This window comes from Schistocerca piceifrons, chromosome 8 (genome assembly GCF_021461385.2).
Source record: "Schistocerca piceifrons isolate TAMUIC-IGC-003096 chromosome 8, iqSchPice1.1, whole genome shotgun sequence".
NCBI classification, from domain to species: Eukaryota; Metazoa; Arthropoda; class Insecta; order Orthoptera; family Acrididae; genus Schistocerca; species Schistocerca piceifrons.
In genome coordinates, this window is record NC_060145.1 from 145,703,436 (window position 1) to 145,847,614 (window position 144,179).

Here is a 144,179-nt window from a genome sequence, read left to right on the forward strand (position 1 = left end):
ACTTCAGGCATTTGTGGTATCATCTTGTATGAGTCTGTTTCTGCTTGTATCCACCGTGCATGCCTGTTATGTTGTACCAGGTTTGACCATATGTTGCTCCAGAAGTGTTCCATGTCTGTTATGTTTGGTGGATTGTCTATTTTTATGTGTGCGTTATCTATTGTTTGGTAAAATTTCTTTTGGTTTGTGTTGAATGTTTGGTTTCGTTTCCTTCTATTTTCACTTTTTTTGTATCTTCTAAGTCGTTTGGCCAATGCTTGTAATTTCTGCTTCTTTTCATCTAATTGCTCTATTGCTTCTTGTTGTGAGATTTTACCTAACCTTTTTCGTTTTTTGTCTGATATTTATAAATTGTGTTAGCTGTCCGATGTCTTTTCTCAGTTTTTCTATTCTGATCTGTAGCCTGTGTTGCCATGCTGGTTTTGTGGGTTTCTTCTGTGTGTTGTTTGGTTCTGGTCTCTGCCTAGTGTGTATATTTAGTGTAGTGAGTGCTCCTACATAAACCAGTAGTTGTAACTCTTCCATAGTTGTATTTTCATTTATTTTGTTGTGTATGATTGTGTTGATAGTTGTTATTGTTGTTTTGACTTGTGGGTTATTTGGTGGCCTATGCAAGAGTGGTCTAATGTCTGTATTTGTGTCTTTGTATTCTATATATGTCAACTGAAATTTTTCTTCTATATCTAACATGTGTGTCACTTTGTGTTCTATTTGTGCTTGTTCTGGTGGCTGTCTGAAGATTTCGTTTTCCTCTGATTGTTTAATTGACGTGTTTTGTTCTTTGTTTGTTTCCTCTGGGATGTTTGAGTCCATTACTGTATTTTCTTCTTCTTCTTCTAATTGCACATTATTTTGTTCCAGTATTTGTTGTACTTTTTGTTTGATGTTTTCTAATTCTGACTGGTGTTCAAATGGTTCAAATGGCTCTGAGCACTATGCGACTTAACTTCTGAGGTCATCAGTCACCTAGAACTTAGAACTAATTAAACCTAACTATCATAAGGACATCACACACATCCATGCCCGAGGCAGGATTCGAACCTGCGACCGCAGCGGTCGCTCGGCTCCAGACTGCAGCGCCTAGAACCGCAAGGCCACTCCGGCAGGCTGACTGGGGTATCCTGTTATTTTTTATTACTACACGGATCTGATCAGCTAGTCGTTGTTCTGTTAAAAATTTTAATTCTGGGTATCTGGTAATAAATGTTGTGTATACTTGTGATCTGTATCCAGTTGTGTTGGTTCCTAGGTTTGTTGCTTGGTAATAACAGAACATGAGGTGTCGATTAACTTCATCTACCATCTCATCCTCTGTCTTTGTTTTCCTTCTAGGGTGATCGCAGGAAGCATATCCTGCAAAACACCTCTATTCGGATTTCAATCATTTTCCAGTTGGCTAGCAGTGTCGTTACCATTGTGGGCGGGCATAGGGTTCAAGCGTCGTCCCCGACCATGACGGCGCTTGTCCGAGGCTTCATTAGTTCTGTCCTGAACCAAGTAATCACACTAAAAGGGGGGTTAGCCCTATTAGTGGTTTGTTCTTTTCGTCCCCTTTTATGACTGGTAGAACATACTGGAGGCCTATTCTTTTATTATTATTATTATTATTATTATTTCATTGCTGTTTGAATGGTTGTAGATTATGTATAAAAGGAAATAACAATTTCTTGTTTTATTGTTTGTGCAATATTTATGTATCTATATTTCACAAACAACGTCTGTTGTCCGTGAATGTATGTATCTAAGCAGACAATGATAATTAAAAATAATTACAAAGATGCATATTAAATTGCCTATAAATAGTGGAGGTTAAAACATTAGTCGCTCTGTCTTCTTGTAGCCGTTGAAGTTGTAAGAGCCTGTGACGCTCGCTTGAATGCTTAGGTAGCCGTCGTTTGTCCTTTGATTGAGAAAGACGCCATTGGAGGCTGATATTTGTAAAAGATGTGTACTTTGATTTTTTGAATATATAAATTGTTAAAATTATTCTAGCTATCTATATCCGAATCTCGTTCCAGCTACCGCCGGGTCTGGGTGCTGACGAGTCCTCTCCATTTGGCTCGGTCCTCCCACCACTTTTCTTCCTCCACTTGCTGCCAGGTCACACCTCTCCTCTCTACAGATATCCTCACTCCCATTTTCCACCGTGTTCTTGGGCACCCTCTAGGTCTTTTCCCATCCATCTTTAGCTCTCCCATAATTTTGGGGAGTCTCTGCCCATGCATCCTTTTAACATGCCCATACCATCTTAATCTCTTTTTTTCAATTTCTTCTCTCATACTTTCTTGTTTAAGGTCCTTTCTAGTCTCTACATTCCTTACTCTGTCCATTCTTGTTTTTCCCTTAACTGCTCTGAGAAATTTCATTTCCCTTGCTTGCAGTCTGCTCCAGTCCCTTTCTGTCATTGTCCATGTTTCTCCACCATAGGTGACAATAGGGAAGTAATAATCCTTATATATAAGGAGTTTTGCTTTTTCTGAAACTTCCATATTCCAAATCAGGTGTTTTATTTTTTGGTAGAAATTGTCTCCCTTCTGTAACCTCCTATTAATTTCGTTAGTTATTCTTCCATCCCTAGATATTTCACTCCCTAAATAAGTGAAACTTTCTACCACTTTGAGGGGTTCTCGATTCAAGGTAATATTTCCATTGATCCCTTTCTCTCTTACAAATACCATTACTTCACTCTTATCTTTATTTATTTTTAATTCATACCTTTTCACTGTTTCCTCCCACGCATCAAGCTGTAACCGTACATCTACCTCTTTATCACCCCATATTACCATATCATCTGCAAAAATCATCTTTTTGTCATTTTCTTTTACTATTTCTTCAACTGCCCTGTTCATTCCCTCCATCACAACATTAAAAGGTGCAGGAGATAGAATACTTCCTTGCTTAAATTATTACCTGTAATAATTTATTGCTAGCTTGGCCAAGATTTAATTCCACATTCTTAGCGGTTCTCAGCATATTAGGAATTTTTCATGATGCAGAGCCGTGCAGTGATCGCGGGAACCGCTGCCGCGGCAAATTCAAATTAAATTGAATGAAAGCAGTTTTCCCGCAATATAGGGGGCAGGTAACGGTACATTAATTCTCTCTTTCGGCTTCCTGGAGACTTCAGAGGGAAATTGTGGATTTTATTATGTCTTTTTCAGGTGGACATGGGTAGCTGCTATTATGTTATCAGTTACGTAAATAATTCATGAGTGATAAAATTTTACTTGTGTGTGTGTTCAAAGATTGCTGTGCAAAACCTGTTTTGGCTAATAACATAAAAATCAAATTTCATTTTTTTAGTTTCATGCTCTCATGCTAGTCGTGACATCATATATGAAACAAAAAAAAAAAAATCCACTGCAGCTTTTACGTTTAGCGAACATAACATACCGTAACTTCCGTACAGGTAATAAGAGTAGTTTTCAGTGCATCCAAGAGATGAAAGTAGTGAAGGGCAGTTTTTTTATTCCATAATTAGTTTACAGTAATTATAGCATGTTCCATATCTCACAACCAAGATCAGTGTTATATAAAAATAGTTTGCTAAGTAAAGATCATACGTCCACAGCAGGATATTTTTCAGTGTTGTGCATATCCCCACATAATAGGTCAAATTGCATAAAGTTAAAATATTTTCAACTGCAGAAGCTAATAGTAAGAATCGTATTTTATATGTCGTGCTCGCAACAATAAGCAATATAAATTAAAATATTGTGCGGTGGGGATATATATATATAGAGGGAAACATTCCACGTGGGAAAAATATATCTAAAAACAAAGATGATGTGGCTTACCAAACGAAAGCACTGGCACGTCGATAGACACACAAACATACACACAAAATTCAAGCTTTCGCAACAAACTGTTGCCTCATCAGGAAAGAGGGAAGGAGAGGGAAAGACGAAAGGATGTGGGTTTTAAGGGAGAGGGTAAGGAGTCATTCCAATCCCGGGACTGGCTGTGTATTACTGGATTTTTCCCTGTTCTGAAGATATCTTCACAGAAACACAGGTAGCTGATGTAACAAACCAAGTAATCTTAATCACATTATTACTCAGCAGCGAGCCACCAGAGACCATGTGTCCCATGTGTCCCTTGCACCAAAATACTCGGGAGATATCCCTGGACAACCTTTGAAAGTTTGTTGGTGGAGTTTTTGCTCACCCTGTATAATGTCTGGTTATTTTATTCCATCTCTGATTTAGAATGTTGTTATGGATGCACTGTGTGTCAGACACAATTAATATCTTTAAAATAAAAACCTGAATGCTCCCAAAATTGCCACTGTCTCTGCTGTAAAAATTGAAGTGGTTTTCGGCAGTTTAAAGGCTTTACTGACTAGGATCTGATGACATAGAAAATCATATCCCATACACTCCTCTTGGGGGAACTTTGTATCTATCTATATTAAAATGATACGTGGTCAAGGAGGTGTGATTTGTGGAAACTATGGTCTGCCACCCTATTATCCTTGATGATGCCATGTACGAATAAAATTTTTCAGTCATTTATTTTGATGTTCTCCTGATTCAGACGTGCAAGTTTCAGTCGAAGTATATGGACTGCATTTCCCCTTACATTGTTTGAGTGCTGGAAGAGCGTACAGATTTTCTTCCAAACTATTGAAATTATTCAGAAGAATTCCATTTTGAACTTCAGTATTAACTCTTCTTAATACAATAATACATCGCTTCCATTCACAATAATTTTCACAGTCTTCAAAGTGCTTCGAGAATTTCAGAGTAAATTCTAGAACCTCCTGACCTTCCACCATTTTGAACACCCGATGTTTTAGAGATGAGTGGGAGAAACCAATACACCCACTGTGCATCGCTTATTTGTATGTGCAGGTCAAAAAACAGTTACGAGAAAAAGATGGACCCGGCGGCTGAACAGCGGCAGACAAATACTTGCTGTATGGTCCACAGAGTTTCCAAGCACGGGTAGAGTAAAACAAGAAAAGTTTATGTAGGACCCTGTGCTCTTTAGGGTCAGTGTTGATTGTAAAAAGACTAATGAACAATTGAATATAGATTTCTATGTACATTCACGTCTTGGACTTGCTAGAGGCAAGACGTAGTTCAGGTTTTGTGAGAAGAGGAATGGTTATTAAACCAACTCTCTCATAAATGTGATTTAATTGGTCTCTGGAAGATACATATTTAAGTGAACACGAAGAAACTACATCGTTAATCAACGAGTATGTTGACAGTAAAGTTTGTATATGTGATCATCAGATTACGGAAATAAGAATTATTATTTTTTAGCACACATGAAGAAAAACGTTAGAACGTGGTGACCCAAGTGACAGAACCCAAAGAAAACGGGAATTTTATGACAGAAACGGGAAAAAGATATTTTGAGTTGCCATAGCAACCAGGCCTAACAAGATGCAAGAACTGTTTCCAGCAATTGTATTGAGTCCAATAAACCAATGGAACAAAGTTGCGAGTTCGACACAGTAAAAGATGTGAGAAAATAATAGGGGCAAAAAACTGGAGAGAAGACCTCAACCTTTCGACTAAGAAGATTGGGTGTGGAGAGTAAGCCGTCTTCACACACGTACATCACGCCGATGCAGTAACTAGCCACCGACACCGACTGCACCAGCTGCTGCTCACTGGTGCTGATTTGGCATCCGCTCGCTGACAACGATGCCGTGATTACACATTCGCTCACCACCGCAGATAGAACACTACGCCGGGTGAGCGAAAAACAATAATTATTTGGTAAAGTTGAGGGAACTGTTGAATGATAAACTGTTAGTATAGTTATTCTCCTCAGAGGTGAATTTCTTTTTAATGATCACCAGAGCTAAGAGTAAAAAGAATATGGATCAAGAACAGCAACTAGCAGAACCAGTCACAGCTATTAAAGTGACTATGGAAATGCCAGACTTGTCTGAATTAGTGAATTTAATTAAAGCCCAGTGAGCAGATTCAACAGCAGTAAAGCTCAAATCGGTGCTTTAAGAAAAGAGATAGGCTCAGTACATTCTACATTAGATACTAAGGTAGATGACCAAAAGGCTGATTCAGCCACTCTAAGTGAAAAATTAGATGCTCAGAGTGAAATTTTAAGTAATCAGAGTGAAAGCTTGAACAGCCAAGCAGCAAATATAGTTTTATTAAAGACTGAATTTGGCTCTTTAAATAATAAGGTAGAAAATCTGAAGTTAGATTTAAAGAGTGAACTCACTAGTTCTTTGAATACTCGCGTTAATCAACTATTTACTGAATTTAACCAGAGACAGGATGAGCAGCTTCAAGATTTAACTAAAAATTAGAATTTGACATTTAAGATAAATGTAACAATGTAGAAACAGAACTTGTCGAAAAATTAGGATAATTTCAAAGTATATGTAATGTTACATTTGATGCTGTAAAGCAGAGATTACACACTTTAAAGGAAAGTGTTGAGAAACAGGACAAGCTAATTCCTATAACCCAATTGCAAATTGCAGGCATTAACACTCGAGTTGATAACGTTGAAAGGAATTTTAAAGAGAAACTAACAACATCAGACACAATAAATATAAGCAGTCTGGAGGAACAAGTAGAAGAGATGATGGACAGAAAAGTTGCCGCAACAGTTACCTCCGACAGCATGTCTCCAATTTTATTTTCTTAACTTAAAGATGCTAGTAAGGTTAAGGATGACTTGTGTGAAGAATTCAAACTTGTTCATGACAAAGTAGAAAATAGAAGAACTTTACCAAATGTGGTGTTTTCTAGTAAAGTGGTAATTGTTTTGCTGTGGGGAGATCTTCACACAAAATTTAATGAGAAGTGCTGGTCTATACTTCCTCAAGTGAGGTTAATATCTGTCTCCCAGGGACGTTAACTTTCTGTGTTAACGGGTGGAGTGATGACCATCGGATCCCTAGTTGTTTTCGGTGTTTCTTCTGTACTATTTTTCCCACACCAAATTCCCTTCAAATCTTCAACTGTTTCATAATCTATTCTTGAATTCTTAAACTATCCTATAATTTTAGTACATCGGAAACTGGATATGACTACAAAACTGTGACCAGTTTAAGAGAATCAAGGATGAACAGTGATCTCTAGACATGAAGTGAAACAAATGGAATATTAGTGGAAGGTATAATATCTTGGTACTATTTAAACCAAGTGATGTTGGGGTGACATAAAATGAATAGAGGGTTTTATGTGTGTATAAAAGTATAGTATAAACTGAATGGCTAAACAACTATATTATCACAGTGTATAATTTTCTAATTTTATAGAACATTTTGTATCTTTTATGAGATATGAAGTGGATGGGAGGGTTTATATTAGTTTTGGAAGGGATGGGTAGTGTAAGTACAAGCATGACTAACACTAAACACACATCACACCTTCAGACAACCCTTGCAGACAAGTTTGACTGAATCATCACCAACTGCCATTCCATAGGGGGTTGTTAAGATTTTTCTTCGGGGACTTCAGAGGTGAAGGTGAAAATGTCCGTTCCGTAGGAGACATTTAACATCATACGTCCTCCGTCTTTCACTCAAGTACCGGCGAAGTAGGGATCCTGGGGAAGAGGGGTGAGAGGGTTTCCTGTCTTTGGGGCTATATTCTTTCTCTTCTTCGATCTTTTTCCTTTCTTACTTCTCATCTGAGTACTGGTCTATCTTTCCCTCTTTCCTTATGCATATACTTCTATCGCTAAAGTCCTTATTTTCCAAGGTTTCCTATAACCTTCAACTTATTTCATATAAGTAAGCTGAAGAATCAGGCTACACAAACACACTTCCGCATACACACACACCACAACACAAAGATGCAAACCATGAAGGTCCAGATTAAAAGGATGTGAGAACCGTCAAGTGTTATAGGGGGAAAGAACATGCGCACAGAGAAATATGCGTTCTACATCACCTAGGTACTTGGAAAAAAAAACTACCATGTTGATAAGGAGCATAACTAATGAGCATAAGTCAGGGAGGAACTAAGTGTGATAATTATCCAAGAATGTCAGTCTAATAAATATTCTGATGACTTGTAGGATAATGGGACTTTTATAACCTAAGAAATGAATACGCCCTACTGTGCATCTCCTATTTGTACATGCAGGTCAAAAAAAGTTACGAGAAAAAGATGGACACGGCAGCAGACGAGGACCTGCTGTACGGTCCACAGAGTTTCCGTGTGTGGGTAGAAAAGAACAAGAAAAGTTTATGTAGTATTCTGTACTCTTTATGGTCTGTGATGATTGTAAAAAGACTAACGAACAATTGAATATCGATTTCTATGCACATTCACATATCAAACTTGCTTGAGACTAGAGACTTTTAACTTACATCATGTCTTGGCTGTGAAAAAAGCAAGACACATGTATGATGTTCATAAATTATTTGGTTATCAAACCAATATGTGTAAATGAGTCTAATGTTTAAGGACTAAGTTAGCTTGCAGAAGTTGTTGTCTGTGGAAGTTTAAAATATAAAGTGATTGAACTGAAAAGTATTCTACGAGTACCCAAATTATTTCAAGTATAGAGAAGTAGTTTAATAAATTCCTTTAACCAGGTATAGCCTTCAGAGAAGAAGCTTTTGGGAAATCAACATAGCTGATTACCCAGAGAAGAGGATCGGCTACACACAACGTGCAAGTTAACTGACTTGAGAGACTTGTGAGCCTTGCAAACCAATACCACACTGTCTCTTGTCGTCCGAAAAGCATTAGAGTATGTTGTTGTGACTGACTGATCTTTACATCATCTTAATTCATATAAGGTTCAACTGAAGATTCATTAGATGCTGGTTTCCTTTTCACAACATTTATGTTGTTCTCATGGCACCCCCCTCTCAGTGGTTGCAAAACACCTCCAAGCTGCAACGTCAAGGAATAAGTGGCCCCACAGCAGGTGGAGAAACTAGCTTGCCATCCCGTTTTGCAGATGTTATGTGCTCATTTCTTTCATCACACCCTCTCTTATAGCAAACTCTCCCTCCCACAGTGTGACATCCAAAAATTAACTATTAACAAAATTAATTTTCTTCAAACCTCATGAGCATTTTTCATCATTATGAAGGCTTGAGAGATTTGAATATCCTTTTATAAAAATTGGCACAACGCATCTCGGTACATATACATATATAGCCAGGCCACTGAACTATAATGAGACAATTAGATGTACAATATATATTTATACTTCCAGAGTTTGTCATCTTAAAACAGTAGACTGGAATTTGACAGCTGCGTGTGTGAATATCATACTAAAACAAACACATATGGTAAGAATCTATTATAGAATGTAAGGCCGTTGACCAAATTTCAAAGATGGTATAAACTGCCAGCATCTTATTTCTTCTGTTGGATGTTGTCCGCAAGTGGTAAATGTCATCTCTATATTTATAGACACAAGTTATTCATATTTTATCTGACAGCATTTGACATCTAATGCTCAAGGGCATCTCTCAAGACTCCACTAAAGGGGCATCTGTAGACATCGAACGCACAGATCCAAGACAAATAATAATGCCTTTGTACTGCGGAGTATCTAATTTGATAAGATAAATCATAGGCACATTGTGATACGATACATAGTCCTGTCTATATTGAATACTCTCTAAGTGTATTGTGAGTAGATTTCTTTCATGTTCTCCCCACATGGACGAAGAGGCAAATAGTTTATCATTAAGCCTAATTTAATGCAGTTTCAGGCAACAAATAACAACCTACAAGCTCTTGAAATAGATATCTGTCATATCTACTAGTTATGTAGGCAATGGCGACTGTGTTTAAGTTGCCTTCCTGTGTTTTTGGCTCTAATATTCTCATCTGTGTCATAGTCTTTTGTGAGTGTCCACGTATGTAGTTAGAGAAATGATATATCAAAGATGATGTGACTTACCAAATATGTCTGCTTGTGTCCAGCATGCGGACAAGGAAGCAGAGGAGAAGAGTCAAATGTTTGTGGATAAACCTGGTGCCATCACAATGCCTGAGTTCATGAAACAAGTACAGTGGGGTATTTATATCTCTATTATGAAAAATGAATTCATTGTGCACAATATTCCAGACAACCCACAAACAAATTTCCTATTGAGTCTTGTTGGATTTGAGAATGCAGCTCTCATCACAGACCTAGCTTTCTCTCAGAAGTCAGAGGACACGATTTCGGACAGAACCGTGAAACTAGTAAAAGACCATATAGAGCCTGCAACCTTCAATGATTAGGAAGTGCTATAAGTTTCGCACAAGAAACCAACGTCCAGAAGAATTCAATTCACAGTACACAGCTCAGTTGAAATCTTTGTGGCACAACACTGTGAGTTTAAAGATAATCTGCAATAAGTGCTATGAGACAGGTTACCGTGTGGTTTAATATGTGAAACAATGCAGGAGGGAGGCACTGTTTGGAGAATGCAAACGGACATTCAATAAATGTCACGAAATTACAGTGACTATGGAGCCTGCTGTACCTGTTGATGCAATGACTGGCCATACATATAATCAGGCTTTTTCAAGCAGAGTGCCTCAAGTGAGATTACAGTCTAAAAACGTGCAATGTTGTTGTTCTGGCAAACAAGCACGCATAAAGCTGCAAATACTTGTTAAATTTGTGGTATCGAAGCACTTGTTCCAAAAATGTGTCACAGAAAAGGCAAGCAGTTACCAGCCAGTAAGTCAGGGCCCAAAGGAAAACAGTGGGAGAAGAAGGAAGCCGACAAGCCAGGGAAAAAAAAGGAACCTAGGGAAGTGCAGGAGGTCAATTCCCCTAACTCACCAACTTATTGCAGAAAACAGAATATGGAATATAGCTGAGGAAAAAACCCTTGCCAAGTTGTCAGATGAGGAGCTAGCCAAAGCCAGATGAGCTACACCTACATTTTTGCTAAGATAGGAGGAGGCTTAAATAGTGCTCACTTACAATTAGAAACGGATGAGCTGTCACAACATCTGCAGACCATTGTTACTACCTTGTGTGTTGTATAAGTTTATTAGACTTGCTTTTAGAATTGCTTCTGCCCTCGCTATATGGCAAGCAAAAATCAATAACATCCATGTCAGGCTTAAAGAAGACTTGTCGATAAACACAGGCTTCTCCCCAGCAGAGCATTGGTTGCATTTAGTTGTGTTAACAGGAAGGTATAAGGACACAGGACTAACTGTGAATACTGAGTAAAGTAATTTTTTTTTCCTTCAAAGTTATGTGACATACTACAGTCACATTTTTGATAAAAGTGGACTGAGTACTAGTGATAGGAAAGTAGAAGCTGTACAGAAGGCCCCAAAGCAAACAATCCAAACTAAAATCTTGTCATTTTATGGCATGACAAACTATTACGGAAAAGTTTTATCAAGCTTGTCTAGAAATCCAAGTTCTCTCTATTCATGTGCAAACCCAACAAACCAAAGTTTGAATTGATTGCAAAATGTGACAAAGCATTCAAAGAAGCTAATGTACGTTGCTCTCACACAAAGTTTTGTGACATTATCACTCATAATTGCCACTAGTTTTAGCATGTGCTGCTGCTGAGTCAGGCATGGGTATATGTCTTTCTCATGTATTTCCTGATAGAACTGAATGACCTCTAATGTTTGCTAGTTCCACCTGAAGCAAAGTAGAACAAAATAGTTGTATCTTGGATATGGAAGCAAAAGCCATTGTATGGAGCACAAAAAAGCTATGATCGGTACCTAAGAGGGTGTCACTTTACTCTGACAACAGATCATAAACCACTCATCTGTAATTCCAGTCCCAAAGCTTCACTGCCTTCCATTTGTGATAGGAGAAGGCAAAGGTGGGCTGAATTTTTATCTCAGTGTGATTATGACATTAAATATCATAAAACTGATGAAAATTGTAATGTCGGCTGTTTATCAAGATCGCCATTACCTGGAAAAATTGAACCAGATGGTTGCATGCACTGTATATGTATATTTCCTTATGCTTGATAGTGCCCATTACAAGCAAAGAAATTTCTAAAGAGACAGTCAAAGATAAAATACTATCTGCTGTGTTCATCTGTGTCAAAAATAACCAATGGCCAAATAAGATATCAGACATTTTTAAAGAGTATTGGAGGCATTTCAACAAGTACTCTGTTGATCATTATTGTGTTGTTAGAGAGAGGAGAGTTGTAATCCCAAGTAGTTAAGACCTTTGATTTTAAAAGAAGTGCACTTGGGCCATTTGGTCATCACAAAAATGAAGTTTGTAGCTCAAAGCTTTGTATAGTAGCCTGGACTAAATAAATAAATATGACAAATAACAGCTGGTTATAGGGTCAGTAGGTCTCTGCCAAGGCCCCTTAGCAATCATTGGAATGGCCTAGAGAGCCACAGGAGAGACTTCATACTGATTTTGCAGAGTTTTGTAAGGCCATGTATCTAATAGTAGTGGATGACCACAGCAACTGGTCAGAAGTAATCAAGATACCTTATACCAACACATCTGCTCTAGCACATGCTTTAATCCCTTTGTTTGCTCAGTTTGGCCTGTCTTATGTAAAGTGATTATGTCAGACAACTGGTCCCAGATAGTTAGCAAAGACTTAGCATAGTTTTGTGTAAAAAATGGAGTTGGGCATTTAACCATCGAACCTTACCATCCCTGTTCAAATGGCCATTGTAGGTGAGATGGTCAAAGTTTTAAGTATGCACTGAAAGCCAGTGTGTTTGACGAAACATCAAACCTTGATAAAGTCTACACATGATTACTTGCATATCGGAATGCAGAACTTGCATTCACAGACCAAAGCCCAGCCATGCTTATGTTTGAGGATATCTACCATAAGCCTAACCAAATCATTAGGCATACAGCCAAAGATCAGACTCAAGTTAATACTTGAGAAGAGTATTACATTCAGTGTCGGAGATTTCATATGCATTGTTGTTGTTGTGGTCTTCAGTCCTGAGACTGGTTTGATGCAGCTCTCCAAGCTACTCTATCCTGTGCAAGCTTCTTCATCTCCCAGTACCTACTGCAGCCTACATCCTTCTGAATCTGCTTAGTGTATTCATCTCTTGGTCTCCCTCTACAATTTTTACCCTCCACGCTGCCCTCCAGTACTAAATTGGTGATCCCTTGATGCCTCAGAACACGTCCTACCAACCGATCCCTTCTTCTAGTCAAGTTGTGCCACAAACTCCTCTTCTCCCCAATTCTATTCAATACCTCCTCGTTAGTTATGTGATCTACCCATCTAATCTTCAGCACCACATTTCGAAAGCTTCTGTTCTCTTCTTACCTAAACGATTTATTGTCCATGTTTCACTTCCATACATGGCTACACTCCACACAAATACTTTCAGAAACGACTTCCTGACACTTAAATCAATACTCGATGTTAACAAATTTCTCTTCTTCAGAAACGCTTTTCTTGCCATTGCCAGTCCACATTTTATATCCTCGCAACTTCGACCATCATCAGTTATTTTGTTCCCCAAATAGCAAAACTCCTTTACTACTTTAAGTGTCTCATTTCCTAATCTAATTCCCTCAGCATCACCCGAGCTAACTCGACTACATTCCATTATCCTCATTTTGCTTTTTTATTTATTTATTTATTGTTCCGTGGGACCAAATTAAGGAGAAGTCTCCATGGTCATGGAACGAGTCAATACGAGAAATTATAAAACGATAGTAGAAACAGATAAAATGAAATATAAGAAACATATTCAGGTGACAATTCGTAAGTTTAAATAAAGAAAATCAACAATGTAACACTGGAATTTGCTCAATTTTTCAGCTCTTCCAGGAGCTCCTCAACAGAATAGAAGGAGTGAGCCATGAGGAAACACTTCAGTTTGGACTTAAAAGTGTTTGGGCTACTGCTAAGATTTTTGAGTTCTTGTGGTAGTGTATTGAAAATGGATACTGCAGAATACTGCAGTCCTTTCTGCACAAGAGTCAAGGAAGTGCATTCCACATGCAGATTTGATTTCTGCCTAGTATTAACTGAGTGAAAGCTGTTAACTCTTGGGAATAAGCTATTATTGCTAAAACAAGCAACTTTAAAGAAAATATATACTGTGAGGGCAATCTCATAATTCCCAGACTATTGAATAGGGGTCGACAAGAGGTTCTCGAACTTACACCACACATAGCTCGAACAGCCCATTTTTGAGCCAAAAATACCCTTTTTGAATCAGAAGAATTACCCCAAAAAACAATACCATATGATATAAGCATGTGAAAATATGCGAAGTAGACTACTTTTTGTGTTGAACTGTCACTTATTCCAGATACTGTTCTAATGGTAAACAAATCAGCATTTAGTTTCTGAACAAGATCCTGAACATGGGCTTTCCACAACAGCTTACTATCTATCCGAACGCCTAGGTACTTGAACTGTTCCGTATCGCTTATAATATGCCCATTCTGTCTGATCAAAATATTGGTTCTTGTTGAATTGTGAGTTAGAAACTGTAAAAACTGAGTCTTACTGTGATTTAGCATCAAATTATTTTCCACAAGCCACGAACTAATTTCATGAACTACATTATTTGATACTGTTTCAATATAATACACAAGACCCTTCACTACCAAGCTGGTGTCGTCAGCAAACAGAAATATTTTTGAATGACCTGTAATACTAAAAGGCATATCATTTACATAAATAAGAAACAGCAGTGGCCCCAGCAACGGCCCTTGGGGAACGCCCCACTTAACAGTGCCCCATTGGGACTGAACATCACTACCACTCTCAATATTGCGGAGAATTACCTTGCTCTTAAAGTAAGAGGCGAACCAATTGTAAGCTACTCCCCTTACCCCATAATTGTCCAACTTCTGCGGTAATATTTTGTGGTCAACACAGTCCAAAGCCTTCGTTAAATCAAAGAAAACACCTAGCGTTCACAACCTCTTATTTAATCTGTCCAAAACCTCACAGAGAAAAGAGAACATAGCATTTACAGTTGTTAAACCATTTCTAAAACCAAACTGTACATTTGACAGCAAATTATGTGAATTTAAATGCTACAGTAACCTTGTATATACATCCCTCTCGATAACTTTAGCAAACACCGATGACATAGAAATAGGTCTATAATTGTCAACACTATCCCTGTCTCCCTTTTTATAAAGTGGCTTCACTACCAAGTACTTTAATCGGTCAGGAAACCGACCACTCCTAAAGGAAAAGTTACAGATATGGCTAAGTTCTGGGCTAACATACATAGAACAATACTTTAGCATTCTGCTAGATACCCCATCATATCCATGAGAGTTCTTGGTCTTTAGTGATTTAATTATTAACTCAATCTCCCTCTTGTTAGTATTATGGAGGAGCATTACAGGTAACAGATTCGGAACACTTTTTTCTACAAGCGCTATATGATTCCCTGTTGGGACTAGGTTTCTATTTAGTTCACCTGCTATATTCAGAAAGTGATAATTAAATACTGTACATATATGTGACTTATCAGTAACACAGACATTCCCACTACGCACTGATTCTATATCCTCAACCTGTCTCTGCAGACCAGCCACTTCCTTTACAACTGACCATACGGTTTTAATTTTATCCTGAGACTTAGCTATTCTATCTGCATACCACATACTTTTTCCTTCCTAATAACTTTTTTAAGCACCTTACAATACTGTTTGTAATAGGCTGCTGCATTTATATTTTGATTGTTTCTAACGTTTTGATATAATTGCCACTTTGTTCTACAGGATAATCTTATCCCTCAAGTCAGCCACCCAGGCTGCCTGTGTGTGCTAGTACCCTGTTTTGAATGTTCTAATGGAAAGCAACTTTCAAAGAGTACGAGAAAAGTCTTGAGCAAAGCATTATATTTATCGTCTACTGTATCAGCACTATAAACATCTTGCCACTCTTGTTCCTTGATAAGGTTTACAAAGGTCTCTTCAGCAACTGGATCAGCTTTCCTAAGAAGTTGATAACTATATTTAACATGTGTTGCAGCACAAAAATCTTTTAGAGTTAAAAATTGTGCATCATGATCTGAAAGGCTATTCACCTTTTTGCTAACAGAATGCCCTTCTAGTAATGAGGAATGAACAAAAATGTTGTCTATGGTCGTTCTGCTGTTCCGTTGCACTCTCGTTGGAAGAATAAGGTTTGCATAAGATTAAATGAATTAAGGAGGTCTACCAGTACCCTTTTCCTCGCACAATCACTTATACAATTAATATTGAAGTCACCACATATAACTAACTTTTTGTATTTCCTATAAAGTGAACCAAGAACCTCCTCTAGCTTTAGCAAAAATGTTGTGAAATCGGAATCTGGGGATCTATAAATAGCAACAGTTAGAAGTTTAGCTCCACTAAATTTAACCACACCTGCAGAACATTCAAACACCTTTTCAGTGCAGTACTTTGAAACATCAATTGACTCAAATGGGATACCGTTTTTCACATACATGGCTATTCCCCCACACCGCAAAGAGCTCCTAGAAAAGCTGCCAGCCAACCTGAATCCTAGTAAAGGAAGCCTCTGAATTATCTGCTTCTTTAAGAAGTGTTCAGATATACCAATAATTTCAGAGTCAACATCTGTAAGCAGTTCACTAACTTTATCTCTAATACCTTGCACATTTTGATGAAATATACTAATTCCCTCATTAATCGGATACCTAAGCTTTGTCAAAAGTGGTTCCTTTGTTAGAGAGACTTCGCTTAAGCAGTAATACCTATCAGCTGACTTCAGTCTAAAAAAGGTACAGCTCTAACACCCACTACTACAGGAATTTTCCCATGAGTGATCCCACCACCCCCACCTATGCTGTCACCTATAAGCTTTGCTAACCTCCCCTTTCCATACCTGTTGAGGTGCAGGCCATGTCTAGTGAAACCCGTCCTGCTGACAGCCCTCACTGACACCACTGAAATGTGACTCATGCCTTCTGTCATCAGCGCACCCCTAAGTCTCATGTTACTACACCTGATGGCTGTATTAAGATGAGGCCAATCGTGACGCTGCAACAGTTCCATGAAATGCACTTTCCTGTTGCCAGTCTGAGGGGCTATCTTTTCCAGGTCACCATCTATGTCATACTCCCCATCCCTATCATTACTATTACCAGCCCCACCCACAATCACAACCTGATCCTCTTTAGTAAAATCCCTACATAACCCCCCTATGTTAACAGTCAGCTGAGGCAATCCTGTATTAGGCTTCACAATGCTGGTGACCTGGTACCCACTCTCCAACACTTCCTGCAACTGCTGGCCTACACCTCTACCATGAAAACTACCTAACAGCAGAACCTTCTTCTTTCTCTTAGACTTTGCAACTGTCCTAGCCACCGTAACTGCTGAGGTCTGCTGCATACTTCTTACATCTACAGCTACTAGAGTTTCCTCTCCACTAGACTCTGACAGTTGGTCATATCTATTGCAAACACCAATAGTAAAACTATCTGAAAATCTCCTTCTCCTAGCAGATCTCTTGCCAACAGCCAGCTCCCATTCCCCAACCCCCTTCTCCCTCCTCATCCTATCTAGCTCCTCCTGTTCGTTTTTCAACTGCACCTGAAGGGCACAGATCTTACGCTCCTGCTCCTCTATCAACTTAGTCTTGCTACATAACCTGCAGTTCCAGGAGAGGATCTCACCAGAATGCCCACTGGTTTTCCCACTGTATTCCCCCCACTGAAAATACTTCAAACAATTCTCACACCACAATCCACTACTCACGAAATTTTACGGTTATTGAAAGAAGAAAACTACTTTATCTAAGTTCTGCTACTACAATAAGAAGGTGTTAAAAAACTGACTACAATAATCACAAACTTGCTCTACAAGGGTAGTAACTACTATTATTGACAGTATTAATCAACAGCAAATGAGAATATAACAAAAGACTAACACAGCAAGAAAATCAAACGTCTAATGACACAGTAACGAAACTGAAAGCAGTTCCCAAAAATTTCTTCTGAAATTATTTCACCAGAAAACACCAAGAACACCGGTTGAAGACCACTAAAGTTCCTAAATAAACCACTATACACAAACAATTAATTAGTACTTAGCTTTCGATGCACCACCACAGCTGCAACTGGTCAGTGCGGAATGTAAACACAGGTAAGAGGTTAAGTTGCTCGATACAAAACACACACAAATATCAGGTCACAACACAAGAAAGGCAGAGGTGAATGAAGAAACCACTAATAAGTCACTTATATAGTAAATATTATCACAAAAACCGTTAAAATATATATCTGAAACCTAAAAAATATATGAAAACTTAGAGAGCGATCCCACACGCAGTCACGCGCTTATGACATCATCTTATACACTCCATTCAAGACACTGTCCATTCCATTCAACTGCTCTTCCAAGTCCTTTCCTGTCTCTGACAGAATTACAATGTCATCGGCGAACCTCAAAGTTTTTATTTCTTCTCCATGGATTTTAATACCTACTCCGAACCTTTCTTTTGTTTCCTTTACTACTTGCTTAATATACAGATTGAATAACATTGTAAAGAGGCTACAGCCCTGTCTCACTCCCTTCCCAACTACTGCTTCCCTTTCATACCCCTCGACTCTTATAACTGCCATCTGCTTTCTGTACAAATTGTAAATAGCCTTTCGGTCCCTGTATTTTACCCCAGCCGTCTTCACAATTTGAAAGAGAGTATTCCAATCAACATTGTCTAAAGCTTTCTCTAAGTCTACAAATGCTAGAAACATAGGTTTGCCTTTCCTTAATCTACTTTCTAAGATGAGACGTAGGGTCAATATTGCCTCATGTGTTACAACATTTCTACGGAATCCAAACTGATCTTCCCCAAGGTTGGCTTCTATCAGTTTTTCCATTCGTCTGTAAAGAATTCGCGTTAGTATTTTGCAGCTGTGACTTATTAAACTGATTGCTCGGTAATTTTCACCTCTGTCAGCACCTGCTTTCTTTGGAATAGGAATTATTATATTCTTCTAGAAGTCTGAAGGTATTTCGCCTGTCTCATACATCTTGCTTACCAGATGGTAGAGTTTTGTCAGGACTGGCTCTCCCAAGGCTGTCAGTAGTTCTAATGGAATGTTGTCTACTCCCGGGGCCTTGTTTTGGCTCAGGTCTTTCAGTGCTCTGTCAAACTCTTCATGCAGTATCATATCTCCCATTTCATCATCATCTACATACGCATGAGAAATAGTATTAACTCTGGCGTATGGGAAAGAGCATAGCTTTGAAAAGAGAAGGAGATGTTATGTAGACTGTAAAAGATCTCAATGATAATATTTACGAGAAAAATGTGGATCAACTCTCATCATTCTGAAATTAATGCAATGTCAACAATTGATGATGATGTAGCTAATTTCAACTCTGATTCTGAAACTGACAGCTTTCCCAAGAGTGAACCATTGCCAACTTCTGTTGTAAATGAGCCACCTGTAACCATACAGAATACTGAACTTGCTGTGACACCCGTTACTCAGCAAGATGTCCAGGACATTTCAATATTGCGCTGTAGCTCCAGGACTATTAAAAGACCAGAGACACTTAATATTACATTGTTCCTGTCTTAGTTGGGAGACTTGTTCTATCTGCTAGTTACACTGTCAATAGTACCCGAGATTAGGTGACTTTCCTATGTTCTTTGGTATAATAATATCACCTATGTCCGAGTCTTCTGAGAGAGCATGTAGTTAGCGTAATAAAGTGTGTGGTTTTTATATCTGTGTATTACTGAGCAATCCAGTAATAAACCTAATAACATCAGTGATCAGAAAATAAATGAAATGTATTCACACTTGCGAATATGGACAACCATCAGCTTTATAATGGGGTGGGAATAAAAATTTGTGCTGGACTGTGACTTTTTAGAGCTATAAGTTTGTAAAAGATGTATTATATTATAAATGATTATGTAATACTGTATGCTAATTTAGGTAATGTTATACACACTGTATGTATACTGTCTGCAGTATTACTGTTTTTCCTGAAATCTTGACTCAAATATTGTATACCTTGTACATTTATTGTTTACAGTGTTGTTTGTTTTTCTTCTGTTTTTATTCATGTAATACTATATTCTTTGACTTTTTCTACATTACAGAACACCCTTTGTACAGAATGTAATTTAACAGGACTAAATAAAAATCAAATTACATTTAATCTTTCCTTCCATTTATTAACAATGAACTGTTTGCGAAGCACCCAGCCGAGTCGGAAGTCAAATATCATTACGAGAAAACAAGCTTGAGATTTTTATCTGGATAGTATACTTCCCACAAGTGGTATGACACAATGTGAGTAGTGTTTGACTTGTAAAAAGGGATGATGACTGATTTCTCAACCAAAATATCCAGTCCACTGGTAGATAGCCATTCATTGATATGTTCCATGGCAGTGAAATTTGGTTTTGGTCCTGAAGATACCTGTCTACTGTTGATTAAACACATACATCATCTTCATATTGTAAAATTTATATGTGGAGTGTGACTATTTGTTCTAAACCTTGGGCACACAGAGTATGCAAGACAGGAATTGAAACTGCACCCTAGAGCAGGCCCTGGGAGACAAGGAATGGTCCGAGTATATAAGTGACCATGATACTGATACCATATATCATCCCTGAAGAAGTACCGAATTCCGTCATCTTGTCCAAGGGAATCGCTATCTGAACATGATTGTAGCCCCCCCTCCAACAAAAGTGTTGATGATCATCTACCTCCTTTGAAATACTAACATGAGATCTGTAGCAACTGGTACAGACTGTTCATAGTCCCTTCGCCTGTTCTGAATCTATATTACCTCTGAGGCACAAAATTATCATTTTCAAGCCACCATTACATTCTCCTTTCAACCATGGCTCCATGATTTTTATGACACAAAATAAAAACACCATCATTTGATAGTTAGGGGCAGTATCTGGATCTTTCTCACTTTTCAAAACAGGAACTATGAATTGCACTGTACATGTTTTCATTGGGTCCCGTTTCATCTAGTACTGGTTATAAATGATCAAGATCAAATCTTTCACATCCATGGGCAGATTTTCAATAATGAATGGAATTAATACCTGAGTAGCTGTCATTCAATGGTTTAATAGCATCATTTATTACTTCTCTAGAGAAATGATGAAGCAGGATGTGATTGCAGTCATCTTCAACAAAAGGAGGATGGTTCCAGAACTAGATCATGGGAGGAGCAGGAATATTGACAATTGTAGCAGGAAGAGTGGATATTGGTCAGCTGTTTCTAAAATCCGTTATTTTATACTTAATGCTTGTCACACCAGTTGCTATAGTGAATGAAGAACAAAATTTAACCCAATTGTTCATTTATTTTGTTCAGGAATTTATCAACACCCAAAATTACTTTTCTCACTACCAAGGAGGTATCAAAGTTAGAGTTCTGGAGATAGGTTTTCAAAGTAAGTTGCTGATTTGCTATTTCTCTAGAGCAATCATGATTCCACCATGGAAGATAATGTTTCTTCATAATAGTAAACGCTCTCTTTGGAATGCTGACATACGCTGTGAATTATGTGGTGTTTATTAAAGTTTGGTATGCTTCTTTTCCCTGTAAGTCACGCCACATAATTTTGAGTTTCCTTCGAACTCTCTCCTTATGTCCCCGTTGGTTTTTGCAATTTTCCACTTATTAACAGCGTAATACATTTGTTTAGTATCAACATTTATGTTAATGTAAAACTCTGTTCGGAGATGATCTGATCCCATGCATCTATTGTAAAATACGGATGCTCAGTACTTTGTACTTAGTACAGGGTTGTAGCCTGTCCCCGATGTTATTCAATCTGTATATTGGGCAAGCAGCAAAGGAAGCAAAAGAAAAATTCGGAGTAGGTATTAAAATCCATGGAGAAGAAATAAAAACTTTGAGGTTCGCCGATGACATTGTAATTCTGTCAGAGACAGCAAAGGACTTGGAAGAGCAGTTGAACGGAATGGACAGTGTCTTTAAAGGAGGGTATAAGATGAACATCAACAAAAGCAAAACAAGGATAATGGAATGTAGTCGAATTAAGTCAGGTGATGCTGAGGGAATTAGATTAAGAAATGAGACACTTAAAGTGGTAAAGGAGTTTTGCTATTTGGGGAGCAAAATAACTGATGATGGTCAAAGTAGAGAGGATATAAAGCGTTTCTGAAGAAGAGAAATTTGTTAACATCGAATATAGATTTAAGTGTCAGGAAGTCGTTTCTGAAAGTATTTGTATGGAGTGTAGCCATGTATGGAAGTGAAACATGGACAATAAATAGCTTGGACAAGAAGAGAATAGAAGCTTTTGAAATGTGATGCTACAGAAGAATGCTGAAGATTAGATGGGTAGATCACGTAACTAACGAGGAGGTATTGAACAGAATTCGGCAGAAGAGGAGTTTGTGGCACAACTTGACAAGAAGAAGGGATCGGTTGGTAGGACATGTTCTGAGGCATCAAGGGATCACAAATTTAGCATTGGTAGGCAGCGTGGAGGGTAAAAATCGTAGAGGGAGACCAAGAGATGAATACACTAAGCAGATTCAGAAGGATGTAGGTTTCAGTAAGTACTGGGAGATGAAGAAGCTTGCACAGGATAGAGTAGCATGTAGAGCTGCATCAAACCAGTCTCAGGACTGAAGATAACAACAACAATGAGGATGCTCAGTAAACAGGATGCGTGAAGCATTACATCTATTGGAGAACTTCTACAGAAAAGTGATGATTCCATAGTGTTATGATACATTGTTGTCTTCCACTACATTACGGTCTTTGATAACATTAATCAAAACCATATTAGTCCTGTGTGCCATTGCTCCTTCCCATGTTGCATGCCTGGAATTCAGGTCTCTACCAGACCATAGCTGCTTTAATAGATGTTCCCATCATCTTTCACGATCCTGAAGTTGCGAGCTTTATACACAGTGGCAACAGCAAAGGTTCTGAGAGAAGATTTTATTCACATTATGACTAATTCAGTTTCATTGTTTCTTAATGAACAGGAATTTTTTAAGTGGTACTATGTTTTGTTTTTTTTTTTATAAATTTAGCAACAACACCTTTCCCACTGAGATATTCTTTGTATTAGAAAATAATCTTTAAAGTGAACAGTCTGCTGAGACTTGAACATTGTTTCACATAATAGGACTATATCAGCCTAATTAATGAACAGTCTCCTTTGTAAGGTTTCTCTCTTAGAGTTAACTGATCTTGCATCCCAATGCAGTACTCTTATAGACTTCATAATTTAGGCTGGAAGAGAATTAAGGATACCTGTTATAAGATGCCAGATATTGGTATCATTCATAACAGTGTTTCTTCACATGTTTTGAATGACAATGTCAATAAATTTATTATCTTATCCATTAGTTCCGCAAGCAGTCGAGGCCATTGTTAAATTGGTATTTGGGAAGTTGCTGACCTGTGGGCACCAGGCAGACAGGATTCTGACTTATAGGGGTGGCTAGATTTGTGCGGGTTATAGCAGGTTTCAGTACTGAAAGCACTCACGTGAGCTAATGTCTGCTTACTTCTGCCAGCTGCAGCTGCTGCTAAAGTTGGTGAGCAACATTTGTCTGCAGAGACATACGTATATCATTCCGTCCCCATTTGTGTGCTGTTGACACTATACATGTGGTGGGCGGTGGTGGCTAGAGTTTTGTTTCAGAAATCTGGTGCTGTGGTGTTTGAGCAGTAATTATAGTAATGATCACTGCTTCTCTGAACATCATGTGACCACTGGTATAGAACTTTTAAGGGTTACAGGATTTAGGTTAGCATCTCACTTTTGTAGAGCACAAATGGAGAAAGGAGGAGTTGAAACATTCATCAGGAACTGTCATAAATTTAAGAACATAGACATTCACAAATTGTGCATAGAACAGCATATGGAAACATGTGCAACAGAAGTAGAATTTCATAAAAAGTCTTTCATAATATTAAGTGTATATCGAGCACCTGCAGATAACTTTACTCTGTTCATAAACCACCTTGAAGCTATACTGGTCGATTTAACAACCAAAAACAAAGAAATAGTGGTTGCTGGTGACTTCAATGTAAATTTCCTTACAGACTCTCCCAATAAGAACTTATTTGCATTAGCAACACTATGATTCAAGTTAATTCCCACTTGAAAGTTCCCAACTAGGGTAGCCAATTGCTCGCAAACAGCCACTGATAATATCTTTATAGAAAAGTCCAATGAACAAAATTATATGACAAAACCAATAGTCAATGGCCTCTAAGACCATGACATGCAGTTCCCTCTGTTAAATGTTAATACTGAACAGGATATAAATCTGTTACATCTGAACTCAAGAGGGTAATCAATAAGCCAAAAATTGATTATTTTAGGACACTCCTCAGGGACATTCACTGGAGTGATGTTTACAGTGCTCATGGCATGAACGAAAAATATAACACTTTTGCTAATAAAGTGCTTACCTTATTTGAACACTGTTTTCCCCCAAACTAAACAAAGTTAGAGCAAAGTCTACAAAGAAGCCATGGATTACTCAAGGAATAGAGGTATCTTGTAAAACAAAAAGAAAACTGTATCTGTCAATCTGAAACAGTTCTGATGTTGATGCTATAGCACATTACAAGAAATACTGCAATATATTAAGGACTGTAACACAGACATCAAAGCAAATATAATACAAGGAAAAGATAGTCCTATCAGGTAACAAAATAAAGGCAATATGGAATATAGTGAAGGAGGAGACCAGTAGAACCAGACATGAAGAGGGGCAAATAGCATTAAGAGTAAATCATACATTGGTGACAGATATGTATAGTGTTGCAGAACTTTTTAACAAACATTTCATAACTGTTCCTGAAAAAATCGGGTTGTGAGGTTCTGTAGATGCTGCCATGGGATACCTCAGACCAGTCATTTTAAGTAACTTCCATAACATGAATTTGATCCTCACTACCCCAGCAGAAGTAATGTCCATCATAAAATCTTTAAAATCAAAAACATCTAGTGGGTATGATGAAATATCAACAAAGTAAATTGAAGAATGTGATTCTGAGTTAAGTAACATATTAAGCTATCTTGTAAGCAGTCGTTTATCAGTGGAGTATTTCCTGAATGGTTGAAATATGTTGAGGTTAAGCCACTGTTTAATAAGGGAGATAAAGAAATAACATCAAATTTCCATCCAATTTCACTTTTGCCAGCATTCTCCAAAATTTTAGACAATGTAATTTACAATTGGCTTTATAGCCATCTTATCACAAATAACATATTTTCAAAGTTGCAATTCAGATTTCTAAAGGGTTCTGATATTGAGAAGGCTATCCACACTTACAGTGAAAATGTACTTAATTCATTAGACAAAAAATTGCATGCAACTGATATATTTTGTGATCTGTCAAAGGCGTTTGACTGTGTCAGTCACAATATTCAAACTACAATATTATGATGTAACAGAAAATGCTGCAAAATGGTTCAAATCTTATATCTCTGGCAGGAAACAAAGGGTGTTCTTAGGAAAGAGGCATGTATTAAGCTATCAGGCATCATCCAACTGGGAACTAATTAATTGTGGGGTCCCGCAAGGTTCCATCTTAGGGCCCTGACTTTTTCTTGTGTATATCAATGACCTTTCATCAGTAACATTACCAGATGCCAAGTTTGTTTTGTTTGCTGATGATATAAACATTGCAATAAATAGCAAATCAAGTGTCATCTTAGAAAGATCAGCTAATAAAATATTTGTGGACATTAATCACTGGTTCCTAGCCAGTTCTTTGTCACTTAACTTTGAAAAAACGAATTACATGCAGTTCTGAACTTGTAAGAGGTGTCCCGCGAGTATACGCCTAACATATGATGACAAGTAGGTAGAAGAAGTGGACAGTGTTAAATTCTTGGGATAACAGCTTGAAAATACACTCCTGGAAATTGAAATAAGAACACCGTGAATTCATTGTCCTAGGACGGGGAAACTTTATTGACACATTCCTGGGGTCAGATACATCACATGATCACACTGACAGAACCACAGGCACATAGACACAGGCAACAGAGCATGCACAATGTCGGCACTAGTACAGTGTATATCCACCTATCGCAGCAATGCAGGCTGCTATTCTCCCATGGAGACGATCGTAGAGATGCTGGATGTAGTCCTGTGGAACGGCTTGCCATGCCATTTCCACCTGGCGCTTCAGTTGGACCAGCGTTCGTGCTGGACGTGCAGACCGCGTGAGACGACGCTTCATCCAGTCCCAAACATGCTCAATGGGGGACAGATCCGGAGATCTTGCTGGCCAGGGTAGTTGACTTACACCTTCTAGAGCACGTTGGGTGGCACGGGATACATGCGGACGTGCATTGTCCTGTTGGAACAGCAAGTTCCTTTGCCGGTCTAGGAATGGTAGAACGATGGGTTCGATGACGGTTTGGCTGTACCGTGCACTATGCAGTGTCCCCTCGACGATCACCAGTGGTGTACGGCCAATGTAGGAGATCGCTCCCCACACCATGATGCCGGGTGTTGGCCCTGTGTGCCTCGGTCGTATGCAGTCCTGATTGTGGCGCTCACCTGCACGGCGCCAAACACGCATACGACCATCATTGGCACCAAGGCAGAAGCGACTCTCATCGCTGAAGACGACACGTCTCCATTCGTCCCTCCATTCACGCCTGTCGTGACACCACTGGAGGCGGGCTGCACGATGTTGGGGCGTGAGCGGAAGACGGCCTAACGGTGCGCGGGACCGTAGCCCAGCTTCATGGAGACGGTTGCGAATGGTCCTCGCCGATACCCCAGGAGCAACAGTGTCCCTAATTTGCTGGGAAGTGGCGGTGTGGTCCCCTACGGCACTGCGTAGGATCCTACGGTCTTGGCGTGCATCCGTGCGTCGCTGCGGTCCGGTCCCAGGTCGACGGGCACGTGCACCTTCCGCCGACCACTGGCGACAACATCGATGTACTGTGGAGACCTCACACCCCACGTGTTGAGCAATTCGGCGGTACGTCCACCCGGCCTCCCGCATGCCCACTATACGCCCTCGCTCAAAGTCCGTCAACTGCACATACGGTTCACGTCCACGCTGTCACGGCATGCTACCAGTGTTAAAGACTGCGATGGAGCTCCGTATGCCACGGCAAACTGGCTGACACTGACGGCGGCGTGCACAAATGCTGCGCAGCTAGCGCCATTCGATGGCCAACACCGCGGTTCCTGGTGTGTCCGCTGTGCCGTGCGTGTGATCATTGCTTGTACAGCCCTCTCGCAGTGTCCGGAGCAAGTATGGTGGGTCTGACACACCGGTGTCAATGTGTTCTTTTTTCCATTTCCAGGAGTGTAAATTGAACTGGGGGGAGCACAGCACAGAACTGCTGAAGTGTCTAAACAAATTTCTATTTGAAATGTGAATTCTGTCAGATATAGGAGATATAAAAATAAAAAAGCTGGCATACTATGCTTAATTTCACTCCATAGTGTCATATGGGATTATTTTTTGGGGTAATTCATCAAGCCAAGCTAAAGTTTTCCAGGCACAAAAACATGCAATAAGAGTTATATGTGGTGTGAACCGAAGAACATCCCGCAAAGGCCAGTTTAGGGAACAAGTGATACTAACTACTGCTTCCCAATATATTTATTCCTTAACGAAATTTGTCATTAAAAATATATCACTTTTTCAAACCAACAGCTCAGTTCATGGAATCAATACTAGAAATATGAATAATCTTCACAAGGATTTAAAGTCACTTACTTTTGTACAAAAAGGTGTGCACTATCCAGGAACACAAATTTTCAATAACTTGCCAGCAGCCATAATAAGCTTAACAACCAATGAAATTTAGTTTAAGAGAAGCCTAAAGGACTTATTGGTGGCCAACTCCTCCTACTCCACTGATGAATATCTCAGTAAACCAACAGATCTGTGTGTGTGTGTGTGTGTGTGTGTGTGTGTGTGTGTGTGGGCGGGTGTGTGAAGTACAATCTAACTTCTGCACCATTCCAGTGCAGTAATGTGTTCATTGTAAATAAGTATTGTAGTAGTTCTGTTATATGTTTATTACCTTACAAATAAATAAAACATTTTTTTTAAATTTTAAATTCAGTGCATTAATGCAATCTTAGTAAATGAGTGATGCAAAATGATCCTATCATATAGTGTCATGTATTATTGTTTTTCTGATATGTCCTACATCCTGGAGGACCTCCTCACTATGAATCAATTGGAATGAAAGTTAATCTAATCTAAATGTCATGATAGTTAATATGATTGAACTTGAGGTCATCATGTTTACCATATATGTATAATTTTTTCCCCAATTTGATTGCCACATGATTACCATGTTAGTTAACCAGTTGGCATTCTTTATTTGCTGTTGATCACATGTAGTGAAATAGGCTTTATAATGATGTTAAGATACATAAGAAGCTACTATATTAGTTAGTGTTCACATTACAAGCACAAATTATTTATGCTACATTAATCAGTTTTACAGTATTGCAATCAAAGACTGAAAACTCAATTTCTATGTTACAAGTACCCAAGATTTCTGTAAGACTGTTGTCTTGATTGTCTATTAACCATTTGTGCAGTTTACCTTTTAAATTATTGAAAAGTATATTGAGTGCAGTATGTGGTAATTTGTTAAATAATTTCAAACAGTTCACTTTATGAGATTGCCTATTTTGTCAGCCTTTGTCTAGGAATGACAATACTCTCTTTGTTCCTGGTGCCATGAAAGTTTAAGTTCTTTTTGATGTTAAACTTTGTTCTGTTCTTTTTAGCATATATAAGTGATGCACAAATATAAAGATTTAGCACTGTCATTATTTTCATTTTGATGAATAAGGGACGGCAGTGTTCCCTTGGACCAACCTTGCACATTATTCGTAGCACCTTTTTCTGCATCTGTAGTACATCACTGAGTGGCCCTATAGTAACAGCCCATAAGATATATGAGACTGAGAAAGTCCGAAGTAAGATTTTCTGAGATATTTGTTGCTCACTAGATCAGGCAGTTTCCAGATGAGATGGGACACCCCTAATAATGTTTTTAGCAGATCTGGTTGATATGAGGTTGCCAATTAAGTTTGGAGCCAATGTGCATTTCAAACAGTTTTACCGATTTTGGTTTTGCCTCTTTATCCAGTCCCAGCTGCATACACTGAGTTTTCTCTGTATTACATAGAAGTTTGTTAGCCAAGAACCAGTTTAGTGTTAAGGTGAGAGTGTCCTGTAACTACTTACATTCCAGTTTAATGAAAATTACATTTTCTTTATTTCTTCTGTGTACTGGGCAGCAGTAATATGTATAACAACATTCCTTTTGCATAGGTTAATCAATGTTTGTAAACAGGGAACAGTTGTGATATCATAATTGCTAAGCTTATGCAAATATTTTTGAAGGAGGTAAAAATTCATACATCATTACATCAGAAGGTATTTTCAGTTATGTTGGACTAGAATAAAATGTTCAGAGTAGTTTGAAAGGTGATGATTTACTAATGATGCTCCATTTTCTATGCAACCTGCACATATAACTTCTACAGACTTATATGAACATGCACCAACAGCAGTAAAACATTATCATTTTCACAGCAACAGTTAATGATTAGGATGCGCTGTATGCTGTAGAGATTTAAATGGTCTGCATTAAGAGCTTGTTTCATATATTCATATATTCGCTGATGTGTTTTGTAATTAAGAACCCTGCACAATTTCCATCAAATAATAACTATCACAAATATAATATAAGAGGGAAAGAAAATCCTCATTGTGAACTTAAGAACCTGACAGTTGTTCAGAGAGGCGTCAAATGGTCAGGAACAAAAATTTTTAGCCATCTCCCTGACCAGATAAAATGTTTAAGAGAAAATGAATCTCTTTTTAAAGCAAAACTAAAGGAATATTTGTTAAATGTGTCTGTTTATACATTAGAAGAGTTTTATCATGCAAAAAGGGAAATAGCATTTAGATAGAATTATCCATCTTATTAAAGAAATGTGCTTGCAATTTTTCTCCAAATTAAAACATGAAATTTTGTATTAACACTCAAAGAAATCTGCTGTTGTATGTACAATATCTGCTTTTCCTCTAAACTTTGTATCAACTATATGCAGCTATGTAGAACATTTTTATATATTTAATGAAGACTGTTTTGTATCTTTTTGTATGTTTGTTGTTTTGTATGTTTGACTTGTTCCACCTCTCATGTGACGTGCTCACATTACGAGATCTACAGAACATGAAATAAATAAATAAATAAATAAATGTCTGTACCAAGGCATTTTGATATTTTTATTGCTATTTAAACGAGTTATATGACAAATAAGACCACTGGAAGAGAAGAGAATCCGAGCATTTAAGATGTGGTGCTACAGAAGAATGTTGAAAGTTAGGTAAACTGATAAGATAAGGAATGAGGTGGTTCTGTGCAGAATCAGAGAGCAATGGTAAATGTGAAAAACAGTGACCAGGAGAAGGGACAGGATGATAGGACATCTGTTTAAAGACATAAGTGAATGTCTTCCATGGTATGAGAGGGAGCTGTACAGCCTAAAAACTGTAGAGGAAGACAGAGATTGGAATACAGCCAGCAAATAACTGAGGAGATATGTAGGAAGTGCTATTCTGAGATGAAGAGTTTGGCACAGGAGAGGAATTCGTGGTATGCCACATTAAACCAGTCAGATGTTACCAAAAATCGTGAAAAGTTCTTCACTGACTTGTTTCAAGTTTTTACATGGTACTTTCATAAATGTTCAGCCAGACACAGACCACATATTTTTAATACATGTTGTATATAAATATTTATATACTATACAAAGGGGATAAAGTGCTGCCAAATACTTGAAAAATTGTTGACCAATTTACTTAAATATTTACACAATACTAATCTAAGAAAAATTCCGATGGGCACAGATCATATATAGATATAAAAGGGAAATATTGTTAGCAAATTTTTACACAATTTCCTAATACACATTCAGATGGACATAAGCTACATATTTTTTTAAAACACAGTACCCATTTTCATTAAAACTGACTGTGAGAAGAAAGTGCTGTGCTGTGAAAATGTGTGATTCAGTTTTCTTTCTCACAGTCTGTTTTAACTGTGATTTAAGGCATTTAAACCATCAGACAAATTGTTTCTTCTGTATATATATATATATATATATATATATATATATATATATATATATATATATATATATATATATATATATATATATATATATATATATATATATATATATATATGTTTCCTTATATAAGATTTTTAAAAGTAATGTGTTGTTTATTTTATTCCTTGCAGTGTTCTTAACAGAAAAATGAAAGTTGTATTTATGACTAATTAGCTTATGATTAGAATACTACTACAGTATTTGAATCATCCAAAACATTTGCACATCAAAACAATATGAAATACTATTATTGAAGGCACTATGCTCACAGATCCAGCAGCTGCAAAGGTCTCTCTCATACCCCATATACCAATGACAACTGATTTACCCATTCATTTCAGTTTCCAATCAAGGTTTCCTTTGCTACACTGATAAACAAGGCTAAAATTCAGAGGGAAAAAGGAAACAAGAGGTGGGTAGAGAGGGAAATAAGCATAAAGAGGGGGTAGGAGATGATGGACAGAGAAGGGGGGCAGGAGGAGATGGACAGAGAGAGGGGGAGACAGAGATTAGGATGCACATCCAATTCTTATGCCCATTTAGCAATTGTGAAGCATTGCTGGGTTTGCCAGTAACATACGTAAACCATAAAGATTGTATTTTCAGTGTACAGACAAGAGACTGTGAAGTGTAGTTCATATTTATGTTATATTACAGTATAAAAACTCAGCAGGGAACCATTGCTGGGATGTTCATAAGCTATTTTTTTCCTTGGGTGTGTAAGAAGTAGTGTTATCTTTGATTTTGTAATGTGATTATATTGTACTCCATACTTACTGCTGGCTTCTGGAATTTTCAAAGCCGAGCTCTGAGGGAGCACTGTCTTGCTGTACAGTGACGACAATACTACAGTGCTAGTGGTCACATGCTGTCTTTGTGTGTGAGGGAAAGTTGTTCTTGGACTTGAGCACATCGCAGTCACGTGCAGCTGCTTCTTCAATATATCAGTATGAAGATTCTAGTAAGATAATTAAGGATTGAAAATTTATGTCACATCATAAAACAAAAGTGTTCCAGTAATTCAGTTATTTTGTTGAAAGGCATGCATGATTAATTATGAGATTTATGGTTGAAACAATGTCATGTTTGTAAATAAATATTTTTAGTGGAGGATATTATTGCAGAAGCAGCTCAGTAGCACAGTCACCGTGGTGTAGTGGTTATGATATTAGACTGTTACAGGGGGGGTCGTGAGTTCTAAACCCACCTGGAGTGTAAAATTTTACTTTCTATATTCGGTTTGAGTACATTCTAGAAGTATCCACAAATGTCAAGAATCATTGTACTGGAATGTTCTGTAACTGCATATATACTGTATGTGTTCTAGCCGGAGGCGGTTCACTCCGTGCTCTTGTATGTGCAAGTGCTGAATAAACCTTTGTTAAGTGAAGTTAGTTTTCATCATTCATCTAATTACACTTTCTTCTATTGGATACTGGATATTGGAAGTTGTGTTAGCGCACATTATCGACGACATAGTGGCTCCCATCAGGCCACGGCAGAGCCAACGTTTCCGTGGCGAGAACCTCGAGTTCGAGCCATATGCAACAGATTGCACGCTATTGGAGACAGAAGAAGAAGAGAACATTACGATGACAGAAACTGTGTGCCACCACATGAGACATCCTTCTGGGTTCTCTGGTGACAATGGCCAGGATCCAAACAAGTGGCTGAAGGTATATAAGTATACAGCCAAATTGAACAAATGGGATGACACGGTGTGTTTGGCTAACATATTTTTCTACTTGGAGGGCACTGCCAAGCAATGGTATGAGAACAACGAGAAGTTCACAAGCTGAGAAGTATTCCAGGCGGAACTGTGCTAGTATTTCAGTGACACACAATGACAGAAGTGCAAGGCGGAAGAGAAATTAAAGTGCAGGGCACAGTGTCCAGGAGAAACTACAGCATTCTACATGCAAGACATCTTGGAGCTGTGTAAAATAGTGGATCCTAAAATGGAGGAGGAAGATAAGATTGCACATCTCATGAAAGGTGTTGCTGAGGACATGTATCAAGCCCTATTCCCGAGGGAGTTTTCGACAGCGGACAACTTCATAAAATGGTGTCAGTATATCGAGACAATTCATCAAAAAAAAAGAATTACACGTAAGAAGTTTGAATGGCTTCCAAACATTGTATCGATGTCTGTGATGGAGGAAGAAACTGATTTCACAAGTGTTCTTCATCAGATAGTGAGAGAGAAAGTTCAGAAGGCACTGGGATTGCATGGCGAGCAAAAAACCGAGACGCTTCAAGAGGTCATAAGGGAGGAAATGGAACAGACATTGAACTCAATTTCTTGTTGTTCATTTTCCTTTAAAATGGCGAAAAAGTCAAGACCCAGGCGGAGTTACGTTCCAACAATGCCGCATGAGGAACATGTTTGGGCACCAAGGAAGACCGACATCTGGATGATGCAGGATAACCAACCAGGATGTTTCCACTGCGGACGACCGGAATATTTGGTGCGCTATTGTCAAGAAAGGTAGCAGATATTTGATGACACCTGCGCCAGAAGACAGCAGACTGATCTTAGCCGACGACAACTCCGGGACGATGAAGAACAAAAAGATGTGGGTGCAGGATGACGTAGGTCACCATCACCACAAGCTAGCTGCTGGAGAGGACGCTCCCCAACATGCCGATCAAGGTCTCCATCACCGTTTAGAAGCTCAGGACAATTATCTAGCTGCCACAACCTGGAAAACTAAAGGGTGCGACCTTCCTTGGAGGTGAGGCCGCCAAAGAGAAAAATCCTCCGCCGTCGATCACTGCAAAAATGATATGAAACTAAGTTGATATATTCATGGATGGCTGACCAGCTCAAGCTCTTGTGGACTCTGGAGCATCATATTCCATCATTTCGGAGAAGTACTGTAGCCAGTTGTAGAAAACCGTATTCGTCGATAACAAAACATCTCTGCTGAAGGTGGCTACTGGGAAATATGTAAGACCTACAGGAAGATGCGTCTTTCATGTGGGTATAAGTGGCCATACACAGCCGTTAGAATTCATCGTCTTACAAGAGTGTATTCATGACGTCATTCTCGGATGGGACTTTTTGAAAGCTTCTCAGGCAATTATTGATTGTGGTTGCTCGAAGATTATGCTAGACGAGATGAGTTACTGCAGACAGGAAGATGCGCATCCAAGTGTGTGGAAACTAGTTTTCTGGATGAAGTGATCATTCCTGCAGTCAGCGCTCGAAAGATAACTGTCATGTGTCATGTCATGCATCAGCCCATGGATCTTGTAGTGGAATGTAAGAGAAGCATACCACTGAAGAATAACTTGGTCATACCAGCCTCTGTTGTCTTGTTTAAGAACAGATTCAGAGAATTGTGGATAGATATTTGTCACTGAGAACCGCAGATCCTTCCAAGACGCATGTGCATAGAAAACGCTAAGCCATTAATTGAAGAACAGCCGAGTGTCATAGAAACCTCCCATGCCAAGTCTGTGGGTGAAATTAGCGTTACCACTATGAGACAAGATCTTCTAGCTCGACTATCACCAGATCTCATCAAGGAACAACAGAAGAAGCTACTTGCCGTTCTTCAAGAGTTTTCTGAATGCTTCAATTCAGAGGTGAGGAGCAAACTAGACAAATCGACGGTGAAGTACCAGATTAGCACTGGAGACCATCAACCAATAAGCCAGAAAGCATGCCGTGTGTCAGCAACAGAATGTTGAATAATTGACAATGAGGTAGAGAAAATTATGAAGAATGACATCATCGTCAGGAAGAAGGATGGCAGTTGGTGCTTTTGTGTTGATTACAGGAAGCTTAATAAGATAACTGAAAAGGACGTTTACCCTCTTCCACGAATTGACGATACACTAGACTGTCTGATGGGAGCTAAGTTTTTCTCAGCCATGGACATGTACTCGGGATACTGGCAAATAGATGTGGCTGATTCTGAGAAAACTGCATTCTTCACCCCTGAGGGCCTGTATGAGTTTAAGGTAATGCCGTTTGGTTTATGTAATGCACCAGCAACTTTTGAATGGATGATGGATAATCTTCTAAGTCACCTGAAGTGGATGATGTGTCTTTGTTATTTATATGACATTATAATGTTCTCAGAGACATTTGATAAACGTATACAAGTCCGAGGGCCGTTCTTAAGTGTCTCCAACAAGGCAGACTGAAACTTAATTCAAGAAAAAGTCTCTTTGGAGCAAAAGAAATCAAAACACTTGGACACCTTGTATCAAACGAAGGTGTGTGGCCAGACCCAGAAAAGGTGAGATCTCTAATGGAATTTCCTATTCCTAAAAGTATTAGAGACGTGAGAAGCTCCCTTGGATTATGTTCTTATTACCGTTGTTTTATCAAAGACTTTTGTATCAAAGCCAGGCCACTCCAAGAGTTGTTAAAAGCTGATGCTAAATTTATCTGGGGTGGTGCTCAACAAGATTCTTCCAATGTGCTGCGAAAAGCTCTGACGACTAACCCTGTACTTGGTTTGTATGATGAGAGAGCACCTACAGAACTACAAACAGATGCCAGTGGGTATGGGATCAGTGCTGTTCTGGTGCAAATTTCAGACGGAAAAGAGAAAGTTATAGCCTATGATTATAGGACACTTACAAAAACCGAGAGAAACTACTTAGCTATAGAAAGAGAACGTCTTGCTGTGATCTGGGCCATGTGCAGATTTCGACAGTATCTCTATGGATGGCCATTCACAGTTGTTACAGACCATCATTCACTCTGCTGGTTGTCAGGTCTTAAGAATCCAACAGGATGACTCGTCAGATGGGCACTACGTCTTCACATGACAAAAGTGGCAGAAAACTGCAAGATGCCAACTGTGGTTTCAGCTCTCTGAGACTGCAGATGTGTGTGCAAGTTGTGAATGTGTGAGTATGCGTGTGTGTATGTGTGTGTACTGCTGACAAAGGCCTTAATGGCTGAAAGCTAGAATTGTGTGAATCTTTTTGTTGTGCCTATCGCAACTCAGCACCTCCACTATATGTTGAGCAGCAACTTTCCTTCTCTGGTATTGAAGAGACTCAAACATTGTTTCCGATATGTTTGGTGTGACAAGTATCCAAAAGAAATCTTGCTCCAACATGTCAATGCATGCCCAAGAACAAGTCTCACATGGCTGGACACCACTGCTCCATCCGCCCTACAACCAAGACCTAGTATTATTGGATATCCATCTGTTTGGGCCACATAAGGATTCTCTCTGTCAGACACACTTCAAGTATGATCTGTGTATGTAAGTGTAGACCAGATGTGGCTTGAATTCAAAGAAATAGTATCGGCAGCAGTTGAAAGATTTATACTTAACAATCATATACTACCATTCGCTCGATGAAAGATCTGTACCCAAAGACTGGAAAGTGGCACAGGTCACACTACTATTCAAGTAAGGTAGTAGGAGTAATTCACGGACTTACAGGCCCATCTCATTAATGTCGATATGCAGCAGGTTTTTGGAACATATATTGTGTTCGAACATTATGAATTACTTTGAAGAAAATGGTCTATTGACACACAGTCAACATGGATTTAGAAAACATTGTTTTTGTTTAACAGAACTAGCTCTTTCCACATACAAAGTGTTGAGCACTATTAGCAAGGGATTTCAAATTGATTTCATATTTCTAAATTTACAGAAGGCTTTTACACTGTACCGCACAAGTGGCTTGTCATGAAATTGCATGCTTATGGAATATTATATTGTCTGTTATGTGACTAGATTCATGATTTCCTGTCAGAGAGGTCACAGTTCGTAGTAACTGATGGAAAGTCATCGGGTAAAACAGAAATGATTTCTGGTATTCCCAAGGTAGTGTTAGAGGCCCTTTGTTGCTCCTCATCTATATAAGTGATTTAGGACACAATCTGAGCAGCCATTTTAGGTTGTTTGCAGATGACGCTGTCATTCATCAACCAGTAAAGCCATCAGAAGATGAAAACAAAATGCACAATGATTTAGTAAAGACATCTGTATGGTGTGAAAAATTGGCAACTGACCCTAAATAACGAAAAGTGTGAGGTCTTCCACATGAGTGCTAAGGAATCCACTAAACTTCCATTACACGATAAATCAGTCAAATCTAGAGGTCGTAAATTCAACTAAATACCTAGGAATTACAAGTACGAACAACTTGAATTGGAAGGAACACACAGAAAATGTTGTGGGGGAAGGCTCACCAAAGACTGCATTTTATTGACAGGACACTTAGAAAATGTAACAGAGTGACTAAAGAGACTGCCTGCACTACTCTTGCCCGTTCTCTTTTAGAAAACTTCTGCATGGTGTGGGATCCTTAACAGATAGGATTGATGGAGGACATTGAGAAAGTTCGAAGAAGGGCAGCATGTTTTGTATTACTGTGAAATAGGGGAGAGAGAGTCACTGAAATGATACATGATTTGGCAGTAGACATCATTAAAACAAAGCATTTTTTGCTGTGGCAGAATCCTGTCATGAAATTTCTACCACCAACTTTCTCCTCTAAATGTGAAAATATTCTGTTGATGCCGACCAACATGGGAAGAAACAATCACCGTAATAATATAAGGGAAATCAAAGCTCACACTGAAAGATGTAGGCGTTCGTTTTTTCCACGCGCTGTACGAGAATGGAATAATAGAGAATTATTGTGAAGATGGTTCAATGAACCCACTGCCAGCCACTTGAATGTGATTTGCAGAGTATCCACGTTCATGCAGATGTAGATGATGGGAGTGTAATTCATGCAGCGAAAACAGGGCTACGAAAACATGACAAGAGCTTTTACCAACAGGGAATAATGCTCTTGGAGAACACTTGTGTAAGCCCATATAACATGATGGAGACTATGTAGAAAAGTATTACATATAAAAGGAATGTTGACTGATACTGTCACCAAATTCCAATTCTTAATAATACATATGTTCTGAGAAAAAATTGTTTTTCATTATTTATTGAATGATCCTGTACATAAAGGATGGTACCTTGTCATACCTTTCATCAGCTCTTAAAAGATGGCATTATACACACAGGGCCATGTTCAGCTCCAGTTAATTTAATGAGGGTGCATGAATACACCCAAGTACTGATCACAAAGCCTGCGTATGATTTTCTGATATGGTTCATGAACTGCAACTACTGAACATTAATTGTAGAGTTTGTCTGAAGATGCAGGCATGGCTGCCACCCAAAGTACTACGGTAAAGTTTCTAAATCAACTGGCTTCAGTAACAATGAAAAGTCGCAGAATAAAACACATAAAATAAACATATTTTCATTTTTATTCAGAGAAATATACTTATCAAAACACATTTGAGTTTTATACAAACATCAAAAATTAAACTTTTTCCCCAGTGCGTACATTTCTTGCCTGCAAAAGTATGCATTTGTCTGTATTAGTGTTACCAATACCTAGTGTAGAAAGATATATAATATTTCAATGATTTTCCCCACTGATAAATCTTCATTCTGTGATAAAAAGTAAGAACAAATATATTTCATGTAATCAGACCTCACATGATAGATTATGATTCATAAATATCTACAGCTTAAATCATTAAAATTATAATTTTCCCATATTTATACAACTCTACATAATGTATTCTCATTTTCATGCAGATGAAAGACCTCAACTGCAGAACACTGATATTATCAGGAAACTAGTAAAATGAATACCAGCAATTAGATACAGTCATGAATGTGTTCCACTTACAATAACTTAACTTGGTTTTCATAAATAATGCCACACAAACAACAATCATTGCTTCAGCTGTACATGCAGACAGTGTAGCTTGTGTTCTGGTTCTACTCAAATCCACAAATATCAACACCTTTCTAATAATACAATTGTGCTAAGAAATGGAAAACAAGTACCTGCAGCAACTACTAAGATGAGTGAGTTAACTACATCAATGAGTGTGTGTATGCATGGACTATCTGACTAACAGAGCATGAGTTTGGGGTACACTTTTGTCACTTGACTATGACAGTTTGTGCATCTCTGCAAAGTTTTCACACAACACGGATCCACCCAATAGTAGGCACACTTAATCCACAATTTGCATGATAATTAACAATTATGTATGTTGTTATGTGAATGATACAACATATGGTGAAGTGTAATTTAATTTTTCAGTCACTATTATCAGACACAGCACTCAACATACTGTGAATGACTTGTGGAAAACATCGTCTGTTAACTTCTACAGCAAGTGTAAGCAACTGAAGTTTGTTTAGTAAAACATAAATTTCACACATTATTGGTACACAAGGCTTGTTATGCTGTGTGAGTCCGCTCATGCTTACGGAAATTTGAGGCATACCTGAACAACTTCTTACAGGTGGTACACTGGTATGGACATTCTCCTCTGTGAAATAGCTCATGTTTATGGAGATTTGAGAGTTGAGAGAATGCCTTGTTACAGGTAGAGCATTTGTATGGACGTTCCCTTGTGTGAGTAAGCTCATGCCTCTTAAGACTCGCAGCAAAAGAGAATGCCATATTACAGGTGGTGCATATATATGGGTGTTCTCCTGTGTGAATACGCTCATGCGCACGGAGACTTGACGTCCAAGGGAAAGCCTCGTTACAGGTGGTGCATTTATATGGACATTCCCCTGTGTGAATTCGTTCATGCTTAATGAGACCTGAGCTGGAATGGAAAGATTTGTTACAACTGGTGCACTTGTATGGACGTTCCCCTGTGTGAATTCGCACATGCGTACGCAGATGTGAGGGTTGATAGAATGCCTTGTTACAGGTGGTGCACTTGTATGGACGTTCCCCTGTGTGAATTACCTCATGCATACGGAGACGTGAGGCATAAGAGAAAGACTTTGTACAGGTGGTACACTTGTATGGGCGTTCTTCTGGCCAAGTTTTCTCATGGTTGCGAACATTTGAGATACGAGAGAATGATTTGCTGTAGCCCTTTCCACTACCTCGACTCCCCATATTGTCCGTAATATGATTCCCCATTGATCCTGAAGTGTTATCTAAGTTGTTCTGTGTTGATAGTAGTGTGTCTTTCTTGCCATCCCAAACATTAGTTTCACTCAAATTCTTGTGTCTGAAGTCTTGTTTACCACACAGAGACTGACTAGAAGTGTTTGACTGACTGTATGAAATCTGATTTGTGCTATTCTCTATTTTAGATGGAGAGCCATTTGTTGCACCATGCCCTAGGCCACCACCATTACTGTTCTTGCACAGGTCTCCAACAGCATACTTGATTGGAGTAGTACAGCTGACTTTCAAAGGCATGCGTCTTCCCTTGCAGTTATGTCGTTCCTGATATGCTACACTGGAGAATGACAGCCTGCACTTGGAGCACTGGAACACCTCACCTATGAAATTTAATGCCATTAAATTATTTCTTTTACTAGACACAGCACAGAATACATTACTATCATACAAAATATAGCTGTTAAAATGAAAAGGTTGCAATATCTCAGTACCAGAATAACAAATTATAAATTACAAATTGCTTATTCACGCAACATCACACTATGGTATTATCAGAGGAGCCTTGTAATTATGAGTGAAAGCTATTGGATTCCTATTACCTTATCTTCCCTTTTCAAAGCAATTGGTTAATTGCTGAATCTAGGTTGGTATGTATGGTGAGATATGGAAGTGACAAAAAATATATTCTTACTGAGTGAGATATGACTACTGTACAAAAATTTTCAGTGGCATAGCAACTAAACTTAACCTTAATTTTTCACGGAATGTGTGGCAGCTTGTAAAACTGTGTTCCTTGAAGTAACTGTGGGTACAATTTGACATATCTAATGAAAAAACTGATACTTCAACTTTCTAAAATATAAAAATAGATCCTCCTTACCTCAACTGCCAGAGCCTGCACCAATCATCTATTCTGCACAGGACATTCTCCAAATTCTTACTAACTTTTGGCGTTGCTACTTTAGTATAGACAACTGCATCATCTGCGAATAGCCTCAAAGAGCATCCAATGCTTTCTACTAGATGATTTATATATATTGTAAACAGCAATGGTCCTACACTTCCCTCTGGTACTCTGGATATTACCTTTACATCTGTCGATTTTGTTCCATTAAGAGCGACCTGTTGAGTTTTATTTGCAAGAAAGTCTTGAATCCTATTCAGAGTCTGCTCTGATACCCCGTAAGCTTGTATTTTTTTCATTAATTGGCAGTGTGGGACAGTGTCAAATGCCTTACTGAAATCAAAGAACACAGCATCAACCTGAGCGCCATTGTCCACTGCCCTGTGGACTTCATGGAGGAACTTTTCAGGATCTCAGTTTACCAAATCCATGTTGATTTTTATAGAGAAGATGTTCATTTTCCAAAAACATTATAATTCTTGAGCATAAAACATGTTCCATAATTTCACAACAGATTGCTGTCAACGATATGGGTCTATAATTGTGAGGATCTGCCTTACGGCCTTTCTCAAAAACGGGCATGGCCTGCGCTTTTTTCCAGTTGTTAGGCACCTTTCGGTGTTCAAACAATCTTGAGACCCGAACACATAGCTTCTTTTTTTTTCTGAATACACAGCGCATTTTGCCTCTATACTGACATGAGAATGTCACAATGTCTCTTGCTTCCCATACACTGTCTACCTACCGCACTCGCAATGGCTCTGTACAACTAGACTGACGCACCCCCAGTCATTCCCGTCATATCTTGCGGTGAGTGCTGACAACATTTATGTAGGAAACATATAAGTATGCCACTGGTCTCCACCTAGATTTTAGCATCTCCAGCAGAGATGCATGCTATTGTTGAATATTTGTCCAATTCTGATGTAAACTCAATTCCGATTGCTAATGGATTCAGGAAACTGCAATTTAAACATAGTAGATTTTCACAGTAGCTGTTAAAAAAAAAAGCCAAAGTACACAATATTTACGTTCTCATGATTGGCTGCATGATGAAATTCCTGCCTGCTCAACACTCTCCTCCCCACACTTACAGTTCTCCGAACTCAACTAAGCTGGGTCACTGTCCCCCTCCAAATTTCCGTGGTGCTATGTTTGAGCAACATTGAAACACAGATGACAATATCTCATAAGGTGCAGGCCGTGTGTACAATCAGCAATCAATACATAAATAAAAGACTGCAATAACTATTCAGTCAAATTATTGACCTTTCACTCATCCCATGATCTAGTGACGTGGAGCGGTGGGAAATTTTTTAATATTTGAATCTCTGCTCACCATCTTTTACGAGAGCCTGAAAACGATTTTTGCTGTCAGCCAGAAAGCGATGGAGAACATAATGACCATTGTTTCCAGTCTGCACGTCCACATTCTTCTTGTACTCACTGAAAGAGAAATGTTTCTACTTTCCATTTACTCAGCGAGATCAGGACCTATGATTATGAAAGAAAGTTTCGTGTTCTAACTGAGTAATGTATATTTAAAAACAGTTCGCATGCATAACATAGTAATATTCCTGACAATAACAATAATGATGACTATCATAAACTGCAGTGAACAGTTCAGAGGTGACCTCCCTGGTAAGTTTCCATTAAATGGTCTTTCACCCTGACTTCTAATAATCAAAGTTAATTGCTCGCCACAAAAGTGGAAAATAGTCTCACCACTTGCATATCGTTTGTTTAACATTAAAGGTGGGACACAAACAGTTACTTCCATGAAATCTTAATGACCCAGGACGACGTACAGCCCTCGATGAGTTCACTTCCTACTTGTGCCGAAAAGAAGTGTTCATACTCTGTTCATTGTAAGAATAAACAACATGTAAACATTACACTATATATTCTTCTGCATTTGCTGGAACCTCATTGGATTTTGTTTCACGTGGAGCAGAAGCCAAGCTGTCTCAAGTACAGTCAAGTACGATAATGAGGATACATTTTATACTGTGCATTATGTGTACATCGACTCAGCGATAATAAGGAACAATAGCTTTACCAGCGCATTTAACTTGGAAAGCACTGGCCAAGGGCCCTATTCTATATCTTTCCACCATTTTGCCGATCGTTTCAGTATGTGAGTGCACCGAACAGTCTTGTTTTCGAAACAGAGCACCAACATTATCCAGTAATGGTAATTCGGATACTCAGGAGAACCGCAAATGTGTGCAACGCAACTGGTGAGCAGTTGTGCATGTAGGATCTGCAATGGAGGGACTCCGGCCTCCACCAGGACACTGGTCACTAGACTCTTCCTAAAAGCTCCCGTTGCTAGGCGAATGCCACAGTAGTGCACTGGATCGAGTACATGCAACACTGAGGGCACCACCGAACCATAAACCAGACTCCCATACTCAAGGCAGGATTGAACCAGGGCTTTGTAGAGCTGCAGCAGAGTAGACCGATCTGCACCCCAGATGGTGTTGCTCAGGCAACGAAGGGCACTGAGGTGCTGCCAGCACTTCCGCTTAAGCTGACGAAGGTGAGGTAGCAAAGTCAATCGGGCATCGAAAACCAGTCCTAAGAATCGATATGCCTCCACTACTGTGAGTGGATCATCATGAAGGTAGCAACACCAGTACTGGTGGAGAAGTAAGAAATGCATAAGTCATCTGCATACAGAAAAGGTGAGACGGACGGCCCTACAGCTGCTGTTAGACAATTAATGGCCCCCTAAAAATAGTGATACACTCAACAGAGAGCCCTGTGGGACCCAATTCTCCTGGATATGGGGGGAACTATGGGAGCCACCAACTTGGACACAGAAAGTACAAAGCAACAGGAAGTTCTGGATAAAAATTGGGAGCAGGCCTCGGAGACCCCACCAGTATAATGTGGCAAGGATATGATGTCGCTAGGTGGTGTCATACGCTTAACGTAGATCATAAAAGATGGCAACTAGGTGCTGGCATCTGAAAAGGCTGTTCGGATGGCAGACTCGATGGACACAAGATTATCAGCGGTTGAGCAATGCTGGCGGAAGCCGCCCCGACATGGAGCCAGGCCACGTGACTCCAGGACCCAACCCAACCGCTGACACACCATACGTTCCAGCAGCTTACAAAGAACGTTGGTGAGGCTGATGGGCTGATAGCTATCCATATCAAGCAGGTTTTTATGGTGTTTGAGCACTGGGACCCTTCCCAGGGGACACCACCTTATTGAAGGTACTTTCAGCGCCAGGCGGGAGGGTTTGCGTGCTCCGATGAAGTCAAGAGCTGTGTCGACGGTAGCACAGCTACTGGCAGGGTCACCCAAGGTGGAATGGTCTTGACAAAGGAGCCAGGCAAAGTGTGTCCGGACGCTCTGTAATTGCCTCAGCGACTTCCGGCGACCACCAACGGCCTGTCTTTCAGCGGGGGCACCCTAAAGAGTGAGGGATCGCGTTTTCTGCCACAGAAACGATTGTGGTAGTCACCTGCTCAACCATCACATCAATGTTACCGTGTGGGGGAGAGTCAACAGTGACATCAGAGGTGAAGGTTTCCCAGTCCACCTTGTTTAAAGCCCATCTGGACAGGCGTCCGTGGGCCTGACGCCGGGGCAGTAACAGGAAGATGGGGCAGTGGTCACAAGCACACAGCGTCATGTGCTCTCCAGTGGATACATGGGAGAAGTCCTGGGCTGAAAATTGATAAATCAGTGGCTGAGTAACTACCTCGAGCCACACTGAAATGTGTGGTGGCCCAAGTATTTAAGAGGCAAAAGTCAAACTGAGACAGTAAAGTTTCGACATCTCTATCTCGACCAGTAAGCACGGTATCACTCCACAAGGGGTTAGGGGCGTTAAAATTTCCCAAAAGTAGGAAAGGTTTAGGGAGTTGATCAATCAGTGCAGCTAATACGTTCAGGGGTACTGCACCATCTTGAGGAAGATATACATTGCAGACAGTTACTTCCTGCGTTGTTCATATTATGACAGCCATAGCTTCAAGAGGGGTTTGAAGGGGCACAGTTTCACTACAGAATGAGTTTATGACATGAACACAAACACCACCTGACTCTCTACTATGGTTGCTACAATTCCTGTAACATCCTTTATAGATGCAGAGGGCAGGGGTCTGCATTGCTGGGAATCACGTTTCCTGGAGGGAAATGCAGAAAGCTGGTGTAAAGCTTAACAGTTGCTGTAGCTCAGCCAGGCGGTGGAAAAAACCACCACAATTCCACTGGAGGATGACATCATCATGAGACAGGGAAGGCATGGAACATTCAATGAGGCAATGAGGCTGAAAGTACAGTAGGAAGACATATGGCCAAACTTCTAGCACTTAAAGCACCGCATTGGGGGAGGAATATATGGCTTGACATCACAGCGGTAGACCATCACCTTCACCTCATCAGGTAATGTGTCACCCTCAAAAGCCAAGATGAAGGCACCGGTGGAAACCTAATAATCCCTCAGACCCCGGTGGACGCACTGGACAAAATGGACACCTTGTCGCTCTAAATTGGCGCAAAAACGCCGATCAAGTTGAGACTTGTAACAGTTAATTTTGACATAAATTTGCACATTCTGACCAATTTTTTGCTTTCTAGCTTTATTATTTTGCACCACTTTTTTAAATTTAAAACGGAGTTTTTAGGGAACCACATTCGTCTGATCACTCTGAGATTTAGGAATTTGAACATTAGTGTACTGAAGCATATGATGACAAAGTTTAGAAAAGCTACTTTAATGTTTGATTTCATTCTTAGATTATTGTGCAATATTTGTATGCTACGCACACGTGCCTTATGATGACTTTGCACTAGTAGCAGTGAACTGGGATAAAGTCGTGGCACAATGTCAGTTCGAACTATCTCCAAAATTGATCTCTCTGCTGCAATTTCCTCTCGTGACAACAATTATTGTCAGTTTAATACAATTTATTTATTAGTTAGACTTTTTTTCTTGGTTAATTTCCTTTTTCATTTCATCTGAATGTCATCATCTTGTTCCAATGCTGATTAAAAGCTGGTAACGATTTTCTCCGATATTCTAACATGAACACTGACCGAACTTCTCATTTGCAACCCGCTTGGTATATCATTAATTTCTCATAACCAAATAAAATATGGACTTGTGTTCAGAATCAAGTAATGGTTTTTAAAGAACAAGATTTTCGCCTTTCAATATTATCTTTATTTAAAAAGCAGCATAAATGTGTGTGTACGGTTACCATATATGTATGAGAACGCTTATTGAAATCCTGCTCAACTACAGCAACAGGTTGTCAGTTGATAGAATTTAACGTTATTTCCTCCTATGTTTCACAAAGCTGTCAGTTTTTAATCAGACCTTAGTATTTTTGTAGTGGACAGTTTCTGATTTCTCGTGTATCCCTTGCACTAGCGCCTGAGTCCAATGTCACGTGATTGTTTGAGCAAGGTCGTTACTTTATCGAGCACTTCGGTGTATGGGGAAATATCGAGCCTATTCCAATGCTTGTCCACACTCATGGTCTTGCGGTAGCATTCTCTCTTCTCGCACACGGGGTCCCGGGTTCGATTCCCGGCGAAGTCAGAGATTTTACCTGCCTCGAGATGACTGGGTGTTGTTGTGTAGTCTTTCATCATCATCATCATCATCATCATCATCATCATCATCATCATCATCATCATTCAATCATTACGGTCAGAGGAAGGCAATGACTGGGTGTTGTTGTGTAGTCTTCATCATCATCATCATCATCATCATTCATCCTCATTATGGTCAGAGGAAGGCAATGGCAAACCACCTCTGCTAGGACCTTGCCTAGTACGGCGGTGCAGGTTTCCCGCATCGTACCCTATGCTAATCCGAGTATGGGACATCATCATCATCATCATCATCATCATCATCACATCATCATCATCATCATCATCACATCATCATCATTCCAATGCTAGAACTGTTTGATATTTCTAGAAATTTCACCTCTAAATTTCACTTTAGAATTGGTGTTTGTTAGCGTTTGTTTAATTAGAACTGTAGTTTTACTATCTAAGCCCAGTTCATTGAGTATTTCAAATAGCGATTTCCCATCAACTGAGTCATAGGCTTTCCTGAAGTTAAGGTATTTATTTTTATAATATAGAGTGGTAAGATATGTAAAGTTTTTAGTCAGTGGCCCTAATGCTTTTATTTATTTCATAGTTAGGAAATGTAATATTAATAAAGCTTTGAATGTTTTCTTCATGAAGGGATTCAAAACTTTATTTATGTGCCAGTATAGGAATAGTTCTGGAACGCCTAAGCACATGGATAAGTGCTTGAAGTGTGATAAAATTTGATGTCAAGTATTTTAATGACTAGATTTATTAAGCTTACCAATATCAGAATGATTTCTACTAAAATTTGTTACTTTTAATCTTTCACGTTTTATAACTCACAGTCAATAGAATTTTGATGAATTTATTGAATCAAAACCAGCTACCAAAATACCTTTTGTCTAATATCATAGATGGGTTTTGAAACTGTTACATAACTTCTTCAAATATTTTTGAAGTTACTTTAGGTGACATATCATATTGTCAGGCAACTGTGAAAATTACAGTGAATGGAAACTTGTGTCCAGAGTTGAATGTGCAGTCAGTGTGAACGACTGTGAAATTCACACAATAAGAATTTCTTCCAGAAGCAGCTGCAGGCATCAGATACAACTAACAGCAGACTGATCAATGAGTAAAGCTCCTCAGTACTAGACAACACACTAATGTCCTGATTTTTTTCCATCTCTCTTTGTATCTACTTCTGCACTCTTTAAATCACAGTGAAATCTGTGACAACAGATACTTTTTATCTTACCATATATTTAGTTCTCTTTCTGTTACATGGATGAATAGGAAGAACAACTCCTTGTATGCCTATGTGTCAGCTGTTATTCACCCAGTTTTACGTGTACAACCTCTATGAGATATATATGTACAGGGTTAAAAAATTTTGGTAATTTCTACCATGAGAAAAATTTCTTGAAGTTATGCAAGTATGTCCTGGCAAGATGTATGGCATCTTTACTCACTTATCTGTCAGTTCATAAATTCTAAAGAAAAACAAATGACACTCCAGGAAGGAATTATTGGAATGGATGGAAATCGGTAGATGTGATGTACATGCACAGACAAACAAATGATTGCAATTTCAGAAAAATTAGATGATTTATTCAAGAGAAAGAGCATCACAAATTGTGTAAGTCAATAATGTGTTGGTCCACCTCTGGCCCTTATGTAAGCAGTTTTTCAGCTTGGCACTGATTGATCAAGTTGCTAAATGTCCTCCTCTGGGATATCATACCAAATTCTGCCCAGGGCATCTCCAGACACACCTGGAACCTTATTGATTGGATTAGAATTGTCTTCAGTGACGAGTTCTGTTTCAAACTGTTCCCTGATGACTAGCAAAGTAATGTCTGGAGATGCCCTGGACAGCACTGGGATACCAACCCAACTGTTGCCCGTCATGTGGCCTGACAACGAGGAGTGGCGGTCTGGGGTGCTGTTTACTTTCGTAGCAGGACAGATTTGATTACCATTTGCGTCACCCTTACAGCATAGTAGTATGTTGATGATATTCTATGCCCTACCTTGTTGGTGAAGCCATCCTGGGTTTACAAATCAGCAAAATAATTTCCACACGCACACAACAAGACTATCTACTGCTTGTCTTCGTGCTTGCTGAACTCTACCTTGGCCAACAAGGTCACCAGATCTCCCCACAATTGAGAACATTTTGAGTGTTATGGGCAGGACCCTCCAACAAGCTTGAGATTTTGGTCATCTATCATGTCAATTTGGTCATAATTTGGTACAATACCCCTCAGGAGGATATCCAACAACCCTATCAATTAATGCCAGCCGAATAACTACTTGCATAATGGTCAGAGGTGGACCAACGCATTACTGACTTGCTCAGATTGTGAACTTCTTTCTCTTGAGCTAATCATCCATTTGTTCTGAAATTGTAATCTTTTGTTTGTCCGTATATGTACGTCATGTCTACAGATTTCTATCCCATTTGGATAATTCCTTCATGGTGCATCATTTTCTTGGCCTTAGGTTATATATTTCAACATTCCTACCACACTCTTTAGCCAGTATCCTACCAAATGAATCAGAGCCTGTCTTTTAGCTTTACCTATCACCTATCCTTCGTGGTCTCTGCATTTCACAGCTCTAAACACTGTTCTTCAAACACTTGTATGACATGACTTACTCAGTAATCAGGTAGTCAAAATTGCTGGTACAGAGAAGGTTACTAGCATTTGACTAGCACATATTTTTCACGTCCTGTTGCTAGTATTTGACTAGCACATATTTTTCATGTCCTAACTGGATATTACTGCAATTTCTACTAGACAGGATTTCCTCAGAAATAGCTTCATCTGCAAAAAGCCAGAGATTGCAATTAATACTATCTGCTTAGTCATTTATGTCACTGCACCACAACTCTGCATGGGTGCCAACTATTATAGATTGTCCATAAGTGTTACAGATTTATCACCTTAATTACGGAGTTATGGGAAGTTACTGAAGAGTCTGGAAATAGACTTTTTTACAACTTGACGTAAAAGAAAAGGATACTGTTTGCATTTCGCTAATCACATACTTCTAGAATGCTTTATAGGTTGTACCCATTTCCCTCCTGTGTATGCAGCAAACTTGTCTATGAATGATTCTGTCACCAAGGCTTACTAAAGGCACATTTACACAGATTTCAAAATAGGTTACACAACACTGTTTGTGGCTAGTACAAGACTAAAAGTATTCACAACATCATGTTGACATCATGGCAACACAAAACCAATTTTCCACAGCTGCGTCGGTACAGATCAAAGGAACATTGTTCCTGGCCTGCTAGCTAGGTTATAGCACAACTTGACCAAAAGATTGGATCAGTTGGCAGGGCACATTCTGGGACATCAAAAGATCACAAATTTCGTATTGGAGGGAAGTGTAGAAAGTAAAACTCAGACGAAGACCAAGAGATGAATACAGTAAGCAGATTCAGAAGGATGTAGGTGGCACAAGTTATTCAGACATAAACACGCTCACACTGGATAGAGTAGCGTGGAGAGCTACAGCAAACCAGTCTTCAGACTGCATACCACAACAACATTAGATTATGTTCCAAATGGCTGGTTGGTTGGTTGGTTGGTCGATTTTGGGGAGGGGACCAAACAGAGAGGTCATCAGCCCCATTGTATTAGGGAGGAAAGTTGGCCGTGCCATTTCAAAGGAACCATTCTGGCATTTGCCTGAAGCAATGTTGAGAAATCACGGAAAACCTAAATCAGGATGGCCGGACATGGGTTTGAACCGTTGTGCTTCTGAATCCAAGTTCAGTGTGCTAACCACTTCACCATCTCGCTCAGTGTTCCAAATGACTAACTTACAGCATCTATAACTCCCATTTTGCATGAAGGAAAGTGAAATTGCTTAGGACATACAATTATCCAGCATGGTGTTGAAACGGATACAAGGTAGGTACACGCAGTGCAGAGCTTCCAAACATCACAGACAAGTAAAAAATTGCATTTATTCTTAGGATCAACTAATTTCTATAGACATATTGTGACGGTATTTGTGAATACTGCATTACCACTCAAGCATTTGTTGAAGAAGGGTACGAAGTTGCTATCCACAGCAATATGTCAAGCCACAGTTGGAAAATTGAAGGAGGCATTAATAGCTGGCCCTGTTTTGATCTTGGCATTCAATTGCATACACTTCAAGGCAGTTTAGTACAGCTGAGTGGAAACCACTATGTTCTGCTTATTATAGATCACTTCTCATGATACACTGAGATGATCACTATCCCACATCAGCAGACAGAAATGGTAGCGTGTACTGGTAAATAACTGGTTGCTAACGTTCAGTGCTCCTAAGGTGATAATCGTGGATTAGAGCACCAACTTCAAGTCAGAGCTGGCAAAGCAGTTATATCACCTGCTACATCTTCATAAACAAAGCAACAACAAGCCTATATCACGCATAGACTAAGAGGAGGACAGGACGCATTCATCAGATGATTGGTAAGATGCTGATGCTGAGGTATTATGTCAACAACCATCTTGGTGTCTGGGACGTTTTCCTATCACATGGGGTAGATGTCTATAAATTCAAATATACCTGAAAGCACAGGTCTGTTGCCTTAGGATCTGATGTATGAAAGGAAAATGTCTTCTTCCGTCGAGATTATTGAACCAAAAATCGGAAGGCATGAGGAACCTCTACAAAGCTTTGCTAGGACACCAAATTTGAGGAAGTGGGTCCAAAAAGAGATCAACAAGGCCCTTTAAAATCAGGATGGATAGATGGATCCACTGATGAGGGTCAAAGGACCGAACTATTAGGCCATCGGTCCATTTGTGTGTCAAGTCGGGAATAGCCCCCCCCCCCCGGGAGGATAGACACAAAGGACAATTCCCAATGGATTTGATTGTATCCAAAATCAAGAAAACCAAGAGACAGAAGCAAGTAGAAGTGAGAGAGAGGTAAAAGGGTGATGATGAGAGAGCTGGGCTCACCCCAGGAAGCAGCTGGAGGCCCCCAGGACATGTTATGCGACCAACAACACACCCTCTGCATACAAACAAGTGCTTCCACAGCCTCCATTACCGCAATAAAACTAGCTGCAGGGACAAGATAACATTTCAGGAAGCAGAACAATGACAACAAATCTGTCAAGGTGTATACGCAGACAAGGAAAAAAATTTCCCGGGTTTTTCCCGGATGTCCCGGTTAAAAATACACTTTCTCCCGGGTGAAAACATGCTTTTTCTATGTTAAGTGACTGTATATTTTCCCTTATCAATCCTTTGAATGGTTATGGTTTTATATATGGGCGTAGAATTTCCCGTCACTTTAGAAAACGAAACTCAGGGAAAAAGACTTTAGGAAATATCTTTGATGTGCAGAAACATGCATGCTTCCAATTTTCGTATTATGAAAGTATACATTGGAATTCCACCAAACACTGTATGTTACTTTCTGAATCATTGAAATCAAGATTGCACTGCACTTTTGTAAGCCAGTCATAGCCCATGCCACGTGATCTCGCCAGCCGAAGACAGCGGATATTCAGAGCATAGGACACGTGATGTTGTCAGCCAACAGCAGCATCACTGTTAAATAGCACGAACATACAAACATGGAAAGTTAATAGTTTAAATTAATATACATAGTGCTACTACAAAAAAAGCAAAGCTTTCACGTATAATATTGGTCTCTAAGATTAATAAGCTGCAAGAAAAGCTATGCTTTCGCATATAATGTTCATCTTTTTTGCGTGTGTTACACTTTAAGATAAATCACACAAATGTGCCAGTAAAGTTTTTAATAATGACATAAATGTCTGATCCTCAGGGTTCAAAATTCTTCTAAATGGCTCGTCATCAAAGAGTTTATTTTTAAATGAGAGTCAAATGCTCTGTGATTTAATAAATTCATGGTACATTCTTGCACATAGTTCAACTTATGTAAAAGGATATTTACTATGAAAGTAACATTTTTCAAGCCACCATTCGCAATATTTCCCTGTTACCTGTTAGAAAGAGGTTTGTTTCAGCAGTTGCCAGAGAGCGCAGATACCAGGCGACACTGCGCTTGCGCAGCTATCATGACGTAGGAAGCCCGTATGTACATATTTGTAAGACATAGAAAGATCATACATTATGTCATAAAAGAAACAAGACATCACAGGATACCCCCAGAGCATCGAAATTTCGTGAACCATATTAAAATGTGCACATTTAAAGTGCATACTTTAAGTGCACATTCGTATGTCTGGATTCCCAATGTAGTAGACCTCGACCTGACACTAAATTTTCAGTGTGGTTTTCAGGATGTAAGTTTTATTGGAACACCAGTACTGTATTATATCATGTTTGGTTCTTTATTATGGCATAATGTGATACGTGCTGCAAAATGAAAACGTGCACTTGAAATGAAGCGAACAGTTGAAACTAGCCAGTACTGTGGAATAAAAGATTTGTTTCAAATACATTGACTGCCTCTGTGGAAAAGGTTAATAAAAGTCAAATTTCTTTAGCAAACAGACAAAAATAACTTCATTGTTCTGCAAGGCGCTTAATGCTTGACTGTCAGAAAGGTGGAAATAAAATCTGAAACTAATGACATATTAAGGCCTTCCATAATTATGTATTTTAATTCACTTGATAGCTCCCGGCCACAGAAATTCATTTTGTTTTCATTTGATGTAAGAGTAAACAAAGGGGAAACAGTAAACTCACTAAATTTAAACACGGGTCACGTCGAGACTACCCACTGTAACTCAGACTGCTCTGCGCATCAGCCCCGGATCTACGATATTTACGAACTGGATCAATACTAAAAAAAATCTAATTTTCAAAACTATGTTCATCTTGCAGCACACATCTTTCTGAAAAGTCTGAAACATAAAACATGTGTGTTCAAGGAAATGTGAGACATATTATTTGGACTTACGTATGCCAAAGTGCAGTGTCATGCCTATTCATAAAGCTTTCTTCTACTGTACGTCACGGTATTTCGCTCTGTGGCATTGAAACGTGTATATTTTGTAACTGATGCCATGAAACTATATTCAGAACAATGGAAATTGAAATTTCCTGTGGTGCCTCTCCTGCTCCCGGTCTGCCTGTTTGACAGCCTGCCCCTCTTTAAAAACAAAAACAAAACAAAAAATACTTGCAATTAATAGTGGATGGGATTATTTGTAATTGGGAGAACAAGAACTCTTCAGAAACTTTGCACTCTTCATTGCCTATTAGCTATTAACTTGCTGTTTTGTGTGACATAAAATTAAATATAGGATACATAAATCCAATAAAGACAAGAGATAAGCAAGAAATTACACATTTCTTCAATCCTTAGCTCCTAGCATTTTTTTCTCTCTAATTTTGCTACAGCTTTACATAGCGTGCTTTCCTTTCTGCGAAACTATCTGTTACCTCATCAACGTTCGTCAAACATTTTGCTACATGAAAAATCGAAATGTCATTATCTAATACTGAGAAAGCTGTTAACGCAAATAATACCTGAGACTGGTGTGGTTTCTCAATCTGATTACGTCTATTTTGTGACTATCTGCTAGATAAAACAAAATAGGCCTTTCTAATATTGCATCAATTTTGTAACACACACCAAATAAACGAGACTGTTTTTGCACAAATGGCCACTTTTAAAACATGACAAAATATAATTCACCAAGTACCAATATCAAATGCCTATTAGGCCTACTACAAGCAAAAAGCTTTATCTTAGGAAATAGTTTCACATTTCATTCATGTGCATCAGTTGAAAAGTAATATTACAAAATTTTTATATAAATTTGGAATCGTCTTATTCCTCCATAATTTGTGTGATGTCCCTGTTTCTTCTCCTTCCTCGATCTAACAAACAATCTTGCCATCACCAGTTCTGTAGCTACTCCTGCCACTGTCAAAATTTGTTCGCCGATTAACTTCACTAACCCTGCCAGAATCACAGGTTTACTTATCCCGCGATTATTTTCCGGTTAGGCATTATTACGTGTTTGTACAACATGTTTTCCACTTTACTTCCAGAATAGAACTTAAGTGGCTGCAAGCCAGGGACTGTACAACTGGTCCTTACTAGTGTAGCGATCTAACCAAAAATTTTCTGGCATAATTTCATTTTCTTTGATACACCGATAAGATAATACATAATATTTCTCACCTGTTATTCCTGTCAGTCGTTTATTTCCATTCTGGTAGTCTGAATCTATGGATTTTGCTAGTAATTACATTTGCAAACCCAATCAACCACATAATCAGACAGCGATTGGTATTTATCCATTTGGCTTTACTCCGCACAGCTCGTATAGTCCGGTCCCCTTTTCTCTGCGGAAAGTTTATTTCTAGATGCGACGGGAATTCTCCTGACAGAGACATCACGTACACTTTGCACGCATTCAAAAATCAACTGATGATTAATTGAGAACTGAACTTAAAATGTGTTCAAAAATGTTCAAAAAACAACAGGGAAGCGTTTCAAAATCATATGAATACTCGATAGACAAACGTGCACTGGATGCTAGGCGCTTTGTGAAACAAGTTTTTTTCCTCAAGAATATGAATTTGGCACCTCCTTTTCCTGGTAGCACCTAGCTGCTTGCTGCGACTGCTTGCAGAGCCAGTAGCCACATTCCAGTAACCAGAAGCGGGAGAATCTACTACTCAAACGAAACTCAACTGCGACTCAACTGTGCATGCGCATGAGCCCGCTCGTAACTGCTAAAACGAATGTAATGTAAGCAGGTAAACAGTTGTGAAATCACACTCATTGGAGGCAATTTGTTGTTATGAAGTACTGCATAGTCTTCCTAAAGCCTTTGACACATTTTGCTGTTGGCAGATGCTTGCCTGATCACTGTGTGTCGTCATCGTATATGGCACATTTCCTTTGCAATTTAAGTTATTTTCGTTTTTATTTTTTCCTCTTGTTTATGTTTTATTGTTGAAGTATTATTCTGCAGTAGCGTGATACAGTAATATCCTTTGTTAGAGTATCGGTTCTTACCAGTCAAAATTACAAAAATTTAACTGGAAACTAAAACAATGAGAAATTCCCGGGACTCTAAAAAATTCCCAGCTTTTTCCCTGTTTTCTCCCGGATTAAAAAATTCCTGAGTTTTTCCCGGATCTCCCGGGTCATATACACCCTGTCTGTCAAGCAATGACAGATGTAGAAGAACAAGAAGAATTAAAAAGATCGGAAGGGCAGCAGTCAGGCTGGATCAACAAGCAAGAGCAGCCAAGGATATCTCTGGGTGGATCTGGCGACGGGGCATCCCTCCAATCCCTCACATGAGGCTCACGTGCCAGCTTCACAGAGAGGAGAAAAAACCAATTTCATGGGTAAAACATGCTTTGGCATTGCCCACTAGCACCAGAGGTAGCATGTTGGCAAGTTTAAGGTTTCGCTGTAAGATGGCCAATTTGGGCAGTCCAGTAGGATGTGGACCACCACGAGATGGGCACGACACCAACAGTGGGGTCCATCCTCATGTCAAAAAAGTTGGCCGTGGGCCAGCTAAATGTGGCCAATGCACAGCCGACAGAGAATAGTAGATTGCCTGTGAGAAGTATGAAGGGAAGACTGCCACATGATTGTGGTATCCTTTACAGTTAGCAGTTTATTTGGAGAAACCAGGGCACACCAGTCCACATTCCAATTGTCAGCGAAGAGCTGACCGAATGTTCAGTTCAGGCTCCCTCATCTCGAAAGTTGGCATCCATGGCAGTATGGTGGATTCATACAGCAAAGAACTGGATTGTCACAATCAATGGGTGTCAACCATAGCGCTGACCAACAGCCTGAAGACTATTTAAGGAGTCGCTGTCAATTAAGAACCACTCGCCAGAGCAAGAATGAAGGTGGCTGAGAACTTGAGCAATGGAGACCAAATCTGCTTGACTACACTCCACCCATTTGGCGGAAGCATAATCCACTGCATCTTGCATGTGTGCAAGCAAAACTGGTTTGACTGTCAACCATAAAGCCATCAGCGTATTCCACATTTGGGCCTGGAAATCTACATCTACATCTACATTGATAGTCTGCAAGCCACCCAACGGTGTGTGGCGGAGGGCACTTTACGTGCCACTGTCATTACCTCCCTTTCCTGTTCCAGTCGCGTATGGTTCGCGGGAAGAACGACTGTCTGAAAGCCTCCGTGCGCGCTCGAATCTCTCTAATTTTACATTCGTGATCTCCTCGGGAGGTATAAGTAGGGGGAAGCAATATATTCGATACCTCATCCAGAAACGCACCCTCTCGAAACCTGGCGAGCAAGCTACACCGCGATGCAGAGCGCCTCTCTTGCAGAGTCTGCCACTTGAGTTTATTAAACATCTCCGTAACGCTATCACGGTTACCAAATAACCCTGTGACGAAACGCGCCGCTCTTCTTTGTATCTTCTCTATCTCCTCCGTCAGACCGATCTGGTACGGATCCCACACTGATGAGCAATACTCAAGTATAGGTCGAACGAGTGTTTTGTAAGCCACCTCCTTTGTTGATGGACTACATTTTCTAAGCACTCTCCCAATGAATCTCAACCTGGTACCCGCCTTACCAACAATTAATTTTATATGATCATTCCACTTCAAATCGTTCCGCACGCATACTCCCAGATATTTTACAGAAGTAACTGCTACCAGTGTTTGTTCCGCTATCATATAATCATACAATAAAGGATCCTTCTTTCTATGTATTCACAATACATTACATGTGTCAGTAGTGTAAAGGAACAGGCAGTGAAAAACCGTAAGGTATATTAAGTCTTGGAGAGGTGAAAGCACATCTGAGGATGAAGTACACACCATGGGGGCACACACGGTTACTCCCTGACAAGGGGCACCAGTGTAGAATGATGGAGTTTAGAGTGGAGAGTATATGCAAACTGCAATTGTATCTCCATACTTTGACCTCTGTTGTGGGAGGTAGAGCTCCCTAGCAGAAAAAGGCAAAGTAGGTAGAATTCTCAGGTTACCAGCAGTTGTTGGTGTCTGATCTGTAGGGAAAGAACACTGGGCTTAGAAAGCAGGCTGTCCACAGGGCTCATTTGAAAGGAACATGTTGCAAGCTGGACCCCACAGTGGTTTATTGTGTCTAGCATCTGCAATTTTGAAGGCAATGCTGAGCCATTCACCAGGCTCCCATAATCACGATGTGACAGGATCAGACCTTTGTAGAGCCGCAAAAGTGTAGAACGGTCTGCGACCCCAGCTGGTGTTACTAAGAACAAAGAGTATTACAATGTGACCAGCACATTTGCTTAAATTCGCAAAGACGAGGAAGCACGTCAACCAGACATCGAAGACCAATCTCGAAAAATGACAGGACTCCACAACACTGGGCATTTTGTCCTCAAGGTAGAGTTCTGGTTGGAGATGGACAGTACAATGAGAAGTGCACGACACATCCCTTGGCTGCAGGAAACTGATAGCCATGAGTGAGAGCCAAGGACAGTGCCTTTTGTATGGCACCCTGAAGTTGGTGTTCAGCAACACCCACACTCGAGGAGCAATAGTAGACACAAAACTCATCATCATACAGGAAGGGTACACTGTACATCCTACAGGTGCAAATGGACCACTAATACCCATTAGAGAAAGGGACAAATATGATATAGAACCATGTAGGACTCCATTCTCTTCTATATGGGAACCAATGTGGCAAGCACCAACTTTAAGCCAAAACGTATGGCTAGATAAGAAGTTAAAGATAAAAATTGGGATTTGGCACTGGAGACTCACGCTCACGGAGGGTAATGAGAATGTGGTGATGATGTGTGGTGTCATAAGCGCTATGCAAGTCAAAGAAGACAACACCAAGATGCTGACACCGGGCAAAAGCTGACTGAACAGTAGACTCCAGGAAGACCAAATTGTCAGCCATAGTAAAGCCTTGGTGAAAACCACCCGGCGACAATGCTAAAAGACCCCGAGACTCAAGGTACCAACACAGCTGTCGACTCACCACATGTTTGAGCGACTTGCAGTGAACATTAATGAGGCTAACTGGGTGATAGCTTCCAGTCTCACAGAGGTATTATCTGGCTTCAGAACTGGGATGATCACGCTTTCTCACTGGAACTCACCCTTGCTCCACATATTGTTGAAAATAGCAAGGATGTGATGTTGGCAATCCATTGATAAGTGGACGAGTATTTGGCTCTGGATGTGATCTGGCCCCAGACAGGTGTCAGGGCAAATGGCTAGGCCAATGGGGAATTCCCACTCACTAAATGGAGCTTTATAAGCTTACAGGTGACATGTAGTGACTGGTAAACGAAGTCACTCCACTTACTGTTTGAGGACACAGAATGCAGGTTGATAATTCACAGGCACAGAGCATCGAGCATAATAAAATGCAAAATGTTTGGCAACGGCGTCTGGATAACTGGAGACATCATCGTTCGCAGAGGTACCTCTGCGGGGTAATGGTGTACGTAGAGGCATCAAATCTTCGCCCAAACCTGTGAAGTAGGAATATGTGGTCCAATGGCAGCAATGTACTGTTTCCAGCATTCTCGTTTCTGTCATGGGCTGCTGCCTGAGCAAGGAGCTGGTTAAAGAAAATGATGTGCTCCATCGATGGATGTTTCTTATGGCATTGGAGAGCCGACCTGAAGGCCATGGCGATTTCAAGTGTCCACCAAGCTTCTGTCTTCAAAGGGTGGATCTTAAGTAAGAGAATACCACAGAGTCAATTGCTGATAGAAAGCCTGCAGTTGTGCTCTTGACATCTGCATCAATACCACCATGTGGTAGAATGCAAAGAGTGATGGCAATTGTGAAAGCATCCCAGTCAGATTTGGAGAGAGCCCATCTAGGTGGATGCATGGTCAAATGACACCAAGGGAAAGTCAAAACGATCAGAAAATGATAACTGTCACAAGGTCATATGGATGGAGAGGAGAAAACCTGGGCTGCAAATGGAAAGATCAATGGCAGAATACGAGCCATTTGCCACAGTGAAGTATGTGGGAACACCAGTATTCACGAGGCAGAGATCAAGATCTGTGAGCAAGTTTTCTATAGCTTTACTGTGGCTACTGGTTATAGTTCTACTCCACAAATGATTATGGGAATTGAAGTCACCCAATATTAGGAAGAGTGGGGGAGCTGAGAAAACAGCACAGACAGTACCTTCTGGGGCACTTCAGATGGGAGGGAGGGAGATACACATTACAGATGGTAAATTCCAGAGAGGTCTTCACGTGAACAGCCACAGCCTACAAATTTGTATTGCGTGGCACATATTTACAGTAGATACAGTCCAGAACATATGTACAAACATCCACTGATGCTATTTCATAGTCAGTGTGATTCTCTAATAACCCGATAGCCACAGGGTCTTCATTGCTGGGAAACAAGTTTCCTGGAGGTGATGCAAAAAACAAGGAAAGCACACAAAAGATGTCATAGCTAAGCCAAGTGGTGGAAATAATCACTACAGTTCCACTGGAGGATCACGCTGTCAGTATCCTGTGGGGGGGCTTGAAGGGACCAAGGAGGTAAGTCGTGGCTCAGTGCTGTCTGCTGCTACTAGTTGTGAAAATACCCCATCAATTGCATATTAGGGCGCATGGTGGGTTCTGGGGCCATAGGGACCACCAGGAATACTGCCTCAAATCCAGAGGTGGAATGTGCGGAGTCTGATGCCCAAAATTCTGGTGCAGAGGAGGAACACAAAATCCTACAAACTGCAACCTGTGGCTTGTTCAACCACTGGCTGACATTTGGTTGCAGGTCATCTGAGTCCTGGGAAGGGAGAGTTCCAAGGGACTCCTGTCTGGTAAGGGATGCTGGAGAAGGGTGTTGCTTCTCTGGATGGAGGCTGGAAACTGATGTCCGCAGAGGATAGGGAGTCGATGCTCCCAAAGGGGGTATGGGGCTGGCAGGAGGACCCTTAACCACCAGGGGAGCAGGTGTAGTCGGGCAGCTCCGAGGGCCAAACATAGAAGACCCAGAGGACAATGGCACAGACATATCATAGCAGTAGCATTTGTCATTGCCATATGTGTAGGACGTAGACAATTGTATTTCTGTTTGGTCTTGATATGTGAGGTGGTCTTGTATTCCTGTATTTTCTTTTCACATTTCAAAATTATATAGTCTGGTGAACAATGAGACTGTGCTCTCCACAGTTGAAACAGATGGGTGGAGGGGTACAAGGAGTATTCATGTGCATCTCATAGCCACATTGGCTACAGATGGGGCTGTCGTCGTAATGTGGAGCTGTGTGTCCGAATCAAATGCATTTGTAGCACTACATGGGACGAGTTATACATGGCTTGACATCACAGAGATACACCACCACCTTGACCTTTTCAGTAAACAAGTCACTTTCAAAGGTCAAGACGAATGCTCCAGGGTCCATCCTATTATCTCTCAGTCCCCACTGGACATGAATAAGAAAATGCACACCTTGTCACACCAAATTGGCATGCAACTCACCATCAGAATGTAAAAGTAGATCTCTGTGGAAAATGATACCCTGCACCAAATTCAGACTTTCACGGAGGCTATAGCGACAGGAATATTATACAGCTTACCACAGGTGAACGGCAATCTGACTGACTCTGGGAAGCAGTTTTAAGCAGAACAGAGCCATTTTTAATTTTTGAAATTGCCACCATGTGCCCAAAACTGGGGGTGTTCCTAGAACAAATCAAGTATTTGGGGTAGTATTTCTTGCTTTATTTCTGAGCTCTTTGTTCCTCCCATGGCGTAAACACAGAAGAACATTTTGGTGTCATGCCTCTCCGATTTGGTTCAGTGTATCATTTTCCACAGAGATCTACTTTTACATTCTGATGGTGAGTTGCATGCTAATTTGGAGCAACAGGGTGTGCATTTTGTCTGTCATGTCCAGGGGGGACTGAGAGATAACGGGGTGAATACTGGAGCATTCATCTTGACCTTCGAAAGTGACTTGTTCCCTGAAAAGGGCAAGGTGATTTTAATATGTCTTAGCTAAGGCACCAACAGTGCAATTCCAAGCAGGTACTTGACAACCCCCACACAACGAAGTGGCTACCATGCTGGCTTTTGAGCATAGTACCGTTGCAAGGAAGAAGATTGCAAAAAGAGAAATGCACAATGGTGGAATATATGCTGCATTGGACGGCTTTTCCAGCGTGATCCACACTTCTGCAAAATTTAGAAAAGAAATTGCAAGTCAAACCCAACAAGGGCACCACATAATTAAATACAAAAAGCTGTAGAAGGCTGGAAAGTAAGGAAGTAAGTGTTTAAAACACAAACCAGATCCACGCACCATCGGCACCAAGAAGACCGTCCAATGGAAAGGTACAGAGGAAAAAAGAATTGCAGAGAGGTAGACCTGCAGCATGGAAAGATAAGTAGTGCTGCAAGAGCTGGGGCTCTATGGTGGCCAAGAACATACTCAGAAATGACATGTGAACCCCAATGGGGTGCTTCAGCATCGGAAGACAATAGTTTAGCACAGTAATAAATTACAAGACCATCATGTAGGTCAATGGGTGATGTAGCTAGCCTGTATACCCCCAGGTGAGACAGAGATTTTCATTACTTGGTACTAGGGTCGTATCAAGTTGCAGAAGTGACATCACAGGAATGTCAAACAGCAATTTCCTATAACTATTGTGCATACGTTACACCTTCATCCTTTTAAAGATACACAGGATTCATTGCTGCAGGCAGAATCACCAATCCCTAAGAAGAATGTCGGGGCTAAGAGGAAGAATAGGGAGCCAGAGACACTTGCACAAGGCACATGTGAGATCTCTTTTTCGTTAAGGCTGAGAAATTAGATATCAGACTACCATGTTTCACGTTAAATGCATAAATGGTGAAGTGATGTTTATGTTGCAGCTTTGTGTCTAGGAATTTTGCTTAAAATGTTAATGTAGTGTTTCATTATTTGCGATCATGTGTACACATAGTGCAGGATGCACAGGAACCATTGCTAATTGTATCCAGTCCACAATTTTTTTTTTCTTCCCTTTGTTTGTTTTGTTAGCAGTATAAACAAGGTGAAGTTCCTTTTGGACTACGGTGATGCAATGTGCGTTTTTTACATACTTGAATGAGTATACCATACTTGATAGACTATACCATTGGCATATTTGTAAGGGTGAATACTGAACAACACTCAGACACTATGAGAGCTAATAGCACAATTGATGGGTTATGTGAACATGACCATTAGCAAGGTGAACTGGTATCTGAATGTTATACAGACCCAGTTAGGTTTGTTGGACAACAGGGTAGCTGCAATAGTGATCTTGTGACCACTAACTGACAGCATTGGGATTGCCCCAGTAGAGGTAAAGGGGTTGCAGGAGGTAATACACAATACAGTGTTTGGGCAGTTGCCCCCTACACTGTTACCTCCTGAACAATTCCAAGCTGGCATACAGGGGGCCAGGAAGGAACTACCAACTGGATTCCCACTAGCAAGTACCAATGCATGGTACAAATGTAAATGTTTCACAGTTCACCTCAACACCATAAGACAGGAGGCTCTGGGGAATTACGTACAAATCACAACAAAAGAGATTATGTTAATTTTCAAGAAAAGGAAAAATTACATGTTATAATCAGCAGACAAACTGCACTGCAGTCAGAGAGAGTGAATCACAATATGCCCAATACAAGTGGTCTAGACTGAAGCAGAGGCATGTGAGGTGCAGTTATTTTTAGGCAAGGAAGGAGAGAGGCAGGCATACAATAGATACAGTCCATGTAAGAACCAGAAGGATCTGTCCCAAATTGCTAGGAGTAAGGACAACCTATGGCCATGATGTGACTACAGCCACAAGGCAGTGGTTTGCTAATTAATGGCACAACTTGCGACATCTCAGGACCAACTTCTCATCTCCCAGCTACCATAACTGCAACCACCATTGCGAATGTGACGAAACCTTCATTGTACTGGCCACAGAAACAACTGAATGTTCTCCTGGCCCAGAACCTAAGCTCTACCTGTGACACCTTGAAACCCACCATTCTCCACTCACTGAATGAGCTCAGAGTGATTCAAGATGTATGAATTACCATGCAGCAGATGCTCCTGCACATGCAGCAACACCATACTGATTGGCGTTGCAGAGTCATAACAATCAGTGTCTCAATTTCAGCTTCCATTGTGGTTCTGACTCTGCTTTGTGCAGCCTGTATCTAGTTTAAGTACAAATCCACCCACTCACTTGAGCTTTGTATGCATCAATTGCCAATTGACTGTGCCAACATTAGAAAATAATGGTTAGTTAAGCAAGCAGCAATGAATGTTGCAGTTTATGCTGGATTGGTGTAAGGGTAATCACAATGTATTGCACCTATATGTCAAACTAAGGGATGTGTTGTTGAAACTTTTCCCAGCATTGCAGACGATGTACAATCCAGTGGAACAGATCTGCTGAAGAGGGGAGGCATATTGCGCCACAGTGTCACTTCCCCTAGCAGAAAGATCCTGTGACCAACTCAGTAGGAGAAACCATAGCAGGGTGACGCAAAAAAGCAAAGTACATGGGCTGGTAAGGAGTTTTTGCATTAAGAAGTTATAGGCTGACTATGATGACACCACAAAAACAGCTTCTAAAAGACTAAATTACTACACTGCCAGGGCCATGGAACTGTGGACACAACAGAGAGGCTGAAGCAGTGATGTCATGGTTACCAAAAGCTACGCATTATGCCTCGATTCTGTTGACTCAGGGGGTCAGAAACAACAGCAGTTTATGTTCACACACATGCTGTCCACTTTAGAAAGGCAGGATCAGTCACTATGATATGCTAGCTATGAGTGGAGGTCTATACCAGTCTATAATCAGAAATGGGTCAACAAGATGCTGCTGCCAGACTGTCTCCACTGGCTGCAGGTCTGCCGTATGTGTTAAGCGTGAATTCTGGTGACTCGGTGTCATCCAACTGGAAGACTACTTGCTGGCAAACTTCCATCCACTGCTGGCTGACTGCCTAGCTGGGAGTCCTTAGTTTATGCCTGGGTCACTTAGCCACCCAACCATCACCTGTGCAAGCACTGTTGCTGTCCACCTTCGCACGCACAGAGACACAACATCACCGTGAGTTGCTGACATCCAAGCTAGGGTCCACAGTTTGATTCCAAACACTCCATTGATATCCCCACTGAGCTGTGTATTCATGCCAGTCGGTGTAGCTTTCTGTGCCAGCTGCCACAAATCATTCTGCTTGGGGGTTTGAGTCAGTGCCTCACCACTGGAGCAGCAATAACATCGCCTCACCCCAGCAGCTGTCCACTGCCCAAGGGGAAGCAACAGAACACCCATGACAAGACGCCACTTGCTGACTTAAAAATGATTCATCAACGAATTCCAGCCTGCATCTTGGGGGTATTGGCCACAACCTAGTACCACCACAACTGATGTATTTTGACATGGAATAAATGAATAATGGGGTGTTTAGACTACCGCCTGTTATCTATTCACCAACTGAATATCTTCCTGACGACTAGCAAACCAGCTCCACTACCTACTGTAGAGGTCTTTCACTCCCCAACCTCTACTATGTCGAATATGAACAACACTTGTTCTAACACACTCCACTGGGACCTATCAGATATTTCTTCACTGTCTGTAAATGATTTTCCATCCAATCACATACTCCAATACCACATTAACTCCTGCAATTTGGGGACAGACGTGAAGAGTGGCACCCATATTATTTGTGTGGCACATAGTTCTGTTTTCATCTGCAGCAGTTCCAGAGGTCCCAACAAACTTGTGTCATGGACAGCCATTGTTGCTCTACAGGAGATAAATTCCTGGCTCCTAGTGGGTGGACTGACAGTTTGGATATTTTTACTGAAACTTCTGTGTGATGACTATTGAATACAACTGTTTCCTCTCTTTCTGGACCTAAGCTTTGATTTGGAACTTGCATGGATGTGTGTTGCTGTTAAAGACAATCCTGTGCTTATTCTGTGGTACTGATTTGAGCTCACAGCTCAGGCTATTACATGAGACACACGGCAAACATCAGGAATGAAGGCTTTGGCAAGTAATCGTGTATACTGGCCTAGAATTAACACCAACACTGAGCACATAGTCCAGGCCTGCCACACATGTGAGTGAAGCCAGCCGGACCCAACATAATATTTCTCTCAATGGTCTACTTCGGATCAGCCTTGGGACCTTGACCAATTGACTTTGCACTTTTATGCAGGGTGGTTATTTGGTTACTTGTTGTGAACACTCTCTCTAATTTCTCTTATTTTGCCCAGATGTCATCAACACCAGCCACTACAATACTGTGTGAGGGTTCATGCCAAATAAGTGCAACTTCCTGCAGTTAGGCCCCAGCACTGCTCAGACAACAACCCTGCAAAGTCTCAAAAAAATTTTGTGATAGTTTCCAATCTACTGATGGAAATTCCATGTACTGGACAACAACTTGGCTTATTATCCACACATTCAATCTTAAAATATTGTAACAGTTAATTAAAAACTTGGATATACCTTTAAGGGTGCGTCAACTTCATGTCTGTATTAACAGAGACATTTCACATTGAAAACAGTTTCATGAAAAGAACCTGCTTTTAATATTTCAGCTACCCCTGAAAGACAAGATTCCGTGTTCGAGGTATGGGCTGGCACATAGTTCTGATCTTCCAGGAAGTTTCAAACTGTGATTAGCATGCATATTTCCCAAGAGCTCGTTCATCAGATGATAAATAAACACAGCAACATGATATCTCGTGTTAGTGTTTGACTCTGACATTCACTGATTGTTGTTAAAGGGATATCAGTCAATGTAGGTAATTGTCTAGTGTGAATGTCATTGTTGTTATTGAACTGTCATCCTATTTCTGTATAATTTCGGTTTTTCTTGTTAACATACATTTAAACTGCTTTTGTACTGCTTTAAATTTCATGACTTAAAATCTTTTGTCCCTTTTCACGAGTTCATATACTTCTATTACTTGAATTCTAAAAGCCACATGTCACATTTAATTAATTATTAAGGCTGATCACAGTATTATTTGAGGCATAAATAAAATTAAAATATTAATTAATTCAGCTATTTGTAATATTTATATTGTCCCAATGAAGGGATACTCACGTGAGCACTTTTTATCAATGCAGTATTTCTTCTTGTCAATGCCCAAAGCTTTCCCCAATTCGTCACCATACCACACAAGCAGCTCTACATTAGGTAGTACAAGACGAGTGGTGCGGTAGTATATTCTCCTCTTGTACTGAAACGCTAGAAGATTTTGCTCTCTCTCGTGACGTGAGCAGTTTACAAACCGCATCCAGTTGGAGATGCTGCTGTCACTGGCGTCTATGAATCCTGCAGGACGACCTTTCTCCTCGACCTGTTACATTTAAAAACAGAATCTATTTACAGTCTTACAAACAAAGAAAAGGAAAAAAAGATAATTTTATATCATTCAACATTTTCAAGAATCCAAAGCTTGGTCTCATATATAGCTAAAAATGAAATGATGAGGTCCTATACAGATGAGAGAATCTTGATGCTTGAATGATTGCAATTCACCAATTTTCCACACCCTTAAGGAAAATCAAGAAAAACAGAGTCACAGCTTAATTTCCAGAAAACAGAACAAAATTGAAACTTTTTAATTCTGTTGTAATGCTGCACAATCAGATCTAAGTTGAAGCAAGTGACACGAAATCAACAAATCTGAAACATCAATAGTTCATTATTCACTGATAGCAGGTTTTCTTAATATGTTGAGGGTACCCTTCAAAAAGTTAAAGGTCGTAGCATTCCTGTAGTGAAAGTAGTACATTTTTAGGATAGGGATGACACAAAGAGACCAACTAATAAAGGAGGTTAGGACTGAAACAAACTTTCAGTTGAGAAAGAAACTAAAGCATGAATTCTAGCACACAGCATCAGCACAAAACAGCTGTTAGTCAAAAAGTTTAGCCGTGCCGCCAGAAATTTGATCTCCACCCACTTACAGTGAAATGCCAACTATCTTTATTGCATCAGAATCAGGATTGTTGAATAAAATTAATGAGCTACTCATTTACATTGATGAATCAGTATTGTGAAACGTACTTGAAATACTTGCCACGTCAAATTTGGATAAAATCCCAAGCTTTCGATGACTACCTCCGTCATCTTCGTCAGGGGTAAAACTGACTGTCGTGGACCGGTGAGGCTTCCGCTTTTATAAGCAGTGGACGGCTTGTCATTGGCTGGATGACATCACGGTGAAACCGATGCGTACTGAGGTGGCGGCCTCTATATCCATAGATTTTGTTTGCGCACTTTATCCAGCATTGGTTGCAGCACCATCCATCGCAACAGGCGGAGAACTGCGAGGAATGTCAGAAGTCTCCCTCTGTGCTCTTTCTATATCAACTGCACACTTCCATGCATTGCTGAGTGCATAACCGGAATCTCCGTCGAAATTATTTTCACAGAGTCTAATTTCAACTGCTTCCCTGATGACAGAGTCCCAATAGTTTGAAGCGTGAGCAAGTAGTCTTATTTCATCGAATAAAATCTTATGTTTATTTAACAAGCTGTGCTCAGCCACCGCTGATTTTTCTAGATACCTGTATTTCAGGTGACGCTGATGTTCCACACTACGATCGGCGACAGTTCTTATAGACTGGCCCACATAACTTTTGCCACACTCTCAAGGAATGCTGTAAATTCCCGGTACTCTCAGGCCAAGATTATCTTTCACGGGTCGCAGCATTTCCTTAATCTTCCTGGGTGGACGGAAGACTGGTCTGATTCCTTGCCGGCTCAGGACTCTGCCAAACTTGCTGGTCGTTGCACCGCAGAATGGTAGCCACGCGATGTGTTGGTCCTCTTGATCTGTTCGAACAGCGTCCTTTCTTGGTTTCTTTGCCAGAGTAGATCTGATATCACGAACAGAATAACCATTTTTTATGAATACCGTCGTCAGATGGTTAATCTCGGAGCCGAGATGATCGTTGTCCGAAATAGTCCTTGCTCTGTGTACCAAGGTGTTCAGCATAGCTCTCTTCTGAGCTGGGTGGTGAAAACTACACGCGTTTAGATATAAATCTGTATGAACAGTCCTCCCTTACGTCCATCCTGCTTCTTCAGGTATGTTGACGATACATTTTTAATCTGGCCACATGGCAATGAGGCACTGCAGCAGTTTGTTGAACATTTGAATGGTATACATCAGAACATAAGATTTACAGTGGAGGTGGAGAAGGATGGAAAGTTAACCTTATTAGATGTACTGGTGGAGCGAAAATCAGATGGACGTCTCAGACATTCTGTGCACAGAAAACCGACGCATACAGATTTATATCTAAACGCGCGTAGTTTTCACCACCCAGCTCAGAAGAGAGCTACGCTGAGCACCTTGGTACACAGAGCAAGGCCTATTTCGGACAACGATCATCTCGGCTCCGAGATTAACCATCTGACGATGGTATTAATAAAAAATGGTTATTCTGATCGTGATATCAGATCTACTCTGGCAAAGAAACCAAGAAAGGATGCTGTTCGAACAGACCAAGAGGACCAACACATCGCGTGGCTACCATTCTGCGGTGCAACGACCAGCAAGATCGGCAGATTCCTGAGCCGGCAAGGAATCTGACCAGTCTTCCGTCCACCCAGGAAGATTAAGGAAACGCTGCGACCCGTGAAAGATAATCTTGGCCTGAGAGTACCGGGAATTTACAGCATTCCTTGAGAGTGTGGCAAAAGTTATGTGAGCCAGTCTATAAGAACTGTCGCCGATCGCAGTGTGGAACATCAGCGTCACCTGAAATACAGGTATCTAGAAAAATCAGCGGTGGTTGAGCATAGCTTGTTAAATAAACATAAGATTTTATTCGATGAAACAAGACTACTTGCTCACGCTTCAAACTATTGGGACTCTGTCATCAGGGAAGCAGTTGAAATTAGACTCTGTGAAAATAATTTCGACAGAGATTCCGGTTATGCACTCAGCAATGCATGGAAGCACGCAATTGATATAGAAAGAGCGCAGAGGGAGACTTCTGACATTCCTCGCAGTTCTCCGCCTGTTGCGATGGATGGCGCTGCAAGCAACGCTGGATAAAGCGGGCAAACAAAATCTATGGATATAGAGGCCGCCACCTCAGTACACATCAGTTTCACCCTGATGTCATCCAGCCAATGAGAAGCCGTCCACTGCTTATAAAAGCGGAAGCCTCACCGGTCCACGACAGTCAGTTTTACCCCTGATGAAGATGACGGAGGTAGTCATCAAAAGCTTGGGATTTTATCCAAATTTTACGCGGCAAGTAAACCGAGAACTTTTTATGCAAGGACTCCGTCGCGAAAGACTTCGTAGTCGTACTTGAAATAATTTGCCTCTCTGAAGATCATGCAACTACTGGAACAGATAGCTAAGCGTTACAGTCATCACGTTAACATATCACTTCCGTACAGCAGAAATGGAGGAGAGTTGTTGCCACACGAACTGGCATAAATTGTCACAAATTTAAGAACAGAGATATTAACAAGTACTGCCTGAAGCAGCATGGGGAAAAGAAGTAGATTTTCATAGGGCAAAAGGAATACAATTTCATAAAAAACTGTTTAAAGCTAAAGTTGTGGAGACATGGGCATGTTCAGTCGTAGTTATAAATAAGTCTGATATCAGAAACTTGAAACTGGTAAATTTACCATACCTCTGTACAGTTTCTCTATGTCTCATTGTCTTTGTTTCCAATCAATTGGTCTTGTGCTACAAAATGATAAAACTTCTTTTATCTGCATGTACATTCATCCAACATTTACAGCTTGGAAACACCTCATACAATGTGTGTGCTCCTTAGATATCTGACATTACAAGTGTTATGTACACCTGATTTGATAGATTATAGCAGACTAACTTCCATTTCTTTTTTAAGTCTTGTGATGTAATTGCTGATTGTCACAAACATCTTTATGCCATGGAGCATGGTGTAACTTTACGGTGGGGGATAGGAAGCAAGAAGGACCCACCAAACCAGCACTTGCCGCAAAATGTCAGTCACTGCCAATGGACCCTGTCTGTTATAAAAGCCATCTATCACTGCTCGATTGCATGCACAGACAGAAACTAATTCCCACACATAATATGCATGTCCAGCCTTACCAACTAGCTGATGATCATCATTCGTCAACACTATCGTCATATGCAGCATATCACTTTAGCAAAGTTATATGACATGCCACAATAATGAGCACCTGAAGGTAATTACCATCTGTTCATAAAGTGCCTTGAAGTTCTACTGACCTATTTAATAGTAAAAAGAAAACAAAGGAAATAGTGTTTCCTGGTGATTTTAATACAGTTTTTCTTACAATCTCATCAAATAAGAATCTGTGGTAGTCAGTAACATTATCATTCAACTTAATTCCTACCATAAACTTGCCCGCTACGGTCGCAGGTTCGAATCCTGCCTCGGGCATGGATGTTTGTGATGTCCTTAGGTTAGTTAGGTTTAACTAGTTCTAAGTTCTAGGGGACTAATGACCTCAGCAGTTGAGTCCCATAGTTCTCAGAGCCATTTGAACCATAAACTTGCCAACTAGGGTACCAAATTACTCACAAACACTCACTGATACTATTTTTATAGGCCCAATGAACAAAATCATGTAACAAAACCAATAGTCAACAGCCTCCAGTCCATGAAATGTAGCTCCACAAGTTATATGTTGATACTGATCAGGATACAAAACCACTAAATATGATTTCAAGAATGAATTTAGCACACAAAATGTTGACTATTATAGGAAATTCCCCACAGACATGAACTGTAGTTATGTATACAGTGCTCATGATATGAAAAGTACAACATGTTTATTAATCAAGTACTTATTTTGTCTAGAAACAAAGGGGATTAAAGGTATCTTCTAAGACAAAAAGGAAATTGTATCTGTCAAAAAGGCTCTGATGTTGATGCTAGAGCCCATTAAGTATTGAAGATAGTAATAAAGACATCAAAGAAAAATTATTACCAGAAAAATACAGTCAAATTAGGTAACGGAATAAATACAATAATGAAAACAGTGAAGGAGGAGACTGGGAACCAGAGTTGAGTAGAAGCAGTTAGCTTTAACAAAAAATTATGCATTACACCAGTCATTCCAAATATCTTAGGTAATACGAATATAACCTTCACTACACCAGGAGAACTAATGTGTGCCTTAAAATCTTTAAAACCATAAACCTGTAGTGGTTATGATAAGAACTGTTAAAATTAAAGACTGTTGTTCTGACTTTAGTAACCTACAATTTCTTTGTGTGATCAGTCATTTATTGCTAGAACATTTCCCAATAACGTTAAATATGCTAAAGTTTAGTCTATGTATAAGAAGGAGATGAAGAACTATCATCAAACTTCCATTTAATTTTACCTTTGCCACAAATGTCTTTTTAACATCTAGCTACACATTACATATTATGAAAGTCTCAATATGAGTTTCTAAAGGGTTCTTTTATTTGCAAGCCTACTTACATATAAGTGAAAATATACTTAAGTCATTACATAATAAATTACAGGCTATTAGTGTATTCAGACATGTCAATGGCATTTGACTGCACAAATCACTTTATCTTTTTGAGTAAATTAGAATATTACGGTGCACTGGGAACTGAAATGGTTCAAACCATATCTCTATGATAGTGAAAAGATGGCATTGACAGGAAAGAGTCCTGTATTAACCATGGTGGCCAAGTTTAAAAATTTAGCTATTTGGGCAATGGTTCCACCCTTGGCCCAAAACCCAATGAATATGCCCTCTTGGACGTCAGATAAATTTTTCCATTTCTGCATCCCCTCAACATGGTTTGTATACCTTCCACTCCTAGAGCTATCGTCAGCCGTTTGTGAGTGGTTATTGCACACTGATATCAAACATACATGGTGGTCACATTAAAGTCACTAGACCGTATACATGTGGTGTCCCACAATGTAAATCTTAGAGGCTTTACTTTTTCTTGCATATATTAATGAGCTTTCACCAGCAACATTACCATATGTCAAGTCTGTATTGTTTGCAGATGATAAAAATCTGGCAATAAATAGCAAATCAATTACACTTTTAAAAACATCACTTAATGTAATTTTTATAAACATTAATAAAGATTCCCATGTAATTCTTTATCACTAAATTTTGAAAAGATACACTATCACAGCTCAAAATTTATATTGATACCACCCCACGGGCATTGTTTCATTGGTAACAGAATTGAAGGGTTCTGTTAGATGCCAATAGAGGTCATATGGGATCAGGAAGACCCAATCAGGCACACCTTCTAAGCCACACCTCCAGTGGCTCCGTACCACGATCGCACTCTGCCGCTACAATATAGAACGTGCGGCAGCTCCACTCAGCCTACTTGCGCTTGGAGTCACGTTACCATGTGACACTATGCAATGGAGAGTTTTTTAAACCTCATGAAGGAACATGAGTGGCAGGATGATTATAGTGCCAATAACACAGATGACAAATATAATGCTTTCCTTAACAAACTTCTCATGCTCTTTGATAGTTGCTTTCCATTAGTGTGTTCTAAATGGGGTACAAGTAGTAAAAGGCAGCCTGGGTGGCTGACTAGTGGGATAAGGATATCATGTAGAACAAAGCTGGAATTATATCAAAATGTTAGAAGTAGTCACAATCAAGCTACAGTAGCTCATTACAAACAGTACTGAATTGTACTTAAAATGTTATTAGGAAGGCAAAGAGTATGTGGTATGCAAATAGAGTAGCTAATTTACAGGATAAAATTAAAAGCATATGTTAAGTTGTGAAGGAAGTGTCTGGTCAGCAGCAGAAGGTCGACGATATAAAGTCTGTTCGTAGTAAAAATATTTCTGTTACTGATAAATCAGATACGTGTTCAGTATATGTTGTTGTTGTTGTGGTCTTCAGTCCTGAGACTGGTTTGATGCAGCTCTCCACACTACTCTATCCTGTGCAAGCTTCTTCATCTCCCAGTAAGTACTGCAGCCTACATCCTTCTGAATCTGCTTGTGTATTCACCTCTTGGTCTCCCTCTACAATTTTTACCCTCCACGCTGCCCTCCAATACTAAATTTGTGATCCCCTGATGCCTCAGAATGTGTCCTACCAACCGATCCCTTCTTCTAGTCAAGTTGTGCCACAAACTCCTCTTCTCCTCATTAGTTATGTGATCTACCCATCTAATCTTCAGCATTCTTCTGTAGCACCACATTTTGAAATCTTCTATTCTCTTCTTGTCCAAACTAGTTATCGTCCATGTTTCACTTCCATACATGGCTACACTCCATACATATACTTTCAGAAACGACTTCCTGACACTTAAATCTATACTCGATGCTAACAAATTTCTCTTCTTCAGAAACGCTTTCCTTCCCATTGCCACTCTACATTTTATATCCTCTCTACTTCGACCATCATCAGTTCTTTTGCTCCCCAAATAGCAAAACACCTTTACTAATTTAAGTGTCTCATTTCCTAATCTAATTCCCTCAGCATCACCCGATTTAATTCGACTACATTCCATTATCCTCGTTTTGCTTTTGTTGATGTTCATCTTATATCCTCCTTTCAAGACACTATGCATTCCGTTCCTCTGCTCTTCCAAGTCCTTTGCTGTCTCTGACAGAATTACAATGTCATCGGCTAACCTCAAAGTTTTTATTACTTCTCCATGGATTTTAATACCTACTCCGAATTTTTCATTTGTTTCCTTTACTGCTTGCTCAATATACAGATTGAATAACATCGGGGAGAGGCTACAACCCTGTCTTACTCCATTCCCAACCACTGCTTCCCTTTCATGTCCCTCGACTCTTATAACTGCCATCTGGTTTCTGTACAAATTGTAAATAGCCTTTCGCTCCCTGTACTTTACCCCCGCCACCTTCAGAATTTGAAAGAGAGTATTCCAGTCAACATTGTCAAAAGCTTTCTCTAAGTCTACAAATGCTAGAAACTTACGTTTGCCTTTCCTTAATCTTTCTTCTAAGGTAAGTCGTAAGGTCAGTATTGCCTCACGTGTTCCAACATTTCTGCGGAATCCAAACTGATCTTCCTCGAGGTCGGCTTCTACTAGTTTTTCCATTCGTCTGTAAAGAATTCGTGTTAGCATCTTGCAGCTGTGGCTTATTAAACTGATTGTTTGGTAATTTTCACATCTGTCAACACCTGCTTTCTTTGGGATTGGAATTATTATATTCTTCTTGAAGTCTGAGGGTATTTCGCCTGTTTCATACATCTTGCTCACCAGATGGTAGAGTTTAGTCAGGACTGGCTGTCCCAAGGCCGTCAGTAGTTCCAATGGAATGTTGTCTACTCCGGGGGTCTTGTTTCGACTCAGGTCTTTCAGTGCTCTGTCAAACTCTTCACGCAGTATCGTATCTCCCATTTCATCTTCATCTACATCCTCTTCCATTTCCATAATATTGCCCTCAAGTACATTGCCCTTGTATAGATCCTCTATATACTCCTTCCACCTTTCTGCTTTCCCTTCTTTGCTTAGAACTGGGTTTCCATCTGAGCTCTTGATGTTCATACAAGTGGTTCTCTTATCTCCAAAAGTCTTTTTAATTTTCCTGTAGGCAGTATCTATCTTACCCCTAGTGAGATAAGCCTCTACATCCTTACATTTGTGCTCTAGCCATCCCTGCTTAGCCATTTTGCACTTCCTGTCTATCTCATTTTTGAGACATTTGTATTCCTTTTTGCCTGCTTCATTTACTGCATTTTTATATTTTCTCCTTTCATCAATTAAATTCAATATTTCTTCTGTTACCCAAGAATTTCTACTAGCCCTCATCTTTTTACGTACTAGATCCTCTGCTGCCTTCACTACTTCATCCCTCAAAGCTACCCATTCTTCTTCTACTGTATTTCTTTCCCCCATTCCTGTTAATTGTTCCCTTATGCTCTCCCTGAAACTCTGTACAACCTCTGGTTCTTTCAGTTTATCTAGGTCCCATCTCCTTAAATTCCCACCTTTTTGCAGTTTCTTCAGTTTTAATCTACAGGTCATAACCAATAGATTGTGGTCAAAGTCCACATCTGCCCCTGGAAATATCTTACAATTTAAAACCTGGTTCCTAAATCTCTGTCTTACCATTATATAATCTATCTGATACCTTTTAGTATCTCCAGGGTTCTTCCATTTATACAACCTTCTTTCATGATTCTTAAACCAAGTGTTAGCTATGATTAAGTTGTGCTCTGTGCAAAATTCTACCAGGCGGCTTCCTCTTTCATTTCTTAGCCCCAATCCATATTCACCTACTACGTTTCCTTCTCTCCCTTTTCCTACACTCGAATTCCAGTCACCCATGACTATTAAATTTTCGCCTCCCTTCACTATCTGAATAATTTCTTTTATTTCATCATACATTTCTTCAATTTCTTCGTCATCTGCAGAGCTAGTTGGCATATAAACTTGTACTACTGTAGTAGGTGTGGGTTTCGTATCTATCTTGGCCACAATAATGCGTTCACTATGCTATTTGTAGTAGCTTACCCGCATTCCTATTTTCCTATTCATTACTAAACCTACTACTGCATTACCCCTATTTCATTGTGTGTTTATAACCCTGTAGTCACCTGACCAGAAGTCTTGTTCCTCCTGCCACCGAACTTCACTAATTCCCACTATATCTGACTTTAACCTATCCATTTCCCTTTTTAAATTTTCTAACCTACCTGCCCGATTAAGGGATCTGACATTCCACACTCCGATCCGTAGAACGCCACTTTTCTTTCTCCTGATAACAACGTCCTCTTGAGTAGTCCCTGCCTGGAGATCCGAATGGGGGACTATTTCACCTCTGGAATATTTTATGCAAAAGGACACCATCATCATTTAACCATACAGTAAAGCTGCATGCCCCCGGGAAAAATTACGGCTGTAGTTTCCCCTTGCTTTCAGCCGTTCGCAGTACCAGCACAGCAAGGCCGTTTTGGTTATTGTTACAAGGCCAGATCAGTCAATCATCCAGACTGTTGCCCTTGCAACTACTGAAAAGGCTGCTGCCCCTCTTCAGGAACCACATGTTTGTCTGGCCTCTCAACAGATACCCCTCCGTTGTGGTTGTACCTTCGGTACAGCTATCTGTATCGCTGAGGCACGCAAGCCTCCCCACCAACGGCAATGTCCATGGATCATGGGGGGGGAGGGGGGGGGGGCAATCCATATTCACCTACTATGTTTCCTTCTCTTCCTTTTCCTATTACTGAATTCCAGTCACCCATGACCATTAAATTTTCGTCCCCCTTCACTATCTGAATAATTTCTTTTATTTCATCATACATTTCTTCAATTTCATCATCATCTTCAGAGCTAGTTGGCATATAGACTTTTACTACTGCCGTAGGCGTGGGCTTCGTGTCTATTTTGGCCACAACAATGTGTTCGCTGTGCTGTTTGTAGTAGCTTACCCGCAGTCCTATTCTTTTATTCATTATTAAACCTACTCCTGCATTACCCCTATTTGATTTTGTATTTTGTATTTATAACCCCGTATTCACCTGACCAAAAGTCTTGTTCCTCCTCCCACCGAACCTCACTAATTCCCACTATATCCAACTTTAACCTATCCATTTCCCTTTTTAAATTTTCTAACCTACCTGCACGATTAAGGGACCTGACATTCCACGCTCCGATCCGTAGAATGCCAGTTTTCTTTCTCCTGATAACGACGTCCTCCTGAGTAGTCCCCGCCCGGAGATCCGAATGGGGGACTATTTTACCTCTGGAATATTTTACCCAAGAGGACGCCATCATCATTTGTCCATACACCAAAGCTGCATGCCCTCGGGAAAATATATAATGATCATTTTCTGAGCATTTCTGGTGAACTAAATAAAAATTTAGTTTCTACAGGGAATCCAATAACACTCTTATTGGCAAACGCCTTTCCGAGATTGATGTCTGAAATAATCCTCAGTGATACAGACAAGGGGGAGATTGAGTCAATAATCAAATCACTGAAGACTAAGGATTCTTATGGATATGTAGGAGTGCCTAGCATAATATTAAGGTACTGTGCTGCACAAGTTAGCCCTGTATTTAGCCACATTTGTAATTTTTCCTTTAGGAATGGTCAGTTTCCTGAACGATTAAAGTACTCAGTAGTAAACCTGCTTTATAAAATGGGCGAATAGGATAATGTAGACAATTTTAGACATATTTCTATGCCATCAGTGTTTGCTAAAGTTATCGAAAAGGCTGTGTATATAAGGATAATTGATCATTTTATATCACATGATTTTCTATCAAATGAACAGTTCAGTTTTAGAAGTCATTTAACAACTGAAAATGCTATGTTCTCTTTTCTCCGAGAGGCATTAGATGGGTTAAATGAAAGGTTTTGAACGCTAGGCATATTTTTTTATTTAACTAAGGTGTTTTATTGTGTAGATCACAAAATATTGCTCCAGAAGTTGGGCCATTAAGGAATACGGGGAGTACCTCACAATTGGTTCGCCTCTTATTTTGCAACAGACAGCAAAAAGTTATTATTCACAGTGTTGAGAATGGCTGTGATGTTGGGTCTGAGTGGAGTACGGTCAAGTGGGGGTGCCACAGGTATCAGTGTTGGGGCCACTCCTGTTCATTATTTATATAAATGATATGACCTCTAGTATTACAGGTAACTCTAAAATATTTGTTTGCTGATGACACTAGTTCTTGGTAGTAATGGATGTTGTGTGCAACATTTGCTCGGTTACAAATAGTGCAGTTCATGACATAAGTTCATGCTTTGTACAAAATAGCGTAATGCTAAATCATGGTAAGACTCAGTTTTCACAGTTTCTAACACACAATTCAACAGAACCCGACGTTTTAATTTCACAGAATGGGCACATGATTAGTGAAACTAAACAGTTCAAATTTCTAGGTGTTCAGATGGATAGTAAACTGTTGTGCAAAGCCCACGTTCAGGATCTTGTTCAAAGACCTAATGCTGCCATTTTTATTATTCAAATGGTATCTGAAGTAAGTGATCTTTAGACATGAAAATTAGTCTACTTTGCTTATTTTTATTCACTTATGTCATATGGTATTATATTTTGGGGTAACTCTTCCTATTCTGAAAGGATATTTTTGGCTCAGAGAGGGGCAGTTCAGGCAATAAGTGGTGTAAGTTCACGAACCTATTGTCTATCCCTGTTCACGAGTCTGGGTATTTTGACACTGGCCTCTCAATTTTTAGATTCCTTACTGTCATTTCTTGTTAACAATATTAGCATATTCCACAGAATAAGCAGCTTTCACTCAGTTAATACTCAGCAGAAATCAAACCTGCATTTGGATCGGACTTCCTTAACACTTGTGCAGAAAGGTGTGCAGTATACTGCTGTATCCATTTTCAATAAGATACCACTTGAATTCAAAAATCTTAGCAGTAATCCACGCGCTTTCACATCGAAACTGCAGAGTTCCATCATGGGCCACTCCTTCTTTTCTGTCAAGGAGTTCCTTGAAAAACTAAGCTGATGCTAGTTGTATTGCTGAGTGTGTTTACTTAAACTTATAGATTGACTTTTTTTCAGTTTCATAAACATATTTTTATCCATTATTACTTTTATGTTGTAATTTCATGTACTGACATGTTCCATGACCTTGGAGATTTGCTCCTCGATTAGGTCCTATGAAACTTTAAGTGTGTGTGTATGTACGTATAAATAAATAAATAACACCATCTGGCCGCAGTTCCAACACCATCATTTGTGCTTTAGAACCAAGATGTTCTTCCTAATTGGTGTTTTTTAGCTGAACTCTGCTGCATTATTTGTAACAAGCTTTTGTAGACTTAGAGTAATACAAGTTAAATAAATCTTCTGTTTATTGTGTTAACTTGTTCCCTAATCATCTCTGCTCCGGTCCAGCTTTCCTACGACAATAGTTGCTGCACCACTCTGTGGCCCAACTCTCCTTTCTGTTATATATGAAGCAGTACACAAAATTTCCAATACACATCTAAGATGTGACAGCAAATAGTCAGAGATGCTGATAGAGTTAAATTCTTGGGATCACAGTTTGTTAATAAACTCAACTGGGAGAAGCCTCCCACATAACTGATAGGGTGCCTGAAGAAATCTTTATATGCAATGTGGATGCTGTCAAACATTGCAACATAAAAACCAAAAAACCTGGACCAATCCCTTACTTTCATTCGATATATCCATATGGTTTTCTCACAGTAACTCATGAAGCCAATTCTCTGAGTCCAAGAATGTCCTGCAGAGGCTGCTGTGGAATTTAATATCTTAATTGCTGCTTCCCAACATTTTTATTACTTAATATACTTTTTTATATATCTCACTTCAAATCAACAGCTCAGTTCATGACATTGATATTGGAAATAAGTTTAATCTATTTCTGGATGTATTGGTCAAAAGGAGAGCAGATGGGACATTTGGTCACAATATGTATTGCAAGCCAATGCACACTGATTTATACCAGCACTTTAGCAGCTGTCATCATCCAGTGCAGGAAAATGGTGTTCTAAGGACATTGGTCCACAGGGCACACATTTTGTCACTCCAAGATAGTGTGACATCAGAAATAGAATATCTTCTGCAAAAATGGAGACATGGACAAACAAATTCAGAAGGTCTCTCAACCAGTCACTCTGCCACACAATAGAGAAAAAGAGGTAGCTGAAACAAATACTGTGGCTTATCTGCCCTATGTGGGATCTATTTCTGCTAAGATCAGCAGGAATTTAAGGAACCATGACATCAGATGTGTTTTGTGTCCATCTAACAAAATAAGAAGACTACTGGGAAAAGTAGAAGATGACCTTGGCTTACGAAAATCAATAATTTATAATATATCTAGCCAACGTGGTATGCCTTACATTGGCCAAAGAACTAGGACAGTGGATGTCAGATGCTAAGAACATCAGAGCCACATCCAGCTGAGACAGGCAACTAAATCAGCAATTGCCAATCACTCTCTGAAACTTTATCATGACATGAACTATGAAAAAACTAGGTTTCTGGCACAGATCCCCAGATACTGGAACAGTGAAATACAAGAGGCAATAGAGAAAAAGATGGCAGAAAGAGGATGTAGACACAAAGAACAAATCCCAGACAAAGCAACATGTGCACCACACTGAGAACAAAATGCCAGATCACTGTCAGGCTTACTGAACTGAAACCAGATTGCCAGCCCATAGCCAGGCACATCAAACTGAAAACCGAATGTGTCAGAACAATTCTACTGGAAATGGATCACTGACAGGGTGTCTAGAACTGATCATGGCAGAGATTGCCAGTCTCAAGTAGCACCTGATGAAGATGACAAGTCATGTTGTTGAAATATTGTGCACGGATGACACTGATATCTGGCAGAACACCTGTCACCTCAAGATGTCAACAGATTGCTAGGAAAGGCTGAAGAATTACATAAAGTAGGTATCTTTTCTGACTCTTAGAAGCCTATTTATAGCTGTTTAGGGTATGATCATGCGTACAGTTAATTTCTGACTATCACTGGAAGCAGCTAAGGAATTTCTTTGCTTCTTGTCAATTAATGATTGTGCATGCACTGTAAATTACACCCCTTGTAGTTTATGAGGGTGACACTAGCCCATCAGCAAATACAGTACTACCCTGGACTGATTTTGGGCACAAGGAAAGATACAAGATTGCGCTACCCCAAAATTCTTGTTATTTTTCTGTCATGTGTCATTTATATCAGTGAGGATAATATGCCTCATTCAATTATTTAGATGTTGCAGTGGATTAATGACAACTGTGAGCCTCTGCCACAGAAGAATCCATTTCCCACGTGAAGTTTGGCAGTTTTAAGGTGCTCTGTGCTTAAAGTAGAAATCCAATACATTCTTAACAGTCTTTCTACAAAACTACCCTAGCTAACAGTCATGGTAATGCTAGTGTAATACTCAGACATTACTTTGCCTCAATAGAGTACCATCTGTAAGGTCCTTCGAGTGTATGAAGTTACTTATACATACCTAAGTATGCTGACTCATACTGTACGACGTGGAGCAGAGGGTATATAATATACCAGCATAATTTTTTACCACTTTCCTAACGTCCTGTGGATGGGACGCGGAAAAGAGACTATCAAATACTTCACTGTGCGATCTGTCTTCCTCTAGAGTTTACTGTCATGAGCATTACAAGACACATACTTGAAACATGCTAATATGTTTTGTCTATACACTTTGCATCTTGCAACTGAAAATAAGCTTTTATATGATACACATGCCCCTACTGTATGCCTTACTTCTGGAATACTACAAAATTATGTGACCTAATTTCTGGCCAATTATCAGCTTCAGAGGATGAAATTTTTAGCACTGTCCATAGATAGAATAGTACACAAAATTATCTCAGATTTCGAAACTATTAGTTCCTTCCTTGGAAAGCAAACATGTTGTTTACCAATTAATATGTGCCCATTACACAGCAATTTGTGCAGGAATGACCATCACTAAATTAGCTGAACACATAAATGTTCATAGAAGATCAGAATGTCTTGGGAACATGCACTAGGCTATTTGGATCATAACATCTGATAAATATTCTTTCATCCTGAGGCCCTTCATTAACTGATGTGGGTATGGCCACATGACAGGAATTAACAGACTTTGTACACGGAATGATAGTCAGAGCTAGATGCATGGGATATTCCATTTCAGAAATGATACGGGAATTCAATATTCCGAGATCCACACTGTCAAGAGTATGCCAAGAATACTAAATTTCAGGCATTACCAGTCATCACAGACAATGCTGTGGATGATGGCCTTCCAATGACTGAAAGCAGCAGTGTTTTCATAGAGTTACCAGTGCTAACAGCCTATCAAGATGGCATGAAATAACTGCAGAAATCAATGTAGGACTTACAATGAATGTATCCACTAGGAAGTGCTGGGACATTTGGCATTAATAGTCCTTAGCAGCAGACTATCAATGTGAGTGCCTTTGCTAACAGCATAACATTGCCTGCAACATCTCTCCCGGGCTAGTGACCATATTGGTGGGTCCTAGATGACTGGAACACTGTGGTCTGATCAGATGAGGCCCAATTTCAGTTGGTAAGAGCTGGTAATAGGGATAAAGTGTGGCATAGACCCCACAAAGCCATGGACACATGTTGTTAACAAGGCACTGTGCAACCTGGTGGTAGCTCCATAATGGCATGGGCTGGGTTTACATGGAATGGACTGCATCCTCTGGTCCATCTGAGCCAGTCATTGACTGGAAACCATTATTTGCAGCCGCTCTGGGCTTCATGTTACTAAACAACACTAGACTTTTTATAGATGACAATGCACATGCCACTGGGCCACAACTGTTCGGAATTGATTTGGAGAACATTCTGGACAATTTGAGCAAATGAAGTGGCCATCCAGATCATGCAGAGTGAATTTCATCGAACATTTATGGACTAATCAAGAGGTCAGACCATACACAAAATCCTGTACCAGCAACACTTTCACGATTAGGGATGGCTATAGAAGAATTATGTCTCAGTATTTCTGCAGGGGACTTCCAACTATTTGTTGAGTCCATTCCATGTTGAGTTGCTGCACTATAAAGAGCAAAAGATGGTCCGACACAATAATAATTAAGAGGTACCACATGACCTGTGCCACCTCAGTGTATATACATAATTAACTCAGTGTACATATATAATTAAGATGCATAAAAATGTTGAGGACATAGGATATATGTGAGAATTCAACAGGTACTGATATCCAGTGGCATCAAGTTTAAGTACAGATGGGGGAGGGGGTGAGGGGGAAATCCTTGGAAGCCAACAGCAGTAACAACTCATTTGGAAGACAATAGAGTTATGTGAAGTGTTTACCTCCATTAGCTTATAACAAAACAGCTGTTTAATGACTTGTTGAAGTAACATTCTGCCAAAGTCTCATGTCTATTTATCTCGCTGAACTGCAAATGAACACAGAAGGGAAGAAAAAGCTTCTTTTTTTTTGCTTCATTTTTTAAAAAAATATTTAAATGAGTATAAAATAGTTTAAAAAGGAAGTCTACATCTACATCTACATCGATACTCCGCAAGCCACCCAACGGTGTGTGGCGGAGGGCACTTTACGTGCCACTGTCATTACCTCCCTTTCCTGTTCCAGTCGCGTATGGTTCGCGGGAAGAACGACTGTCTGAAAGCCTCCGTGCGCGCTCTAATCTCTCTAATTTTACATTCGTGATCTCCTCGGGAAGTATAAGTAGGGGGAAGCAATATATTCAATACCTCATCCAGAAACGCACCCTCTCGAAACCTGGCGAGCAAGCTACACCGCGATGCAGAGCGCCTCTCTTGCAGAGTCTGCCACTTGAGTTTATTAAACATCTCCGTAACGCTATCACGGTTACCAAATAACCCAGTGACGAAACGCGCCGCTCTTCTTTGGATCTTCTCTATCTCCTCCGTCAACCCGACCTGGTACGGATCCCACACTGATGAGCAATACTCAAGTATAGGTCGAACGAGTGTTTTGTAAGCCACCTCCTTTGTTGATGGACTACATTTTCTAAGCACTCTCCCAATGAATCTCAGCCTGGTACCCGCCTTACCAACAATTAGTTTTATATGATTATTCCACTTCAAATCGTTCCGTACGCATACTCCCAGATATTTTACAGAAGTAACTGCTACCAGTGTTTGTTCCGCTATCATATAATCATACAGTAAGGGATCCTTCTTTCTATGTATTCGCAATACATTACATTTGTCTATGTTAAGGGTCAGTTGCCACTCCCTGCACCAAGTGCCTATCCGCTGCAGATCTTCCTGTATTTCGCTACAATTTTCTAATGCAGCAACTTCTCTGTATACTACAGCATCATCCGCGAAAAGCCGCATGGAACTTCCGACACTATCTACTAAGTCATTTATATATATTGTGAAAAGCAATGGTCCCATAACACTCCCCTGTGGCACGCCAGAGGTTACTTTAACGTCTGTAGACGTCTCTCCATTGATAACAACATGCTGTGTTCTGTTTGCTAAAAACTCTTCAATCCAGCCACACAGCTGGTCTGATATTCCGTAGGCTCTTACTTTGTTTATCAGGCGACAGTGCGGAACTGTATCGAACGCCTTCCGGAAGTCAAGAAAAATAGCATCTACCTGGGAGCCTGTATCTAATATTTTCTGGGTCTCATGAACAAATAAGGCGAGTTGGGTCTCACACGATCGCTGTTTCCGGAATCCATGTTGATTCCTACATAGTAGATTCTGGGTTTCCAGAAATGACATGATACGCGAGCAAAAAACATGTTCTAAAATTCTACAAGAGATCGACGTAAGAGATATAGGTCTATAGTTTTGCGCATCTGCTCGACGACCCTTCTTGAAGACTGGGACTATCTGTGCTCTTTTCCAATCATTTGGAACCCTCCGTTCCTCTAGAGACTTGCGGTACACGGCTGTTAGAAGGGGGGCAAGTTCTTTCGCGTACTCTGTGTAGAATCGAATTGGTATCCCGTCAGGTCCAGTGGACTTTCCTCTATTGAGTGATTCCAGTTGCTTTTTTATTCCTTGGACACTTATTTCGATGTCAGCCATTTTTTCGTTTGTGCGAGGATTTAGAGAAGGAACTGCAGTGCGGTCTTCCTCTGTGAAACAGCTTTGGAAAAAGGTGTTTAGTATTTCAGCTTTACGCGTGTCATCCTCTGTTTCAATGCCATCATCATCCCGTAGTGTCTGGATATGCTGTTTCGAGCCACTTACTGATTTAACGTAAGACCAGAACTTCCTAGGATTTTCTGTCAAGTCGGTACATAGAATTTTACTTTCGAATTCAATGAACGCTTCACGCATAGCCCTCCTTACGCTAACTTTGACATCGTTTAGCTTCTGTTTGTCTGAGAGGTTTTGGCTGCGTTTAAACTTGGAGTGGAGCTCTCTTTGCTTTCGCAGTAGTTTCCTAACTTTGTTGTTGTACCACGGTGGGTTTTTCCCGTCCCTCACAGTTTTACTCGGCACGTACCTGTCTAAAACGCATTTTACGATTGCCTTGAACTTTTTCCATAAACACTCAACATTGTCAGTGTCGGAACAGAAATTTTCGTTTTGATCTGTTAGGTAGTCTGAAATCTGCCATCTATTACTCTTGCTAAACAGATAAACCTTCCTCCCTTTTTTTATATTCCTATTAACTTCCATATTCAGGGATGCTGCAACGGCCTTATGATCACTGATTCCCTGTTCTGTACATACAGAGTCGAAAAGTTCGGGTCTGTTTGTTATCAGTAGGTCCAATATGTTATCTCCACGAGTCGATTCTCTGTTTAATTGCTCGAGGTAATTTTCGGATAGTGCACTCAGTATAATGTCACTCGATGCTCTGTCCCTACCACCCGTCCTAAACATCTGAGTGTCCCAGTCTATATCTGGTAAATTGAAATCTCCACCTAAGACTATAACATGCTGAGAAAATTTATGTGAAATGTATTCCAAATTTTCTCTCAGTTGTTCTGCCACTAATGCTGCCGAGTCGGGAGGTCGGTAAGAGGAGCCAATTATTAACCTAGTTCGGTTGTTTAGTGTAACCTCCACCCATAATAATTCACAGGAACTATCCACTTCTACTTCACTACAGGATAAACTACTACTAACAGCGATGAACACTCCACCACCGGTTGCATGCAATCTATCCTTTCTAAACACCGTCTGTACCTTTGTAAAAATTTCGGCAGAATTTATCTCTGGCTTAAGCCAGCTTTCCGTACCTATAACGATTTCAGCTTAGGTGCTTTCTATCAGCGCTTGAAGTTCCGGTACTTTACCAACGCAGCTTCGACAGTTGACAATTACAATACCGATTGCTGCTTGGTCCCCGCATGTCCTGACTTTGCCCCGCACCCGTTGAGGCTGTTGCCCTTTCTGTACTTGCCCAAGGCCATCTAACCTAAAAAACCGCCCAGCCCACGCCACACAACCCCTGCTACCCGTGTAGCCGCTTGTTGCGTGTAGTGGACTCCTGACCTATCCAGCGGAACCTGAAACCCCACCATCCTATGGCGCAAGTCAAGGAATCTGCAGCCCACACGGTCGCAGAACCGTCTCAGCCTCTGATTCAGACCCTCCACTCGGCTCTGTACCAAAGGTCCGCAGTCAGTCCTGTCGACGATGCTGCAGATGGTGAGCTCTGCTTTCATCCCGCTAGCGAGACTGGCAGTCTTCACCAAATCAGATAGCCGCCGGAAGCCAGAGAGGATTTCCTCCGATCCATAGCGACACACATCATTGGTGCCAACATGAGCGACCACCTGCAGATGGGTGCACCCTGTACCCTTCACGGCATCCGGAAGGACCCTTTCCACATCTGGAATGACTCCCCCCGGTATGCACACGGAGTGCACATTGGTTTTCTTCCCCTCTCTTGCTGCCATTTCCCTAAGGGGCCCCATTACGCGCCTGACGTTGGAGCTCCCAACTACCAGTAAGCCCACCCTCTGCGACTGCCCGGATCTTGCAGACTGAGGGGCAACCTCTGGAACAGGACAAGCAGCCATGTCAGGCCGAAGATCAGTATCAGCCCGAGACAGAGCCTGAAACCGGTTCGTCAGACAAACTGGAGAGGCTTTCCGTTCAGCCCTCCGGAATGTCTTTCGCCCCCTGCCACACCTTGAAACGACCTCCCACTCTACCACAGGTGAGGGATCAGCCTCAATGCGGGCAGTATCCCGGGCAACCACAGTCGTAGTCCGATCAGGGGATGCGTGGGACGAGCTGGCCGTCCCCGACAAACCCCCATCCCGACCCCCACAGTGATGCCCATTGGCAACAGCCTCAAGCTGTGTGACCGAAGCCAACACTGCCTGAAGCTGGGAGCGAAGGGATGCCAACTCAGCCTGCATCCGAACACAGCAGTTGCAGTCCCTATCCATGCTAAAAACTGTTTTGCTAAGAACGTCTGAACTAATCTACAGAGAGCGCAAACAAATCGACAAAATTTAAATGGTTATTAAAATACAAGATTGCCTAGTAAATGCAGTAATGCTGCTACTTGCGCACTGCTGACACTGCTCGTCGGCGGAAGGAGACTAAGCGAAATTACACTATTCAGGTACTAAAACACGATGCTACACTCTCAAATACTATAATACGCCTGAAATTTATTAATTAAACAATGCAAGAACCAAAAACACGCAAAGAAATTAAGAATTAAACTATGTAACAAATGAGTGAGCTAGGAGTATACGACTTGCTGCTCAGCTGCTTATCCAACGGCGGCAGGGAGCACACTGACTGCGACCAACCGACACTGGCCGTTCAAAACAAAACAGTAGACAAACGACTACGCGAATTTACACTATTCAGGTACTAAAACGCGATGCTATGTATGATTGTTGCGATGAACATGACCTGTAGTTTGATGGTAAGTAATAACAATATTTTAAAGGGGACTTACAAAAATAACTTATTTAATTGATAGAACAATTTTCAATCTAATGTAAGATTATTGTTTATTTCCCAACAATGACAATGATCAAACACACGTACTTGATGATGAGGTATTAAATTAATCAAGAAGTAAATGAAGAAAATTGGATTTTGGCTTGGCTGGTACAACTGTTTAGGATGACAATAAGAACTACTAGTCAAAAGGGTAAACTAGTTACTATGACTACAACATGCTCATAAATTAAGGATAATGCTGATACATGGTGAAACAATGCTCTGGTGGGCAGTTTGCGGGTTTAAATCACCTCGGGGTACCATGCGGCGCATCTGACCTGCAGACATTGCACAGTGGTGCTGCCAGTGGTCCACATATGTAGAGGTGTGTTGGTGCATGTCAGAGTATGGTGCAGCGAGTAAGTGTGTAGACGTTTTCAGATGTGCTAATGGTAACTGTGTGTTGAAAATGGCTCAAAGAACACATACTGATGACGTAATGAGGGGTAGAATACTAGGGCGACTGGAGGCTGGTCAAACACAGCAGGTCGTAGTACGGGCCCTCCGTGTGCCACAAAGTGTGATCTCAAGATTATGGCAATGATTCCAGCAGACAGAAAACATGTTCAGGCACTACAGTATGGGACGTCCACAGTGTACAACACCACCAGAAGACCAATATCTCGCCATCAGTGCCTGCAGATGGCCATGGAGTACAGCAGGTAACCTTGCTTGGGACCTCACCGCAGCCACTGGAACAGTTGTCTCCAGACACACAGTCTACAGACAACTGAACAGATATTGCCTATTCACCCAGAGACCAGCAAGGCGCATTCCACTGACCCCTGGCCACAGGAGAGCCCGTAAACCCTGGTGTCAAGAACACAGTACATGGTCCCATTGGAACAGTGGTCCCATGTTATGTTCACGGACAACTCCAGGTATAGTATGTACAGCGATTCTCACCGGGTTTTCATCTGGCGTGAACCAAGACCCAGATACCAACCCCTTAATGTCCTTGAAAGGGACCTGTATGGAGGTCATGGTTTGATGGTGTGGGGTGGGATTATGAATGGTACACGTACACCCCTGCATGTCTTTGACAGAGGAACAGGTCAGGGGTATTTAGACGTCATTTTGCACCAGTATGTCTGCCTATTCAGGGGTGCAGTGTGTCCAACCTTCCTCCTGATGGATGATAATGCATGGCCCTACCGAGCTGCCATCATGGAGGTGTACCTTGAAACAGAAGACATCTGTTCTCCAGATCTAAACCCCATTGAGCATGTATCGCTGCACATCTTCAAACCCCTAGGACACTTCAGGAGCTCTGACAGGCACTGGGGCAAGAATGGGAGGCTATACCCCAGCAGCTGCTTGACCACCTGATCCAGAGTATGCCAACCCATTGTGCGACCTGTGTACGTGTGCATGGTGAACATATCCCATATTGATGTCGGGGTACATGCACAGAAAACAGTGGCGTTTTGTAGCACATGTGTTTCGGGACGGTTTTCTCAACTTATCACCAATACTGTGGACTTACAGATCTGTGTCGTGTGTGTTCCCTATGTGCCTATGCTATTAGCATTAGTTTTGTGTAGTGCAACGTTGTGTAGCACCACATTCTGCAGTTATCATGTGCGTATTAAGGTAACAAGAGTGAACTCAAGCTACCTGTTTTGTTTTATCACAGATTATTCGCCAACTGTCAATAAAGGGATGGTCAATGGAACCGCATCAAATGATGCTTATTCTTCCAAATCAAAAATATATCACTATTCCAGGACAAGACCCTCCAGCAAAAGTTCAGAAGCAAACACTCATGGAAGCAAACAAATGCACAACTAAATAGAAACTTTGGAAAAACAGTGCACCGACAGGAAAGGAAAGTTTCATGCACATAAAAATTATTCTCATTAATGTAGATTCAGGTGCACCATAAAAGTACTTCAAATGAAGTAGCATGAGATTTTTGGTGATTACTCGAAATTGAGCAAACATTATTTACAAACTTCTTTTAGATATTCTTCAGTCACATTGAAAGACCCATGGAGAATTAAAAAACGATACAAAGTAAAAGATAAAAAGGTTAAGTGCAGAGTACAGACTATGTAGTGATAACACTGGTGTTTCACCTAAAGATCAGTGAAGGAAGATAGACCCACCCACAAACTGCCACAGGAAAGAATTTATTTAGTGAAAGACTATGTCAACAGTTTCCTCAAATAGAGTCACTATACCAGAGCAAAACATCCAATCATGAATTAAATAGAGTCACTATACCAGAGAAAAACATCCAACCATAAAGTTTCTTTCTTTAAATTTAAATATCAGGAAACTTACTGACCTGTATAAAGAATTTTGCACAATGAGAAATGCTGAACATGTTGTGGCATAGAGCACCATAAATATCGATATTTGTTGAGTACGTAAGTGTGCTATCTTTGAGAGGAGGGCTTTGGGCAGGATGTTGGACGCTAACGGCAGTTAGCCTCCGAACTTGTATCTGTGTAGAAGCTACGTGTGAATAAATCTGTATCTGAGAGAATTCTAGTTGTTTACCTACAACTATTCCATATTCCCTCACTGGTGACCCCGTTTTTTGTGTAATACGCGTCCGAGTTGCCGCCCGAAGGTTATTTACGAGACTACCGCGTTTGGTTTCTCCGCAATCACGAGGGCCTTTGTTCAGCTCCAGACAATGGCGTTTCAGCACTCACCGCCGCCCGGATTTCAGCAACATCTCTCCAGCACTCCTGCCGTTGTAGTGGACATGCCCCAAGAATCTTCGGAATCCTCCAGCCAGAACATGCAGTGGAATTCATCGAGTGCTGCCAATTTCTTCCAACCGCCAACGGTCGTGGACTCTGGCTTTGTTAGCCTAGACCTTCCCACGTGTTCTCAGAGTGTTGGTCGGAACATTCCTACTCCTTTGTCGAACGCACAATTCAATACAGTTCGTGGCATCGAGTGAGGTTTTGCTACTTTGGAAAATCCAGTAGTAAATTCAAACTCGAATCAGTTCCCGTCACGTATGTATCCTTCCGCGCTGGCTAGTCAACAGGTGTTCAGTGCTCGCCAAACAGCAAATATCACACCGAGTGTGCATCCTAGTGGACGTGTGTGGGATCCTTGTGTTGCTTCTAATCAAGTCAACAATTCTGTGCTGGACAGTAATTACTCCGACATCTACAACCAGCCCCACCACTCACGATTGAGTGAATACTGTGTGCATAACGGACATTCACCGGCGTACTTAAGTACTTGTGGCTTCTCTCTGAGATACCACGTCAATGAGAATGCACATTTTGACTACGATCCTCACACCATTCGAGCGTCCGTCGCTGCTCAGCCCCCCCCCCCCCCCCCCCGGCTTCAAGTGAATTTCGCGATTCCCGCATTACGGGACGCCAATAATTCGGACTCACTATCTTCTGCATGCTCTACTTCCGTCCGAAGTAATAGGCGCACCTCCACAGTGACTGCAGTGCTGAATCTGCCGAAACTACCAGACTTCAAACCTGCTCACCCGGAGTTCTGGTTTAACCTGGTTGAGCAAACATTCAATGTCTGTGCTTTGGACGACGACGCACGTTTTGCCTGCCTCATGAACCATCTTCACGACCGCGTCGATGTAATTTACGATCTGGTCAAAGCACCCCCCACCCCTAGAAGGGAAGTATGCTGTGGCGAAACAGATGATACTGGAGCGTGTCTCTAAAACCAGGAGAGAAAATGTGCGACAGCTCATCTACGAAGAGCGTCTCGGCGACAGGTCTCAGTCCCAGCTGTGGCAGTGCATCCGTCTTCTCGTCGATGAGCAAGTTATGCCTGATGACACGCTCGCAGAAATCTGGACTGAAAAGCTGCCTTTGCCTGTCCAGACTGCAATCTCTGAGTATGAAGATAGGCCAGTAAATGAATGTTTACGCGCCGCCGACAGAGCATACTCCGCCAGGCAACGTGAGCTCCGTGCACTGCATTCTGGACGTGACCGCACTAAGACGCTTTCTGATGCCACGCCCTTGTCTGGTGCTGCTAATAACAAGTTTGTTAAACTAGCCGCCCTGCCTGCACCTTCAACTCCCCGCAACGACAGTGTATTGGCCTCTGTGGAAGACTCTGGGGCACATACTCCGTCACCTAGCAACTACCCACAAGAGCACAGGCCCGCCCAACCTTACTGTTTCTTCCACGCGAGATTCGGGGAGCAAGCTCGCAAATGCCAGTCACCGTGTTCTTACCCAAACTCCAACCGCAGGTAGGTTATGGTGCCACCTCCTGCTATGTAAACAACGGGCACCATCCCACGTTGCACTCCGTTTTGGACAACAACAGTAAGTGTGGTCGAGTCTATGTTCGTGATTTACGATCAGGTGTATGTTTTCTGGTAGACACTGGCGAAGACGTCTCTTTGCTGCCGGTTTGCCTAGCAACCAATGAAGTGCAACCACACAAAACAGTACTTCGTGCAGTGAACTTGTCTACCCTACAGTGTTCGGGTTCCACTTCGTATACAGTGAAACTTTTGCCCGAGTGCAAGCTGGAGTGGACGTTTCTAGTGTCAACAATTGAATAACCTATTCTCGGAATTGATCTCCTCAAGCACTATCAGTTGTCACTAGATTTTGTGCAAAATACTGTGTTTTAAACCCCCCCCCCCCCTTAACAAACATATTCCTTTCGCTCCGCTGAGTGACAGTTCGGCTAACACCAAACATGTGTGCTGTGCTAAGAAGTGTGTAAATCTATCCTTGGAGCTGCAATCTTGGACAAACAAGTGGCTAGAGGAGTGTGCCAAGTCGTCGAAGTTGCGGATGGAACGTACGGAAATGCTGCAGCATCTCCGCAACATACACCACGAGATGACCTCCACACAACAACGCCTCGTAGCACTACAAGCAGACGACTCGTCGGCTACAGACAAGGTCAGTCCATGCCAATCTGGTGTTCCCGTGCCCGCGCACGTTAACGACAATGTTGTGAACTCTGTAAACTGTGTCAACACCCCCTTTTGTAATGATAGTGTATGCCCGAGTGCTCATGCTCCTTGCGTTCCGAATGGACAATTAACTTGCCAAGCTCGTGGCAATGAACTATGGCCATCTGCTGTTCGGCCACCCCCACTCATGCCTACAGCGCTCGTAGTGGCACGGCCCGCTACCAAGAACCAGTGTACCAACCTTGCCCATGTTAACATGCATGCGGCCTTTACGCAGCCTACGAGCGGTTGGCACACCTGTACTTCCGTGCCCTCAGCGCCACAGCTTTGCCCGTCCGCCACTGCCTGCTCCGCTTCACGGACATCTGACTGTCGTGCCGCGCCACGTATTGCAGCAGTCACTAATGGCACAGTTCATCGGTTACGTCTAACCGATGGGCCGCCCATATCGCAACACCCACGCCGCCTCAAGCCGGAATTTATGAAAATTGCAAAAGAACAATTGGATGATCTGTTACAAAAGGGAATAATTGAACCTTCTTCCGGTTGCTGGGCTAGTCCTATCCTGTTTGACCAAAAGAAAGACGGTACTTAGCATATGGTCGGAGACTATAGGCGTTTAAATGCCCGCACCATCATTGATAAATATCCGGTCTCACACATTGCAGACTTCAATCATGCGCTCGCAGGTGCAAAGTACTTCTCTGTTTTGGACTGTAAGCACGCATTTCATCAGATTCCTATGGCTCCGGAGGATATTGAAAAGACTGCCAAACCACTCCCTTTGGGCTGTTCCAATACAAATTTATGCCATTTGGATTGAAGAACGCCCCCCCAAACGTGGCAGCATTTCATCAATCAAACTTTATCCCATCTAGACTTTTGTTTCGTATACATGGACGACATATTGGTTTTTGCTTCTACTTTGGAACAGAGTGAGGAGCGTGTTCAAGTCGTGACGGATATTTTAGCAGCCGCTGGTATTGAACTGAACAATAAAAAGACTCAGTTGCACCAGTCATCTGCCACATTCCTAAGTTATGTTGTGTCATCGGACGGTCTGACACCACCGCAGGACAAGATCAAGCCTGTTCTTGAGATGCTACGCCCTCAGACCTATAGGGAATTACGCAGGTTCATTGGAACAGTTAATTATTACTGAAAATATTTGCCAGCCGCTTCTGTGGTGCAGGATCCTCTCACAGATGCTCTCGCTGGCCCACAAACTTCTGGCACCCGCCAGGTACCATGGACACCAGACATGGACAAGGCATTTAATGAACTCAAACAGCTGTTGGCCTCCACTGTCATTATTGCTCACCCACGTGCAGATGCCACAATGCTTATCACTACGGACGCTAGTGACAATGCTATCGGCCCAGTACTGAGTCAGACATACAACGATGTTACGACCCCCCCTGCAGTTTTTCTCAAAAAAGCTAAACAACGCGCAGAAGAAATACTCAGCATTCGACAGAGAATTACTTGCAGTTTATGAGGCCATAAGACACTTCAGAACTGATGTTGAGGGACGAGATTTCTATGTGCTCACTGATCACAAGCCGTTGGTTCCTGCCATAAAAAATCCTGAGGCTGATCCGCCCCCACGGCGCTTTCATCACATCGATTACATCTTGCAATTTACAAATGACATTCACTACATCCGAGGAGCGGACAATGAGGTTGCTGATTTTCTCTCGTGTGTTGGTGCTGTCACAACCTTAATTGACTTAACGGACCTACCTCGGTTGCAATCGGCAGACCCCGATGCCATGCAGTTAATTTCGGACCACAGCTCCTCTCTCCAACTGGTATGCTCTACTTTCCCTGGCATATCTGACTTAGTGTGGTGTGATGAATCAACTGGTACATTGCGGCCATTCATTCCTAAGCCCCTTCAACGCCAGGTCTTTGACAAACTACACACATTAGCACACCCCAGTGTCAAAGCTTCCACCTGTCTGGTGGCTGAACGGTTTGTCTGGAGAGACATGTGCCGCGATTATCAGTCTTGGGCAAGAGCATGCATGGTGTGTCAACAGAACAAAGTTTCCAGGCACACTTCCCCACCCCTTGGCTGTTTTGCCCAACCGCCAGGCCGATTTCACCATGTTCATGTCGACCTCGTAGGCCCTTTGCCCCCCTCCGAGGGTTTCCGTTTCTGGTTTACAGCTATTGACAGGATGACTCGGTGGGCTGAGGCTGTGCCTATTCCGAACATTACCTCTGAGACAGTAAGTCGAGCATTCTTAGATTAGTGGACCTCTAGATTTGGCTCACCTGTTTACCTCACCACTGACCAGGGGCGACAATTCAAGTCTTCAGTTTTCTCTGACTTTTGTAAAATGTGTGGTATCGTCAAAATTCATACTTCTGCATACCACCCCCAAAGCAATGGGATTGTCGAGCGATGGCATCGCACCTTAAAGTCTGCCCTTCGTGCTTCTTGGCCTTCGTGCGACTTCCAAGGAAGACCTCAAGGGTTCCGTAGCCGAGTTTGTGTATGGCCAACCGTTGGTTTTGCCTGGAGAATTAGTCACTCCCACCCCACTTCCACGGCCCTCTGAACTCCCTTCACTTCTCAAGCGGGTGCACTTGCACTGCACCAAAATTCAGCCGCCACCTCCGGCGGCTCATACACCTCCGCGCGTGTACGTACCGCGCATGCTAGACTCTTGTGAGTACGTGTTTCTCAGAGACGACTCAATCAAAGTCCCGCTTCAGTCGCCCTACACAGGTCCTTACTAGGTCGTCAAACGCTCTGAGAATAACATGGATCTCCTCATAAAAGACTCTGTAACCACAGTCTCACTCAACCGAGTGAAACCAGCTTTCATTGAGCCTCAGGTGAACCTCCCTGATTCTGCCCCTATTTCTCCCATTCCTGCTCCGAGCGGCTATCCATCTTCCCATACCATACATTCTGGTATTGATTCTCCACAGCGTGCTTCTCTGCTGAGCACTGCTCCTTCTCTGCGTTCATCTAATTCGAGTGGCCAATCTTCTCGGGGCTTCACTCCTCACAGCCTTCGCAGTCAAACTGTCAACCACTCGGATTCTACCATTGTGTTACCATCTTTGTGTGACAGCTCTTTGTCACGCTGTTCAATCCACGCTGGCTCCTCATTGCCTTCGGTCACGCTCCCTCGTCTGTCAGCTGATCGCCCGAGGTTGTCTCCTGCACAGTCCAGTGCACCTGCCACCCCCCTCTTAGCAGATGCTTCCCCCTGCCATGGCATTCCCACACCTCCCTACCATTGCTCGTACAGGTGCCACCCAAAAATTCACAACACATGTGCACCCTGATGACATACATAAATTATCTGTTGTCGTAGATGGCAATACGGTGTGTGTGGTACTCGCGTGTGACAATGTTGAGAGAGGAAGTGCAGAATCTCGTGTGGTGCGCCGCTTTAAATTGAGCAGAAGTGCTGCATGTGGCAATTTGCGTGCCTTTTTTAGGCCTTCTGGCAAGGTGATTCTCCGCCTGCCGGCTGACGAGGTGCTACATCTCCACTCCAGACGGGACGTCGTCTTCAGCCACCGGCATAGCTTGCAGACTTCGCCGGCGACGTACCGGGTTTCACCCCCCGGGTCTCCTACCAGTCGACCCCTTCCCCCTGACGCAGAAGAACTGTACGTTACCTTCCTAACTTCTCACCCCCCCCCCCCCCCCCCCATTCACAGGGATGTACTCCATACTGTGCGGGGTGGGGTGGGGGTGGGGGGTGGGGGGGCTATGTGGCATAGAGCGCCATAAATATCGATATTTGTTGAGTGCGTAAGTGTGCTATCTTTGAGAGGAGGGCTTTGGGCAGGATGTTGGACACTAACGGCAGTTAGCCTCCGGACTTGTATCTGTGTAGAAGCTAAGTGTGAATAAATCTGTATCAGAGAGAATTCTAGTTGTTTACCTACAACTCTTCCATATTCCCTCAATGTAAAAGATCCCTTTTACACATATGAATTTGCAAACTACTTTAATCTCAAGTACAAAAAACCTTGCACTGATACCTATATGATATTAAGGACTGGAAAACCCGATAAAGCCTGACAATGAAAATGTTAACACTCTCAAAGTACAAAAGAAAGTTTGGCTGAGGAAAGCAGAAGTTGCAAAGCCTGTAAAAACTAAAGCAGTTGAGAATTTGAGAGATGATAAGACCACTGCAGGCATATGTCTTGATTTTGAGAAGACTCTCCCAACCCTGGTACTCACTTCTTGTAAGGTGTTTTATTGCAAATAGTTGTGGACATACAGTTTTTGTGTCCATGATTTAAAAACTTCTATGGCCACAATGCTCATATGGCACACAGGTCAAGCTGGGCGAGTTGTCGGAAACAGTATCCTGCAAACTAGAACATGCTGAGAACTTACCATCTACTGCCCAATGTATTGTTGCATTTAGCAGGCACTGTGGAGAACAAAATAAGAGTGCTGTAATCATTACATTTTTGGTCATACGTTGTACCTAATACCGCAGACTAAGGGTGTTTGTCAACGTACCACTCATGTAAAACTCAGTTTGCTCTTTTCTCATATGATATGCCTCAAACTATGGATGAAGGGCAACAGGAAGATTCCACATTTATAGATTGCCGAAAAGCATTTGACATGGTGCCCCATAACTGACTGTTAAGAGAGGTATGAGCAGTGAGTATCATTATCACTGTTTCACTGGACAGAGTCTATACGGAAACAGAGAACAACATCTACGTAGTAGTGAGCAGCATACCATTTTGAGATTGGCCAGACTTAAGTTAGGGTTTCCAGGATTTCATGTATCACATCATTCATCCAACTTAGCAAGTGATGTATTTGGTGTAACCAACTAGAGAGGTAGGGGCAGCCTTGGAAAGAAGTCCTGGAAAAGTGTTGTGCCATTTGTAGAACACTGGACAGGCATGTTTAAATAGCATCCGCACACAGAACTGTGCTCAAACTCAAAAACACGGCAAAGTAACCATAGTGTATTAACTGACCAATTCAGATACTGATACTCGACATCAGTATTGTAACTGTCATTTGTAGTCTATGCACGATGTACTGGTTGATCCCAGAAAACTCTTTTGACAATGGGGAAAAAGAAATCTTATGGTTATTTTATGCAGGATAATGCAAAGTACTCATTACCAATGTGTGTGTGACAGTATTACATGCGTTTTTGAAGATATGAACTATCCTTGGAAACTTTTATCCTAAGCAAGCTTGGGAAGACAGTCCTGATGCCATATCATTTGTTACATGTAGGGAGCACATACCATAATTCTTAAGGTATTTCTAGTATTTACAAGGTACTAGGAGTGAGGGAAGTTTTGAAGAGTCCTTCACCCTCTTAATACAGAAATACAGTAGGGATTAGATGACACAGTAATGGTGGTCTCCTTGTTGGAACATTAAATTCCACAGAGGCTGCACGCAGCCTAAATGATAGGAAAGTACCCAGTTACTGTAAATTCACAGTGGTCTGAATTCAACCAAAGGCGTAACAGTGTGTCATTGCACTGTAGTTATGGGTGTTTAAAAACTCAAATTTTACTAGGAGCCATCAAAATAAGGGACATTCTTCTCATATTCCCCATATAATGAAGGAAACACGGGTCACCTACAGACCAGAAATTACTTTTTTGTCACCCACTGCTCCAACATCATTTGGTCAGGCACAACAATGATCCAGTTTTTATGGAGAAATGAACAAATTAATAGTAACTGTTGAGGGTTGCAATTGAAATCTCTTAAATTAACTTTTTTCCACTATGTTCATTTTCTTTTCAACAGCCATTCTGTGGTACATAATTTTTTCATTCTGTTTGTTGATAAGTGGCCGCTGCATAATTCAGTTTCTTTCTGCTTATTTGGAAGTTGCTAAATGTAATCACGAGTTCATTAAATAAACTGTTATTATTACAAGTGACTTATAATCTGTATGCCTGAGGACTGCCCTAAGCTCTCTTAAATTTATGATGTTAAGGGCCCATAGCTGTGTTGATCTAAAGGACATGCAGTTTGTTGTATATTTTTTTCTTTTGACAATGAACACAATCTCACTATTGATCATGATTGAAGATGCAGAAAAATATAAAATTCTGCTGCTTGGTGGAAACAATTTCAGTAATTGGAATTTTTTAATTCTGCTACTTTTAAATGAGATGGGCCTGCTGGAATTTATTCAAATAACATATTCTGAGATATGTCATGTATGAAAAGGATGATATAGCACAAATGTATGCAGAGAAAACATGCAGTTACCAACTTTGAAGAATTGCAACAACAATTGCTGGTCTCAGATCATACACAGAATTGTGAATAATTATCTGGATTATGCCCAAAAAAAAGTTACCTCATCTGATGCAGTAGCTATTGCTGTGTAAAGTTTTTGAGTGAAGAGCAACAGCAAGTTAACTGTTAGTTAAGAAAACATTGTTAATGATGAAATATGTCTTGACAAGTACCTTGCTTATTGGTCATTTTCTGCAATTTGACAAATTAATTTAACAGTTTGATCATCTGGAGTGATATTAGAAGAAACTGATATAGTGTGTAATTGGCTGTTGAGAATGCTGCCGGATTATGATAACGTAGTCAAAGTACTAGAAACACTCTTTCCAAATATGTTAACTCTATATTTTGTGAAAAATCAACTCTTGGAAAAAGAGTTGAGGAGGAAAGATGCTATCAAGGAAGACCAAATTAAGTCATCAATTTTTTTTGATAGTATTAAATCAGATAACAGAGGTACTAATCATTTTATATTTATTTGTTGCAACTGGAGAAAGAACAGAAACCAAAACAAAATTCTGTGAGGGCAGCATGTGATGATCAAAATGGAAAAAAGAATAATTACTGTTTCCTTGCACCTAGTCATGAAAGTTCAGCAACATCAACTGGAATTAAATGGTTAGGAAGTGAGCCCACAAGGTTGTACAGGTACATCACATCCAGTTTAAGCCATTCCCTGAGGATTTGATCATGAAATTTCACCAAATTGTGTGGATGGTGGTGTTAACATTTTACCCGCTGTTCTAACATGTCCCTCAGATTTTCTATGGAATTCAAGTTACCTGATTTTGTAGGCTAATCATGATGTAATAGGATGGGGGAGTGCTCAGAAAACCACTCACATATTCTTCCAGTCCGATGAACTCTGCTGTTGCCAGCTTTATGTGCCTGCTTGAGAAACGGACTCGTGCGAAGTGACTGACTCCACACATTCATTACATGCAGTTGCCCTCGCAATGTTCTCTTGTTAACAGGTTGGGGTGGACATTCATTCACTGCCTGCAGGAATTTCAATTTTGATTCACAAGCTGTGAAACACATCTCTGGTCCCTCTCAGTCAGGATCTTTTTCTGACCACAATTATGGCATGTTTTGTGGCCATGTACGTTAACCACTGCTTGTTGACATGTTGAACAGTTTACAAAACATCGATAAACCCAGCAGATTTACACACTATATGGCCATGGGCATGGCCAAACACCATTGCCCCTTTCTGTCACATCCTTACATTTACCCACATTTACATACAATGTCCGCTTGAAAAATAAATGACCCGCTGATTGCTATTGCCTTATGCTCATTCAGAGGCAGCAGGCATGCAGCTGAGCACATGACTCTTGTTGTGCCATCTGTAAATGATTAATGATTCATCTATATGTGTAATTCTTTGTCCAGTGAGTTTAACATACAGCTGAAAAATGTGAAAAAGTTGCCCAAACCAATTAAAATTAATGTTATGAAGTCTCAAACATTTTTATATGCTAAATGTGTTGGTGACATTAAAGTTGTAAGATATTTAAATGATAAGAAAATTCTGATTCTAATTACAGATATTTCATCAGTTTTAAGCCTACAGATATTCTATAAGTTTCAGTCCTCAGCTACAACCTGCTGCCAGCAGTAAACTAGAATCAAAAGGTTTGTGAGTAGTTTTTGAGAACTGTAAAGGTATGATTCAAAAGAACATCATATAATCACAGGTACAGAAATGGTAAATGTAGGTGGATATTAGCTTTCTGCACATGTAAGTATAGACACTATGGAGAGAGTAGTAGTTATCATACATGTTAAAATCAATCACAGTGCAAAAAATTTGGAAACTAAAAAATTTTGCATAGAGGAACATATAGAAGCATGTGCGTGTGAGCTTAAACTAAATAATGGCACTTTTATAATTGTAGCCCTGTTTAGGTCCCCATTGGGAAATTTTTAACTATTTTTGAAAAACCTGGATTATTTGTTGTGCTATCTGTCAGACAGAGGTAAGCAAATTATTGTTTATGGGGACTTAAATGTAGATTTTCTGAAAGCGTCCAATAGAAGGCTTGACCTTACTTGGTTCTTTCAATTTGATGTCACTTACTGATTTTCCTATTCAGGTGGTACAGTAAAGCAGCATACTGATAGATAAACTTTTTGTAGACGAAAATAAATTTAATCAAATAAAAACTTTTCCTGTAAAGAATGGTCCATCTGATCATGATACACAGCTAATTACAGTATATGATATAGCTCCGTACAGTAATGCAAAACAGTCTTCCAAAACATTGCATTCAATTAATGATTTAACAGTTCAAAATTGTAGGGAAATCTTGCAACAGTTAGACTGGGATGAGGTGTACAGGGAACATTATCTAATTTAAAATTTCACCTACTTCATGGTACCTTCGTGAGTATATTTGAAAACAGTTCCCCTAATAAAACAGTAAAATATAATTGTAAGAAACCATGTAAAAAGCTGTGGCTTGCTAAAGGGATAAAAGTATCTTGTAAACAGAAAAGGGAAATGTAGCTCATAGCTAGGAGGAGTAATGATCCCGAAACAGTGAAACATTATAAAGACTATTTCACTGTATTAAGAAAAGTTATTAAAAATTCCAGAAGTATGTGCATTATGTCTCAGATTAACATTATGTCTTATAATAAATTTAAAACAATTTGGAATATTGTTAAAAGAAAATCAGGGCAACCTAGAGCACAGGAAGACTGTATTTCTATCAAACACAATGAAAATTTTGCTAACAAGAAGTCAGAAGTAGAAAACATTTTTAATGATCATTTTTTGAGTGTTGTAGAGAAAATAGAATGCACCTATTCATTAGAAAATGCAAGGCATTATATGGAAGAGGTAGTACCTACGCAATTTGATAAAATTGAAATTTAACCTATGTCTCCGACTGAAATTAGGAAAATAATAAATTCACTCAAGAGTAAAAGCTCACTTGGAATTGAGGGCAGTTCCAACGGAGTACTGAAAGATGTTCCCCACAAATAAGTAGGATTGTCAGCCACATATGCAGTAGCTCACTGAAACAGGGAATTTTTCCAGATAGACTGAAATATGCTACTGTTAAACCATTGCATAAAAAAGGGGACAGGTCTGATGCTAAAAACTACCGCCCAATCTCACTTCTGACAGCTTTATCCAAAATTCTCAAAAAAGTAATGTATTCAAGAGTAGCATCACACATTTGTAAAAAAGAAGTACTAAAAAAATGTCAGTTTGGTTTTCAGAAATGCTTTTCAACAGAAAATGCTGTATATACTTTCACTGATCAAATATTAAATGCATTGAATACCCGAACATCACCAATTGGGATATTTTTGTGATCAAAGACTTTTGACTGTGTGAATCATGAAATTCTTCTAGATAAGGTTAAGTATTGTGGTATGGGTGTGACAGTGCACAAATGGTTTAATTCGTACTTAACTGGAAGAATGCATAAGGTTGAAATTAACAGTACAGACAGTCTGCAGAAACCAGCAGAGTCCTCTAACTGGGGAGGTATCAAGAAAGGCGTGTCACAGGGTTCAGCCTTGGGCCCCTTATTGTTCTTAATATATATTAACGACTTGCCACTCTACATTCATAAAGATGCAAAGCTAGTTCTTTTTGCTGATGATACAAGTATAGTAATCACACCCAACAAGCAAGAATCAGCTGAGGAAATTGTAAATAATGTCCTTCAGAAAATTATTGAGTGGTTCTCTGCAAATGGACTCTCACTAAATTTTGAGAAAACACAGTTTATAAAATTCTGTCCAGTAAAGGGCGTAACACCATTGATAAATATAGACTATGAACAGAAGTTTGTGGCTAAGGCAGAATACTCTAAATTTCTGGGTGTGTGCATTGATGAGAAATTGAATTGGAAGAAACACAATGATGATATGCTGAAATCGTTACGTTCAGCTACTTATGTTATCAGAGTTATTGCAAATTTTGGAATGAACATATCAGTAAATTAGCCTACTATGCCTAATTTCATTCACTGCTTTCATATGGCATCATCATATTTTGGGGGAATTCATCATTAAGAGAGAAAGTATTCATTGCACAAAAGCTTGTAATCAGAAAGGGGAAGCTGGAGCCCATCCAAGATCACCTTGCAGACATTTATTTAAGGAACTAGGGATATATACAGTACCTTTGCAATATAGATATTCACTTATGAAATTTCTCATTAATAACCCATCCCAGTTCAAAAATAACAGTGAAGTGCATAGCTACACCACTAGAAGATAGGATGATCTTCACTGTTGTTGTTGTCATGATCTTCAGTAATGAGACTAGTTTGATGCAGCTCTCCATGCTGCTCTACCCTGTGCAAGCTTCTTCATCTCCCAGTACCTACTGCAACCTACATCCTTTTGAATCTGCTTAGTGTATTCATCTCTTGGTCTCCCTCTACGATTTTTACCCTCCACACTGCCCACCAATACTAAATTGGTGATCCCTTGATGCCTCAGAAACGTGTCCTACCAACCGATCCCTTCTTTTAGTCAACTTGTGCCACAAACTCCTCTTCTGCCCAATCCTATTCAATACCTCCTTATTAGTTACGTGATCTACCCATCTAATCTTCAGCATTCTTCTGTAGCACCACATTTCGAAAGCTTTTATTCTCATCTTGTCCAAACTATTTATCGTCCATGTTTCACTTCCATACATGGCTACACTCCATACAAATACTTTCAGAAACGACTTCCTGACACTTAAATCTATATTCGATGTTAACAAATTTCTCTTCTTCAGAAACGCTTTCCTTGCCACTGCCCGTCTACATTTTATACCCTCTCTACTTCGACCATCATCAGTTATTTTGCTCCCCAAATAGCAAAACTCCTTTACTACTGTAAGTGCCTCATTTCCTAATCTAATTCCCTCTGCATCACCCGACTTAATTCGACTACATTCCATTATCCACATTTTGCTTTTGTTGATGTTCATCTTATATCCCCCTTTCAAGACAGTATCCATTCTGTTCAACTGCTCTTCCAAGTCCTTTGCTGTCTCTGACAGAATTACAATGTCATCGGCGAACCTCAAAGTTTTTATTACTTCTCCATGGATTTTAATACCTACTCCGAATTTTTCTTTTGTTTCCTTCACTGCTTGCTCAATATAAAGATTGAATAACATCGGGGAAAGGCTACAACCCTGTCTCACTCCCTTCCCAACCACTGTTTCCAATTCATGCCCCTCGACTCTTATAACTGCCATCTGGTTTCTGTACAAATTGTAAATAGCCTTTTACTTCCTGTATTTTACCTCTGCCACTTTCAGAATTTGAAAGAGAGTATTCCAATCAACATTGTCAAATGCTTTCTCTGAGTCTACAAATGCTTAAATGTAGGTTTGCCTTTCCTTAATCTAGCTTCTAAGATAAGTCGTAGGGTCAGTATTGCCTCACGTGTTCCAATATTTCTATGGAATCCGAACTGATCTTCCCAGAGGTCGGCTTCTACTAGTTTTTCCATTCGCCTGTAAAGTATTTGCGTTAGTATTTTGCAGCTGGGGCTTATTAAACTGATTGTTCAGTAATTTTCACATCCGTCAACACCTGCTTTCTTTGGGATTGGAATTATTATATTCTTCTTGAAGTCTGAGGGTATTTCGCCTGTCTCATACATCTTGCTTACCAACCAGGTGGTAGTGTTTTGTCAGGGCTGGCTCTCCCAAGGCTATAAGTAGTTCTAATGAAAGAATGTTGTGTATTCCTGGGGCATTGTTTTGACTTAGACCTTTCAGTGCTCTGTCAAACTCTTCACGCAGTATCATATCTCCCATTTCATCTTCATCTACATCCTCTTCCATTTCCATAATATTGTCCTTGAGTACATCGCCCTTGTATAGACCCTCTATATACTCCTTCCACCTTTCTGCTTTCCCTTATTTGCATAGAACTGGGTTTCCATCTGAGCTCTTGATATTCATAGAAGTGGTTCTCTTTTCTCCACAGGTCTCTTTAATTTTCCTGTAGGCGGTATCTATCTTACCCCTAGTGAGATAAGCCTCTACATCCTTACATTCGTCCTCTACCCATTCCTGCTTAGCCATTTTGCACTTCCTGTCGACTCATTTTTGAGATGTTTGTATTCCTTTTTGCCCAAGGAGTTCTACTAGTCTTTGTCTTTTTACCTACTCGATCCTCTGCTGCCTTCACTACTTCATCCCTCACAGCTACCCATTCTCCTTCTACTGTATTTCTTTCCCCCATTCTCGTCAATTGTTCCCTTATGCTCTCCCTGAAACTCTGTACAACCTCTGGTTTAGTCAGTTTATCCAGGTCCCATCTCCTTAAATTCCCACCTTTTTGCAGTTTCTTCAGTTTTAAAGCCTCCAGAAGTGTGTAAAAAAAGGGATCTCAGTAAAAGTAAAATCGATTTATTCCGCAGTAAATTAAGTATAATAAGCTGGCCTGTAGACTACAATAGTTCAAGCTCAATAAACTATGACAAATTCTTAAATTGTTTCTTAGAGGTATTTAATGAATCATTTCCTCGTAGATATAAGCAAAAGAAAGTTAATGGTAAACTCAAATGGATTACAACAGGAATAAAAATCTCTAGTGCCAGAAAGAGAGAGCTCCAAAATGAGTTAAAATCAAACAGAAATCCAGATTTTGTTATTTATGTCAAACAGTATAAAGCTGTAATTAGGAAAGTTGTAGTGGCAGCTAAAAAAATGGCAAATAATAAATTCATACAAGAACACAGAAATAAGACAAAAGCAGTGCGGTCAGTTGTTCAGTCTGAAGTAGTAGCCAAAGTAAAAACTCATGAGATTTTGAAAATTAGACATGAAAATGAAATTATAGTAAACCCTGTTCAGATGTCAAGTTGTTTCAATGAATTCTTCCTAAATGTAGTAAGATCGGATGTGTATATGACATTCTATCAGGGCATCACAAATTAGGAAAACAGCCAGAACACATCTTTTAAAAAAATTGAAAAAAATATCACCCAAAGGGATGTCGAAATGGAAATATTGTCTCTAAAAAACCAAACCTCACATGGGTGGGATGAAATAACAACATCTGTAATCAAGTATGTGTTCGATATTATTTCCCAACCACTGTCAACTATTATAAATCAATCTTTTGAACAGGGATGCTTTCCAGAGGTATTGAAATATGACGAGATCAAACCTCTATTCAAGAAAGGATCGACCAAAGACATGGGGAATTACTGCCCTATCTCTCTGTTGCCGGTCTTCTCTAAAGTGTTTGAAAAGATTGCAGCAAAACAAATTAATAACTTTCTTACTGTAAATGATATAATTTCTAAAAACCAGTTCGGATTCCAACAGGGTAAAAGCACTGTGAATGCTATAAATGAGTTTATCCAAAAGATATGCTCTACGTGAGATAAAGGTAGAAAGGTCAGGTATATTCTGTGATCTGACTAAAGCTTTTGATTCAGTGAACCATGCATTACTCCTCCACAAATTACAGATGTATGAAATCAGAGACACTGCTTTAAAATTGTTTAGCTCTTACCTGTCAGGTAGAAAACAAAGAGTAATTTTAACTTCAAATGGAACCAATTATTCATCAGAATGGAAAACAGTTCCCCAAGGAGTCCCACAAGGTTCGATATTGGGTCCCTATCTGTTTCTTTTTTAGGTAAATGACCTACCACTTGCTATTGATGTTCATTCAGTCTTATTTGCTGATGATACATCAGTTCTAATTGAAAATGAGGTATCTGAAAATATTGCAGAAAAAGCCAAAAATACTTTAGAAAAACTTGAATCTTGGTTCTATCAAAATGGACTAAAACTAAATGTAACTAAAACTAAATGTAACTAAAACCAAAATGATGCAATTTGAAGCTAAATCAGTAGAAAGGAGTGAAATGAAGGTAACTTGCAATGATCAGGATATCACAGAAGCAAACCACATGAAGTTCTTAGGCCTAAATCTTGACAAAAATTTAAATTGGAAGGTACATATAGATTACTTAGCAAATAAACTGAACAACTTAGCATTTGCAATGTGTATTTTGTCAGGTGCCACAAACATGGATACCAGAAAGATAGTTTATCACTGCTACTTTGAGTCAGTTATTCGTTATGGCATAATCTTCTGGGGAAATTCAGCAAATGTCACTAGGCTCCTAGTATTACAAAAGAAAGTAATTAGAAACGTGTGTTGCAAAAAAAAAAAAAAAAAAAAAAAAAAAAAAAAAACGGGAATCCTGTCGACCACTGTTAAAAAATTTAAAAATACTATCTATCCCCTCACTTTACATATATGAGATGGTGTTGTTCCTATATAGAAATCAACATACACTAGACCCTTTCCATTTTGACCACAACTACAGCACTCGCCACAGAGATAACTTCCAACACATCGTTTAAAACTTTATGCCCAGACGCCAGAGTATATGGGGTTAAAAACTTTCAATAAAATAAAAGGCAGTAATATATTTAAAATGGAGATGGGTTCACTGAAAAGATTGCTCTTTACTCTTCTGGTGGAAAAGTGTTATTATTCTGTCAATGAATTCATTGAGGACAGCTTCACAATCTGAACACCGGGATTGTATTACATTTATTATTTTATGTACAGGTAACTTAGAAATGTAAAATATAATGTAAACTTTTGTATTTCTCTTTAAAAAGTGAAAAAAGTTTCTTTTGTAAACCTTGACATGTCTCCTGTACATCAAATCAAATGATTTGAAAATTGTACGTAATGAGATGAATAAACCACATATCACATAACACATAATCTACAGTTCATACCCAATAGATTGTGGTCAGAGTCCACATCTGCCCCTGGAAATGTCTTACAATTTAAAACCTGGTTCCTAAACCTTGGTCTTACCATTACATCATCTATATGAAACCTGTCAGTATCTCCAGGCTTCTTCCATGTATACAACCTTCTTTTATGATTCTTGAACCAAGTGTTAGCTATGATTAAGTTGTGCTCTGTGCAAAATTCTACCAGGCAGCTTCCTCTTTCATTTCTTAGCCCCAATCCATATTCACCTACTACGTTTCCTTCTCTCCCTTTTCCTACTAGGAAATTCCAGTCACCCATCACTATTAAATTTTCGTCCCCCTTCACTATCTGAATAATTTCTTTGATTTAATCATACATTTCTTCAATTTCTTCATCATCTGCAGAGCTAGTTGGCATATAAACTTGTACTACTGTAGTAGGTGTGGGCTGTGTGTCTATCGTGGCCACAATAATGCATTCACTATGCTGTTTGTAGTAGCTTACCCGCACTCCTATTTTTTTATTCATTATTAAACCTACTCCTGCATTACCCCTATTTGATTTTGTACTTATAATCCTGTATTCACCTAACCAAAAGTCTTGTTTCTCCTGCGACCGAACCTCACTAATTCCCACTATATCTAACTTTAACCTATCAATTTTCCTTTTTAAATTTTCTAACCTATCATCACTATTCTGGATTAAATCTCGCTTTGGCACAGAAAGGGGTGAATTATGCTGCCACAAAAATCTTTAGTCATTTGCCAAATAGTATTAAAAGTATGACAGATAGCCAACCAACATTTAAAAGCAAATTAAAATGATTGGATGAAGTTTGTTGTATACTTATCAGATCATAACTTGATAAGAGATTTCATATAGAAGCAGTGTTGGCTGCAGTCTGTATCACAAGTAAAAGTCCACCTACAGCCTTGAGGAGAAGTTCCAGTGTCTCCCTGGTATGGAAGAAAACTCAAGTTGGGGAAGAAAGTTTTCATTTTGTATCTTTTTTAAAAATTCCACAAGAACTTTTAGTTAGAAAGTTTGAGTCTCATTCACTTAGATGCATTTTTCTTGTCTGTTGTACAATTGGATACAGATTTTAATGTCCAGAGCTAAAAAAAGTAATTTCAGGAAAGGATGCAATTTCTGATGGGGCAACTAGTGAACACTGGCTTTCAGCAAAGAAGAAGAAAAACACTACAGAAGAATACAAGACCGACAAAAACCATCAAAAAGAAAAGAACATTTAAAAGAATTCGTTAAGACGCCTGACAAGATACGAACCCTTCAACAGAGCGACAGTAGTAGAAGGGTGCCTGCACGATTTGATAATTGTGCCGTGTTGGCCTTGCATGCTCAATCATTTGTTGATAATGTTTCTGGATATATGAAGCTATAAAAGGGAAACATGATGAACATGAATGAAGGGAAGCGATTAACAAAGAAGTACTAACATAATGAGACATGGGATTTGACAGAGTGCTGTCCAGAAAAGAAACCAATTAACAGCAAATGGGTCTGCAAAATTCAGCATAATCAAGATGATGAAGTTGAAAGATACACTCCTGGAAATGGAAAAAAGAACACATTGACACCGGTGTGTCAGACCCACCATACTTGCTCCGGACACTGCGAGAGGGCTGTACAAGCAATGATCACACGCACGGCACAGCGGACACACCAGGAACCGCGGTGTTGGCCATCGAATGGCGCTAGCTGCGCAGCATTTGTGCACCGCCGCCGTCAGTGTCAGCCTGTTTGCCGTGGCATACAGAGCTCCATCGCAGTCTTTAACACTGGTAGCATGCCGCGACAGCGTGGACGTGAACCGTATGTGCAGTTGACGGACTTTGAGCGAGGGCGTATAGTGGGCATGCGGGAGGCCGGGTGGACGTACCGCCGAATTGCTCAACACGTGGGGCGTGAGGTCTCCACAGTACATCGATGTTGTCGCCAGTGGTCGGTGGAAGGTGCACGTGCCCGTCGACCTGGGACCGGACCGCAGCGACGCACGGATGCACGCCAAGACCGTAGGATCCTACGCAGTGCCGTAGGGGACCACACCGCCACTTCCCAGCAAATTAGGGACACTGTTGCTCCTGGAGTATCGGTGAGGACCATTTGCAACCGTCTCCATGAAGTTGGGCTATGGTCCCGCACACCGTTAGCCCGTCTTCCGCTCACGCCCCAACATCGTGCAGCCCGCCTCCAGTGGTGTCGCGACAGGCGTGAATGGAGGGACGAATGGAGACGTGTCGTCTTCAGCGATGAGAGTCGCTTCTGCCTTGGTGCCAATGATGGTCGTATGCGTGTTTGGCGCCGTGCAGGTGAGCGCCACAGTCAGGACTGCATACGACCGAGGCACACAGGGCCAACACCCGGCATCATGGTGTGGGGAGCGATCTCCTACACTGGCCGTACACCACTGGTGATCGTCGAGGGGACACTGAATAGTGCACGGTACATCCAAACCATCATCGAACCCATCGTTCTACCATTCCTAGACCGGCAAGGGAACTTGCTGTTCCAACAGGACAATGCATGTCCGCATGTATCCTGTGCCACCCAACGTTCTCTAGAAGGTGTAAGTCAACTACCCTGGCCAGCAAGATCTCCGGATCTGTCCCCCATTGAGCATGCTTGGGACTGGATGAAGCGTCGTCTCACGCGGTCTGCACGTCCAGCACGAACGCTGGTCCAACTGAGGCGCCAGGTGGAAATGGCATGGCAAGCCGTTCCACAGGACTACATCCAGCATCTCTACGATCGTCTCCATGGGAGAATAGCAGCCTGCATTGCTGCGAAAGGTGGATATACACTGTACTAGTGCCGACATTGTGCATGCTCTGTTGCCTGTGTCTATGTGCCTGTGGTTCTGTCAGTGTGATCATATGATGTATCTGACCCCAGGAATGTGTCAATAAAGTTTCCCCTTCCTGGGACAATGAATTCACGGTGTTCTTATTTCAATTTCCAGGAGTGTATATGGCAAAGATTGTAATCAAAAGATGTACTCAGAGGAAAGGTTAAAATTATGATGAAACACACACCATTTTGATCCTGTATCATCCACGAGTCAGACACAGAGGAATTAGCTGTCAGCGTGCATTGACATATCAGTGAGGCAAGTTGAAAATTTATGCCAGACTGTGATTCGACTCTAGGTCTCCTGCTTACTAGGTAGATGCACCGACCACTATGCCATCCGGGCACAGGGGTCACCACAGCCACATGGACTAACTTCACATGCTTCCCATCAGACTCAAATTCTCAAATTATGCCACACACTATTGATGTAGCGGCCCTGCTGATTAGCCTCACTATTCATGGCATCTCACCAGTTTCCTCAAGAGTTCAAGGTTGTTGTGCATCTGCAATGAAGGTATCATTGGCTGTCATAGCATTAATTATATACATGGTGAGTGTTCTTTTGGACATGCCCAATAGAACGCAGAACACACACACAATTTAGGTGACGATGGCCAATTATTCCTTCAATGCAGATGCACACTCAGCTCAAACGCTTACAGGAATAGGTGACATGCTGTAAGTAACTAGGTTAATGATCAGGGGCACTACATTATTAGTGTATGGTATAAGTTGAGAATTTGGGTCTGACAGGAGGTGTGCTAAGGTAGTCCCATGTGGTTGTGGTGACCAATGTGTCCGGATGGCATAAGAGTCAGCGCATCTGCCTAGTAATCAGGAGAGCGAGGTTCAAATCATGGCCTGGCATAAATTTTCAGTTTGCCCCATTGATATAAATGCCCACTGGCAGCTAATATCTTTAATTCCTTTTTGCGTTGTGCTCTTCTATGGTTATATCAAAAACATTAATGTGAATCATCACTGAAGAGGACCTATACAGGGTGTTACAAAAAGGTACGGCCAAACATTCAGGAAACATTCCTCACACACAAATAAAGAAAAGATGTTATGTGGACATGTGTCCAGAAATGCTTAATTTCCATGTTAGAGCTCATTTTAGTTTCGTCAGTATGTACTGTACTTCCTCGATTCACCGCCATGATTTCATACGGGATACTCTACCTGTGCTGCTAGAACATGTGCCTTTAAAAGTACGACACAACATGTGGTTCATGCACGATGGAGCTCCTGCACATTTCAGTCGAAGTGTTCGTACGCTTCTCGACAACAGATTCGGTGACCGATGGATTGGTAGAGGCAGACCAATTCCATGGCCTCCACGCTCTCCTGACCTCAACCCTCTTGACTTTCATTTATGGGGGCATTTCAAAGCTCTTGTCTATGCAACCCCGGTACCAAATGTAGAGACTCTTCGTGCTCGTATTGTGGACGGCTGTGACAATACACCATTCTCCAGGGCTTCATCAGCGCATCAGGGATTCCATGCGATGGAGGGTGGATGCATGTATCTTCGCTAATGGAGGACATTTTGAACATTTCCTGTAATAAAGTGTTTGAAGTCACGCTGGTACGTTCTGTTCCTGTGTGTTTCCATTCCATGATTAATATGATTTGAAGAGAAGTAATAAAATGAGCTCTAACATGGAAAGTAAGCATTTCTGGGCACATGTCCACATAACATATTTTCTTTCTTTGTGTGTAAGGAATGTTTCCTGAAAGTTTGGCCGTACCTTTTTGTAACACCCTGTATGTACGTACAAAATGAATGTCAAAATTCTTTTGTAAGTGGTGAATTACGTGAAGATTTCTACATCAAGATCACTCAAGGTGTCACAGGTCAAAAGAATGCAATCTTAAAATTAAAAAAGGCCTTATGTGGACTGAAACAGGTTCCTGCACATAAGAAACACAAAATTCCTCCTACAGTATGCTAGTTGAAACAGGCTATTTAAATAACATTAAAATTCTGAAAGTCACAATCATCATTCATCGGTCAGGTAGTCAGGGGACAACACATAGCTTTCCCCAGAGTGGTATGTTACCCTACATACCCTACCAATGAGATAAATAATATCTTGATAGTTCTGTCAAAAACAAATAATATTTTTCCTAACCAATAATAAACCTTTTATACTCATACAGTGAATATGGACAATGCTTTTGTACCTTAAGCCACCCTCTTCTAATTCCATAAATCAAACCTATCAACATACTCACATATGAAACATTAATCATCATTTTACAGTACCTATTTCATTAACTCCTTAAACACCACAATTTAGAATCATCAGTTGTGCTTATGTGTGGATTATCTACATAAAGTGTCATACATCTATTTTTGCAATGGATTTGTCATTGAGTGATTTTGCTCAAATATACCTAAGTGCTTTATCATTTTTCATTCCTTCCTTATGGATTGCTCTGTGCGAGATAATTTATGATATAACAAATGTGATATTGTTTATATTTTAACCTACAAATGGACTGGCCACAAAGAAGGCTGTTAAAATTCTTAACCATGTGATAATTATACAAAACACTACAAAATATGTGAAGATATATTTGAATACTACGCCTACGTAGGGCACACTAAACAATCCACTTTTTCTTTATTATTGAACTGGCATTTTAACAGACATTTCCAGGATACACTATAGCATATCTATAGGTATTCGGTACCTTATTTGGTTATGACACTGTCATCCCCTCCGAGGAGTCATTTACTTTTAACAACTAGCAACCCTACGTTGCTCAGATTACTAAAATTATCCAATTTTTGTTCTCCTACAGCAACACCAGCTTACAAAGTCAGACACTCATGCTCATATTGGAAAACAGACTCCTAGCTCAGGAAAGGTAACCTGAATTGCAACTTAGGAGGAAGCTTCAAAGAACCTCTCTAAATAAGTCCTAATCTGGCCAGTGAAAGTGTCCCAATATATCTGTACATCAATACACTCCCTGTTTTGGTGTGAGTCATCTGCTCCTTGGCACACACAAACACCTAATCATTCCACTAATTTATACACAAAGGCACATTATCATGTCTAATATGAAGTGCCTTCCTACTTTTCTGTCTCTCAACACAAACTTCTGAGGTAATTTACTTCTTTTGAATCTAGAACCCATGCCTGAATGCTGAGTGTAAACACTGATTGTGTCCGAATGTACTACTCTGTACATGACTAACAATCACTGTCCCTTTTGTTAGCAATTTACCATGAGGCTGTAGCTTCAAACGTCTTTCTTTCTTTCTTTCATCAAACCAGGATCTAAAGCTGGCTTCCAGCATATGGACTTCCATAGCTATCTGTGGATACCTACCCATCTCTCTTCTCCCCATTCAATGTGGAGTCACTAATAACCATTGTTAGCTTGTAATCTGCTCACTGAATTTACATATGATGTATCAAACACAACATAGCTAATATATGTAATGTAAATTAAAATTAACTGGTTTCCTTAAACCTTAACCATTATTATTGTTTTCGCACCTGGGATGACATTCACCTAGGAATGCTCTTATCCTGTAAACAACAATTCTTTTGTCATCCTGGGCCTATATGGACTATCTTTTAAAAATTATATTGAAGGTGAGTTGTCCACCCTCTCGGGAAAGTTCATAACATTTATGTATTACTGAAACAACTTCCAAGCTTGCTCTATGTCACTTTGAAACAGTAGTTAATTGAGCTGTGCCAAAGATTGTTGTTGATATCACTTTAAGTTTGCTTATGAAATAACTGGAAGAGAATATGTTTTGAACCACTAACCACTTGCATGTTAGTGATACCCTTGACAGTCTCTTGTGATCGTAATTCTACTAATACCCCTTCCACTCATTTACACAATAATAACAATAATAATAATAATAATAACTATAATTATAATAATAACTATAATTATAATAATAACCCCCGTGGAGGCCTGGGAAAAGAATAGGCCTCCGGTATGTTCTGCCAGTCGTAAAGGCGATGAAAAGAACAAACCACTAATAGGGCTAACACCGCTTTTAGTGTGATTAGTTGGTTCAGGACAGAACTAATGAAGCCTCGGACAAGCGATGTCGTGGTCGGGGACAACGCTTGAACCCTATGCCTGTCCACAACGGTAACGACACTGCTAGCCACACGGCAAATCATTTAAATCCAAATAGAAGTGTTTTGCAACCACTCTAGAAGGAAAAAAAAGACAGAGGATGAGATGGTCAGATGAAGTTAACCGACACCTCATGTTCTGTTATTACCAAGCAACAAACTTAGGAACCAACACAACTGGGTACAGATCACAAGTATACGCAACATTTATTACCAGATACCCAGAATTAAAATTTTTAACAGAACAACGACTAGGTGATGAGATCCGTGTAATAATAAAAAATAACAGGATACCCCACTCAGAATTAGAAAACATCAAACAACAAGTACAACAAATACTGGAACAAAATAATGTGCAATCAGAAGAAGAAGAAAATACAGTAATGGACTCAAACATCCCAGAGCAAACAAACAAAGAACAACACGCATCAATTAAACAATCAGAGGAAAACGAAATCTTAAGACAGCCACCAGAACAAGCACAAATAGAACACGAAGTGACACACATGTTAGACATAGAAGAAAAATTTCAGCTGACATATGTAGAGTACAAAGACACAAATACAGACATTAGACCATTCTTGCATAGACCACCAAATAACCCACAAGTCGAAACAACAATAACAACTATCATCACAATCATACACAACAAAATAAATTAAAATACAACTATGGAACAGTAACAACTACTGGTTTATGTAGGAGCACTCACTACACCAAATATACACACTAGGCAGAGATCAGAAGCAACCAACACACAGAAGAAACCCACAAAAGCAGCATGACAACACATGCTACAAATCAGAATAGAAAAACTGAGAAAAGACATCGGACAGCTAACACAATTTATAAGAAATTAAATATCAGACAAAAAAGGAAAAAGGTTAGGTAAAATCTCTCAACAAGAAGCGATAGAACAATTAGATGAAAAGAAGCAGAAATTACAAGCACTGGCAAAACGACTAAGAAGATACAAAAAAAGTGAAAATAGAAGGAAGCAAAACCAAACATTCAACACAAACCAAAAGAAATTTTACCATACAATAGATAACACACACATTAAAATAGTCAAACCACCAAACATAACAGACATGAAACACTTCTGGAGCAACATATGGTCAAACCCGGTGCAACATAACAGACATGCACGGTGGATACAAGCAGAAACAGACACATACAAGATGATACCACAAATGCCTGAAGTGATAATTTTGCAATATGAAGTCACCCGAGCAATTAACTCTACGCACAATTGGAAAGCCCCTGGAAATGATAAAATAGCAAATTTCTGGCTAAAGAAGTTCACCTCAACACATTCACATCTAACTAAATTATTTAACAATTACATTGCAGACCCACACACAGTCCCTGATACACTTACACAAGGAATAACTTATCTGAAACCTAAACATCAAGCAGACACAGCAAACCCAGCAAAATATCGCTCCATAACATGCCTACCAACAATATACAAAATATTAACTTCAGTCATTACACAGAAATTAATGACACATACAACACAGAACAGAATTATAAATGAAGAACAAACAGGCTGCTGCAAAGGAGCACGAGGTGGTAAAGAGCAGCTGATAATAGATACAGAGGCGACATATCAAGCTAAAACTAAACAAAGGTCGCTACACTACGCATACACTGATTACCAAAAAGCTTTTGATAGTGTACCCCACTCATGGTTGCTACAGATATTGGAAATATACAAAGTAGATCCTAAATTGATACAGTTCCTAAACATAGTAATGAAAAATTAGAAAACCACACTAAATATCCAAACAAATTCAAGTAATATCACATCACAGCCAATACGGATTAAGTGTGGAATATACCAAGGAGACTCATGAAGTCCTTTCTGGTTCTGCCTTGCTCTGAACCCACTATCCAACATGCTAAGTAATACAAATTATGGATACAATATTACTGGAACATACCCACACAAAACCACACATTTGCTATACATGGATGATCTAAAACTACTCGCAGCAACAAATCACCAACTCAACCAATCACTAAAGATAACAGAAGAATTCATCAATGATATAAATATGGTTTTTGGAACATACAAATGTAAGAAAAATTGCATATTCAAGGGGAAACACACTAAACAAGAAGATTACATACTGGCTAATCACAGCGACTGCGTAGAAGTGATGGAAAAAACAGATGCCTATAAATATCTAGGATACAGACAAAAAATACGAATAGATAATAGAAATACAAAAAGAAGAACTAAAAGAAAAATATAGATGAAGACTAACAAAAATACTGAAAACAGAATTGACAGCAAGAAACAAGACAAAAGCTATAAATACTTATGCTATACCAATATTGACCTACTCATTTGGAGTAGTGAAATGGAGTAACACAGACCTAGAAGCACTCAATACACTTACACGTTCACAATGCCACAAATATAGAATACATCACATACATTCAGCAACAGAAAGATTCACATTAAGCAGAAAGAAAGGAGGAAGGGGATTTATCGACATAAAAAACCTACATTATGGACATGTAGACAATTTAAGAAAATTGTTTATAGAACGAGCAGAAACTAGCAAAATACACAAAGCAATCACTCATATAAATACATCGGCTACACCATTGCAATTTCATAACCACTTCTACAACCCTTTAGATCACATAACATCAACAGATACGAAGAAAGTAAATTGTAAAAAGAAAACACTACATGGCAAGCACCTGTATCATCTAACACAGCCACACATCGATCAAGACGCATCCAACACATGGCTAAGAAAAGGCAATATATACAGTGAGACAGAAGGATTCATGATTGCAATACAGGATCAAACAATAAACACCAGGTATTACAGCAAGCATATTATTAAAGATCCCAATACCACAACGGATAAATGCAGACTTTGTAAACAACAAATAGAAACAGTAGATCACATCACAAGCGGATGTACAATACTAGCAAATACAGAATACCCCAGAAGACATGACAATGTCGCAAAAATAATACATCAACAGCTTGCCTTACAACATAAACTTTTAAAACAACACATTCCTACATACAAGTATACACCACAAAATGTACTGGAGAATGATGAATACAAATTATACTGGAACAGAACCATTATAACAGATAAAACAACGCCTCATAACAAACCTGACATCATACTCACCAATAAAAAGAAGAAATTAACACAACTAATCGAAATATCCATACCCAATACAACAAATATACAAAAGAAAGAAAAAATTGAAAAATACATCCAACTGGCTGAGGAAGTCAAAGACATGTGGCATCAGGATAAAGTTGACATCATACCAATTATACTATCAACTACAGGAGTCATATCACACAATATCCACCAGTACATCAATGCAATACAGCTACATCCAAATATATATATACAGCTACAGAAATCCGTAATTATTGATACATGTTCAATTACCCGAAAGTTCCTAAATGCAATATAACACATACCGTACAGTTAAAAGTAAGTGACGCTTGATCAAGGTCTGCGTCACTCCATTTTTAACCGGACTTAATGTCTGAGAAAGTGAAGATAATAATAATAATAATAATCCTGGAGAAGCTGCCCAGAACAGATAATCACCTTGAAGTTAGTTATGGATGTCTACAAAAGAAGGCAAAAACAACTAGTCATAACCTTTATAGATTTCAAAAAGGCGTGTGATTGCATCCACAGATCTTCAATGATGAAAATATTAAGGAATTTTGGACTTCATCCTAAATTAATAAAAATGATACAGTTAACCTTAACAAACACCAAATCCAAAGTAAAATTTAGAGGAGAAATATCTGAACCATTTACGATTAAAACAGGGTTGAGACAGGGAGATTGTTTATCACCATTGCTATTTAATTGTGCTCTTGAATATGTAATGAGAGAATGGTACAAGGAAAATCCTATGAATATTAAAATTGGAACTAAGAAAGATAAAATAAACCTAAATTGCTTGGGATTTGCTGATGACCTAGCATTACTAGCTAATAATATTCAGGAAGCCATGAAACAAATAACAAGCTTACAAAATATAGCACAAAAATTAGGACTCCAGGTATCATTTGAAAAGACTGAAATAATGGTAACGGATCCACTTGTAATAGATCACATCACAGTGAACAATAGGGAAATTAAAATAGTGAAACAATTTAAATACCTGGGTGAAATTATAACACATAAATTGGACGAGAAACCTGCATGGCGAGCAAGAACTAATAAAATGATAAAAGCTCAAAACTAACATGGTCTACGTACAATAAAAAATGTCTATCAATTAAAACAAAATTAAAACATTACAAGACGGTGGTTCAACCAGAGGTTACATACGGAAGTGAAACTCTTTTTAAAGTCACCCAGAAAAACAGAATTGACGAAATTTTAAAAGTAGAGAGAAGAATTGCTAGAACATGCATAAATAAGAAATATCAAAAAGCTGGGCAATGGCGGATAGTTCCAAATGAAGTGGTATACAGAGAACTGGAGCCCATCACTGATACTATACGAAAGAAAAGGATCTCTTTTTGTGGTCACATTCTGAGGACACCAGAAACCAGATTATCAAGGAAAATTATTGAGAAACTCTGGAATTTGAAACAACAAGGAGGATGGCTTAAGGAAATAAGAGAGGATATGGAAGAACTGGAAATAACTCTGGATGGTTTGCAGAACAAAACGCCAAATTTAAAGAAGTTGAGGGACACAGAAATAAGATTTAAACCAAAAATTGACAAACGACATACAATGAAAAGGGTATTTACAGATAAGGAACGACGAAAAGCATCGGAACGAATGAAGAGATACTGGGCCACTCGGAAGGGGAAAATACCAAAGAAGAGGACCAGAAATGATTGACTGAAGTGGTCCAATGAGGCCGTAAAAGCAGAAGAAGAAGAAGAAGAAGAAGAATGTAGTTATAATGGGATAGTTGAAGGAAATATGTTTTTCACAGAACAGGATAGCAAGAGTGCAAGAAACTACAGAACTCAAAAGGATATATAATGTAGCAGCGGCAGCAGTAGCTAATTCTGAAAACAGAGTGCTTTACACCTGGTCTGCTCTCCCAGATTATGGCACTTACCTGTGATTCCTGTGTACCTGTAGCATCAGAAATGGCATGCAAGACACTATCATGGATATCTCTGTTGATACACACAGCTCAAGCCAAATAATACACTAACGAGGTGACCGACCCTCCATTTCAAACATGATTTTTCACCTACTTTTATCTCTAGCTCAGTAATTTACACCTGTATTTGCAAGACATGTAGTTTAAACTAAAACGTGTAGGTGAAGTTGACACCTTCTTTCCTATCAGCAGTCACCTTCACGAGCATTAATACTTAATTTGCAGTTACTCTTACAAAACTGTCAGTACCTAATCACATGCAAATATCAGCTACTTTAATCTTAAAAACTTCACTTGTTATAACAACAACAACAACAACTGTACCAATCACTTCGCAGTTGCTTACAAAAATCTGGCAAATTGGTGTCCCAACAACACAACTGTAAGCGTGCATCAAAATCAGAGAATGTCTCTGAAACAGTCTTATTGGCAATAATGCCTGAAAAAGATGGTGTGAAAATAACCAACTGAACACTAGGCTGAACCTTTAACTCTAATAATTCACTATTATCCTTCTACAAACTTGCCAGGGTACACCCTGTGATTTCAGTTACATCAGATTCTTTCCCTTGTTCTAAAATATTTAATTGAACTTCAGTATCTGAGTGTACTTCCAAAAACCCCTGTTCTGAGAAATACTTGATCTATTTCAAATCACTATTTACATCTCTGAATTGATTATTAACTTCATTTCTCATAAAATCAAATTATTTAGTTCCCTCTGTATGTAACTCTCCTTTAAAGTGGATAGCATTGTTTGTAACTTAGATAGTTTACTACTGATATCCTTTTCTTCTTCACAAATCTCTGCGAACCATTGCCAGAACTTGGCATTTATTTCGATTACTTTAACACTTAACTCCACAACTTAGGTTTCTAATCTGGTACTGATTTCAGTGCTTACCTTAGATCAGTATATGTGTAGTTCTTATTATAGTCCCAGTGTTTAAATTAGTGGTACATAATGACAAAGAAATTGAACTTATAATTAGTCTGGATCACTTGTGAATTTTCAGTGTGTACAAACACCACACAATAAATTTATAACTCTGATTTTTGCACCACTCTTAATTCCCAAACACACACACACACACACACACACACACACACACACACACACACACACACACACACTACTGATGCTGTAGACTGATGAGCCACAAACATGACTACAGTCAACCACTGGGGTTTTGTCACGATACTGATGACCCAGTAGTAGCCTTCCGTAGATGCAGTCGTTGACTTACATAAATCTTCTTCGGTATAATTGTTGTAGAAGAGTTAAATAATTTACCACCAACTAATGAATTTGTCTCAAAATTTCTTCTTTCTTTCCAGTGAGTCTAATTCTGGCTGATGATGTGGTTGCTAAGAACATTGGTTTATTTATTGAAATCGTCTTTCGAATTTATTATTTTCTTCAAAATTAGGATTAAATTCTTTAGTCTTATTAAAATTTCCGTGGTTTTCTAGCACAAAAGTGTACTGCGTCCATCACTTAGAGTCCCAGAATAAAATATTCTGTACTTCATTCAATATACAGTTTGTAAAATAAGTTTCCTGTCGCTGTTATTAATTTACTATGGCTGAATATACTGCAAATCCAAAATCATTATTAACCATTAATTTTATCATGTATTTCAGAGTCGGTCTCGGTTCCAACTTCCCCTCTCCTGTGCTAGTCATTTAAGAAACCAAGTTCTATCAAATGATATAGAGTTCTTCTTTGTTAAGTATGCATATATCGTGCTTCCCAATACAACATTTACAGAACTTTCTCTGATGAAGCCTGACTGTACACAAAACATATATCTCAATATATAGCTGGCAGACTAACTAAAAATTTTCATTTGTTCAGATAACAAAGCCATTACAATCTTCTCTTCTATGGTCCGCAGCGCACTTGCTAGGCTGGACAGTGGTGGTATGGTGTGAACCGCTTAACCAGCAAGTGCTGCAAATTGTGGAAAGACTGCCATAGTCGGCCGTCATGCATAAACATTGCTTCCATACCAACTAGTGCAGATGCACATGAGAAACACAGAATTCCTCCCACAGTTTGCTAGGTGAAATGGGCTACCTATCAAATACAAAAATTATTTCCAAAGTTCACAATCATCATTTGTCAGTCAGAAGGCCTTGGGGCAACGTAGCACTTTCCCTGAAGTGGCATGTTACACCACACTAGCTGTATTTTCAAGATTAAGGAGTGAATGGCAAATTCCCATTTCATTTCCTGTTTCTAATCAAGATAGCTCTTTAATGTCCCTAGTGTATGTCTGAGGATGTCATGTCATTGTAATGAAAATTTCTTTAAAAAGTCTGGAAGAAAAGTGGTGTAAGAATAGTAGTAGCTGAGTATAATTCTGTATCAGTCATAAATTTCCCTATTCAAACAGTAATGTGCCAAATAACATTTTCACCCAAAAAGTAGGAGTTAAGCAAACATTTGACTATCACGCAGTAAATGATTTATCAGCACTCAGTGCACAGTTATTTCTAGTTGTAGACCTATTTTCAGTTCAGAAACAAAGAAAACAGAGAAACTACCAATGATAAAACATCGGAAGACTGTTGTGTAAGCTTGAAAATGTTTACTCTAGGCAAAGCGTAAATGGGGCCAACGGTTGCACTAAATTGAAGAGATTTCTTATTCTAATTTCAACATTTTTAAACAGTTTTCCCAACAACAAAAGCTATGTGTAATAACAGCAATTCATAATGGGGTCTTGGCTTGTTAGAGGTATCAGAATGTACTCAGATGGAAAAACACACATAAACAAAATAGTCTGGAGAAGTAATAATCAGGAAATACTTGCACTTTATAGACAATACTCCAACAGTAAGAAAAACAGTAAGCATATGTTCCCTGAAATTTATAGCTTATCTAATACAGTAACATCAGTATGGAGCACTTTTACTAAAGAAATTGTAAAGGAGCCACAGAAAATTGCATTTAACTATTTCTGTTGTAGAGAATTTCACGTGTAGCAGATTTTAAAAATTCTTGTTCCAAAATATGTGACAAAATTGCTACACAGTTCACAAAGAAATCCAAACAGAAGGACAAAGAAATATTACATGAAAAATCTAATTAAATTAAAATTAATCTTGGTCCACGTTCCCAAATACAGAGAATCATCAAGACCCCAAAAAGAAAATATTTGTATGGACATGATCATAAAATTTGCAGTAAAGCACAAAAAAGCTGCTGCCCCATCATATAAAATGCTCTTACATTTGTAAAACATCATAAATTATGGGCACTTTCTATGTCAATAACTATAAGCTACTCAAGTGAAGACTTGTTTTTTGTATAGGAAATGAGTTGTCAAATACCAGTGTACAGATATTTCTAGTTGTTGACCTATTTCTGTTCAGAAACAAAGAAAACACAGAAACTAAGTAATGACAAAACATTGGAAGGCTGCTGTGTAAGCTTGAAAATGTTGACTCTACATGAAGATAATGTAGTTAGAGGCTAGCATCCACCTCTACAGTATTAGTCACTGGCCATCAAAACCGTTGCTTTACAGAGAGAGTGATTGAATATATTAAATTATGAATTAAAAAAGTATCACCAGTTATAATTTCTGAGAGTTATTAACGACAATTCTCTGTCAGTAATAATGTACAATTATGAAGATTTGTTTTAATCAAATATAAGGTTTGGCATTTGCCCAGTTTAGTTTCAATTTAATAGAAGGGATGCAAGAAAGCTTCTTGGATCATCATATCCATGGAGACTATTATGGGTGGGAAACTAGAATGAATCTCACAAGAAACTCAAGAACATCTCTATGAGTATCTCATAAAGCACGCTTATGCAGTTTTGAGAAATTTAGGAATACTTCTGACAGCACACTTCTGAGGGACTGACAACAATGACAGGTTTTGATCCCCGCAGAACTGAAGAGGAAACAGAATCATAAACTGAGTCCACTATTCACAGCAAATAATGTATAGGGTGTCCATAATTAAAGTTCCAGTTTCAAAATATTGTAGAAAGAGAACCACTGCTCAGAACGACGTCAAATTTGAAGAGCATATTACTGACGCAGAGGGAAACATCCTGGTTTGTGTGTGTGTGTGTGTGTGTGTGTGTGTGTGTGTGTGTGTGTGTGTGTGTGTGTGTGTGTGTGTGAAATGGGGTTAGCTACAAATACAAAGACAGATGAATCATAATGATGGCTATGGTTTGAAGTTTGAGTTGCTCATTACACCAGCCTTATTGTTCAATGTGCATGGTAGCAGAAGTTCAGCAGTCAACAGCTGTGGCTCTGTTTTTTAGGTAAGCCCACATACCACAGCAATGTTGTACCACATTGGATGGAAAAAATCAGTTTTTAATTGCCTCGGGGCCAAAACTGCATGAACAGCAGAATACATCAGTTTTTAATTGTACTGGGGCCAAAAACTGCATAAGAATCAAAATGACAATGGTTTCTAACTATCGTGAGACTGGCACAGGCCATGTTCAATATTCTGTCCACCATTTTCTGCCCTAAGTCAAATTTAGAAACACCATGTTCCGCAACAAGTTGAAGTGTCTCAGGGGCTAATGTTCAGAATGTGTTGCACACTGCATGCCTTCTTTCAGATAACCCAAGACCAGAAGTCACACAGATTAAGATGGGGTGATCTGGATGGTCCGGCTGTAGGGAAATAACAACTGATAATTCTAGTATTCCCGAAATGCCTCTGCAGTAGCCGGTTCACCAGTTGTGCAATAAACAGAGGAGTGCCATCTTGTATAAAAATGATTTTACCCACAGATCCATGCTACAAGACTCATTTCCTTGAAAAAATACAGCCCTATATTAAACGATGCCGTCAACCCACACCTTTGCAGAACCAAGTGCTACTGCTTGATCCAGATGTTGATTTTCCATAGTCCATATTCTGCAGTCCTGCTTATTGACATGTCCTTGGAGATGGAAATGGGCTTCATCTGAGCACAGAATGTTCCATGGCATTCATTGTCTACTTCAATGTTAGCAAGGAATTATAGGCTGGCAAGTCAGCAGGAAGCAACTCCTGAACATGGGTGATTTCGTATAGATACCAACGCAAGATATTTCGTAGGATTTTATACACCATACTCACAGGCTCTGTAGAGCTGCAGCAGCGCGGAGCAATTTCCACACCAGTTGGTGTTGCTCAAGCAGTGGAGGGCATTGAGGTGCTGCCAACACTTCCGTCGAAGCTGACGAAGATGAGTCAATCGAGCGTCGAAAACCAGACCTAAGAATCAATATGTCCCCATGACAGTTAGTGAATTGTCATTAAGGTAAAGTGCTGGTTCCGGATGAATGGTAAGATGCCAACAGAAATGCAAGACACATGTTCTCATGGCAGAAAACTGGAAGCCATGGGCTACAGCCCATGACTGCACCTTGTGGATGGTTCCCTGTAGGCGCAACTCAGCAACGCCAGTACTGGAGGAGCAGTACACAATGCAGAAGTCGTCTGCATACAGACAGGGTAAGATGGATGGCCCTACAGCTGCTGCGGCCACTAAAAGAGATGCTCAATACAGAGCCCTCCGGGACCCCATGCTCCTGGATATGGAGGTAACTATGGGAGGCACCAACTTGGACATGAAAGGACAGTGTGACAGGAAATTTTGGATAAAAATCGGGAGCGGGCCTAGGAGACCCCACTCACATAATGTGGCAAGGATACGATGTTGCCAGGTGGTGTCATACACTCTTCACAAATCAAAAAAGACGGCAACTAAGTGTTGGCGTCTGGAAAAGGCTGTTCAGATGGCAAACGCGAGGGACACAATATTATCAGTGGCAGAATGACCCTGACGGAAGCCGCCGTGACATCGAGCAAGTGAGCCACTTGAATCCAGGACCTGACCCAACCCAACCACCAACAATCATACGTTCCAGCAGCTTGCAAGGAACGTTGGTGAGGCTAATGGGCCGATGGCTATCCACATGAAGCGGGTTTTTACCGGGTTTGAGCAGAATGATGCTGCTCTCCTGCCATAGCAATGGAAAGACGTCATTGCACCAAATCCAGTTGAAGATGATGAGGAGATGTTGCATGTAGTGAAATGAGAGACGTTTAATCATCTGACTGTGGATCCGAACTGGCCCAGGAGCTGTGTCGAGGCAATGTGCAATGGCACTGACGAGCTCCCACTCTGTAAATGGCGCATTATAGGATTCATTGTGGTGTGTATTGAAAGAGAGAACTTTCCTTTCCAGCCCCCATTCAGGAATGCGAAAGGCTGGGGCGTAATTCTCCACTGCAGAGGCTCTAGCATAGTGCTCAGTAAAGTGCTCAGCAATCGTGTTTGCGTCAGTACATAGCGCACCATTGATGGTAATGCCAAGGACACTTGTTGGGGTCTGGTATCCAAAAAGACTTCTGATCTTTGTCCAGACTTGGGAAGGTGATGCACGGCACCCGATGGTCGATATGTATCTCTCCCAACACTCCTGCTTCTGCCGTTTGATAAGTTTGCGAACGCAGGCACGGAGCTGTTTAAAGCCTAAGAGGGGCTCCAGGGAAGGGTGCTGCTTACGCCACTGTAGAGCTCGCCGACACTCCTTAATTGCTTCAGTGACTTCTGGCGAGCACCAAGGGACAGCCTTTGGCCGGGGGTGCCCTAAACAGCAAGAGACCGCGATTTATGCCACAGGAACAATTGTTTTAATCATCTGCTCGTGCATAACATCGATGTTACCATGTGGGGAGATTCAACGGTGGTGGCAGAGGTGAAAGTTTCCCAGTCCGCCTTGTTTAATGCTCATCTGGGCAGGCGTCCATGGGCCTGACACCAGGGCAGTGACAGGAAGATGGGGAAGTCGCTACTACCAACACAAGTCATCATGTGCTCTCCAGTGGACAGGTGGGAGAAGTCCTGCGCTGCAAAGTGATAAATCAATGGCCGAGTAACTGCCATGAGCCACACTGAAGTGTGTGGCAGCCCCAGTATTTAAGAGGCAGAAGCCGAACCGAGACAGTAAAGTTTTGACATCTCTGCCTCGGCCAGTGAGCACGGTGCCACAAGGGATTATGAGCGTTAAGATCTCCCAAAAGTAGGAACGGTTTAGGGAGTTGAGAAATCAGTGCAGCCAATGCATTCAGGGGTACTGCACCATCTGGAGGAAGATATATGTTGCAGTTGCTGTAACTCAGCCAGGTGGTGGAAGAAACTGCCACAATTCCACTGGAGGATGATGTCATCGTGAGACTGGGAAGGCATGTAACATCCAATGAGGCAGTTTACGCATCAGGGCAAGATATAGGTCCTCAGTGGATGCCAAAATCTCCATCCCATCCTCAGACACAGAGCTTGTAGGTAGCGGTGGTGTGGGTGCCACCTCAATTTCATTGTTCTTGGGGGAGGTCGTCTTCTTTGATTTATTGCGCTCTTCCTTGAGTTTCTCTAGCTGGGATGGCTTCTTTGATTCAGTCTCCGGGACTGACAAAGACCCTCAAGCCCTACGACCAGCTACCCGTGGCTGCTCCAGCCACTGGCAGGTGTCCGCTTTGCCACTGGTAGGAACCTGGGAAGGGACTGACCCGAGGGACCTCCTCCTAGCGAGAGGAGCCAAAGAAGATTTATGCATCTCCAGCTTAGAAGTGGGGACTGATCCCACCAATGGTTGGGGGGGGGGGGGGCAGTTGCTGCTCCCAAAGTAGGTGGTGCAAGAACAACAGGAAGGGAAGTACCCCTGACCATCAAGGGGGCACGTGTAGTCTTATAGCTCTGAGAGCTGACTGCAATTGGTGCAATTGATGAGTCTGTAACAATAGTTATAGTGGCAGTGTAAGATGTTGTCACACGCACAGGATGGAGCCTTTCAAATTTACTTTTAGCCTCAGTGTAGATCAGTTGGCCCAGGGTCTTTTATTCCATTATTTTGCTTTCCTTTTGTAGAATCCTACAGTCCCACGACCAAGGGGAATGGTGCTCTCCGCAGCTGACAGATGGGAGGTGAGGCACATGGAGTATTGGGATGAGATGGACAACCACAATCTCGACATATGAGGCTGGAAGTACAGCGGGAAGACAGATGGCCAAACTTCCAACACTTAAAGCACCATTGGGGGAGTGATATATGGCTTGACATCACAGTGGTAGACCATCATCTTCACCTTCTCAGGTAATGTGTCACCCTTGAAAGGCAAGATGAAGGCACCGGTGGCAACCTAATAATCCCTCAGACTCCGGTGGTCGCGCCGGACAAAATGGACACCTTGTCGCTCTTAGTTGGTGCGCAGCTAATCATCAGACTATAACAGAAAATCCCTGTGGAAGATAATACCCTGGACCATATTTAAGCTCTTATGGGTCATGATAGTAACAGAAACATCCCCCAGCATGTCACAAGCGAGTAATGCCCGTGACTGGGCAGAGGAGGCTGTTTTTATCAGGACTCAGCCAGACAAGCCCTCCACCTCCCCAAATTTGTCCTCTACATACTCTACAAAGAACTGAGGCTTCATGGACACAAAGGATTCCCCCAGTGAGAATAAGACTTGCTGCCATCCTTAGCCTGGCATTCCTCCCATGGTAGGGCCAGGGAGGGGACGATTTGGGGTCGTGCTTCTGTGTGTTGAATTCAGCCCGTGAATGCTTAGAGACTGCTGGTGTTTGACCACCAACAAGAGATGATGTACTACGCTTCATCACGTGTCATCTGCCCTGGTGCCATCCACTCTGACCAGGGGGCCTCCCCACAGGCACAACCCAGCCGCAGCAAAGGCCACCTGGCAGGATGGCCATTGACTGGAGTCCCAATGCCCCAGGGGGATGGGCATCTACCCCTTGGCATACATGGGGAGTTAATGGTGCAGGCATTAGCACAGCAATCCCTTTGTGGTCAGGGGGCTACAGGCAACAGGGTACATGGCGGCCCCACCACAACGGACTAGCTACCGTGCTGGATATCAGGTGCAAAGAAGTCGATGGTCATCATCAGCACAGAAAGCAATAGCGCATAGTGCATGGTGGAAAATGCACCCAGGAAGGTATCCTCACCCACGAGACTGAGAATGGGTGGGACAGCAATGCAACATCGAGAAAGTGGGCTAAAGATCTCAATGCACGACGCACCATGTAAGGCGCCCTTCCCCAATTGGCTTGCTCTTCGGGAAAATTTAGAAGATGGGAGGTCAAACCCTACAGGCCAAAATGTGAGAGACTCCTTTTAGTTGCCTCTTACGGCAAGCAGGAATACCTCAGGCCTATTCTAACCCCCGGAGCCGAAGGGGGGAAAAATTCGGTCATTTCATTTTAGTGGTATCATTGATTTGGTGCAAATAGGTAAGTGTCGTATTAAACACAAGTGTGCTGATGGCAATGAAGAGGAAATCTTGGACTCGGCACACTTCACAGATATCATAGAAGACAAAGTCCAATGTCCTATTTGTTCTCAGTATATTAGATTCAAAGGTTGAATTACAATAGACATGATTATGCGTTTGAAGAGCCATGAAGTGATTCAAGGTAATCAGACACTGGTGAGTACACCACCTTATTTTCTTGTGTATTAGGGATAAAACTACTTGCATGAGTTGCTTTAACTATTGCAGTATGTTTTCATTTGGTATTTTATTGTGTAATCTTACATCACTAACATGAACTGAATTCTCCCACGTTAGACAGAACTTGACAAAAAAAGTGAAAAATGAAACATTTTCCTGATGTTCAGCTACTATTATTTATTTAATTACAAACTGGTTTTCAGAATGTCAAGCCATCTGAGGTGACAAATGAATTCCAAAACCAAAGACAATATGACATGACTTTTTACTGAGTCACAGACAGATTGGTTACAAAGAAAAGTATTTCACAATTTATTTTTATCATAAAGGAAATGGTAGGTTTAAAAGTAAATAATAAAGTTGATTTTACTATAGCAATCTAATATTTGCACAACTGAATATTAATGTAAGAGAGATGTGTAGGAAGGAAATTGTAACTGGTCATTTGAAACTAAGCTGCCATCTGTCATTTTTTCATCAGTTTAAAATATTTAAAGAGTTGTAAACTTTGTAACTTTATGTTTTTCATAATAGTATGTAAGATGAGACAATGTACACTGTGTTGGGGGGTTTCCTTTGCAGATCATCTTTTACCAGGAAGTAGCAAATTATTTTATCATAGTAAATAATTTTACCTGTGTCCGTCACAGCTGCCATCGCATAATGGTCTAAGCAGCTAAGAACCACTTTGTTATCAAATAAGTGAACACCAGCAAATCCCTGTGTGTGTGTGTGTGTGTGTGTGTGTGTGTGTGTGTGTGTGTGTGGGGGGGGGGGGGGGGGGGGAGGGGTAGGGTGTTAGCCCATCAACAATGAATAAACTTGTCATTGGTGGGAAGATAATAACAAACAGCGTGTTTCTACAGTACCTAAGGTCTACTTATGATGTCAAATATAGTACTGACAAAGATGGGAAGGTTAGATGCAAACCTACAATTTTACATACAAAATGTAAATTATTTTCTGAAGCATGTGAAGGTTATATATATTAAGAAAACAGAAAGTTGAAAAATGTGACCAATCAGAGTGTCCCTCAATGGGGGGAGTACAGCAGGACATGATGCCATGGTTGTCACTGATGACAAAATCTGTGGGGAGGTGCAGATGGACTGTTGACAGTAGTCGTAGTAGCATGTTACAACTCTAGCATCATGGGGTGGCGGCAGACACCTCAGAGGGCTACCACCATGCATCTCAGCCTCCAGCAATGTGGTGCGGCACACTGCCATCAGCACCACCATTAGAAAAATGTCAGTTATCAGATTGGGAGACTCCAGCTAGGAGTTATGGCTATGATGGAGTTTCTAGCAGAATATTAAAGTATTGTGCTGCACATGTTGGTCCTCTATTAAGCCATATTTGTAAATTTTCCTTTAGGAATGGTCAGTTTCCTGAACAATTAAAGTACTCAGTAGTAAAGCCACTTTATAAAAATGGAGAAAGGGATAATGTAGACAATTTTAGACCTATTTCTATGCCACAAGTGTTTGCTAAAATTATTGAAAAGGCTGCGTATGTAAGGATAATTTATCATCTTATCTCACATAATTTGCTATAAGATGTTGTAATGGTACTTGAATTATGTAACCATTACTGTACCTCACCTCAACCTCTTGATACCAGCAATATTCTACTGTGGTTCTGTAGAATAGTTAACATATTTCTATGACAACATTCAGATTTGATTTCATTAATGTAGAGGTACTTTGATACATTGATATGTTTATGTTGCAATGATATTATTCTTATGTGTTTTCTTTCTTTTGTCACTATGATCTTTGACGTACCCGTAACTCTGATTTTTGGGCGCGTAAGCGGTTATTATAGAGTCAAGTCTTGATCGTCATGTTGAAAAGACGCAAATTGTAGTCAGTTTATGAAATGTGAACTTTAACAGTGAGGAAGATATTTTCAAGTATGTTTTATATTGTGAAGTGATGTTGCAACAAAAGTAATAAAAAAGAAGTGTAACTTAAATTCGGAGTACTGATTACTTTTTTTACATCACCATTGTCATAATTTGCAAAAGTTTAATCTTCAAGAATGATTTATGAAACACATCTATAAGACTTCTGAATATCGCAGAATAATACCTAGGCCTCTTTGCATCCGAGCTTTGAATCATCACTACCCAGATTTTCGACGATTGAGCCACGAGTTCACAACGAGACCAGCGTGGGAAACACGAAAAGATGAGTGCCTAGTTTATCCATTATTTCAAGAAATGACTATTAACTGTGCTCTAATGACACCTGCCACATAATATAACTTTTGTTGTTGCCTGAAAATGCAATATTTAGCAGCGTGAGCAACACTACAATCATAATTAATTTTTGACCTTTGTTGTGGTAGGGTTGTTAGAATGTACAGTTCAGCTTCAGTAGTGGTTTAACAACTGAAAATGCTATGTTCTCTTTTCTCTGTGAGGTACTGGATGGGTTAAACAAAAGGTTTCAAATGCTAGGCATATTTTTATTTATTTAACTAAGGTGTTTGTGTTGATCACAAAATATTGCTCCAGAAGTTGGACTACTATGGAATACAGGGAGTAGCTCACAATTTGTTCACCTCTTACTATAGCAACAGACAGCTAAAAGTTATTATTCAGAGTGTTGAGAATGGCTGTGATGTGGGGTCTGAGTGGAGTACAGTCAAGTGGGGGTGCCCCAGGTATCAGTGTTGGTGCCACTCCTGTTTCTTATTTATATAAATGATATGCCCTCTAGCATTACGAGCAACTCTAAAATATTTCTGTTTGCTGATGACACTAGCTTAATAGTAAAGGATGTTGTGTGCAACATTGACTCGGTTTCAAATAGTGCAGTTCATGACATAAGTTCATGCCTTGTAGAAAATAACTTAATGCTAAATCACAGTAATACTCATCAGTTTTTAAAGTTTCTAACACACAATTCAACAAAACCCGACATTTTAATTTCACAGAATGGGTGCATGATTAGTGAAACTTAACATTTCAAATTTCTAAGTGTTCAGAGAGATAGTAAACTGTTGTGCAAAGCTCACATTCAGGATCTTGTTCAAAGACTTAATGCTGCCAGTTTTACTATTCAAATAGTAACTGAAGTAAGTGATCGTTAGACATAAAAATTTGTCTACTTTGCTTATTTTCATTCGCTTATGTCATATGGTATTATATTTTGGGGTAACTCTTCCCATTCTAAAAGGATATTTTTGGCTCAAAAAGGGGCAGTTCAGGCAATAAATGGTGTAAATTCATGAACCTCTTGTCTACCCCTGTTCACGAGTCAGGGTATTTTGACATTGGCCTCTCAATTTTTAGATTCCTTACTGTCATTTCTTGTTAACAATATTAGCATATTCCACAGAATAAGCAGCTTTCACTCAGTCAATACTCGGCAGAAATCAAACCCGCATTTGGATCGAACTTCCTTAACACTTGTGCAGAAAGGTGTGCAGTATACTGCTGCATCCATTTTCAATAAGATACCACTAGAATTCAAAATTTGTAGCAGAAATCCATGTGCTTTCATATCGAAACTACAGAGTTCCGTCATGGACCACTCCTTCTATTCCGTCAAGGAGTTCCTTGAAAAATTAAGCTGATGCTTGTTGTATTGCCGATTGCGTTTACTTAAACTTATAGAGTGACCTTTTTTTTCAGTTTCATAAACATTTTATTTTTATCTGTTATTAGTTTTATGTTGTAATTTCATGCAGTGATACGTTCCATGGCCTCGGAGATTTCCTCCTCGATTTGGTCCTACGGAACTTGACTTGTAAATAAATAAATAAATAACATGAAAGAAATCATCTCATGGCATTATGACTGTTCTGGTAGAGCCTCATCCATGAAGTTGTCGGTTATTTGTTGCCATATAATTTCTTGTCATAGGGAATTGGACAGTAGCTTCAGAGATTTGCTGGGACATCAACCAAGGGGGCAGTGACAGTGTAATGTATTGTTTCAAAACTGTACTGTCAACTAAAGCGCAATTTAGTGTTCAAAACTGGTTTCTTGGTGTTGACATATGTCACTGGAACCTTAAATATTCTTGACTCTGAATTTGAAAATATAATGTATCTGGATAGATAGCAAAAAGTCTACTCACCAAGCAGTGGTAGGAGAACGCACAAGGTGGTACTCAAAAGAAACTGAACCTTTTTTTTTTAAAAAAAAAAAAATACATTTTAAGCACAAACCTTCAATTCCCTTCAAAGTACTCTCCTCTTACACTGATAAACTTACCTAATCTTTTATTCCACTTTTCAAAACATTGTTTAAAATTTATCTTTTTGACAGCATCTCCGTTGTTTTTTTCTTCACCTCAGCAACATCAACAAAACGCTTTCCTTTTGTGTCTCTTTTCATTCTAAGGGGAAAAAAGTCACATGGTGCAAGGCTAGGTGAGTAAGGGTGGTCCAGAACAGGTGTCACACCATTTTTTATCAAGAATAATTTTACAGACAGGGCTGTAAGAACAGGGCATTGCAATGATGTAAAAACTAGTCACCAGACTGCCAAAAATCAGGTTCCTTCCACCGCATGTTATTGTGCAATTTTTCGAATCTTCCAAGTAGAAAGTCTGGTTAATTGTCTGACCTTGCAGAAGAAACTCTGAAAGGATGACTCCTCTCACATGGAAAAACCCTATCAGCATTGCTTTAATGTTTGATTTCACCTGACAAGATTTCTTGGGGCGAAGCAAACTTTAAGTCTTCCACTGACTTGATTGTTGCTTTGATTGTTGCATCAAAAGCGCAGCAAAAGTTTCATCATCAGTGATAATTTTTAAAAAATAGTTTGGCTCAATTTGGGCCTCTTCTTTCAAAGTGCAGCATGCTTCCACACAACCCTGATTTTGTTCAACAGTCAGTAGTCGTGGCAGCCGCCCTTTTCATTGCCAAATCTTTTTTCACAATTCACTGCACTGAATTCCGACCACTCCCAACAGCTCCACAATTTCTTCAATTGTCCATTGTAAATCTTTGTTGATGATTGTATAAATGTTTTCAACATTTTCATGTGTTTGGGCTGTGGAAGGATGACCAGGTTTGTCATGAACTGACATTTCACTACTTTTGGAATGGGAAAACCACTCAAACACTTGAGTTTTCCACACAGAATCATCCTTAAAAGCTGTTTTTAACATTTCAGTAGTTTCTGCTGCACTTTTTCTGAGCAAAAAGCAGAATTTCACCACCAAAGCTGTTCACAAAAATCAGGCATGGCAAATCGACAATCTCATAAAACTGTTGTCATGCTAACTCTGCCAAAACTAGTCCTGAGCTCCTTCAGCAATGTCATTCAGCTGACTGACTGTGGAATGTTTGCTCTATATGCTCCTAGCAGCAGAATACAGTATTATAAAAGATCTGCCCATCAATAAATTAGTTATAGAGGTTAAGGAATATATGTGTGTATGTTGTTCTGCTTGCGCTTGGTGAGTACGTTTTTTGAAACTTCTTGGCAGATTAAAACTGTGTGCTGGACCGAGATTCAAACTCAAGACCTTTCGCGAGCAAGTGCTCTACCATCACTACTACCTTATCTCCTACTTTCCAAACTTCACAGAAGCTCTCCTGCAAACCTGCAGAACTAGCACTCCCGGAAGAAAGGAAATTGCGCAGACATGGCTTAGCCACAGCCTGGGGGATGTTTCCAGAACAAGATTTTCACTCTGCAGCAGAGTGTGCACTGATATTGAACTTCCTCAGTTCGAGTCTTGGTCCGGCACACAGTTTTAATCTGCCAGCAAGTTCCATATCAGCACACACACTCCTCCCCTCCTTTGGAGGTGAGGAGACTAGTAGAAGCTTGCCATCGGCAAGGCGACCAACTGTTAGTTGGATGTGATGGCAATGCCCACAACCTAGTGTAGGGCAGCAAGGACACCAACAGTAGAGGTGAGTACCTTCTTGAATTTGTCTTAGCTAACAACTTGGAGATCTTGAATAGGGGCAATGAACCCACATCCAGGAATAGCAGAAGGGAACAAGTAATTGACATAACCTTTGGTTTCCTGATGATGGACAGCTATGTCAAACAATGGCATGTGGCATTAGAGCCATCCTCATCAGACCACACATATATTAAATTCAAGATGGAAACGGGAATCAGACAGACCATGACCTATAGGAATCCCAGGAAAACAGACTGGGAGACCTACAGGAGGGACCTTGACTTAAGCTTAAGGGAAACTAAAACCTTAATAAGGAATCCAATCAACTGCACAATCAACATGATGTGCACAAATAGGAGCATGCCTTGGTGGAATAACAACTTGGAAATGCAAAGAAAACAGGTACGAAGACTGTTTAACCTTGTGAGACGTAAAGGACATTGGGCAAAATATTGTGAGGCCCTTGTAAACTACAACCTTGCAATTAGACAAGCAAAAAAGGCATCTGGAAGGCATTCTGTGAGGAAGTGGAGAGCATGGCTGCTCAAGCCAAACTTCACAGGATTCTCACTATAATACCAACCAATCCAGGAGGTACATTGAGGTAGGAGGATGGGGAATATACAAAGACAGCACATGAGACACTGGAACTGCTCCTCAAAACTCACTTTCCTCACTATGCTCTGCCGGACAACACAGACCAGAATGTGATCCCGGAGAGGCACTCGAAGAGAGGACTGGGAATTGGCCATGGAGTGTGTGGACTTCAATGAAGTCCAATGGATGGTGGGAACATTCCAACTGTTCAAGTCACCTGTCCCAGATGGAATCTTTCCAGCTCTTCTGCAACAGGCGGGAGAGAATCTCATGAGAGTCCTGTGCAGGTTATTCAGTGTTAGCCTAGCACTAGGAATCGTTCCCAATGCTTGGAGGGTAGTGAAGGTTGTCTTCATTACGAAGCCATGGAGAATTGACCATACCAAGGCCAAGGATAAGAGACCAATCAGACTGTTGTTGTTGTTGTTGTTGTTGTGGTCTTCAGTCCTGAGACTGGTTTGATGCAGCTCTCCATGCTACTCTATCCTGTGCAAGCTTTTTCATCTCCCAGTACCTACTGCAACCTACATCCTTCTCAATCTGCTTTCCCTTCTTTGCCACAAACTTCTCTTCTCCCCAATCCTATTCAATACTTCCTCATTAGTTATGTGATCTACCCATCTAATCTTCAGCATTCTTCGGTAGCACCACATTTCGAAAGCTTCTATTCTCTTCTTGTCCAAACTATTTATCGTCCATGTTTCACTTCCATACATGGCTACACTCCATATGAATACTTTCAGAAATGACTTCCTGACACTTAAATCAATACTGCATTACCCCTATTGGATAATTAGGGCCCCTCCGCATTACAACCAGGTAAATCATGTGAGACAGCTCTCCATCACCTCATTGAGAGGTTGGAGAAAACACTTCCCTTCCAAGACATAGCCCTCTGCATCTCCCTGGACATCAAGGGTGCCTTAAGTAATATGACCTTTGATTCCACGGTAAGAGCAGCAGAGGTGCATGACCTAGGGACCACTTTATGTAAGTGGACCATGGCCATGCTTAGTGGAAGGAAGGTAGAGGCTACCATGAGGAGGAGCTCTGTCCCCTTTATAGTGGAATCTAGTGGTGAACAAACTCATTAAGGAACTAAATTCCAGACTATGCTTCTGCCAAGGATATGCAGATGACCTTGTCATAGTAATACTTGGCAAATTTACTGACACAGTTAGAAATATGGCACAAGGTGCAAGACTGGTGCATTGGACAGGATTCTAAGTGTTAATCCTAAGAAGACTGTTGTGGTGCCATTCACGAGGAGGCATATCCAACACTCAAGTTGCAATCTAAAGCTCTTCAATGAAACTCTACCTGTGAAGGGGATAGTGAAATATCTAGGGGTAACCTTAGATGAGAAACTAACATGGATCCCTCACATGAAGAGTACCTGCACCTGGTACTCTAGTGTGTACCAGGAGGGCTTGAGGTAAAAACTGGGGTTAAGTCCCTGAGATACACACTGGATATACATCACGGTGGTTAGACCTAGGATTTCCTATAGGGCGATAGTGTGGTGGAAGAAGGTAGAAGAGCAGGTTGCAGCTAAGGAGCTTGCTAAGGTGCAGAGACCTGCCCACTTAGCCATAACAGGTGGAATCAGCAGCGCACCAACAGCTGGGATGGAAGCCATGCTGGCTGGACATGTCTCCACTACACCTTTGGTTGAAGATGGAGGCAGCAGCTGGGGCATACAGACTTAAAACTGGTAAAAACTGTATCTCACTGGGATATCCAGAATCACACACTAAGATAGTGAGGGAGGTAAATATAGGAATGGCTGGGCAAATGCCGGCCAACTATATAACAACTCCCAACTGCTTCAACAAGCCTTACAATATAATAACTGGAAGCAGGGAGCAGTGGGAAAAAAAAGTTCAACACCATACGGCGGACATTGTTTGATTCACCAATGGATCAAAATCAGACCAAGGCGTTGGGGCAGGGGTGTAAGGGGTTCAGCCAAGACTGGAGGGATTTCATCTCTCTAAGAAAACTGGCCTCGGTATTCCGAGCTGAAATTACTGCAATCAGGGCATGTGTTGAGGAGAATATGCACAGGTGCTATAAGGTCTGTAGCATCTAGATCTATTCAGACAGCCAGGCAGTTCTGAAATCACTGGCACTGGCAGCTCCTGCAACGAGATCTAAGAATGCCACAGGGCTCTGGTGGAGCAAGGAGGAAGCAACAGAGTAAACTTAGTGTGGGTCCCTGGCCACTCAGGGATCTGTGGCAATGAACAAGCCGACAGATTGGACAGGATGGGGGCAATGACTCAATTTATTGGACCGAAACCTGTCCTGACAATCACCAAGGCTATGATCAAACTAGAACGGAACTGGCTTATGAAACAGCATGCAGAATATAGGACCAAGGTCCATAAACAAAAACATGGTAAGGTAATGATGCCTAAGCCGCGTTTTAAAAGAAGCTCTGTAATCCTGGGACTGAACAGGAAAGAGATTAATCTCATGACTGGACTGATGACCAGCCATGGGAATTTCAAAACAACACCTACACACAGTAGGTATAATGGAAGAAGACCCTAAATGTAGGACCTGTGATGAGGGTGAAGAACTTGCATCACACCTAATCTTCGAATGCATGTAATTGGAGAGAAAAAAAGATACAGAATCTTTGGGACAACTAGAGCTGAAGAAAATGTGACTCACAAAAAACTGGTAATGAGGCTCCTTGCACTATTTAAGGGCATTGGTTAGCTTTCCTAGATATACAGGGAGCGATACTGAACAATAAACTCGGTTTCGGTGCAGGCAGTGTTTTAGCTTCCCTGTCAAAATCAGATTAAATCAAATCAAATGGTGGGGGTGGCGGGCAATGAAGTGCTGCGCTTTAGACGAAGGGCAATGGAGCAGTGAGGGACTGGGGGGGGGGGGGGGGGAGGGGGGGTGGAAAAGAAGAGAAGTAAAAAGACTGAGTGTAATGGTGGAATGATGGGATGACAGTTGTGTAGTGCTGCAATGGGAACAGGAAAGGGGGCTGGATGGGTGAGGACAGTGACTAACGAAGGTTGAGGCCAGGAGGGTTACGGGAACGTAGGATGTATTGCACGGAGAGTTCCTTTCTGCGAAATTCAGAAAAACTGGTGTTGGTGGGAAGGATCCATATGGTACAGGCTGTGAAGCAGTCATTGAAATGTAAGATGTGTTTGGCAGCATGTTCAGCAACAGGGTGGTCCACTTGTTTCTTGGCCATAGTTTGTTGGTGGCCATTCATGAGGACAGACAGCTTGTTGGTTGTCATGCACACATAGAATGCAGCACAGTGGTTGCAGCTTAGCTTGTAGATGACATGACTGATTTCACAGAGAGGATGGATGAGTATATTGTGTAGGTTTAGTGGACGGCGGAATACCACTGTGGGAGGGGTGGGACCTGGATTTTCCATTGTTAGATTAACAATAAAGGTCATATTAGTGTAATGAACACTGATTTTGACCAGTTTCTGAGTGGAGTAAATGAAGCAGATATGTGGCAGTACAGTATAGAATAAAGCCACTGTTTCAGTGAAGGAGTGAGACTTATAGATGGAAGATAGGATAACTCTTTTGGAATGTAATCTTTTCAGATGCAGAGAGCATAGTACAGGAATGAGAGGGAGAAGTAGTCAAGGACATTACAGAGGTGGATATAATTTTAAGGTGGATATAATCAGAGCGATAGAGAACAAAAAGCAGAAAATGCCCCTCTGTATCAGTAAGGGGCAGAAAATGAGCAGTGGTCCAATAATGATAATGGTAATGTGTACTGATGAGGAGGAAGAGGAAGACTGAATCAAATAGGAAGCATAATACACAGGATTGGGGTGAGTCAAATATTTGTGAATCAGATGAAAGGAGGACTCAATTACGCAAGCTTCATTCAGGCAATTTACAAGACGAAGGAATAAGGGTAGATGAAAATGAAGAATATGAGTTGTTAATGTGTCAGGAAGCAGTTGAGTAGAGTTGTCGAGATGGTAGCTTGAAGAGTAATGAAGGAAATTATGAAATTAAGAAACAATCATAAGTCTCATTTGAAAAGAAGAATGATGAAACAGACCTACTTAACAAGAGAAGAGAGGAAGTACTATTGGATTTCTATTTGATGGTAGGCCAAAAGGAGAAGGAAGTCAGTAATGACCCTGTAAATGATATGTTGGGTAATGGGTCTCAGAAACAATATGCAAATAACTTTCACACGGTGGCTAGATCAGAAGAGCAGCGCCCAGGGGAAAAATAGGACAATGAGCTAATTGATATAGGGGACAATTTTTGGAAAATAAAGAGGAAAATGGCGAGCGATACACAAGCATATATGGCAGAATGAAAGAAAAAGGGAGTTAACAGTTGAAAAAGATGAAGATGAATGAAACAGAAAGTGATCAATGGACAAATATTCCTGTGGGGGAGCACAAAAAAGGCAAATACGCTCCTGTTTAAAAGACTGATTGAAAAATGGGGTAGCTGTTGCCTCATTCTATCTTCTTGAGGACCTTTAAAAATTTTGCCAACAATTTTTATGCCCTTTTTAACATGCAACTCACCTCTCACTCTCACAAGCTCATCTAAGTGGAACTTGGCCCATGTCCACTAGTCCATCACTATTAAGTAGCTCGTACATATTCTCTCCCACTTTGCCATTCTCACTCACCCATTTAGCACAATTAATTTTCATTATCTCTTTGTGTCTCCCTAAATGTCACTGCCTCCTGTCTCACAGCCACAGACTCCTACTGTCTTCTCTCACTGTCACTATCTCCCTCTTGCTCTCTTACTATTCCTGTCTCATTCATTCCTTCCCACTGCTTCTGTATTTTCTCACTGTCTTGCTCTTCCTCACTGTCATCATCATAGACTCTGTCTTTCATTATTACAGGCTCTCACCCCTTCCATATTCTCCTGCTCTTTATTCCTTTCCACTGGCACTGTCTCCTTCACTCTTTCCCTAGCAGTTTTGTTACTGTCAATTATGTTCCACTGCCACTGGTTCCCTCCCTTTCCTTCACACTGCCATTATATCCTTCACTCTTTCCACACCTCAACCACAGTCTACTGTTGTTGTTTTTGTGGTCGTCAGTCCAGAGACTGGTTTGATGCAGCTCTCCATGCTACTCTATCCTGTGCAAGCTTCTTCATCTCCAGTACCTACTGCAACCTACATCCTTCTGAAGCCGTTTCCTGTACTCATCTCTTGGTCTCCCTCTATGATTTTTACCCTCCGCGCTGCCTCAGAATATGTCCAACCAACCGATCCCTTTTTACAGTCAAGTTGTGCCAGAAATTTCTCTTCTACCCAATTCTGTTCAATACCTCCTCATTAGTTGTGTGATCTACCCATCTAATTTTCAGCATCCTTTTGTAGCATCACATTTCGAAAGCTTCTATTCTCTTTTTGTCTAAACTATTTATCGTCCATGTTTCACTTCCATTATTGCATACACTCCATACAAATACTTTCAGAAAAGACTTCCTGGCACTTAAATTTCTCTTCTTCAGAAACGCTTTCCTTACCATTTCCAGACTATATTTTATATCCTCTCTACTTCGACTATCATCATCAGTTATTTTGCTCCCCAAATAGCAAAACTCAATTACTACTTTCAGCATCTCATTTCCTAATCTAATACCCTCAGTATCACCTGATTTAATTCGACTACATTCCATTATCCTCATTTTGTTTTTGTTGATGTTCATCTTATAGCCTCCTTTCAAGACACTGTCCATTCCGTTCAGCTGCTCTTCCAGGTCCTTTGTTGTCTCTGACAGAATTACAGTGTCATCAGCGAACATCCAAGTTTTAATTTCTTCCCCATGGATTTTAATTCCTACTCCAAATTTTTCTTTTATTTCCTTTTCTGCTTGCTCAATATACAGATTGAATAACATCAGAGATAGTCTACAATCCCGTCTCATTCCCATCCCAACCACTGCTTCCCTTTCATGCCCCTTGATTCTAGTAACTGCTATGTGGTTTCTGTACAAATTGTAAACAGCCTTTCGCTCCCTGTATTTTACCCCTGTCACCTTCAGAATTGTATTCCAGGCAACATTGTCAAAAGCTTTCTCTAAGTCTACAAATGCTAGGAATGTAGGTTTGCCTTTCCTTAATCTATTTTCTAAGATAAATCGTACAGTCAGTATTGCCTCACGTGTTCCAATATTTCTACAGAATCCAAACTGATCTTCCCCGAGGTCGGCTTCTACCAGTTTCTCCAGTTGTCAGTAAAGAATTCGTGTTAGCATTTTGCATCCTTGGCTTATTAAACTGAGAGTTCGGTAATTTTCACATCTGTCAACACCTGCTTTCTTTGGGATTGGAATTATTATATTCTTCTTGAAGTCTGAGGGTATTTTGCCTGTCTCATACGTCTTGCTCACCTACCAGGCTATCAGTAGTTCTAATGAAAGAATGTTGTGTATTCCTGTGGCCTTGTTTTGACTTAAACCTTTCAGTGCTCTGTCAAACTCTTCACACAGTATCATATCTCCTATATCATCTTCATCTACATCCTCTTCCACTTCCATAATATTGTCCTCAAGAACGTCGCCCTTGTATAGACCTTCTATATACTTCTTCCACCTTTTGCTTTCCCTTCCTTGCTTAAAACTGGGTTTCCATATGAGCTCTTGATATTCATCCAAATGGTCTCTTTTCTCCTAAGGTCTCTTTAATTTTCCTGTAGGCAGTATCTATCTTACCCCCTAGTGATATACGCCTCTACATCCTTACAACTGTCCTCTAGCCATCCCTGCTTAGCCATTTTACACTTCTCGTTGATCACATGTTTGAGACGTTTATATTCATTTTTGCCTGCTTCATTTACTGCATTTTTCTATTCTCTCCTTTCATCAATTAAATTCAGTATCTCTTCTGTTACCCTCAGTCAACTATCAGCCAGTATTAATTACTTTTCTATACCTTTCCCACTGTTGCCAACTCCCCTCTCATTATGACAGAGAGTGAATAGGTTTTCAAGCTAAAATTTTTTGGAAAATTTTTAAATGTGCTGAGGAAGGTAGATTGCGGCAGCTGATACTCCATTTTTCAGTCTTAGTCTTTTAAACAGGAGTATATTCGACTTTTTTTGTGCTTTGATAGTATCATTTTTCCACTGGTTCCCATCTTTTTCCTGCCACTGCAAGGTATGTCACTCATCTGAAAAGAACTTTATGGGTTAGTAAAATTTTGATATTTGATTTATGTGATACTGAAATAACTTAAAATTAATTTTACACATCAGACTAGATTTTACAAGCATAAAAATTTTGCATGTGCTTCAGTACTACAACATGGAGTTCCCAGAACGATTCTAAAGGTAAAGGAGGCATTTTACAGCATATTTCTTCATGCCACATCACTTTTCAAACTACATTTTTGTCCCATAACGGATTTTATGTGCGCATTTTACATGCACAAGCAGGATAACTTTGAATTTCTATATCTCGGAAACAGATAAAGATTTTAAGAAAATTTTCAAGGATGTTCGAGATTGGGGTCTTAGGAATATATTACAAAAATTTCAGCCATTTGCTATGCATAGTTGGCTTTGAATCAGCAGCTTCAGTTCTGGTGCAAAAAAAAAAAAATTTTAAGAAGCCCTGTTTGGAGTTTCATAAGAAGCCACCATCAACTAATGGTGCCTCCATGAGCCCCTAAGGCCCATTGTAGACCACATCAAATGCAAAAAGAACCAACCAATGGGCTCCATTTGCCTAAGCAGCCGGAAGTGTGTAATACTTACACTCTGATCCCATACTGCAGAACAGTGACATTAGACAATTCTTTTTTTGAGAAAACAAATGATCCATAGCCCAGGGCTATACAAAACACTTGAACCTACCTTGCTGTTACGAATGGAACCCGAGGTATCAGCCCCAGGAGTATCCCATTTTCCCATGCAGCATTTTCGAACATATTACATAGCTCATGCTGTCTTATGCATACTGATATAGACTATGAAGAGGGTTCAGATGAATTAGATTTCGAGGAGGAATTGGAAGATGACTCAAAGGATGAAATGCTACATGGTGAGAACACAGATAATATCAAGCAAAGTAGTGAAAATGGAAGTAAAGGGCGAAGACAACGAAATTAAGGTGATACTGACACACACACACACACACACACACACACACACACACACACACACACACACACACACAGATAGATACAGGATTAACTAAAAGCAGTGAGAAAAACTTGAGACACTTAATCGCATGAAAGAGTGATGAGAAAATGTCTCTAGGGGAGAGTGAAGTGGAAGT

The 144,179-nt window shown here is 40.4% G+C and overlaps 1 protein-coding gene across 1 annotated transcript; it reads right to left on the bottom strand.

Moving 5' to 3' along the window:
- Window positions 1-39,232: 39,232 nt before the first annotated feature.
- On the bottom strand, window positions 39,233-40,283 carry LOC124712138 (gastrula zinc finger protein XlCGF7.1-like). The gene has a single exon (XM_047242437.1). The coding sequence runs from the start codon at window positions 40,281-40,283 to the stop codon at window positions 39,297-39,299; it is 987 nt and encodes a 328-aa protein (XP_047098393.1). The 3' UTR covers window positions 39,233-39,296.
- Between the last annotated feature and the right edge of the window lie 103,896 nt (window positions 40,284-144,179).

What these genes read in the sequence shown, in the direction of transcription:
- LOC124712138 (XM_047242437.1), bottom strand. Translation starts at nt 40,283, where the DNA reads ATGCCTTTGAAAGTCAGCTGTACTACTCCAATCAAGTATGCTGTTGGA.